Raw genomic sequence first — 144,179 nt, 5'->3', positions numbered from 1 at the left:
GTATTTTGCCATTGCCAGTGCACTTTGCCTTTCGAAATCCAAACCAGAGTCATCAATGTTATTTCAGCTTGAGCGCTCACGAAGAGAGATAGATTGAGAGAGGGAGAGAGAGAGAGGGAGAGAGGGAGAGAGAGAGCGAGAGAGAGAGAGAGAGAGAGAGAGAAAGAGACAAAAAAGCGTGGGAAACTATTGATTGCAGTAGACGAAGCATCGCGCGCGCCCCTGACGAAGGTTATAAACTCGGGTGCGTCGCCAATAGAGATCTACCCAGTTTTGTGCATACAAATCTATTAGAAGTTCTCCCAATTTTTCTGGTGGAAAAAGAGCGGATTATGCCATTGTGACTTTTGTTTACCAGCATTCCATACTCCGTCAACTTTGGAGCAAGAAATGGAAATGATATTTGTGCAAATATGGTGCCTTATACAAATTGATGGTTCCTGACCAGTAAACGTAAAGTTTTATTACTCATCTGTACCTTATATTTCTATATTTCCCCTCATTTTTGTTTTCCCCTTTCTCTGCGTGAATTAACACAAATATGTACACGATTATGCATGATATATATTGCTACACACACACACACACACACACACACACACATATATATATATATATATATATATATATATATATATATATATGTATGTATATGTATATGAAGAGTTTGCTCGCAAAAACCGATAAGTCCATATTTGCCAAATGGAAATATTTGCGATTAAAGGTCAAGAAAAATAAAGAGAATAATAAGAAAATTGTTGCTTCTTTTTACCATAACTTCAAAAATTTACCTCTATATGTGGTGACCAATATATCATTTAAAATGTATTATTTTGTACTTTATGACAAAGACTGTATACTTCAAAATCTTCAAAAATGGACTTATCGGTTTTTGCGAACAAACTCTTCATATACATATGTATATATATATATATATATATATATATGTATATATATATACATACATACATTGTATATATATATACATACATACATTTATCATTATATAGATGTATGTGTGTGTCTGTGTGTGTCTGTGTGTAAATTTAAATATAGATTATGTATCATGTGTATTATCAAATATAAAGACAGATAAACTGTCTCATAATGAACTTTTACTTAAAGAATTTTTAACTCGAATTCATTTTCACTGTAACTAAACACTGAGTCTGAATATGCATTCTTTTTAAAGAAGGATTTCTGGATTATAGCGTAAGACATGCAAAACGTATAGAAACAATTGCTGCTTGAAACTGGATTCAAGATTGTAAAATGTATTGCATCTGCACACTCCAGGTAAAATAATTGCTTTCCATGTCGAGGGGAAAAACAAATTCCGTCAATGTCTTTACTTGTCAGTAATGTATGACTGATAATGTTGCATCATGTGGTTTCTTTGTATAGCATTAATTAGTTTGTTCGTGTTTTGTCATTTTCTCTTCAATTATATGGTCCAAATAGATATCTGCGCTCCAGATTTCGCTACACCTGATTATATTCCAGGACCTATACGACTGAATAAGCTTGTTTTTCCGTATATAGGCGCAATTAAACACTTCTCGTACTTAAAATAATCATACATAGTCCGATATACTACACTCTTATTTCTGCGGCGTCAAAAATAACTCGGAAAGTGTGAAATGTGACTCGGAAATGGCGCCAGCTGGGGGTCAACTCCTTCCGAGTGAAAGCTACTCAGACTTCCGAGTCAAATGATTTCACTCGGATTCCGAGTCACTTTCCGAGTCATTTCTGTGACGTCAAATTAACTCGGAAAGTGTCAAATTTGACTCGGAAATGGGGTCAATTAGGTGCAATCTATTCCAGCAAAATGACACGGATTTCCGAATCAAAAGATCACAATTTCACTCTGATACGGTGTCGTTTCCCGCATTGTAAGTAACTCATTTTGGTGTAGTAATGACTCGGATTTGGTGTACACTTTTCTAGAGGAATGCGGAATGGAGGAATACATAAGCGTTTTCATCGGTGAGTACTAGCTCGCAACTCAATCACAACACTCATATAAATAATTGCCTGAAACAGGGTCTAAACAGTCAGTTTTATTTAGGGCAAAATGAACTTTCGACACGGACACATTGACTGGTAATGGCGTAGCCGTAGGCGGCCGTACTGTAGCTTGAATTGGCAATCAAGATCGTATGTGTATTCTATGCATGTACAGTGGAGGTGTAGCTAGGTAGGTTCACATCTATTGTATATTGGTTCTAACGTATAGCATATAACCAAGGGTTACGTACAAAAAGTACGACCTACCGTGGTACGGCCTCCTACGGCTACGCCATTACCAGTCAATGTGTCGGTGTCGAAAGTTCATTTTGCCCTAAATAAAACTGACTGTTTAGACCATGTTTCAGGCAATTATTTATATGAGTGTTGTGAATGAGGTGGGTACTCACCGATGAAAACTCCTATGTAATCCTCCATTCCGCATTCCTCTAGAAAAGTGCACACGAAATTGTCCATCTTGAAGACAAAAAGTTGCAAGACATCTCGCGGCCACGGCGGATCGTCGAGAAGTGACGCTTTTTTTTTCCGCGGGGGTACTACGTCACATAGGACACATGACATGTTTTGTCCAATTGTAGTGCGCGTATGTCATGTACACCGCGCTGGGTATTTTTGATGTGACTCTGCGCAAGTGTAAAAAGTCCGATAACCAAAATGATAACTCGGATATGAGTCAGAAGTACACGGTTGGTGTTAAATTTACACGGATCGGAGTTAAAAATTTTTGACTCGGATTCAGAGTTGAAATTTTGACTCGGCAGAAATAAGAGTGTACTATAAACAGACTTGTGTGTGTGTTTTTTTTTTCCCATATTGAGGCAGTTGCATATTCAGGAGAAGTTTTGCCTATTTTATATTTTGTAATTTAGTCTTGTATGATTAGGTACCTACATTTTTGTATGCCATTTTCTTTAGAAATATGAAAATAAACTGATATAAAAAAAGCATATATCTTGACTCCTGTTTTCAATGGAAAAATGCAGAGACTAGAAAATAACAGACAACCAAGACAGTTGCTCTTTGTTTCGTCATTTTTATATAATACGCACGTACTTCATTCAATGCATATTGTATTTCAGTATACACATACAAACTATAATTATTCATTTGAAACATCGATATACCTTTACATGTATAATATGTGAGAGTATTCAATGACAATAATCAGCCATTATACGTTTTCAAAGGCTTGACCGTTATTCTCTTAAATTAGACAACCCGGTGGTGGAAACACTGTGTTGTACAATGGTTCTTAAAACGAAGAATGACAAATAATATCATCATTCAGAATTTTCCTCATAACTGATGAAGAGTATAATCCACATTACTACAAAATGAGAATATTTCTTACAAAATAAAATAACAATCAACTCTCTTATCATCAAGGTAATCCAATGTAGCCTGTCTCTGCTTGTCGAGAAGGGGACAGTGTACTACAATTCTCGTGGCTGCTACTACAGGTGTATACAATATATAATATCATGAATATAGAATGCTGAGTATCACAACACATTAACCTTGGAGTATTGTAACACGATCCTAATAAATATTCTTTGAATACTTCATAAAGATTCACACAATCATAATAATCTATTAAATATGCTTAAGTATCTATCAACATGACACAGTTATAGTATCATGTATTCACCAGTCTCCCATTTCATATAATCCGCTTTCATTATGGAGTTCGCAACGTAATTACCACAGCAGATGATTTCATCAGATGTCAATAATAGATAACCAGCTGACAGTAGTATGACATTTTCAATTCTGGTAATTAAATGATTTATACCAAGACCTTGTTACAATAGAATCTTGGTGATATTGCGACACAAGCCCACATGAATAAATTGCCCACACCTTGCTATATAACACAAATAAAACAAAACATAAGAAAACAAATGAGTTGCATAGTATACATTCTTTTTCAAACAAAACCTGTTATTCCCCCCAAACCTTAAAGTGTCAAAGATTACTCTGCAACAGTGACAACTCACTGAAAAACTAAAAAAAAAACCACAGAAACAAAACAAAACAAAAACATATCTATTGCTGTAGAACAGAAGAAAACTGCGATTATTGATCACACTTTCGTGAATGGTATCAGAATGTTGGCATGAATTTCGTTTACCAATGATGTTATACAATGTTGTCTGAAAACCCATTTAGGTTAATTGCAAGTGTTATAGATCGGGGCAAGTTTTAAAACTGATAAATAAGAACGAAAGCAACTCGTATGAAATAAACGAAATGAATTGCGAAAACATTTTCATAGTATCATTTTTATTTTTGTAATGAATTTATTTATATAGGCAAATACCGCGAAAGTCACGAAATGCTAAAACAAAATAATTCTTTTATAATTATGTGACGATATGAAATTCAAATATCTGAGAATAACAGATTACAGAAAAATGGTTGAACACAGAACACTTCAAAAATCACTGCACTATACAATTGTATGTTCACAAGCTTGAGTTGATGATATAAAACAGCGACGATATAGGCAAGTAATTTGGTGCATAATTTAGTCCTCAAGAACTTTTAACTTATACTAAAGTTACTATGAATTAAGACGCACCATCCAGTTTTAGCAGCGATAAACCGTGTTTCCTGGTGTTTTAGTGGTGCATGGCACAATATCATGGCAAGCCGTTGAAAATAAGATTCAATTTATGCAGGATAAGATTACAAAGTCTAATAGTACAAAAAATCTCGTGAAAACAACATATTCTTAATTGATGCGCATTGTAGGTGCGAGATTACACAAAGTGAATCTCTTCCTGGTTAATGTTTCACAATAATTCATTAAGAAAGGTGTTCAAAAAATATGTTATTGCCAGATTACAGACCTCCCACATTAGACTGTCTCGATGTGCACTCAGAATGGGAAAGTTTATATATTGAAAAGATCTGGCATCAGAAACGGCAACATAATCAACGTCAAAGAATATTAAAGCAAGGATCAATTACCTTAGCCGTTATGATTATATACCAGATAATAATCTAATACCTTCATTGAGCTTTTGTAGCTTGGTTGATGGTGTGCACAACGCAAACACAAACCTGGATACAAAACGATTTTTATCAACTTAAGTAATGGCTTGTTTCACATGAAGTACCGTGACAAAAGCATATTGTATGCACTTGTTCTTGTTTTTCCTTTTTGTGATTCTATGCTTGTAGATATTTTGGACAACGTGATAAGAAGTTTACTTCAACCTACGGGTCAGCTGTAGTAACTATTGTCCTGTGATAATGCTTACCTCCCTCAACACAGTGCTCAAGGAGTCCATTTAATGTATATTAGATGATAAGTGCACCTTATTAAGATCATTTTCTCAACAAATTGACGCAATACGTATTATGACACGAAAACAGCCATTTTTGCTGTCACAGACTCTGTAGCATATTACATCGCATTTCGTATAATTCTGGTAGTGAAGGAACTTAGCACCCACTTAATTAATAAATTTGTATAATATTATAATGCGTCCCTGTTGTTCACTTCCCTCGCTTGCCGAAGCCCCATGTTTTGGGGTTATGGAAGGAGAAGGACGAGACGGTAGTGAAAAGTTCTTTCGGTGGTGGCAGGTCGTTGTCGTCATCGTCCCCATCCAGTTTGATGTTGGTCCACGTCTCCTGTTTGGGCGCGTCACTGTTGTCACTCTCGCTCTCCAATTCGTCCGATTCGCTGAGGTCGGCGCTGTCGAAGGCGGCATTGTCGAAGTGGAATTCGGCATTGCTGTTGGCGTTCGGCAGCGGGAAGGGGCCGGAGTTCAGGCGTTTCTCGATGGCAGCCAGACTGGGCCGGCTGTTCCGCTTCTGATACATGCCACCGGAAACGGCGTCACCGTTTTGGGTGGGCGAGTGGTTGTAGCCAGCGGATTGCTCGATGTAGGACGAGGCACCACCGATAGTGGACTGCAAACGGGGGCGGGCCGGGGTCGTCTGTGCGCCGATGTGTAATATTCGCTTGATTTCTTGATATTATCAGAGACAGAATAAAACGAAAATCGCTCGTTACTCTCATTAACAGCAACTAAAGAATGATGTCTTTGTCATGAAAGAATGATAAGCAAATTCAATTTTGATGAAGTTTTTTTTTTTTTTAAATGTATAAGTAATGCTTGACGCAATAACCCTTCGGGATGAAAGGACCACAATGCCATATTTGCAAATGCATTTACCAGACTAAAATTGTACAGCAACGCGGGTGAAATTATCTAATAATAATAATAATAATTATAATAATAATAATAATAATAACAAGTTCTTATATAGCGCATTTCAGACTTGAAAAGAATTTCAATGCGCTTTACAAACAAACAAACAAATTATACCATAATATAAAATATAGCAACAAAAATTACAATTTACCAAGCACAATATATTACTCTACAATCACTATTTCTTAAACATACATACATTAAAGGTCAGACTTGCCAGTACCACTGAGAGATGACTTCAAATTTAACAATCATAGGCTACTTCGTAAAGATAAGTTTTGAGTTTTTGTTTGAAATTGTCTATTGACATCTGACTTCTTAGTGGGTCTGGCAGAGAATTCCATAGAGTAGGTGCAGCAAAAGAAAAAACCCTCTCCCCATAAGACTTTGTTCGAATGGTAGGTACAACATGCAAGTTTCGAGCAGAGGATCGGAGACATCTAGTAGGCTTATATTGGGTTATGAGTTCTGTAATGTAGTGCGGGGCTGTTCCATGTAGTGCTTTGAAAGTGATGAGGAGGATCTTGTATTGAATGCGATATCTTATAGGAAGCCAGTGCAGATCTTGAAGGATTGGGGTTATGTGTTCACGTTTCTTGGCAAGTGTAACAAGGCGGGCAGCGGAATTTTGAATTCTTTGAAGTTTGGAGACCTGTTTGTCTGGGAGTCCAATGAGGAGACTGTTGCAACAGTCCAAGATTGATGAGACAAGGACAAGCACTGAAAATTTAGTTAAAACTCTGGGCATAGCTACTTTATGTCGAAGTGCTTAAGTTATACGATATGAATTTTTAATCATTATTTCCTATCCTGCAGAACCATATAGTAATTTCATAGCTAACCCACTTATTGTTTTTTTTTTTGGGCAGTCCTCATTTGAAAATTTACTGTGGTTTAAAATTGCTACTCATGATAGCTATACATCGTATGACATAAATGGTCAAAATACGTGGAAGTTAATTTGAACACAGTAGAATAATGATTCCTTCTTTTAAAGTGTCTATATAAGGCACGAGAAACTCGCAAACACACTTCAGCTAGGTAAGTAAAAGCATGTCGGCGCATGGACTACTTTATAGATAGATTCGGCAAGTGGCGTGCTAATAGAAAACGTGAACTCTAGCTGCTTTGGTGAAAAGTGGGCTTACAAAATTGGCTTGTAGCCTTTCATGGGAGAGGTACTTCAAACCAGATCCATGCATAACGCTCACTAGACAAATAATGGCATGTAGAATATTGTGACCAGTTCATCCGAAGACCTGCCCAGTCTTTTTTTTTTAATTCAATTTCGAATTTGTTTGCAAAGACATAAAGATTCCACACAACATCCCTCTGTTGTCTGTAATTACACAGAACACAGATTAAGTGCTTCGAGAGAAATAGATCATACCTGTCATTATAAAAAAAAAAAAGTTTATATTCAAAATATGAAATCATTATAACAGTGATACACTCAAAAAATATCAGTAAGCAGTTTGAGGCAGGGTCGGGACGACATTATCTTTCATCAAAAACTACAACATCAGATAATGAAGCTTGTCATGCGATTGGTGGTTGTACCACTTTCTCGTCTTTATTAAGAAAATGTGATGCACCCGTATGATTGAACAACAACGTAATTTGAAGAGTAAGCACCCCGTCTAAATTCTAGCAATATCAGTGGCGCCGGTATACTCGTTATAAGCCCTGGTCACACTGGCAAAAGATCTAATGGAAGTTTGGCGGGGTGGGGGAATCATCCCTAGTTTGAGTGGAAATTTTCGCGAGAAGTTTCACCGGGAGTTTGCGATCACATTGGCAAAAAGGCCGTGTCACACCTTTCCGGGCAAGCCTTGCGTGCTACTTGCAAAGAACAATTTTTACTACCCGGAGGTCCACGTAGATGATCCGCACATGACAGTACCTAGCACGTATCTCAACCGTAGTCGCCCGGAGGTGCGCACGCATATTTTTTTACCCGCAACCGTGTTTAGGCCCTGTCACACCTTTCCGGGCAAGCTACTCGGGCTTGTTACGTGTAGGGATTTTCTAGCTTGCCGGACATTCCTGAGGGCGGAAAAGGATTTGAGCGAGTGTCTTACTTGCTGGACGCGTTCTACTGAAATTATACTTGCGAGTATACTGTGTGACCTTTGTACCAGTCGCGTGGGGGCTGACAACTCAGTGAAGGAATTCCTCTGATGGAATGGCTGAAATCCCACAGAATTTCATTATCTTTGCTGCATACGGGACTGCGAAGTACCTGCGTGGGAGTTGCCTGGGAAGTGCTGCCGCTAAGGGCCTCCTACGGGTGTTCTGCGTGGACCTCTCCGGGCATTCCCGCGACTCACCCGGAAAAAGTTTTGGTCATGCTCAAAACTTGACTGCGATTAAATCGGACTTGCGAGAGCACCTCCGGGCAACTACAGGGGAGATACGCGCTAGATACTGTCAGGTGCGGACCAACTGCAGAGAGCTCCGGGGAGTAAATTTATTTCCCCGCAAGTCAAGCCGCAAAAATTCCTCAGGTACGGTATGACAAGGCATGAATGAAAATTGCAAACATTCTTGTTCGCCCGCTGAAAATCTTCTACGTGCTGGAAACTACCTCCTCGCCTCAACCCGCGTAGCTTGCCCGGAACGGTGTGACACGGCCTAAAGATCGAGATCTTAAAGATCGCGATCTTAAACTAAAAGTCTTGCCAGTGTGATCGCGGCTAAAGTGCACCCTCGTTGAACAGGTGAAGACCATGCAGTGACTTCCAAGCCAGAGCGATCGCATCGTGACTCACCCTGCGCTCCGACCACGGTCCCGAATCGCACGTCTTTGGCCACCTTGTCCGCCAGCTTATTCTCCAGCTTCCTGAACTGTGACTCCTTGCCTGCCCTGGCGCCCACGGCTAGTGAAACCTCCAGGTCAGAATTATCGGGAATGTTAAGAATGGTTGTATCTAGCTCACCTGTAGACAATAAAAAGAAAAGGAAAGAAAATGAGTTCATCCATGTAGAGAATTCAAAATCATTTACCAAAATCTCAGTCATGCATTTCAGCATTTCATACCTGTTGGTGTATAAAGGAAAACGCGGAATTAATTCTTAATCATTTCTGTTTCGCAGTCGAGATATTAAATGTGATGTATTTAGAGTTGAGTGGTGCATGGTTGACTTACATGGGAGTAAAGGATATAGGAAGAAAAGAAAACAAAGATAAAAGCAAAGACAATTTATGGACGTGGACGCGCTAATGCCTTACACAAAAATTGGGGAGATGCTGTATTTTTCTCGTTACATTTATGACATATGGGAATTGTGTGAACAACTTCACTACATGAAAAGACAAATTTCGATTGTAACGTAGAGTGACAAAATGATATTGGCCTAGTTCGTAAAATATGGCGTGTAATTAATGTATTACATGCAATGGTGACCATGATAACTCTGATGTAAAGCAGCTTATAGGATAATCATGGAAATCTTTGAAAGTAACTTGCTGATAGAAAGCGACAGATCAATCAAATCTTTTGTGTCGGTTTGTCAGATTTGGATGAGAATCCTGTTAGAAAAAAACATGAATTACAGAAATAAAGTTTTCTTTTCCCAATGCGATTTTTGTTCCTCCCCGTTCTGCTGTATTCCAGATGATAAACAACAAAGAAACTCGCAGTTATTATGGCTTTGTTCAAAACTGTTCCTTGGTACACGAACAAAGGAGGTACCAAGGGTGTCATTAGCATATTATTGTGGCCCATACGCTTTACTTACCAAAATTGACGGCATTTCCCTGCAGGTAGACTTCCTCGTCCATGCGTATCAAGTCGATTGGTCCTGTCACCAGATCGATGCCAATGAGGTTCAGAACGATGGGATTGGTGCGGAGACTGGAGGGAAGTCTAACTTTGTGCGGCAGCTGGTAATTGCGTACGAGATCCGTCAATCGCATTCTCTTTAACTTTCGAACTGCACACGGTGAAAAAAAAGTCAAAGATAAAAAGGAACAAAGATGTCTTTTGATGGGTATTCAGGAAATGACCATGGAATATCGACGGTTACAAGTGTTTCTTTTTCCTTCTCCAAATAGAATTCATGTCACCACAAATAGGGCCATGTTTTAATAATTATCTAAACAATATAGTCAACAAAGGCTTGGAATGTTTAAGAAATAAAGTAAAAGAGTTCCTTATTCACTATCAGTAATTGCAAGTAAACATAATACTTGTATAGGCAATGGTTCAGTTAATGCGATCAAGAGGAGACTAAATTTTAATGAGTGTGCATGTGAATACTTTCCGATTTCAGATTCAGCGCTTTCATTGTTTTTTGTTGGTTGCTGGTGTATACTGACAAATTAACATTTCTTGGAAAATTAAAGTTTATTGAATTCGGATGAAATGAAATGAAAATGGAAATGAAATGGAATATTTGAAGTAATGCCATAATCCGCTCACTCATTTACATTTTTATAATTATCAACTCTTCGAGAACTTTTGTACAAAAATTAGTGAATCTTTGAAATGGCACGACTTTTTTGCTTTCATTCCGATTTTGGTCAAAATTTTGCTTGCTTTGCACCATTTTGCTTGTCACAATATTTTACTCTTTCTTTTTTAGACAATTCCTTTAACTGATCTGGAACCCCCCTCTATCAAAGCAGTTCCATACCATCGGCTATCAAAAACCATCGACATTTGTTGCTATTTTTCTATTCACACCACAAGCTGCTTACATGTTCCTCTGAGAGAGCCGGACTTGGCAGGTAGGATCTCGAATTGCAGCGGGAAGTCGAGCGGGATGCTGATCTCCCGACCCTTGGCGTCGCGGGCGATGACGCGCTTCTGCGTGTGGAGGCGAGCAATCCTGATAATCTGCGAAGTAACATAAGGAGCTATGATTATGAATTAAATCAAACTACTTATGTGCGAAGATATAGTTATTGTTATCACTATCATCATATCATCCTCGTTATTTCAACGACCATCATTATCATTATTGTAATTTTGCTGTCATCTTCATTTCAACAACAAACAGAACCCCTACAACAAGATTAACGAATATTGGGCCCGTTAGTTACCGAAATGATAGAAAGTTTCTGATCATTAATCTGTAGTGTGTCTTGTGACATATCGTCTTATGATCTGCTAGATTCCAACAAAATTTTGACAAAATTTGTATCACTAATTTGTTGCTGTTACCCCCGTTTAATCTGAATCTTCTGCGAAATTACCTTCAGCGAAGTTACATTCTTCTCGACGACGATGTCAATATGCATATGAACAAACATTAGCAATATGCATGTATGTTAATATACGTTTATAAAACAACACAATTATGCTTATTTCCATATGGTTAATTGTAAATGGCAAAATAGGACTGATTTCCGATTGTCTACTTGTGTGTTTGTGTGTCTTTGTCTTTATCAGTGTCTGTCTCTGTGTACCATGTTAATTGTGTGTAACCGTGTTTCACAGCTCGCACAGTGACTTGAATAGATTGATCTTCTATTTAGGTTCATAACGTATAATCATTTATATTTATATTTTTTATTATGAACTAAGCTATGGTTTGGGGTGTTTTCTAACATAATTCCTTTTAAGTATAACAATATCTATCATTTACGATATACTTTTCTGATAGAGTTATCCCCTTTATTCACTAAAATTAGAATTCCAGTCGAACACACTGGTTATTGATTACAGTATCCTCCACTTTTACCTTTAAATATACAATTGTTCACACGTATGTCATTTCCTTTTATGTACCTGTATGTCCATATTTTGTCGATACGAGTAAGATTAGAAATCCCCGATTTTCTCATTTCATTGTATATTTTTGTGTATTTCTGTATTTTTGTACAAGTGGACGAATAAAATCAAACTGAAACTAAAACTGAAACGTACAGAAGATGTGAAAACTGTTTGCAGCACCTTTGATCACAAATAGAATGTTTATGAGTGCACCAATTCATTTAATCTGATAATTCATTCACAGCAGATGCCACGGAGTTTTCAATTTCCAGTTAAATTTCCATAAGGGGCAATCATTCACTTAAACACATTTGTATCTCCAAAGCGCCCTTTCTCAAGAGTGGCATCCATGTATGTTTAACATGCCATTACTTAGTTTGATGTGTTAAAAAAAACCCCACAAACCTGATGAGTTATCAATCCTGCATTTTGAAGCTTTAAATCTCCCTTTCTACAATGGAAAGATAACTAAAAACATCTCTTTTTGGAAGTTTTGTGATGCACAGTCGCATACATGTGTGTTAGTGCACTAACACACATAAACACATACACATTTTTCAATTGACTCCTGACATTTTCTCTTCTTTAACTTCAATAATGTGATAATACGATCGAGGCATTTTCGCAGTTGACAATACAACTTCATTATTCCTCATGGCTGCACATCTATTTATCTGCCAACAGATAAACATGTATATTTCTTTTTCAGTGCTTTTCATCAGTATTTTTCAACAGACAGAGTGGAATCTTCTTATGCTCTTCCATACACGCACAAAATATTTTCAGATGGGACAGCCAGAAACGAATGATCCTGAAGGATGATTTCTATGAAATGCCTCCACCCCCCCCTTAAAAAAAAGGCAAAAAGAAAAAAAGAAAGAAACCTTACATGCAGGTGTGAGTTCCTTTAATTTATTTATGTCCCTCTTTAAACGAAATTTGTTACGATCGCACCTGCTGGTCTATAAATTATTAACAAACAAATTTCATTTGTAGAGGGAGACATACATGTATTGAAGAAACTCACACCTGAACCTTCACCTCTCTGAATGATAACTTGCTTTCAAAGAAGCCTTTCATTAGCCAAAGCATTTCATTTTATCGATTAGAATGTACCTGTGTTTACATATAGAAACTCACCTGTCCTTGGCTGAGCGAATCTTCTTCTCTCAGCGAGCAGTGTCCCTGCTTCACCATGGCCACGACCGGCATTTTATTAAAATCTAACAGTTCGGTGACCGTATAGGTCTCTTCCGACCACTCGACAGTTCTCCCGATGTCCATTTTCGACGATCGCCTGTTAAAACCCAATATCTTACTTCACAGATCTGAGCTCCAAGGTGAGCGTTATTCGTCACCTTTTATTTATTTCTCCTTTTTTATCTATAGTTGATGCGTTTGCCCTTACTGAAACATTAGCCTATACAGTAAAGTGACCGATTCGAATTCCAGAGTCATTTTCGAGTCCGTAGATGTTGATGACTTGCGTCTCCATGGTTGCAGTTACGTAATGACAAAGCTTGGAAGAACTGTGGAATGACACAGAAATAGAAAAGAGAAGTTTAAAATGTATCCTGAGGAAATCCTTGATAAATATGCAACAAAGAGAAGTGGACTAAATATCACCAATAATACTCTTCTTTCATCTGTTCATGGGGTTGGAAATCGATGAGGCAATACTTGAACGCTTTCTGCATGGAAAACTATACGTTTTCTTCTTTCTTTCATTTTATTAATTCCTCTTCTAAAGTTCGAAACAAAATACAATTATGTGCATTGTCCTAAAGATTTAAACTGTTAAAAACAACATAACTATTCATAAACTATAAGGAGAACAAAAGAAGAAAAGACAATCTCATTTGATACTACAGCATGGTTATAAACGTTAATGATTGCATACGTCATAATAGGCAGTATAACATTAAATGTACTTTATATCAAATCAAATTTTCATTCAACAAGGAAGCATGATCAATTTGTATTATGCGTTCATGTTTTTAGGGAGAATGAGACTGTGCGTATACATGGATAATCCATGCTGCATGTATTTTTCCAACTTGGATTTTGCATGCACCCTTTGTGTTCCTGTGATAGATGGCATTCATCAAAAGATGGGATATAATTCAGCGAATACATTTCAATCAGTCGAGATCAAAGGTCAAAAGCAAAATTCTTCCGGAAGAGACAAATATCATTATATTTGAGAATTATTCCCATGTATAGGCAATGTCTGCACTGAAGCCTCAATACTCAGTTAAAGGTATGTTATGTGCGTTTACTATGGGCACTGTTATTACACGAATCGTACAGTGTGGCAAAGTCGACATAGCTTTCTTGCTGGAGCGTGACGGGCGAACCCACGGAGTCTATTCACGGAAATATTTTCGGGTAACCAAACAATAAAGAAGAAAGAAAGAATGAAAATAATAAACGAACAACAAAACAAAGTCGAGCCCTAGCGACACTGAGCGTTCCGTATACCATAAAATTGGTACAGGGTACACGTCATACTGTTCAGCAATGGGCGTGGATCGCCTCGTTTGTAAAACTGAAATGCATGCAGTGATCTTTAGATCCATACCGTTTTCATAACCACGTGACAGTATGCTCCATTTTTTCATTTCATTTCATTTCAATCAAATCTATTCATAATACTGCCATGGCAGCTAAGTGGCTGAATTGCGAAGTGACATACACTTGCATATACAATAAAATATGAAATACCATTATCGGATGAAAACAATACATAATAATCATATACACACATACATATATTCATATATTCATGATTATTTGATAAAACTGTGAAAAATAATAAGACACGTAGGCCTATAGTCGTGCTTGAAAGTGGGCATGTGCTTGAGATTAATATGCACAACATGAGTGTATATGGGTGAGAATTTTGAACGATGTACAATTGCCCATTTTCGCACCTCATGACATTCTTTCCCTTAGAACACGCCAGGATGATCTAAGAAACCAGATTTTTTCATGTCATCTCAAAGATTGGTAAATTTCCTTTCAGGAAATATATGGTTTGGTTGACTTTTGCCTGATATTTTTCATTTGACAAGGACTTAAAACGTAAAAATACGGTAAAAACGCTATTTTCACAATAATTTTTGTTTTTCAAAGTAATGATGTGCATATTTAAGCATACGTGGCATCTAATATCTGACCATGTTCTGGATCTGACATATCATGGGTATGAACCACAACATTATAAGAACTATATGAGCACGTATAAAATCACAGAGAACAATTGAAATATCAAAGTCATAAACAGGCGAACGTCCGTGGTGCTGTTATTTCTATCGCTGCTGCAAATTCTACTTTGTTGTCCCAACTGTAATGTATACGAAAATTTGGTGTTCCACCTAATGAACATATCCTGCAAAAATTGTACGTCTGCTGGCTGTACATGGGACGTAATATTCTTTTATGCAAAATTATACTCAGTTTTCGTCACGGACGTGCTTCCGCTATTTTCGAATAAAGATCGTATCCCATTAAGCGCTATTGGTGATATTGTTCTGAGTCGTAATCAACTAAGATCTAGCCACACGATAATATGTTTGTTTTGAGTTTCTGTCCATCCTTTGTCAAATAGGAACCGAAATTATATTTTTAGACGAACCTCCGAGAAAAAAAGAACGTCCGTGATGATTAAAACGTTTTCGAGTGGGACACCATCTTGCTTTGATGACGAAGGTGCATTTTACCTTTGGCTCTCTAGCCGAGGAGCTGTATGTTATTTTTGGAGCGGACTGAGGCTTGTCCGCAGTTTTTGGACCATGCAATTCACCGAAAACCAAGCAAATAATCAATATTTTCTCTGAAAATTCACCTCCTGATCCCCCTCTGAGCAATAAATATGTTGTAAGGATGTCAAATGTCTTATAATTTGCATTGACAATACCTTTTCAAATTTTTGACAGAGTTAGGAAGGCTAGGTACTCTCTGCCGATTAGTTATCCGTCCGGGAACATGACCTTATCAGTAGAACGAACGTCCGTGACAATTCCAGCGAACGTCCGTGACGTATGCAATCCCTTCGATAGGGATAACTTGTCCCAAAAGTGTCCTGTATTCTTTAAAACTTTTAGCTCCAATAGTCACAAATAAAGTTTTACAAAGTAAACAATGAGTTTAGGGCAGTAGTTTCAGAATTTTTAAGGCGTTATGTGATCATGATGAAGAAACAGTTGAAAATTTACTCACAATTTTACGCTTGTTTTCCCTCTAATTATACAAAAACAGCTAAACACTGAAAACAAAGTTATAGGAAAATGGAATTTTGCGTAATCTGTAATTTCTGTGCATTTGAATTTCTTTCTAATGAGGATCTGGAGACAATTTGTACTGTTACAGGTTCTGAAAGTTTCGCTCACGGACGTTCTGTCCGAGAAAGGAAATTGCTGATAATTACAAATATATCACTGCACATAAAGTTAATGTTAGTTGAAAATATTACCAAATCACCGAGCCGCTCATACCCAAAAGTGAATAATGTTCAGCACTCAATTTACTTGTAATAACAAAAGGAAAACGTTTTGGTCACGGATGTTCGTTGGTAGAATAAGTCAATGGATTACATAGTAGGAGAAAGAGGATCAGTGCCACTTTTTAGTGACAGGTGCGCCAAGTGTTTATCTTTTGAGTATGGTAGCTGCCGTCTCAAACAGAACACATCCAGTTTTGGCTCCCATAACGGACGTTCGCTGTAATTGTCATGATATTAAATGCCTTAATTCATTCTTAGTTTTCTCTTCATGACGATTTTTCTCTCATTCCCTCAATAGCCTGGACATGCTGCGACCAAACAGAAAACAGAAACAAAACAAAACAAACCAAAATAAATCCGAAAAGTGCTACGTAATCACATGCAGGATAATGACGGAAGAAGTCTGTAATGGGCATGTGTTGAATAAAAAATGGAAAAGTTTCAAAAGGACGTGTAAGCAGTTGAATAAATATGACTGAGAAACAGAGAAGGGATCGAGCTGCTCCAACACACAGAGAAAAGAATTGCCAGTGCACTCCCGTCGTACCAAATTCCTATGGAGAAGTTATTGTTTGTTTGTGTACGTTTTTTATTCATCGAAATGCCGTCACAAGCGAACAAAAATAATGCAGTTTACAATTGTCGGATGAAAACAAACAAATCCTCCGCTTATCATCACATGGTGTTGTTTTATACTCATCAATGAAAAGCAATGTTCATTTGTAATTCTTTCCAAGATTTTTTTTTTTCATTTTACATTTAAGAGACAGAGAGATCGTCAATTTGTTTTTGCTTTTGTGCTTACTTTGAAAACACCTGTTAAAAAAAAGTAATGATCAAGAATAGGTTTAAGGTTACACTTTGATACGTTCGCTCTTCCTAAGATTCGTTACTCCGATGTCCAAAGGTTTGTTATTCCGAAAATGAAAAAAAAAATAAACGTTTGTAGTTAATTAAGGAGGTTTGTTATTAAAAAAATTTCTTATTCCGAAAGTTTGTTAGTTCGAAAAATAAATATTAATGATCATTATCTTTAGGTCCGTTCTTCTAAAAGTGGAAAGGGCCTGATATTCGTTTAGGTGAAAACGGTTATTATGAGGTTTTGAAATTTGGAGGATTGTAGTTGTTAACTTGTTTCTCCACATTTGGATAAGCGAACATGATTTTTCATGTTCCGATTAATAAACCTTTCGATCAACCTTCGGAGATTTCTATCATTTACCGAATAAAAAAGCTTCATAATTATACGAACTCTATCAATTTTCGTATTGACAAACTGTATGAATAACGAGCCTCCGAAATGACGCGCTACAACATGTTTGTTATAACAAACCATATTGTATAATATCGAAGTCACAAACATCCATCCATGTATTTTGGACTTACTGTGTCTTGTTATGACGAAACTTCGCAGTATCGAACCTATTATCATTTCTGACTAATATAATAATAAAAATTCTCCTCGGTAACTGTGTGTAACACAAGGAGCAAATATAGAGGGATTTCTTCCCAACGTATTCGTTTGTCCTCCCCAGCTAAACAACGTATTTCTATAACGGAGCACATTTCTGTTGTCTTTCTACGTTAATTCTTTGTCATAATTTTAGCTGTGACCATGTTCGTTATAAGCAAATTCTGCATTGTAGACTTTAGATAACAAATTTAGGACCTGAATCTTTACTTCATGATAAAGAAATTTTGATAAATATATTCGTTCTCAAGGATGGACTACGTCACTGAGATTACACGTACGTTTGTACGTTCATTTACGAGAGATGGAAAAATTGTTTTCTTTGATTCCTCAGTATGAGAAGATAAACAAGCTTACGTAATTGAGATTTGGTAATATCTGTTCAGGATTTAGCAGAGGAGTTTGTTCTCGACATGAAATTGCTGTTTGTTGTAAGTAGAATGCGTTTCCAACTCAGGAGAGCTGCATCTTGTTTGTTCCGAACGTCCGTGAGCTACATGCGAACCTCCGTGATGAAAACTATGCTATGTTCGTTGGGTTATAGAGACTGCCTAGATCAGATACATCTTAAAAAGGTATGTTATTATTTGGGAGTGGGGATTGAAGTATGGGACAGTAAAATAAGAGGTCAAAATATTGAGTTTCTGTAAAATACGCGTAAAGTGGAGAAAGTGTTTAGCGGAAGAGCAATACTTCAACAGAAACGACGAATTTAGTTAAATCATCAGTTGTCTACCATTACGTACAGGTTAAGAGTACAAGCTTAATATTCTGCAAGCACGTACACATGTCCCTTAACATATTTTGTTAGGATTTTGAACTGAATCAGATCTTTGCAAACTATGTTAAATGGTATTCAAATGTATGTGCTGTACTATTCCTCACGGACGTTCGCTGCTCTGGACATGGTAAACTTCAGCGGTGAATAAAAACTTGTTCCTCTGGGCAAATCCTAGTATAATTGGGTTCATATTAAAGCTTGAGTTATACTCTTTCAGGTAAGATGAATAATTTGGAGAATTTCCTACTTTTTAAATTTTGCCTTGTTTTGGATCAATTGTACATCGTTCAAAATTCTGACCCATATATAACAAGGTCGGGAGCCATATTTCACAGCGCTGCTCCATTACCGAGAGCTTTTTTTTTTTGGTCATCCTTAGAAATGCGATTTATTTCCAAACTGAATTACACTGCAGCTTGTCATCCTTAGAAATGCGATTTATTTCCAAACTGAATTACACTGCAGCCAAATATGGGAAACTGACGTTAAATTTCACAGATAGAATAAAATAAAGCAAACAAAATAATAAAATCAACAACAAAGAGAAAATTTAGCACAATTAAACACTATCAAATATGCATGATGAAAAGTCAAGGACTTCTTGACAATATCATCCTCCTGGAAAGAACACAGCAACCCACAGTGTGAGACACAATGTGAAACACAGTGTGAGCACATTGCGAACACAGTGTGAAATCTCTTCACGTTGCTAAATTTGAGCGTTTGAACCTTTTGATTACATTATGAATCATCATTCACAGTGTGAAACAGAATATTACTATGTGAATACTCTTTGAAAAACCACACTATATTGTTAAATCAGCATCACACTGTTAAATTCGGAGCGTTTCCACATAGCAGACTACGAGTGGACACACTGTGTTCGTTCCAGCAGGGATACAAACTGTCTTTATATCGTGTACAATCGAGCGAGTTCTGTATAGACGTTTTAGTGGTAGATGATCAGTTTAATTCATTTCAATATAGTTCATTTATTTCCATCAAAGAAGAAAAAGAAAACATGATTCAAAGCGGTACAAATTGTCAATTTGACTTTCATTCATCTAATAAAACAGTTCGTTGAATACGATATAAAATATATGCATGAATGATAAAATATTATAAAAAAAGAAACAACGCACACTTTGTCGTGGTAACAAAAAAGTAAGTAATCATAACGACGGAAAAGAGTGTCCCACTAAAAAAAAACAAGCTTGTAGGACGTGGAACACTGGAATGAAAACTTGAACGACAGCACCAATATACAATTAAAATTAATCTAAATTATATGTCATTGTACAATTTTGTTCATTGTGATGTTGATAATACAAACATACTATTAACAATATTTACTATGATTTTAGGATACACATACATATAAATATATCATAACATAGCAAAAATTGACACAGACACTATTTGGCCGTGCATGCCAGGAAAATGTGACCAAAAGAGAAGATACGTTGTGAATACAATGTTATTCTCTTTAAGAGTTGCAACATGATGGGAATGATCTACAGGCCTACTAGCGTGTAAAAAAGATGTACATTAAAGGGGCATTTCAGACGATTTTCATAATTTCACATCATGCAGTATATAAATCAACAGCTCAATGTAATAGATCTGTGGAATTTATTGTGGTTCTTAGGCAGGGAAACAAAACTTGTAATAACCTTAAACAAATTACACTTAACAAGGATGACATAGTAGGCTCACATATTTCAGAAATGTAGCAGTGTAATTCCATTACAATACCGCTTGCTTGCGAGTTCACCTGTGTATAATCTATGCATACCTTCTTCTTTCGTTCTGCTTCCTTGAGCCCCAACTCATGCATTAAGGTGACCCTGCCATGTCATCATCCTTGTTCGTTGAAATTTGTTATGAATTTCGAAAATGTTCTTATTCTTCATCCCAACTATAATCAATTCTGAAACTCTGTCCTCAGTATAACTAATTTATAGTTGTTCAAATGTAAAAATCTGAAAATCATCGGGAGGTCTCCTTTTAAAGAGAAAAAAAATGGAAGGAAGGACCAGAGAAGGTGGAGTTCAGAATATTACCCCTTTCTGTGACAGAAACTTTCGACAGTGTGTATAAACGCTATGTTTTTGATGTTCTGTGTGCGTGTGTGTGTGAGTGTGTGCCAATGGGCACTCAAAGCTCATAAAGAGTTAACCTCGACAGATGTTCACCCCCCCCCCCATTTTGTTCCCGACTATTCGGTGGAAGGAGGACATCCGTGGCCTACCGCTGTGATATTCTATTTGATTCAGCATCCACCCCAACCATTGTGTTACAAATAGACAAGTCTAACAGACTCTCATGCCATTTCGTGTTTTTTTTTCACTCCATAATTTTCCTTCACCATTGTTACTACGAGGGCAAATTCGTCTCATCGAACAATCAATGGGGGAAAACCTGGCCAAATCTTTTCATGCTTTTCTTCGCGGGTCAATGTTGTCGCGCTACAAAATGCCGAACGCTGATTTGGCTTTCAAAAGAACACGATAAAGATCTTATATGAAATCTATCATACCTAGTTTCGAATTGGGAACCCTTTGCATTTTCACTTGCAGACTATACATGGCGTGAGCACATTACTACATGCACTAGCTACGAATGTATAGGCCTAAGTGATGCGGTAAGTGTCAACAAATCATCAGATGAACAAGGAATTCTATAGGGGAAAAAAAGATGACATGCTTTCTGGTGAAATCTTGACATCTTTATTTGAAATGACACAAACCATTCTTTCTCTCTTAATCCTTTTCTACGTGAATTTAGCCTATAATAATATGTGCACATGATCATTATGCGGATTCAACAAACACGTCAATTAATAACAAACGAGCGCTGCATCTTTTTCCAACAACTGTGATGAAATTGACGAAAACGTGTTTTATATAATCTTATACCATGTTCTTAAATAAAATCTCATGAATATCTTCTTTACATTAAAAACAATTTAGAAAAATTATGTGGCAGTAATATTGGTAAGAGAACTCACAATCAATCAACACGTTGCTTATATCAACCAATGCTGAATATACTAGTAAATGAATAAGAAACCAGGGATGATAGGTGTACCTTTTGTAATTCAACGCTAGAAACACATATGTGCATGTTTTATGACTGTGAAGCTGTTTGTGAGCTCAGACACGAATTTGTACACAAGATTAGTGATTTTTTTTTTTAAATCTAAGGAGATTTTTACGAGGAAAAGACTAATGTGTGGTTTCATCAAAGATTGGAGAGGGAACAAGGAATTGTTGTTAAATCATATGATATTAATTTTCAAAAGGTACATCTATATCAGTAAATGCAAAAACACAACACCGTGTTTATCTGGATTGATATCTTTCATTCACATTTCAACACAATATACATAGAACTTACTATTGCCAAACAAAAGAAAACTGAGGAAATTCATTACAAGAACTGGTTCCCTGCAGAAAATATAATCCTTATCCTTAATCAATATCATTAACCACTATGTGCATCTTATGCTGTTTGATGTAATTTCATCGTTACATTTTTTGTTTTTGTTTTGTTTTGTAAGTTAATCATTATATAACCATGCAGTGTTGCTTTGATGGACGTGTCAATTATCTGATCAATAAAATGGTTCAAAAGAAAAAAAATCACGCATACTTCCAATTACCACGTTTTAGAAGCAGCGGGCTTAAAGTCCCACGAAACGAGCACTCTACCCTACTCCTATAACATCGATTGCTTACACGTCCAAAACATTGTCTGTATTGCACACACAAGTGCTTTCTTCTAGGTCACGTCGGTCTTGGTTTAATTCATAAAGGAAGGCGGGAAATTGACGACCAAACTCAGTCGTCCGGAGACATGTATTGTACATCGAAAGAGAAAATCGATATCATCGTTATCACGCGTCTACCGAAGGCTGTGGTTACGATCTTCCTTTGCCTAATGTCGCTTGCTTTCTGATAACACACAACGTATACTAATTGGTTCTTGCAATACATTTATTATAGATCCTACAATGAACATTGATTGATTCTGGGAATAGTAACAGAATAGATAAAAGAAGGACAACATTAGAATACTGAAGATGCTAATGTTAGAATGAGACTTCTGTATGCTGCTGAAATGAGATCTTGTAGGTTTTTTGTATGACATGAAAATAAACCCTGAGTATGACCGTAAATTGAAAACAAACGCAGTCTTGGTCCTTATCATCACCATAAGAATAATTACAATGTTAGGCATATTACTTTTATATTATGAAAGTCATCATACTAAAACACTATAAACTCTTACCTTTATTTTCATCGATGCCATTTCCTATATCGGACTCATCATTATCGCTATGGTAAAGTATGGTATATAGGGTGTGTGATGTCATTTTGCATGCGAGATTTGTGCTTTGTGCTGTATGCTTGTAGCTTATGTACATCCCCAATCATATATCATTGTATACTGTATGTGATGGCTGTGCGCCATTGAAATTTTGCAGCTCCCATATACAAATTAGCTCTAATCAATCAAACGGAAAGAATTTTAGGAGCGCTAGTAGTAGAAGTAATATTGATAATAATAATGATAATATCAGTTAGTATAGGCCTAATAGTAGCAGCATCAACAGCAACAGAAGCAGAAGTAGACGTAGAAGTAGTAGTAAAAGCAGAAGTAACAGTAAAATAATTATTCATTCATTTTTTTCATTCATTTATTTTTTTCATCTCCAGCAGAACTTGTAAATACATTTTTTTTCTCACATAAAACATAAGTACATATGTGTCAACAATTACAAAATATGAAAAATGATATTTAAGGATAAACAAATGATAGGGTGGAAAAAAATAAGCACAAAACATTTTGAAGTTTAGAAAATGCAGGAGATGGGGAGGAATGCTGAAGAAGCAATGCTTGTAGGGTGCATTCCCCCCAAACATAGTGAAACAAAATATACATAAGATATCATTGATCTTTTACTTTTGTACACGAAATTCAATTTACAAAAATGAATTACACAAATTACGAATAAAAACCTAACTAGCCCTAGACAGACACCCAGACAAATCCAAACACTACGTCGCTGTCATGCAGAAAATAGAACGGGAAAGAAAAGACAGAGAAATGAAGAAGAAGAAGAAGAAGAAGAAATAATATGGTTGGAGAATAGAAGAAAGAAAGAACTATGTCGATTGAGAAGACAAGAAGTGAAGAGTGAACGGAACCGCTAAACCATACGCATAATATGAAGGGAAAGATGAAAGTTAATATTCCAGTAATTCTGCAATCATTAAAAATTCAACAAAATTTTATCTTTTTGATTTAAATGTGAAAAATACATATATTTAATAATGACGTTCAAATGAATTCTTATAAATATCTAAAAAAATTATTTAACTTAACTTTAAAACAATTCAAACTTGGGGCCGTTTTCAAATTATCACTAAGGCTATTCCAAAATTTTGGTCCAACAAATATAAATGTGGATTGAGTGAATATAGTTCTGGTTAAAGGTAAATGAAATTCATTAGAATGACGAGTCGGGTATCTGTGGAAGGAGTTGTTTCTCACAAACGTCCCAGTAAAAGTGGGAGGTAATAAATCATTACTGAATTTATACATGAATTGGCCAAGATGATACTTATACAAATCAGTTACCTTTAAAATCTTATTTTCAAAAAAATAAAACGTCTGTATGAGATCTCCAAAATACATTGCAAATTATACGCAGGGCTTTTTTTCTGGAGACGTAACAGTCCATCGAGATGCATTGAGTGCGTATTTCCCCAAGCTATGATACCGTAATTGAGACAAGGCAAAATCAAAGTTGAATATAGCATAAGGAGGGTGGGAATGCAAAAAATAAAACTTAACTTTATTTATAACACCAATGTTACAAGATATTGTATGACAAATATTATCAATATGTGTCTTCCACGAAAGTTTATTATCAATTGTCAATCCTAAAAGCTTCGTTGATGAAACTACATCTATAACAGTATCATCTAAAACTATATCATTAGGAAGACTATTCAAAGAATTACTAAATAACATACACTTAGTTTTGAGAAGATTCAAAGACAATTTGTTTGATCTTATCCAATAAAGCAACTTTTGAAGTTCTGAATTTAATGTATCCACCAAAATGTGGGGATCCGAATGTGAAAAAAAAAAACACGTTTGAATCATCTGCAAACAACAAAAAAGATAGAGTGTGAGAAACATTTATCATATCATTTACGCTGTATATAGGCCTACGTTAGAAATACGTTAGAATTAAGCAGCAGTATACTGCTATATTGTATAAGTAAAAGCTGTAATACGTAGCAGTAATGGTCTAGTATGCCTAGTAGAAGTAGTAATAACTTAGTGGTCGAGGTAGCTGAAGTAGTGTCGTAGTATACATGAAATAAAAGAAGAGGTAATCAACTTTAGCAGAAGTATACGAGTACAAGAAGGAACAGTGGGAGAAGCAGAGCCACACGTCTGTACCATAGTAAGTACCACAATAGTAGTCATAATATGAGTAGTTGCAGTATAAGTATAGCAATCTAGGAGTGACCGTGTAGTATAGTAGCCAGAGTGGCGGATTGATTGATGTCTATACTGCATTCCTAGTGCCGCACGAGCCGAGGAGAGGCGTGGTCATTCCTTAGAATATTATCAATAATCACACGATCATCGATAGGGCCTAAACCATGGTCAAGTGTTAGACGTACTATGTCACTTTCATCACTGCGATATATCTATGTAATGCAACATGGATCCTTGATATCACATCTTCGTCTAAAATTATGTTTCTAGGCCGTGCCACTAAACCTAGAGTATCAATAGAGTATTTTTTTTCCCGCTTCAATGTGTTAAAAAATGTAAAGTCAGAAAACAAACAGCATGTATTGAAATCAATATACTTCATGCTTTCCATTGCGATGTCATCGAGTAAGCATTTGGGTCATGATGCAGTACATACATACCAATTCTGATTCACCGGTGCCAAGCCCATGCTTTTATTCTCTTCAATTCAAGCGCGCCCCAATGCATCTTTGCTCAATACCAACTTATCTTTGTGACCGAAATACAGCCTTGTGAAGTTGCGAGAGAGTGGTAAAACCGCCAAGCTCCAAGTTGCAAAGGCAAGTTATCGATATGAGCGGTGTAAAAGAGGCAAATGAAACGTCTCATTCTAACTTACCCTTAACTGTCATCTTAATGTGATTAATTTCGTCCTCTGTGGAAGTGTTTAAAGGGATGAAACTCGTTGTAAAACTGAAAACGGTAGGCTTGTCGCTATCACGGAAATCAGGGTGGAATACAAACATACATCGATGGTTCGTCTGACTTCGGTGGGGGCATTTTGCCATGTGTACAATACTTCCCGATAAATTAGTTGAGTGGGTACACTACATTATATATATGGGGGTGTCAACTTAGTGAGCGAAAGGGTGGCTTGTGTGGTGCTTAATACATTAAGAAAGACGGCCAATATAGTTCAATCAAAAGTTATTCATGAATGATTGACATGCTGCTACAACCATAATTGGTTCACATGAAACTCCAAAACAGGCAATTTAAATCATTACAACTTCAACTGAGATCAAATACGCCGTACTACCAGTGCATACGAATATGCTACACGTACAACATGGAACAGGCTTTGTACAACTTAGGCAGCGCAGGTCAACATTTTACACACAATTTCATCATCAGGCTTGATTCTGTGCATTCAGCATACATCGTATCTAGTGACACTGACAGTGGGTAAGAAAATGATAATTGTACGCTTTCTGAGTGTCAGTCACTATTGCTTGCAAGAAAATTAAGTGATTATATACCTTCCTAGGCTGAAGCTATAAATAAGGAAAAGACGAAGGCTTAGAAGTTGAATGAATGAGCGAGAACTGGTGTACCCATGGCCATGAGCTATGCATCCAGATGTATCTCAATTCTAGTCCCATACGTTCGATAAATTGTGAGTATTCAGTAAAACCACGCACAGCTTGGACATGGGCGCCTATTCAGTAGAAGAACGCATGATAAGCGGCGAAAGAGAGATTGACTCAGAGCACGCATTTGTTGAGGATTAAAGTGACGACAAGCCCAGAGAGAGGCGTTGAAAAGGTTTTTAAATATTGCCTTGAGCTAAAGATTGAATTTCATGCCATATTAGGCACACGTTGTGTCGTGATCGTGGTTGCTAATAAAAGTTAAATTTTAATTGCGAAACTGTAAACTGAGTGATATAAACTTTAAGTTGAGTGTTGACCCTAAATAAATCCTTGCTTGGGATACAATGTATTACCACTGACTACTGTACTAGGCACCTACACTAGATCTACAAGTGCTTGGAATTCTTAATTTTTTCTGTTGTTTCCTATTCTTAAATCACCAAGGTTTCTACATTATGCAAATGGCAGATTGGCTTGCTCATTTTTGCATTTATGACTCTTGAGGCATTGATATTGACAATGGCAATGCATCTGTTTATATCTGAATATAATGAATGACTGTAATTTGTGAACTTTAACTGCTGACATGATCATGACAACTGCTGAGTGAGTGCTGGTAAATAGAACTAAAGTTCATGTTATTACTATTAAGTATTTGTATGTCGCTTATAAAATCTAGATCTAGTGCATGTTATGTACAGTATGTAGTTTTAGTAGTTAAGGCCTCACAAGGGGCTGACTGTGTTTAACGACCAATAGTATGGTTAACAAGAAGCCACTGGCTGAACAAGAGGCAGCCAGATTTATCGGTTTACTACCTACCTACAGCAGATCAAAGCTTCTAGATCTCTATCCTCTCTGTTTGCTTTGGGTATTCTCAGTCTTTCTCCTTTCATCTCATTACACTTCACCATGATTTCTCTCTTCTTTAAATTCTTTTTTTCTTCCTCATCCTTTTCCAATGCTTCCTCAGAGCTCTAGTATTGCTGTTTGTTTGTTTGTTTTTTTCATTATGATATTGCAGGTTGCTGCATAAATTGTCAATGTTGTTACTCATTCTTATTTTGATATATTTTGTTTTATCTCCAGTCTGTATCTCATACAGTACATCCTAAAACATACACAATGGCAGAGGCGGCAGTTTCCACTGCCACTGTCTCGGACCCTGTGAAGGGCAAGGTAACACAGAAAGATGGGGCTGCAGCAGATGGTAGCGAGGAAAAGAAGTTGTCCAAGAAGGAGAGAAAGGCCCTGAAGTTGAAACAGTTGCAGGAGGAGAAGGAGAAAAAGGAGAAGGAGGCTGTGCAAGGGTCTAAGGATGGAGCTCCACAGAAGAGCAAAGCAGAGCTTAAGGCTGAAAGAAGAGCAAAACAGGTAGGACAAAGCTTTATCCTTTTCTTGTGGTTCTTGCAAGCATTTTGAATCTACCACTGGACACACAAACACATATATGCACACACCTGCAGATACACTGTAAATATTATACTGTATACGCTGTTATTTTCGCGATTGATGAGGTCGCAGACATTTTCGCGAGATGTTGTTTTCGCGAATCGACGGCGATGCTTTCTTTAATGCTCTATTAACAAAGCGCATGGAGACAATTTCGCGTGTTGTTAAATTCGCGATCCAACTGTGATTCGCGAAATTCGCGAAAATTAAACCCTCGCCAAAATAACAACTTATACAGTAACAGGAAGACGTACCGGTAACCCTGAAATAATCAGCTATATCAGTCTAATGCAATCGTGTGGCTGAATGCGCACTAAATAGTGTACACGCATTACTTTTACAATTTTGCCTAGAGGTATGGATATCTTAATATATAGGTCCTACATATGTATTACATTTTGCAAATTTTTGATGCTATATCAGTTTTACCTTGCCTGAAATAGTGACGTATTGTAGGTGCTAGATATGCAATGGTTCAGTTGAAATGCACAGTGTGGAGTGAAAATATAACATGGAAATTTGATCATTTATAATCACTGGCTAAGTGAGGCGTTATTTGAATAATCTTTCACTCATAGAATACAGTGCTTCAAGTATACGTGGGCATGTGTCAATGGAAATGTGTGTTTTAGCAAAATCAGCTTGTCTTCAACAATCAATGGGCATCAAGACTTAGTTTGTGTGATATCTTGTTGTTTAAATGGAATTGTCAGTGTAATAAAGACATGTATTGGCCCTCATCAATTCACCTATCTTGGTAAAATGGCGTCTATCAGAAACTCCTTTCTTATCAGTCATCTATATTTGATTCATAGAGCTCTAACGAATTAATATTATTCTAGGAGTAATCAACTGAATTCAGAACAGGTTATTGTACTATTTTATATCGTAATTTCGTGAGAGATTACGTCATATATGAGATCCCGCTAGTGCGCGCGCCACTCAATTCGTTAGTCGCCGCCATCTTGCTAACACGCGAATTTCTGTGCTCGGAAAATTCGCCGGAATTGCACTTGAATATTCAAGTTTTCGTTCGAGTTGGATCGACGTAATAGCGAAAGTTACCTCTACGGGAGGTTTTGCCAGGTTTTTTCTGGTTTTAACGATCATTCTTCAGCTGAACAGCAACGGAATTTATGTCTTCGACCAACGTTCCAAACGTGGGCGGCGCAGCCGCACCACCGCTGCTGACAGCAGTCGCGTCCCCGGCAGCCACCGGCGGGGGTCGCGGAGACCAGCACGCACAAGAGTGCAAGCAGAAAACTGCGACAGCCAAAGGTAAAACGCCTACTAGAGCCGGCAAGGCAGGTACTAGTAATAGTACTACTACAACAAGCAGTGCTAACCCTAGCGGTAGTACCGGTGCAAACAAAACAGTGAAACCACCTGCCAAACTGGCCTCTAAAGTTTCAACTTTGGAAGATAGACTCGGCAAGCTTGAAGGCCAATTAGCTGTGGTTGTTCAATTTGTGGAGGCACAGTCGGCAAAGCAGACACCAGCCCGTGAAGGCGGTGGCAATGGAAAGAGTATCAGGACTCGTTCTGAATACTCCCCTTCAGACTCGGCAGATACTGACTGCCATTATGATGATGAATATGCGGCACCATTTCTGGGCCGAGATATGGATGAAAACTCTGTGATTATCCAACCAGGTCAAGGGGATAGTCGTGATGACAAATTTGATATTGAAGAAGGCGAAGTTCCCCCTTCTGTAGTGGAGAAAGTGCCAAACATTGCAGCCAAATTTGCTGTGGCTGAGGAAGTTGGTCCCCCCATTGACCCAGAAATTGCTAAGTCTACAGCCTACCTTCTGACCCACCAGCTCGAGCCCAAAGTGGTAGATGAAACGATCACTAAATACCCCATTCCCAGCAACTGTGAGCTGGTGGATGTGCCGAAAGTCAACCAAAGAATCTGGAATGGGCTACCTGCCTTTTCAAAGACACGAGACCTCAAATTTCAGAGACTCCAAAAGAATCTCACGAGAGGCATCAATGCCTACATACATACAGTGTCGGCACAGGATATCACTGAACAGCAACAAGATGCACTAGCACTTCTGTGCAGTGCGAATTTCGAGCTAAATTCCTTGCGTAAGGAATTCATGAAACCAGACATTGGTTATCAATTCCAGCATCTCTGCAAGCCCTCTACCCCGGTCTCCAAATTCCTTTTTGGTGACGACCTGGGAAGGCAAATGAAAGACATAAGAGATGAACAAAAAGCAACTGAGGGTGTCCTCAGGAGTGAGCATAGCAGACAATACAAAAAGCAGCGTTTCAGCCCATATGGCAAGGGCAGGAGCAAGATTACATCAGGAAGCTCAAATTTGCCCCAACAGTACCGCGACGCGGGCTGGACTACTTCTCGTGCAAGTACAAGTGATGTCACTAGGCCTACAGGTGCAAAAGGACCGTGGACTGGAGCTACCAGCCATGCTTTTTTAGGCCAGCGCCCCAAGGGGAGGGGGAAGCCGTCGGCTCCCCACACCTTCACACATCCCAGCCAGCACCAACCGCACTGCGGCAGCAAGCAGGGCTCAGGGATGAAGAGAGCACGATAACCTCCAGTTCAACTGACGAGGTAAACATGACATCTGATTCTAGTGATTATGCAAAGCTATGTCATAATAATGTAGAACCTATGGTAGGAGGTCGACTGAAGCAATTCCTCCCAAAGTGGCGCAAAATTACTTCAGACCCACATGTGCTAAATGCTGTAAGTGGCTACAGGCTTGAATTCAGTAAAGAGATGGGTGCACCATCTAGAACTAAACCCCCTTACCTTTTTCGGTGTAATAAAGCCGAAGAGGCTGATATTGATCTTGAAATTTCTAAACTCCATGACAAGGGAGTAATCGAACCGTGCCAGATGGAAACTGGAGAATTCGTGTCTAATATTTTTACACGGCCTAAAAAAGACGGGGGTACACGCGTTATCCTAGACCTGTCTGATCTCAACAAATATCTCCAGTACCAGCATTTTAAGATGGAAAATATCCATACTGCTATTGAACTCATTTCAGAAAATAGCTTCTTAGCTTCAGTCGACCTTCGGGACGCGTACTATACAGTACCTGTGCACCCAACACACAGGAAGTTCTTAAAGTTCTCCTGGAAAAATCAACTTTGGCAATTCAAAGTACTGCCTAATGGCCTGAGCACGGCGCCAAGGTTATTCACTAAACTACTGAAACCTGTATTTACATTACTGAGAGAGCAAGGGCATGTAGTAATTGGATACCTTGACGATGTACTCATTATTGGAGAAAGTGAGAATCAAACATTGCAAACGGTTTTTGAAACCACTAGCATCCTTGCACAACTTGGGTTCTTGGTACACCCAGAAAAATCAGTACTATATGCCCCACTCAAGAAATACAATTTCTTGGTTTCATTCTCAATACTCAGGCCATGACAATTCGACTGCCTGATAACAAATCAGAGGAAATACAGTCCTTGTGCAATGAACTTATGCAAATGGCAAACCCCAGTATCAGGCAGGTGGCTAGAATTATCGGGAAAATGGTAGCATCATTTCCCGCAGTCCAGTATGGACAGCTCTATTACAGGGCTTTAGAAAGGGACAAAATCAAAGCACTCAAAATGAATAAGGGGCATTTTGACAGAAAAATGAGCCTATCTTTGGAAGCAAAACAAGAGCTGCAATGGTGGACAGACAATGTGCAGTCTACTTTCTCACCCTTACGACACCCTAAACCTATGCTCGAATTGTGCACGGATGCCAGTGGCAAAGGCTGGGGGGCATCTGATCATACCACCCATACAGGGGGTAGATGGAATGAAGACGAGCTGCAAAAAGCCAGGGAGAATAAGATTAATTATCTGGAGACCCTGGCTGCTGGCATGGGACTCAAGTCCTTCTGTTCTAATTCACAAAACATTCATGTTTTGTTACGGCTAGATAACAGTACTGCTGTTGCGTACATTAACAACATGGGAGGCATTAAATCCCTTGACTGTGATCGGGCAGCCCGAGAGATTTGGCAGTGGTGCGAAACTCGTAAAATTTGGGTCACTGCAGCACACTTGCCAGGAAAGCTGAATGTGGAGGCAGACCGCATGTCTAGAATTTTCAATGACCGCACAGAATGGATGCTTGACCGCGCAGTTTTCCAAGAAATAACTTCACGTTTTGGGACACCAGAAATAGACCTATTTGCCTCCAGACTTAACAAGCAGGTAGAGAACTATGTCACATGGTTGCCCGACCCACATGCCAAGGCTGTTGATGCCTTTACTCTCGATTGGGGAAAGTGGTACTTTTACGCATTTCCTTCTTTCTGCTTAGTTGCTAAGTGCATTCAAAAAATCAAATCTGATAATGCAACTGGGATACTAGTAGTCCCAAAATGGCCAAGCCAGCCATGGTTTCCTCTCCTAAACAGGATGATGAATGAGGAACCACTTGTTATTCATAGGAGTGAATCCTTACTAACATTGCCAGTTTCTAACACTCCTCACCCACTAAACACTCAGATTGATCTTCTTGCTTGCAGGTTCTGTGCAAGCCCTTCAGAGATGCGGGATTGAATGCACGTATAACTGCTGTAATGGCCTCCTCTTGGAGAAAAGGGACTAAAAAACAGTATGCAGTGTACATAAACAAATGGAAAGCATTTTGTGACAAAAAATGCAGCAACTACTTGTACTCGGATGTTCAAGCTATCCTGGAATTCCTGAGTGACATTTTCTTCGATAAAGGGGCAGGTTACAGTGTCATAAACTTAGCACGGAGTGCTCTATCTTCATTTGTGATTCTTCGAGATACTATGTTTACAGTTGGAAACCATCCCTTTATCCAGAGGTTTATGAAGGGAGTCTTTCAGCTACGCCCACCCAAGCCTAGATACATGGAAATGTGGGACGTTAACCTTGTTTTCAATTTTCTTCGTTCTTGGTCCCCAGCGCACATTTTGGACCTGAAAAAATTGACGCTTAAATTGTGTGTGATTATTGCATTAATCTCAGCACAAAGGATTCAATCATTACACTATCTAAGCTTGGATGGTATGGTGTTAAGAGATAATGCAGTCACCTTTCACCTTCATGATCTCCTAAAACAGAGCAAGCCTGGAAATTACTCACACAGTGTCAAGCTCCAGGCATACCCGCCAGACAGGAGACTTTGTGTAGTCAGGTACTTGCAGGAATACATCAGCAGGACCCGCAGAATCAGAGCTAGTGAACGGTACCTTTTTGTTAGCTACAAGAAACCGTATCACAGGGTATCATCTCAAACAATCGCTCGCTGGATTAAGGAGGTTTTGGAGGCTGCGGGTATTGATACAGAGATCTACAAGGCGCACTCTACTCGGGCAGCGTCTACCTCCGCAGCCAATAAGGGAAATTTCCCAGTATCTAAAATACTTGCGCAAGCCGGTTGGGCCAACGAAAGAACCTTTCGCAAGTACTACAACAAGCCCTGTCCTGCTGAGAAAACCTTTGTAGAAACAATTATCAAAAAATAGACTGTGAAGCCCTAAGATTTGGGCAGACATGTCTTGAACTGCCTGAACTTGTGAACTCTTGGAGACACAATATCTCTGCAGCATTCAACCTGAATGAGATTTGCAATGGAACCTCTTGTAAGGTATGCTTCCTACCCCTTTTCGGGGGGGTTGCCTCGAGAATGTAACCACTGGCTTTGAAATCTCATATATGACGTAATCTCTCACGAAATTACGATATAAAATGGAAGATTAAACGAGAACTTACCGTTTGAAGTTTAATATTAATTTTATGAGTAATTGGAGGGTGAGATTACGTCCCACCTCACCCTCCCCCAAATTTCAAACGGTAACTTAATCTCTCGTTATCTTCCTACATCAGTGGTCACATTCTTGCTTCTAATATTGAGTGGCGCGCGCACTAGCGGGATCTCATATATGACGTAATCTCACCCTCCAATTACTCATAAAATTAATATTAAACTTCAAACGGTAAGTTCTCGTTTAATCTTCCATTTCAAGTGTTTTCTGCAGTAATCTTTGCACAGTGAGGTACAATGTATATGTGAGTTGTTCACAGAGATGTTGCTTTTACAGCACGCATGAACAAATTACACTTGGATTATTGTATGTACCAAAATGTTACAGTGAGGCTGTAAAACAGTGAAAAGTTAGAAAATGGGACTGATTCATTAGAATAATTTTCCCCCAACAGGAAGCAGAAAGAGCAGCAAAGTTAGCCAAGAAGTCTGGGGAACCAGCACCCAGTGGGACAGGATCAAGTGCTGGGGGAACCAGTCAGGCTGGTGGAACCACTGCCAATGCCTCTCAGAGCAAGCCCACCAAACAACCTGCAGAAGGTGAATTAGATATATCTATGTACTGAAATGTTTCGTAGGGTGTAGAAGTTTTGTGCCCCTCCTGTGATATGATGTCAGAGAACTAATAAAATTGTGTAAAAATACATTACATCTTGTCCAGAAGAACTTACTAGCTCACATATAATGTGTTGAGAGTGAGTGAGATTAAGGGACTCGTGAATTAATTTTTTTTTTGTTTCCACAAAGTAATCGGCTGAAAAAGTCATACTTTAACAGTGTATGTCATACTCCATAGCATATTATCATTATGAGCATAGTATGTACATATTATTCATAGCATTTATGCCAAGTGATGTCAGTGATGTGAACGGAGAATAAAATCTATGCAAAGATCTTGATTATTTGTCTACAGTCACTGTCTGCAATGAAAATCTCCAAATTGTGATTATATATGGACGAATAAAACAGGCACCTTGTCAATATATATTTAGTGCCTTTAATCTATAACCCTACAAACTGTGTGTATATCCAGTGTAGGATGTCAACCAAACTGTAAGGATGTGTTTCTGCTCTTTGGTATTTCCATCAGAAAATGAAGAAATTGTTTGGCTGATGACACCAGCTTTTATGCCTGTGATATGCAACATTTTATGCCTGTGACACATTTCATTCCTGTGATATGCAAATCAGTGTAATTCAATGTAATAATTCACTAATAATCCTGTGCTATTTTCAGCAGCACACAGCAAGAAGGACATGTACCGAGTGTCAGATGACATCAAACTTGACGACCCAAATGTCCAAAAGAGGATGGCTAAAAAATTGGAAAGGCAACAAGTAAGTTATTTTGTTTCCTCCTTGATTCAGAAATGTCACTTTAGGCTTTAGAGTGAAAGCATGTATTTCTCATTGGCAGGAGTGCTCATACTGAAACACCAAACTGAACTTTGCCAAAACATGTTGAGATGTTCCAAATTAAGTTAGTTGATACGTCACCCTTTATGTACACTTGACTGTAACCTGCCGAGCTATTTCATCAACATTTTGGTAATCCCTCCAGACCTGTGAGTTAGCCAGCCCACTTGGCCATAACAAAAGGAGGGCCATGGTGACACAATAGGGATTAAGGGGATAAGATAATCTCTATTTATTGGCAATCAGTTTCCAGAGACCTGAGCCAATTGCCATGGAGAGCACTCCAGGGGACATACTAATCAATTAGCAAACAAAGCGTATAAGGATTTAGTAAAATGAAGTGAAGGATGGCATCAGTAAAATGTGTATGAAGCAGTGAATTTCAAGCTTGTATGATGTGACTGAGAAAAATGTGAGATAAATTGGAAGAATCAAAGATGGTATACTCGCATTAACCATTTTATGTGTCATGTTTAAAGCATAGGAGGTTACCTGTCAGATCCAGAGTGCTATAAATATCCTTTGATTATATATGTATATTTAAAGCAAATATGTATGACAACCATCATCTTAACTGGTTTGTCATCCCAAGACCACTGGGTAGCCAGTCACTGTCCAAGCCAATTTCACACCTCTCTATACATGACTGACCTTTGACCTCTGTACCCACAGGTTCCCAAGAGACCGGAGAGCCAGAAGAAGGTCAGCCTCTTCTCGCACTTGACCCAGTTTGAGCGACAGGTGTCGCTGACCAGCGAGCTCAGCTTCGCTTCTGGGGGCATCCACCCCGCCATCATCAAGCTGGGTCTGCAGTACGCTGAAGGAATCATTTCGGGAGCAAACTCGAGGTCAGTGGTAATGCAAGCTCAAGCTATGACTTCCTAAATCTCCAAAATACTGTTTAGAGCTGATGTAAGTGCCATGGTGCATCCTTTGTCCCAGGATTGAATGGCATTCTGCATTTCTTGTGATGTTGTTATGCATTTAGTTTGTGGATGATGTTGCCATGTAGCTTGGAAATTTTTTGATTATTTTCACTGGATCTTCTGGCACCACTAGCATGGAAACATTTGAACGGGAAGTGCTCTAACAAGTTACTTTCTTTTTGCAACAAATATGAATGAATCTCACTCTACATACATGTACCTTGTATGATAGTAAAAGAGATGCCAGTTGTTACTGTTATTGCAGTATTCTGTACTTTTTGTTTACCCAAAATATGGCAAATATTATGGAAAATACTATTTTTCCCCAATGTTATTACTACACATGTCTATTGCAGAAAGGTAAAAATACTGTTTTTCCTCCAAAAATATGCCTTTTCAGCCCTCAGAATACTGCAATGCTGTTACACAAGGTTGGCATCCCTGTAGTAAGCTTTTGTAATGTGTGCAAGACACTTGTTTGAACATGCACAGAATAATAAATGTATTTCCCTTTCCCTGCTTTTGACACAGGTGCATAGCTCTACTAGTTGCTTTTAAGAAGGTCATAGTAGACTATACCACACCCCCTCAGAAGGACCTTTCCAGGGACCTGGAGAGCAGAATAAAGCCCTACATCAAGTAAGTAACCATGGCAACCTTTTCCTTTTTCATTATATAACTGCTGTGTTGTGAACAGAAAAAAGACCCCTCTCTGTTGCTCATGACAAAGGTGGCAACTGTGCACATGAAGCTTTTAAGTTGGAATATTTGAATTTCAGAGGCAGCAGGTTACACACCCTTCTACCACATCCATTCTGGTTGTAAGCCATAGCAACAATTGTCAGTACGTTTGAACAAGCACAGAACGGTTTTGTGTTCATAGATATTCACTGTTGCATCCACCTGTATTGAATCGTAATGACTTCATAATACCTTTTATTCCCCTAAGGATTGAGATGAAGTACACTGTATGATCATGCTTGCAGCTTTCTTGAGTATTGGTATTTTCTTATACTTATCTCCTTCTTCTCTGCGTGGTGAAGTTTTCTGAACCAGTGTAGGCCCAAGTCAGTCAGCATGGGGAACGCCATTAAGTACCTCAAGATGCAGATCAACCACATCCCCCAAGGCATGCCAGACAAAGAGGTGAGCTTGCCGATCATTGACTTGATGAAATTACACTTTTCCTCTTTAATCAGGAACCACTTACATAATTGTTTCTTGAAAGAAAGAGATAATCATTCACGTAGAGGAATGAATATGTGCCGTGACAAAGTATTGGTTGTCACTATCTGTACAAAAAGTATATTATCAGATTGCAACTGCTGGTCTACATTTTGAAAGGCATTTCAGAAAAAGGAACCCGAAGGATTCGAACCTGTCATCCACTGCTGCTTTCCAGGCAGCAGCCCCACCACCAGGCTATCCCTGGTTGTTGGCAGTGACACAATGAACTTTAGAACAAATGCCCAGGCTCTGAAATTCTGACATTCCGACCTGGAGACGACAGGTTTGAATCCTACTAGTTCTTAATCTTTTTTTCTGACATGTTTGTTAAATTGTAGATCAGCAGTTGCGATCTTACCAATGCACTTTGTAAAGAGGGCGATAACTGATTAAAAATTTGTCACAGCTCGTACTTGTTTCTTGTTTTGCTGGCCATTGCTTGTCAACTGTGGCAGACAATAAGAGGTCAGTTTCACTTTCACCCCATACCAGTGGGGGTGTGGGGTGGTGCACTTAAAGGTCCAGTTTATCTTTGGGAGCAGTGATTTCAAAAATGTTCAAGATATCACATTTGATCATTGATGCATATATGTGTAGGTCTGTCGTATCACAAAACATCCTACCATATAAAATTTTCACAGTAAAGCCTAAAATATAAGGAGATATCAACATTTTTCTCAATAAACCATAACTGTAGACGGTTTAGTCTGGAAGCATTCTTATTATAACTATTGTTCTTGTTTTGTGTATTTAACAATACTTAACATCAATTATACGGATTCAAATTTTTACATTGGTTGTTTCTATCCCTAACTCACATTTTAGAACTATTTTAAAGCACTAATGCTCGGTTTTTGTTGTCCCCGCCGAACGAGTTCGAGCAGGGGACTATGAAACGGGCTCCGTACGTGTGTGTGTCCGTGTGTCCGTCCGTGTGTCCGTCCGTGTGTCCGTCCGTGTGTGCGTCCGTGTGTGATCAAAATCTTCAATTTGCTACTTCTCTGTCATTTATGAGCCAATTTTGATTCCGTTTGCTTTATATGATAGCACTACATGGGAGCTTTGAAACTTCTACACAGAATTTCAGTCGTGACCTTTGACCTTGACCTTTGACCTATATTGTACATTTTGCTACAAAATGCTACTCCTTCGCCATTTCTAACCCGATTTCGATTCCGTTTGCTTTATGTGATGGCACTAGGTGAGGGCTTCAAAACTTCTACACAGAATTTTGACCTTTGACTTCTTTGACCTTTGACCTTGATTTTTGACCTGTATTGTACATTTTGCTACAAAATGCTACTCCTTCGCCATTTCTTACCCGATTTCAATTCCGTTTGCTTTATGTGATGGCACTAGGTGAGGGCTTCAAAACTTCTACACAGAATTTTGACCTTTGACTTCTTTGACCTTTGACCTTGATTTTTGACCCATATTGTACATTGGCTACAAAATGCTACTCCTTCGCCATTTCTAACCCGATTTCGATTCTGTTTGCTTTATGTGATGGCACTAGGTGAGGGCTTCAAAACTTCTACACAAAATTTTGACCTTTGACTTCTTTGACCTTTGACCTTGATTTTTTACCTCTATTGTACATTTTGCTACAAAATGCTACTCCTTCGCCATTTCTTACCCGATTTCGATTCTGTTTGCTTTATGTGATGGCACTAGGTGAGGGCTTCAAAACTTCTACACAGAATTTTGACCGTTGACCTTAATTTTTGACCTACATTTTCTTGTACATTATGCTACAAAATGCTACCTTTGCCATTTCTAACCCGATTTCGATTCCGTTTGCTTTATGTGATGGCACTAGGTGAGCGCTTCAAAACTTCTACACAGAATTTTGACCTTTGACTTCTTTGACCTTTGACCTTGATTTTTGACCTATATTGTACATTTTGCTACAAAATGCTACTTCCGGCGGGGACATATATTACGCACTGCGTAATTTCTACTTTTCCTTGTTTCATCTGCAAATGGTAAATTATGCCTTTAACCAGTTTTGTACCTTTGCTCTTCACAAGAAGTGAAGCTGGATCTCACATTTGCATGGGATGTGACTCTGTAAAAAAAATTGTACCTTTTTTAGGTTCTTTCATGTGAATGAAGTCTATTGCCACTTAAAATAGCAGAGGGGGTAGTATGTTAATGCACACTTAGTTCACAATGGGCCCTGAAGTTGAGGCCTTTGGTTCATGAGGCAGACATGGTAGTGCCTGAATGAACCCACCTCGCCACCCACGAATGTGAAGCACAAAAGATCTGCAAGAATGTGTATGGGTCTGTGGGGGTGGGGGTGGGAATTGGGGTGTGAAATTAGCTTCGAAATACTGCAGAATGCCAGAACAAGATTGATACACACATAGATAGGGCATTATGAAGAGAATCTCTTGCACTTTTAGATATGGGACATTTGAGCAATTGCCTCATACTAGTACTTTAAATAGGCATAATGTCCATACCTGTCACTTGTCTTGTAGGGAGTTTCAGTTACCCTCTGTGGATAAGAGGGTTTTGCATTACCCTTGGAGCCATAATGATTGTTTTTGCCTTTTATCAATCTTTTGCTGTCATCTTCAAAGTTGAAGACCCTGAATATAAGAACGACCCAAGTCCAATTTTTGGCCAAATTCAGTTTGACATGGGAAATTGTAGCTTATGCGTGGACTCATCTTGTGTATAAATGATAAATCCTAATTACCCCCGGAAGTGCCTGAAATAAATGAGTTAAATCTTATATGAATATAAGAATGAAGGACTTGGGTCATTCTTACATTCATATTATAGCGCCCTCTCTCGTCCTTCTCTCATCTCTATAGCAGAATGTCATGTATATGAATCAAAGAATGACCCAAGTCCATATGAATCAAAAGAACAACCCAAGTCCATCACACAAAATGGCCTCTCCACAATTAATGTAAATGTTAATCGTCATAATAATATATGTTCTAATTTGTATATACAATGTTGCCTTCCTATCACGGTTAAATAGAATATTATTGGACGAATAAAAAAGATATGAAGTTTTTTTAAGTTTACTCGAAATGGTCTTCCATGGACTTGGGTCGTTCTTATATTCATATACTCAATTGTGAAAATGTGTTTTTTTCTTCCTCCTGTATGTCCTTAAACATCCTCCACACCCATAGGCCAAACAGCGACTTTTAGAGTGCATTGACCTCTACATCAAGGAGAAAATCTTCCTGGCCCAAGAAGCCATCTCAACGACATTTGCCTGCAAAAAGATCAAAGATGGAGACGTGATCCTCATTTACAGCTGGTAAGAGGGAACTTTCTCAGAATTTTACAAAATTGTATTTACAATGACAGATTGTTTACTTTCTGTTAGAGAAAAAGAATCTTTTTTTCATTTTCATGACATAAAATATGTCCAATTTGCTCTTCTGCAGTACTACAATATAGCACAAGTGGCAAGAAATCTGATTTGCTGTGATTTGTTGTCTTAAAGTGAAAAAAACAAAACAAAATTGTGTTGATTCCTGCAGATTTAGAGTCGTCATGTTGAGGACAAACTAATATTGCTATGACATGTATTTCTCACAGACATCTGTCTGACTATACTCGGGACTAATCTTCTATGTGTTAATAGTTTCCCATAAGCTTATTATAAACTTTTAAGTGAACTTCGTCATGACCTAGCTTTGACATAGATGTAAAAAAATACAACACACAGTTCATATGATGGGTTTTCAGAATTGAAGCCATGCTGATGTAAAACACAGATTTCTGCAGCTTTTTCATCTCTTCCTGTCTTCCAATCCAGCTCCTCATTAATCAGGAAGGTCCTCTGTGACGCCCACAAATCTGGCATCAAGTTCCGGGTCGTCATGGTGGACAGCCGACCAAAGGTCGAGGGTCGAGAAGGCATTCGGCGGCTGGTGGCGGCGGGCATCAAGTGTACATACGTACTCATCAACGCTATTTCCTATATGATGCCTGAGGTACAAAAAGACCTAGAGAACCATCCAGATACTTGTATGCTATTGTTGGTTTATGTGTAAGTTTTTCCAGCATTGCTCAAGCAACACATAGAGACTTTCCTCTTTTTAGAGTTTCACCAGCCTACTGTAATATGATCTTTATGTATAGTTTATATGCATGTGAAGTCAGAATTTGGAAGCTGAGAGTAAAAAACTCACAGTATTTTATGATACTGAACAATTTGAGCATGACCATGATCAGAAATGTTTGGAAATGTATTGACATAGTATGAAGAGCAGGCATTGATTTGCTTTTGCTGTCATTCCACAGGGATTTCTTTTCATTTAAGAAACTGAAATCATAATGGTTTGCATTGATGGAACCTTTCAAGGTGGAGTACAAAATGATCTTTTCACAAACAATACTATTACTGATGCCAAGCTTGAATGTAGCAGAGCATTAGTTTTTAAAGGGGAAGGCTAGTAACTGATCAGTGGGAATCAGTGGAAATGCTAGAAGTTGATTGTTCCAATCCTTATGGGATTCATTCAAGAGTTCATTGTATATCTATTGTTGTGTGAAAATGATTTGCTTCAGAATGGTCTCATATTCAAGTAATGTGCAGTTTAATGCTTCCAGGTTAGCGTCCCTGGTCAGTGACGGAGCATTAATCTGCACATTACTTGAATATGAGACCGTTCTGAAGCAAATCATTTTCACGCAACAATAGATATACAATGAACTCTTGAATGAATCCCATAATGATTGGAACAATCAACTCCCAGCATTTCCACTGATTCCCACTGATCAGTTACTAGCCTTCCCCTTTAATCATCTTGCATGAGTGCAACAAGACACATGGTTTCTCTTCTGGAAGCAATCAGAGAAAACAACATGATTTCTTAGTATATTGGATATATGGATGTGTCATCATTACCATTATATATTCCTTGGAGACTGTAGGGTGTGTTATACCTTATGCTTCAGGAGCACTATTCATCGTAACTTGATGCCACAAGCACACATACGTGTACTGTATGTATTCTTACGTTTGAAATCATTCAGTGGTGGATGGTTGGGTTTGTGTGTAGTCCTGAAAATGACCTACTCAATGTCAATGTTTTGGTAAGCATGTTCTGGCAGTCCTCACAAGAATTTTCCCCAGGATGGTAAAAAACAGTTACCCAAATGTTGAGATTGAGTGCCAGTAGGTCCTGTTCAGGACCACATTCACATCCAAGAAAGAATACCTGGTGTACCATGAAATCATCCACTCCGAAAATTTTACCACCATGAAAATCTTCAAACAATGCCTGTTTTATAATTACCTTTTAGGGCAAATTTATAAAGAGCTGTACTATGTTCACATTGGATGTACCTTGGTATTCATTTGTAGAACTTCCATATTTCTCCCCAGGTTTCTAAAGTGTTCCTAGGGGCCCATGCCCTATTAGCCAATGGCTATGTGATGTCGAGAGTGGGATCATCAGTCATCGCCATGGTAGCAAAGGCCTACAACGTCCCCGTCCTCGTGTGCTGTGAGACGTATAAGTTCAGTGACAGGGTTCAGACGGACAGCTTTGTCACAAATGAGCTAGGTATGTACGATATGTTATTATATCAAACTGTGTGAGGTGTTGTAATATGTATACTGTATATGACAAATATTTAGTGAGGTTTTTATTTTCGCGAATTTCGCGAGTCAGCTGCAATATGCGAAATTAAAGACTCGCGAAAATATTGACTCGGGTCCAGATATGAATGTGATGTACCTGTATTCTCTGTTCAGTACAGTACTCCACGATCGCGAATTTAACCACTCATGAAATCATCAGGAAGTCTTGATTCGCAAAAATTTAGACTTGCTAAATATATGTTGTATACAGTACCACTTCACCTACTGGTTTTCCTTGTCTCGAGAGATCTGGATGATTACATCCAACGATAAACAATTATTTTGATTAAGTATTAAGACTTCTCAGTATAATGTCACCTGTGGCAAAGAAAATTATGACAAGAGCTTTACAATCCCATTTTTTTTTTCTTTATACAGTATGTGAAATTCCAATGTCAAATGACATCATAGAGACAGTGCATATGTTTCTTTCTAGTTAAGAGTAAACTTATCTTCATGTTCTGTAATAATCTTAGGAATGTGATGAAGATATAAATTAACAATTCATCGTTTCTGCCAGATTTCAAGAATGAGTAATGGTATACATGATTTTGAGTCTGGCATCATAGTACTTACAAGCAATGTTGGATAAGATTCTTTTCTTGGTCTTATCCCCCCATATCAGCCAATAATCTGATATCCAAATTCCAATTTTCATTCTATATTGCCAGGTGACCCAGAGGACTTGGTTTCTGTCAGACGACCCAAGAGCAACCTTGACAATTGGCGGGACATCAACTCTCTCAGCCTCCTCAATCTTGTCTATGATGTCACGCCTCCGGACTTTGTCTCCATGGTGATCACCGAGCTTGGGATGCTGCCGTGCACGTCAGTACCTGTTGTACTCAGGGTCAAGAACATTGAGGGCTGAAGTCCCTCCACATTATACCTGTATTTTGTTTGCGTGGAGTCCCATTATTCATCAGTAGGATTTCCAGAGCCAGCCAATGTAAAATTCCATCGTTGGACATTTAGCATTCCGACCCTGAGTGAGTTGGATGTTTCGTTTTAGGTCTGGCTGAATGAAGGGAAATTCCTTCCAAATAATCAATAAGGGTTCAAAATTATAGTGACTCTCGATTAGAGACATTTGTCGATTACGACTTTCAGCGCACATACATTTGGATAGCAAGCATGGTTGGCGTTAAAATTTGTGTCTCTTACCCTGGCTTTACCATTCATGGAATGATACGGCAGATGGAATCTAAAGCAATGTGAAAATCTCTTGATTTGAGTTCTCTGTCCTAAAGACAAACTTTGGCAGTCATTGTTAGTGGTGTGCAAATTGCATGAAAGGTTCTGTGAATGATAGCAGGTGGCATGATTGACTTGTTGGAAGTCATAGAAAGTTATGGAACACTCATTAACCTTTTATGTGCCCAGACATGTAGGTTAATTTGCTGCCAAGCTACTTCGAAAGCATTCAGGTATCCATTGAAACTTTAGCCAGGAGTACAAAAGCAAGCCCACCCAGCTGTAACAATGTGCCTCAGTCCATAAGGTCATGATGATACAATAAGGATTATGGGGATTAGGTAATCTCTATTCTTTGACAGTAAATGTCCAGTCATTGGGGCCAATTGGTGAAGAAAGCACTGCACTCCAGTGTGTGGCAATTTGTGAAAATAAGTAGGGGGGGGGGGGTTAATTGTCACAGCTATCAATCTAAACCATGCAGAAATATGCTGCATGTTTTGGTGGGCAGAAGACATCTCAAGGACCCTGAAGGTGCCAGAGGGTTAATGTTTGAATCTATTCCATGAGCAGTCCAGGTTGTGGACACGTCTTGCCATCACCCCTCCCTATCAATAGTGCAACATCAACCATGAAGAGCTGTCATTTGGTCAGTCTGCATGACTGTGCTAAAAGGTACACAGACGTGGGTATTCAGGAGGGCGCCGTTTCATGGACCCACACTTGTACATCTGCCATGTTCCTAATGTCCGGACAAAACTGATTCATATGCCGAGCATATTGAAACGTCAATCCCAGTTTGTCTATTCATTTGACTGTCATTCCTGGCTGGCTCTGCCTACCACATACAATACGGATTCTTCAGAGATGAAAGACAGGTTAGCTTTCTAGTTAGCTGAGGAAACAGGAGAAAGATTGAATGGAATTGGTTGAAATCACTGAATCTGCACAAATCAGATAGACCTTTGCAAAGAAATAGCAATAGGAGACAGATACAGAAATTTCCTCTTTTCAAATGTGCTCTAAATTTAACCCTAAAAAGACTGGGGGGGGCCTAAAAGGGCCCCCCCTTGACATTTTGTGCGATTTCTCGGCAACGCGCATTGCTTTCACCGCGACGCTCTATGACGTTTTTGTTTTGAGTTTCCCGCACATTTTGACACTAAATTTGTGATGCCCGGGGGTATGGTTATGGTATATAACTTTTTGTACATGTACATGTATGTGCACATTGGACTGAAAATGGCTCCAAAATGTGATTTTGGGTACAAAGTGAATGCAAATTGATATTTCTCACATGGTTCATATAAATATGCTTATTTTTACTCTCAATGGCTAAATTCAATTTGTTTTAGCAGTATTGTTCTTCAAAAACGTCTGACATAAAATTTTGGTGAAAAAAAGACAAAAACAAAAGGTAAAACACAAAGAAATACATAAGAAATTCGTAAAACAATAAAATACATAAGAAATTAATTTTGATACCAAATTTTTTTTCAAGTACATTTGCTGAGAATGCCAAAAAGAGTATTTGGACCAAAAATTTGCACTTTTGGAACTTTATTTACTGATTTATAGCAAAAAGTCTGATTTTTGCATAAATTAGCATAATTAATTGATATAGAATAAAAGAAGACTATTTTGAAATATCTAATTATGTGATCTTGTAGATTATATCGCACACTACCATTGTGCAAATTTTCGCGGTGATTGCGCGATCCATGGCCGAGATCTCAAGGGGGGTTCTTTAGCCCCCCCACTCTTTCCAGCTACCAAAATACCCCAGTCTTCTTAGGGTTAAGAGTCATTTATAACTTGGGTTCTGAGAGGCTTTTGAAAATTGTGCAACAAGAACGATTACATGTACATATGAACAGATGGCTCATATATGGAAAAGAAATATTTTGCCTCTTTGTATGCAATACTATTAAATGAGTAGTATTGTAAATTTAGTAATCATTATCTCTGTAATTATAAACAATACAACAGCAAACAACAGAAATGTCACTGTGTAAATGATGCCACGAATGCCAGCAATTCAGCACCATATTCATACATACTGTAAAACACTATATTTTCGCGGCATGAAATTTCACAAATTGGAGCCGACGGCCTTTTTCGCGGCATAAAATTTTTGCAAGTTGCCTCTAAGATTCAATGCGTAGAGTGTAGACAAGAACTTCAGGTGCATTTTAATTTTGCGAATCTTGGCTATCACAACATTCACGAAATTAAAATGCATGTGAACATTCCTCGTTTTACAGTACATGTACACTGTATGTACAAGAGACTCCTGTTATAATGAGGACCTTAGGACTGGCAGTTGTCCTACATGTATATCAAAATTTCATTACACAGCCAAACAAAAAGGTATGTAATTGTAGTCATTTTGGACTCAGAATTTTCACTTTATTGTCATGAAATTTTGGTGTAAATGTGTTTGTTATACCTGGAGTGCTCTGTATGTACAGTGTATTATTTTGTGATGTGTTGTGCTGATTCACTGTGGGATATGCAATGTATTTACGATGTATTGTATGTTGATAGAATAATTGTGTGCCAAGTGGGGAATACTTGGCCGACACAGGGAATATCTAAACACAAAGTGTAAAGAAGATTATTGGAAAATAAATCCTACACTTTTCTGATAACATGCCACTTTTAGCTTCTGGTGTATTTGTGTATGCTCACCTGCAATCCTGCTTTTGTGGATTCCGAGTTGAATGTTTTTGCTTCTGTGGCTGCACATAGTGAAAGCCGACGGTGTGATTCAGCTCACACATCCAGTTCCATTCATATACAGTGATGGGAGTTTCATCAAGATCTCAAATGAAAGGTGGTACAGTGCACTCCCGTTACAACAAACACGGTTATAAGGAAATTTTGTTACAACGAAGTAAAACTTCTGGTCCCAAAATTATTGCCATTAATGTCTATGGTACAAAATTCGCTTATAACAAACACGGTTATAGCGAAATTTTCGTTATAATGAAGTCTTTTCCGAGCACCACTGACAAAGAAAAACAAAAGAAATGTGCTCCATTATAACGAAATGCGGATCGCTTTCGAAAATATGTAGCGGAACAAGGCATTTACAGCGTCTCTGCATGGGTGAACGCATCACATCACGGTGTGTTCGCTTGGTGCGTCACGCAGAGTTTCCGCGGGGAACTTGCATTATTGTAATACAATAATCTGAAATTGATTAACTATTTGTTTTAATGTTCACATAGCTTTCCAGTGTATGACGAGTATTCAACAAACAGAATATCATAGATACGTGGCTTCCTAGTTTTCGTTATACATGTATGTTGTGTTTGTTCGGTTATAACGAAATTTCGTTATAACGAAAGAAAACTGCCGGTCCCGAGCATTTCGTTATAACGGGAGTGCACTGTATTTGAAAGTTTCAGATTTCACGAAACAGTGACCTTTATTGCAAATACACATGTACATACGTTTGCAATTGAGCTGAGGAAATGAGCAGGCCTCACAAGTTTCTTTTTGACCTGCACACTTCTTGAACTACATGTCCCAGGTATTTTTTTCCAATAATTTTTATAAAAGTTTTCATCTCATAACCTGAATGAAAATGAGAAAATCTTGTATTCTCAGCACCGTAATGCCCTCGTTATGTGATAAGCTAGTACCTTGTATCCGAGTATGGGCCCTAGAATTCGGATATAACACAACCCTGTTATAACATGGTTTTGTCGGTCTATAGTCTTATGTTTCTATTTTTTTTAGTACCATGATAGAGTGAGAAACCTGCCATAACAATGGAATTGCCATTATTTTTAGATCCTTGTTTAATGAGGTAAGCCCCCTGTTATTATAACTGCTATGGGTGAAGGGGATGTAGTTGTAAATAATTAACAAAATAATTTACATGTACTTCCAGTATAAATTGTTTTTTGTGTATGATCAGTGTGACAGTTGAATGTGATGACATTCCTACAATACAGTATTTGCATATGATGTGGTCGAAAGAGACCAATACAGCTACATGTATCACTTTTCTCTGAAAACGTACTGTAAAAGTGGAAATTTTTGCGCATTTTGCGTGGCCAGAAACTAGCCCAAAAATTAACCCACGCCAATATTTTGCCAATATTCCGCAGAATTAAAAAAAAAAACAAGCAACATTCGTCTTACTCGGCAGAGCGTGAAAAATTACTAATGCAAAAATATCCACTTTTACAGTGGTCAGTGATGCTTTTACATTTTCTTAGTTTTCTCGTTCAATTTTTGTGGCTAAAGGCTCAATTATAAAAACAAACACACCAACAACAAAAACAAAAGACATGCATATTGTCCTCACAAATGAAAGCAACAAAGATCAAAGACAAGGGACAGCCAGTTTTCCATTTTCCCCTCGAGTTTATTGGAACACTCTACTACCCAGTCCACAGGACTAGAAAATTCTGCAAGATATAACACTATTGTAGGTCTTCCCTGATAACATCTTTATTCATGTATGAATGTGAAGCTGTAGAGCAATTCTAAAGCAAAATGAATTCATACTTTGAAATAGAGATCTTGTAGGGTAGGAAATACATAAGATATGTTGTGTCTACTCTCATTGTTACAAGAGTGTGATGTGTGCTCATTATGAATGAGACAGAAGAAGAAGAAGTCACCATGCAGAACAACACACAACAGAAGGAAAATACATGTGTCCATTCACACCACTAGAAAACAAACAAACAAACAAACAAAGAACTATTCTGATATTTTACAAACACATGTAAACTGTGATTACATCACACATCCATCACTATCTGAACAAAATCATTTTTTTCCAGACATCAGCAGGGTATCAAAATGGCTGAACTGGGACACTGCAAATTCTTGTTTCTGTCCTACACAAATCCCCTGAATTTCACAAATCAGGCAATACATCAGTACATGTATTACTAAAATTCAGGTTGGGGTAGACTTTTTTTTCAAAGAGCTCCCAAAAGTCTGAGTGGGGGTGGGTCTGTAGCCCCCTAACCCCTGGTCTTGACGTCCTTGATTTGCATTGTACCTTCTGACGTGTCTTTCTTGACTAACATGGCTTGCCAATGGGTCACCAGTTCAGATATTAACTTGGTTGGAAAAACCAAAATCATTTGCACACTACTATTAAAACATTTAATGAAAATGAAACCCCCATCCTCAAGTTGGCTACATCAGTTTACAAAGTATGTATACCAAATTTGCAATTAATATTGCTTTTAATTCTCACATGTCCAAGTCTCCTGATCTACAGGTCAGGTAAATAACACTAGAATTTTAAAGAAAAATACAGCTCCTTTCTCCTGCTGATAACCATAAGTACAGCACACACAAGACATTTACATTGCATTTGGGATTAATTTACGTCCCACATTACAATTACAAGTAAGTGACAACCATGCTATTTCTTCAGAAACTACAGAAATCAAAACAAAAAGGTGAATATTGAAGTGGTCCAACTTCTCTTTTCAAAGAGAAGAATGGTGCTTAAAGACACTGACACGTAACACACTGCCGAGGGGTTATTTGACGCATATTGAATGACTTCAATACACATGAACACAATTAGCTTGCCCATTTGCATGCTTGTTTGTGTGTGTGTGTGTGTGCATTTATCTACAGAATACGATATGAAGATGATTATGCTTGGCAGATTTCGAGATATATAATGTAGTACTATTAAAACTTTACATATGTTTTTAGAGTTCTTTTCTTTTTAAACCCAAACCATCAAAAATTTGCTTTACATAGTACATAATTCCCACAAGCTACCAAACAAACGAAAAGAAAGAATAACAATTTAATAAATAACCATACAGATTTTGTGTAGAGCCTTTCAACAGCACAATTAAAATGCTGTTACATCTTCAATATGTTCATAGAAAAGCAAGCAACTCAGTTTCACAAATGCAAGAAGCCTTTTGAGGCTCATTCCTGCTTACACCTGGACTCCATATTCAACACAAAGAAGTTGACATGATAGCAACTCTTGCCACAGTGGCAAACGCCGTGGTAACGTGTCATGGTAACAACAAAAATCCTGCTTCCTGATTAGCTGTTGCCACAAGAAGTTGCCATTCTAGTAAGAATCAATATCACAAGACCCGGCAAATTATAAGAACACCAGGACACACCACTGTATAATATATTCTCTGTGTAAAAATACTGACATACATTTGGAGCTGTGATATAGCTTTAGCATGAACTTTGGCATGGGTGACAGCACAAAACAAAATGAAGCAACATTTAATCATTACAGTTTAATAGCTTTGGGGGGCATTTATAGGACCGTGCCACCAAGCATCACAAAACAATCAACAAATGAGCGTGACAAGATTAAATATTTTTGAAAACAATAGCTGTGAAGATGACTATTTTGATCACTGATCAAATGATGGAAAAATAGTGACCCAAAATGAACAATGATTAAAATATTACATTCCTAAGCACTGATGTGACAGTCCTAGAGGATTTGATACACCAAGGCAGAATTATATACATTTTGTAGATATATTTGATTCCCTGCACAGGCATATTCATGTTTGTATAATTTAGCTTATTGAATCATTGCATTATAATCACCAAACATTTTCCATCCATCAGCTCACACACCCTTTCGGCACTCAAGATCTTAATTTGAACCACTCAATCACAGTCACAATGCTGTAACTGAGTTTAACCTCCAAACAATTGTCCACATACAGTCTGTATGATATAGTTCCCCTTCTCAAGAGTCTACTTATTTCCATTTATTATTGACACAAACATCCCAGTGAGTTCAACAATATCTCAGTGCGATGCACTATTGTATACACCATACACTTCACGAGTCTAATTTCTCACAAATCCCGACTTCCTGACAATTTCGTGAGTGGTTAAATTTGCGATCTTGGAGGTACGGTCCTGAACGGGGAAATGAATGCATACACGTCACACACGCATGCTGGGATCAAACCTTTGCACATGTTTTTAAATTCACAAATTACGAATGGCATGCAATTCGTGAAATATATGGTGTATACAGTAGATGGAGAACCTTTGTTTTACACACACAAAAGTTTCCCACACAATCACAGGGCTTGCCCTGTTATGATCGTTCAAGTTTATCAACTATGAGTTAAGTCGCAAAAATATATGTTCTGCTCAATCTACTCAGATTTAAAAATTAAAAAAAAGGGAAAGAAAAAAAAATATGACTCAGTAATCAGACGAATACAACTCTGTCCTTCTGGACCTTCTTAAAGACAGCCTGGACGCTGGCGTAGACGGCGTCGAAAGACTTGGAAGCGTCAATGCGGGTGTGGAGGCTCTGCTTGGAATAGTAGTCCACGAGGGGCGCGGTCTGTCGGTGGTACGCCTCCAGTCGTGTCTTCAACGTTTCCTCATTGTCGTCACCACGGCGAACCAAGGGCTCTCCTGTTATCTATTTAAAGTAAGTTCAAAATCAAATCAGTGACAAAAAATTATCAATTTCTTATGCAAGGACAGGGAAACACAGGAATATAACGAATAGTTGCCTCCTGGAAAGAATCATCAGCAAATTTGATAGCTACCATGACTACGGAAGCATTTTCAAACGATTCAAATTTTTACTTGTCTTCCCCAAATATGCTCAAAATTTCGTTATCATATCAATAGCACGCACCAACAAACAAACAAATTAACTGCATACTCTGTTAGTTCTAACACCACATGCTTATCAACACTAAAGTATAATTTGCAAATCTGATAAAAAAAGAACATACTATGTTAATATGATGGGGCAATACAAGAAGATACAAAATAAATAGCTTTGTTGACACGTCCGGTCATAAAAGTTATAAGTGATCTTTTACCATCTAAACTTCACACACCTACATAAGCGGTGGGCCCGTGGCATGGGGCCACTAAAAATTGATATGGGCCATCAAATTTCCATTTTGGTGGCCCGATCAGGCAACTAAGATAAAAAAATGGATTGTTTCCTTTTATTTTGGGCCACCAAAATGTAATTTTCAAATCTAAAGCTTCTAGTAGCCCAACGAGGCCATGAGATAAAGAAGTTTATAGAGTCAAGCCCTATTCAATCTCTTATATCAGTTGTGTTGCTGGGCAATATCTAGGGTAACTTTGTTTTATTTCTCAGGATCAGTCATCTGTTGATTCACTGAAATCACAAAACTAAAACTGCTACAGAACATACATTTGTACAGATACATGTATTAAAGACTTTGGACATCAATTTCTAACAAACACATTATTTAGATTTATCTTACAGATCATTACACCGGGAGTACAGTGTAACTGCCTATCAGAAAGAACAGTAAAGAAAAAAACAAAACTAAATAAAACCAAACTCACATCATCCTTCATGTGTTCCTTGGGTGGGTTGAACTTGGTGTGGTAAGACCTCCCGCTGGGCTTGTGGAAGAGGCGTCCGCAGATCCGCTCCACCAGCAGCGAGTCGTCGATGCCGAACTCGATAACGGCGTCCAGTTTGGTTTTCCTCTTTTCGAGCAGCTCGTCAAGCTAATAAAGAAGGGACACAGTCACATCATAAGAGTGCTTAGATATGGAATTACTCTGACACAGCTTATCATTTCATACAGGAGCTATATGATATTTGGCTTTTTGACTTGCTTTTCTGTTTTGTTTTTTTTTTCAATCAAAAAGAATGCTCGGCTGAATTTGTTTGGCTGAGGGGTCATACAACCTGTACTGTAAGTGTCATACAGCTGGTAAATGTCATTCTGATACTCATTTTCATTTAACTTGGCAGAGTGCAAAATATTACTCACCCCAAAAATATCCACTTTTACAGTACAGCCTCTTAAGAATTTGCAGTTAATAAAGTAGAGTCATTGAGCTTTGGTCTGTGAATATTTGCATTTCATACACTTCCACCAACTGTTGCAAACACACTTTGCAAACTAGATAAGACACAGCTGCCATTACCTCCTAATTCTGCAACTGGATAATTTGCACACGATGTTATAAAAAATTGTCTTTTTTGTTATGAAATAGGGCAAAGTACAATCTCTGCCCTATGAAAGTCACCACTAATATTACACTTGCAGTTATCACTACTTTCCAACAATTTGAAGCGGACTGTCAAAAACAGCAAACAGAACACCTTGCTTCAAAGTTGACTCCATTTGTCAGACAATTTCCCGGCAGTCAACCTGAATACAGGATGGATTTTGATGACAGAGAAATCACATCATAATGAGCTGGCTTTAGATGAGGCACCACTTCTGACAAGGTGAATTCAGCTTTCGCAATTTTCCAACAGTGCAAGTAGCTGGTCTCTTTTTAGGAATGTTTACGATGAGGTACTGGCTTAAAGGAAGGTAAAATCACAGTCCGAGTGACCTCACAGTAAATGAGGCTTCCCTATGTTTTGACCAGCACCACAATGCAAAGTTTTACCTTTTCTGCCTGGACGACCGTCCTGGGGAAGCCGTCCAGCAGGAAACCATTCTTGCACTCGGGGCTGTCCAGCTTGCTGTCAATCATGTCAACGACCAGCTGGTCACTGACCAGTTTGCCACTGTCCAGGACCCCCTTCACCTTCTTGCCCAGCTCGGAGCCGGACGCGACGACGGCACGCAGCATGTCGCCGGTCGCCAGGTGACACACGCAGTAGTCATCGACCAGCCTGGCAGCCTGGGGTTAGAAAGACAGAAAGAAACAAACGATAAATGATAATTTAACTAATTTGATAATACCCTCATAATTACGTAATGATGATATTAATATGACAGTACAATGCTAGGAATGTAATAATCATGAATCGATCATCAGCACTGGACCTACTCCGGATGTTATCATTGTCATGGCATGGTTGGTATGAGAAGCAATACTAATCCTCATGATATATGCTTGGTATGAAATAGAATAAAAGACCAAGACATGTCTTCATCATAAATCGACCAGGACGAAACAGCAGTTTATGCCTGTGTAAGAGTTCTTTAAAGACTTTTACAAGACAAGCATCCAGTATTAGCTGCAGAAATCTACAGAGGATGCAACACTCGTATCAAATGTATCCAAATAAAATGTACAAACTGTAAGTATGATGCAAGAATCTATTGCATCCTGTGGATATCACACATTGTACATCGTATTGTTTGTCTGTAGGTCTGCCTGCAAAAGCAGACAAGTTTGTTACTCTATCTACACACATGCATACAGTTGCACAGAAGGTACATGTACAATGTACTGTAGTGGTACACAAGGTGTTGAAATTTTTGTACATTTCGCGCAGCCAGAAACTAGCGTGAAAATAAAAGCAAGCGAATATTATTGCTTGCCTTTTGTCCAAGTGGTTAATGTCTTGATTCTGCGAAATTAAAAACATGCGAAACTCTTCTTACCCGGCTGAGCACAAAAACTTAGTCACACGAAAATATCCACTTTTACAGTACACTATTATAGATTACTGTAAAAGCATCCAGCCCTACAAAATTACATTCATACCCACACTTTGCATAATTTGTGATGGAGGAAACTCCATTTACAGGTCCCATCAGCATAATACAATCTACATGTACCATTTGTTTCATGACAGGATGAAGAATACAATTTGTACATTTGTAGAGTGAATAAGAAGACAATATGACATAGGAGAATTTCAGTCCTTCCAGTTTGGACAAGCAATACCTACATTTGTGTACTAATACATATATAAATTGGAGGATGAGTTTAATTCGCCAAATGCTGAGCACTGCAAATCTTCAATTAAAATCAATGAACATGATTATAACTTGTATTTTTTAAAAACTTACATACAGTGTACATGTATGTAGGGTAGGATACGATATTAAAAGCACATGGGCAATTCCACGGTAACTGACGTTACGCGTAAGGATTTTCATGAAATTGTTTACCTTGTAGTTTTGTGAATGAAAGCACCTGGGGCTTGCAATTGGCATTGATGAATAAGTTAATGAGAATGAAGAAATAGGTGGAAAGTTTTTCTCTCAAACTGCATTTCTTATCACATAGCAAGTGAAAATGTGTCGGTAACTGACGTTACGGAAAAAGGACATGGGAAATTATGGTGTAGATTTAAATGGAAATATCTCATGTCCCTGACTTTTAACCTTTATGTGTTTAATATGGCTATACACTTAGGTTCTTAGGAACAGGTGTGCAAAATAATGTGCACTTTAGTTGTCTCCTTTTAGCACCATGCCAGTTTCAGTGAAGGCATGACGGTAACTGACGTTACGTAACTGACGTTACGCTTACATTTGCCATAGGGTTTACACATGAAAAATCATGATTGGGAATAGCTTTGTGATTTTTCATAATTCTGACCATTCAGAATGATTTGTTTGATATAGAGTCATACCTTGGTTCATCAGTCATAAATACACAAATGAAATGAAACATTTGTCCATTTTCTTTGTGTTCTATGAAAACTTAAAGGTAAACATGTCAGTAACTGACGTTACGTAACTGACGTTACACATACTTTGCCATGGGGTTTACAGACAACTAATTTATTTAACAGGTTATTATACTGCTGCAATATACCAGTAACAATCCCAGGCAACTACTTAGCAACAAATTAAAACAAAATCTAAAGACACAAATGGGTTGGGCACTTTGGGGGCAACCCCCCCCCCCCCCCATGGCATAGCACAGTTGGTCAAAAATATCAAAAGTAAATGCACAAGAGGATATTTCTCGACATTTGTCTGAAGATTGAATTCTAATTCAACATTTATGATTACACAGAGCCATTAATAGATTAAGCAGTTCCAAGTATAAATACATGTATATTGACATGACTAAAAGGGTTTTTTGTTTGTTTGTTTGTTTTATTTATTGAACAGGAAAGTTTTTATATCTAGAGTGCTCCACCCATAATACCTTGCAGTACCAAACTACACAAAACATGGATATTTTTGTGCTTGAAAAAATATCAAAAAAATTTCAGGTCATGGGGAAAACACACTTATCAACTCATAAATATGCATAAATATGTATGAAATGTATTGTGATATATTTCTTCTTCTTTTCTTTATTTTACTCCTCCTTCAAGGCGTTGTTAGGGCCATAAATAAAAAAAAAAGGTCTCCATCATCAATTGATTTAAATGTGACAGTGCACCTCAAAACAAACAAAAAGTCGCCAGACATGAATTTTAAGTTAAGACCATATTCTGAAAGAGCAGACTTTATGCTTTAAAATGATGTATAACTCAAATCAAATGGACTCTCCTAACCTATCTAAATATTGGAAAGAAAGCACAAACTCAGCAAAAGTGTGAACTGAGAAAAGAGGCTCTGAAGTACAGTGTCTATTCAAGCGCTTAATCTTTACTAAACCGTGCTGGCTGTGCGATGAATGGGACAAAAAACAGGAAGTAAACCACCAGAGTAACAACAATGAAGGGATTATTAGATTGAACTGAAATTGAGCATGCCTCATTAACACATTCTGTCCATAATCAATGCCAACTTTCAAAGCAGTAGCCCTATCCTTTCAAAAGTTACTAGTGTTGAAAGTGAAGAGTGTGGACAAGGTTTTTCAGAAATGAAAAAAGGATTCTAAAGACACACATAACCACACTATTCTACCAAAAATGTTTGAGATAAACTGCTAAAAAACACACTTTCCTGCCCGTTTTATGATACCAAATTTTAGCATAATGTAAAAGAAGACCCGCTCTTTCAGAAAATATGAAAAAGTCAAGTTCGGCTAGGTTGACCCGTTTCACTTATTTTCAGTCCTCACGCAAAATCAGTGTGTGCGACTTTATGTTCGTTTTGAGGTGCACGGTCACAAATGAAAAGTGTAGCACTTTTAATATTTCTCTGTGAAGAAGAAAAATAAATGCTTTTTTGGTCAAAAGAGCATTATTGGTTTATTCCTTGCTTGAAGTAATTCAACTGTTTTTCTTTTCCTTTACACTGATATATCACGGCTTGCAAATACATTCCAGATACCAAGAAATTGGACTTTGCAACGAAAGAATTCTAAGATTTAAAAAAAAAATCTTCCTGTTCATAATTATCATGTATTGTATAATGTCCCTGCATGAATAGAACAAAGTAATCAACAAATACACACTGTATGAACAATTTTTTTAACCCTAGAATCCCCTCTCACTTTGAGCAACATCAGTGTTAAGTTTCAAACAGTAATGAGTACATGCCTTACGTACCATAATACAGATGCGCCATGTTAACTACACCACACATTTAAGTGCAAGAGAAGAAATATCTGTTTGTGCATTTGCCTTGAGGTGGAAACTTGACTATTAAGTTTCCAGAAAAAAAAAAGAAAAATGCTGGCAAAAGCAAACATTGGTGAAGATTGTAACTGTTGGTATAAAGCTGTGCACAAGTTTGCATGTTAACCACCTTTTCTATAAAAAACAAACAATCATGTCACTGATTAGGCCTACAAACTTTGGTAGCTTTATCATCCCGTAGGACTGGGAATGTACTAATTTGCGTGCATATACTGCATGTGGCAAACTAAACTTCCAGATGATTTAGCCTTACACTTGTGCTGAATCAAAAATTGAAAGCTCAAGCCCCCCCCCCCCCCCCGCACAAAAAAAAAAGATAATCATGGTAAATGAGTGAATAAATAAATTTAGAAATAAAATAAAATGAAAAAAATATATCCATGGACATGCCATGGTAATGACATCATTCCCTATGACAGGGATTGCTGCTCTTTGTTGTAAGTTGACTTCCCAGATGTACTAAAATGGCCAAGAGTCAAAAATTTTGCCTCAGTTATAATTATTGTCATGGTAACTGACGTTACATACTCGTGTATGACGTTTCGGTAACTGACGTTACACAGTTTGTAGTGATCAGTTTGACTCTCCAGTATGCCAAGTATCCTTATTTCTGGTATTGAAATGAAGGCATATGGGCATACATTAGAAATCCCAAGTTACATCATAAAGCTCACTTTCTTTGATGAATAGGGTTAAAAACTCCTTGTTTTTGGTAACTGACGTTACATCCATCATTGTCAAAGTAATTAAAAGTTTTTAGCAAATTCTTTAAAGCAACCGGCTTTTTTTTCTATCGTGTGGTAAAAGACTTCTCTGGTAACTGCATACATATAAAAGATTGTTGTTTAGAGTACTAATAAAGTGGATATACATAGAGTAAGTTATGCCACAATCCACTCTTTTCACCATTGAGTTATAGGCATATTTTGGCAGCCATTTTGAAAATCAAAATGGCCACTTTTATTGAAAAACATAATGATTCTTAAAACTTCAACTCAAGTACTGTCTGAAAATGTATGGTGTTTGAAACAAATATCATTTTGAATTTTTGGCACCTGTGTCCTAGTTACCGTGGAATTGCCCACATGATTACATTGTACATGTATTGTTTTGAAGAAAGCATACAATTTACAAATGCACACATTTTAATGTCAAATTCATTGTAAACTGTATCCCTGAATCTTGTTCAATCAATGTGTGACATCAAACACTGCTATGTATGTATACAGTTTCAAAGTTTTTTTCCTAACATTCAACATACAGATGGTACACATTTGTACATACATAAAACATGTACAGTGTACGTAATTACAATGTACTTGGACCCCGTTTACAGTGCGGGGCTGGGCTGAGCCCAGCCTCAACTTTTGCGGGGCCAAGCCCCGCAATTTTGTCCGTTTACACTGCTGGGCTCGGCCGCGCTTTTAATTCAAGCCTTTCAATATTTTGTCGTAGTGGCGCTCTGCTTGTAAACAAACGCAATTTGGTATAGTCTGATTTTCAGACCCTTTGCCAACTAGATTCCGTGGCGACGAAGTCACCATTCGGGCAAAGACCTTTGCTGTTCAAAGGAAGAATCCTTTGCAGGACAAAACCACCATAAACTATACTAGTTTTCGACGTTGAGGGGGTTAATATCCTGAATAGCGAAATAGTACGAGCAGAGGGTTTGGAGGCCAGACTAAAATTGGCCGCGCATTTGGCCCAGTTTGCGTTTACACCGAGAAAAGGCCGGGCTCGGCCGCGGCTGAGACCACCTCCTGAGCGTGCATGGCCAAATGCGCAGCCAATTTTGGCCCCACATTTGGCCTTTTGCGCGTTTACACTGAGCCTCGCACTGTAAACAGGGTCTATGATTCTTGTACAAGTTTGCACTAATATGAAAACTCAAAATATATGGTTTCTATATGGCATGATGACCTTTAAGGCAGTGCAAAGTATGAGAGATTGTGAGATGAACTACTACACATACATGTACATTGTACTACACATCCTCACATGCTCTATGAAGTCTATCCCGGTGAGCGACCTCTACCGGCCCCCATCTCATCCTGTTTTCCCAATCAACCCATCCTCATCAAACCATCCTCATCAAACCATCCGCATCACACCATCGCCACGCTCTCTTCATGGAAACACTAATCTCTCCTACTGCTAGAACAGTCATTGGGTAGTCTACAATTCAGACTCTTTATCACACAGGGAAAGTAGCAATCACTGGATAATTGAAAGTCTCCACATTACATGTGAATGCCTTTCATCCTTTGCTGACATAAATATTTCCCAGGGGCTGCCCGCTGGTCCACCCAAACAGACACAGAAACGCATCTCTTGCCTTGCTTGCATGAGCGGTGCATGTGACTACATGTAGCTTCCCCATCCACGTCTGAACAAGGAGATACTACATTGTAGCTAGGCATAGTCCGTAGAATACCACCTTGGTCTGAGCAGCTGAAACAGCTGTTTAGAGTGTACTTGCTTGTCATTAAAAGTTGAAAGTTTAATTACTTTGAAAAAGACCATCATGTGTACCATAGGATCTATTTTGTGACACCCCTGGTATGCATGATGTCTGGTAGTTAATCAAACTGAAACCAAAAAGCACATGACACAGTTCATAATTGTGTAATCTAAAATCTTATAATTTCACAAAGTTGCTGATTGCTTTGATTTATTCTTCTATTGATGTTCCAATGAGAAATTGCATGTTTGGATTTCCTACTGAACGCACTGCATTAACGATTTCATCATTTTTTCCCCCTGGAGATATTTATTACATTGTAGATGGTTGTTTACCTGTACTACACGAGGGATAAAAATGACAACATCTAGCCCCACTACTTCACAGGGAAGATCTGTCAGTGTTCTATCTGATGTTTTCTTTCCTTTCATAGATGATTCAAAGATACATTCAAAGGGATGATCTCATAATTTACACCTTTCACCATTCATTATAAAGAATACTCATATCTCAATCCAAGCAAAACATTAAGGAAAAGATAACAGAAACAAAGAAACAAACACAACAATAAACATACCTGGTAAGTTTTCAGTAGGGAAGAAGAAAGAAAAATAATATATAATCACGGCAATATCAAGCATTATCTTTCTTCTTTGGCCAAAGAGGACAATTTGAAGAAAATTTCTGAAGACACTTTGTAAAGTGTATGAATATGATCATGTATTTGGAGGTAGTGACTACAGTGTGAGAGTTGGACAAGTGGTTCAAAGTGATAGATTGCACTCACTGGCATATCATCTGCAGAAGACTCATTTGAAGCTTTCTGGCTGGGAGGGGATGAACCCCAAAAGATCTACTTGCAACATAACATTAAAGGGATCATACAGTTTTGGTTGAGACCTAATTTCAGGTTTCTAACATTTTCTGGTGAGATAATGAGAAACCCCTTATGAAATATGAAAGAGCATGTAATTCTATGAGGAATTCAACATTTATTTGATGAAAATTGGTTTTGAAATGGCTGAGATATCCAAAAAAGAGCGATTCTAATAAAGTGTGGGACCCACACTTTATTACGATCGCTTGTTTCACTTTATTTTTGGATGTTTCATTCAGTCCAAACCCGATTTTCATCAAATAAACTTTGAATTCCTCTTAAAATGGTATGCTCTGTACTATATCATAAGTGTTTTCTTGGTATCTCGCAAAAAGTTAAAAGCCCAATTCTCATCTCCACCAATACTGTACTATCCCTTTAAAGAATTCCATTTACAATAATGCCTCTTTGGGATAGAGGGATACAGAATATACAAAAAAAAAAACCACCAGACACATGCAAAAACTAAATGAAACTATCACAAAAAAGAAAAGAAAGACAATGAAAAAAAGAACATAAAAAAGAGAACAATTTGCTGCCAGGCAAGAAACAGTTTTCTACCTGAGCTCCTTTCCCTGCTCCAGGGGGTCCCACAAGCACGATGCAGAACTTGGGGCGCTCAGCCCCCTGCTGCTCCGGGACTCCCTCGCCCTCTCGCAGGGCAGCTCCCGGATTCCGACCCTCGATCGCCGCCGACATTTTTAGAACGTCAGGTCGCCAATTATCTTCAGACTATCGCTGAGCTTCTTTTTCGTTCTCAGATGTTCAGCGAAGGCAATGTTATCTTTAAAGTCTCTGAGCAATGCTTCCACGGAGCATCAGGAGTTTGAAATTGATGATGCAGCTCACACAACTCCCTTTTCTGGATTGTAATGGTGAACTCCGTCTGCAGGCTTTATCTTTATCTTTATCTGTTTATAAAGCAGGAATCAGATTTGGGGAGTGTTTGGTTGGGGGGGGGGGGGGTGGGGGGATATGCAGGAAGATAGGGGGAGTCATAAATTTACATCCACTCATTTGAATCTCTTCATGGCAAGCCCATATTCCTCAGTTGTTATTCCAGTTGCATTATTAGCAATTCAAAGTGGCCGCAAAATGCAGTTGAAACCAGCTGTACACTCGACTCACACATCATGGATGAATCTGAATACACACCAAACCACAAAATATAAACTACGCTGAGAGTTATGGACCATCAGGTCATGCACCTCTTGAGGTCGTCATTGAGTCAAACAAGAACGTCATTTCCTTCCTAGGCAAGGCAGCGGAAAGATCTAGAAGAGGAAGGAAATTGGGAAGGTTTCAAACCTCTATTAAAAAGCATTTGAACTGTGGACAAACTATCAAAACTCTGGCAGAATCACATTCATGACCAGCATCTTAGTGTATAGGCACCTGCAAAATGATTCAAGGACTGGATGGTTTACAATGGGTAGGTCATTGTCTCTGGGATTTCTGTGTGTCTTGTAGAAAGTGGATGGAGATTCAGAACCATGGGCATATGGGTTAAACCCATGAGTATGAATGCACTATGATCAGAATGATAAAAACAAGAATGATCAAACTACAGTATATTCCTCCTTCAATCCAGGTGTAGTGGTATTTTGTGTTCCATCCTGACAGAATTCTGCACAACTGATGCAAATCAAAACAGCAACATTTCCTGGAACAAGAGTGTACATGCAAAGGACATACAGGTAAACCTCGCTAAATGGCAAGCTTGTTTACAAAGAGGTGTTGCTTTTAACAATTTGAATTTGGTGGTCCCGATTTGCCAATACCACTTCTGGTCTCTTGTTAGGCACATTTGCAGTGAGGTAAGGCCTACTGGTCACAAAAAGTTATTAAAATTGGAGGTCCTAGCACCTTCAAGATACATACATTGTAACAGATTTTGTTTTCCTGTGTGTGTGTGTGGTTTTTGTTGTTGTTGTAGTTGTTGTTGTTGTTGTTGTTTTGTTGTTTTTGGTTGGTTTTGTTTGGAAACCTGGAGGATATGAAACCATACAAAAAAGAAATACCCCCACAATGTACTGCATCAAACATCTAAATACTTGATGCTACCATAGACAGTCCCAGCAAATCAAAATGATGCAAAATGCCACAAAGATTTAGATGACACTAGACAGTTACATGTACAATCATGACCAAGTCAGTGATTTGGAGGTACGGTATCCATGCCTGCCTACTAACACTATGGGCCGTTAGTTCACAGACATTCACAAGATTGTAGACCTCTATTGCTTTGATGATATTACAAATGTAATGATGAAAATAAGTGCTGTTCTTTCTATTAAAAAAAACACCAAAACAAAACAAAAAACAAAAGCCATTTTTGCGTGGTGTGCATGGGTCTGTGCCTGTACTATGTTTTTGTTTTTCACTCCATTTTTTTTTCAATTTGGTGGGCTATTGAACATCTTTTTAACAGTCTACAGCAGGCAATTGCAATGTCGACAGTGGTGTGCTACTGTACCTCGTGTTATCCACAGCATGCCAGCATTACAGGCATAATCAATCAATGTACTGTGGTATATGGAGGCCCAGCGAAGGAGAAACATTTTCATCAGTCTTTGGCTGACAGTACAATGTGAATTGTACAATGTACTAGGTGTTTCAAAAAACATTTCCCACTTTTGATCATAAATATTTCAAAAACTATTCATTCGATAAAACTGTCATTGATATGAGTGATAGCTGGATAGTGTACAATTTGGTTGAAGGTGATTTGCACGTGAAAGCATAAATCAGTTTCTTTAAAGCTAAGATTGATTTTGAAGTAAGGTTTCAGATTTTGGTCAAATGTTGACCCTCTGTACAAAAATTGAACTTCGCACAGGAACCAATGATGTGTACAATGTATGTGAGTGTGTGCTGACAATGGCCCTGAACAATGGACATGTCTGAACCACCTGTTGACTAGGCGTCAGTCTTGCGCTCCCTGTCACATGAATGCTTAATCAATAATTCATGTGGATTGCCCTGGGCACTGCTAGTCTGAATTCATGCACGGTAAAGTGCTTGCAAACACCCATTCCAGCTGGCAATCATTTTCGAATTTTACTTCACATATCACTAAATTTGGGATATAAATAAGCATAAATGATCTTAAGTTCCTCATTTTAAAACAACTGTCTACTAATTAAATAGTCTGACAAATTTTTTGCTTTTTCGATAAAAAGAGATCATTTTTGGTAAAGAGTTCACAACATTCATCACTGGGGCGATTTGTTTCAGAGTAGATTTATTTAAGGCTCCATAATAATTATACACAAGTGTATTACTCTAATTGATTTTCTTTACTTCCTGTCACCACATTTACGATAGAACACAAGGTATTCATTGTAATTTTGTTTTTCAGAAGTAGGGAGAGCACTGACGCGACTCAACGATAGTATCGACAGGCGTTTGACTTTACACAGATACTGCCAGGGGCTGAATAAAGACTAGCTGTGATAGTGGAATTTCTCATGAATGAATAATGAAGCATTCAAACCCTGGCCATTGTTGAGGACCATTGTCAGGGTGTTAACCACACACTCCCATACACACCCATTGACCCCTGTGCAAAGTGAAATTTTGTACAGAGGTTTGAAAATAGAGCAAAGTCTGGAACCTAACTGTGAAATTAATCATGGATTTCATGAAACTTATTTATGCTTTCATATTTAAACCACCTTCAACCAAATTGTACACTATTCAGTTATCACTCATATCAATGGCAGTGTTATCTGATATATAGTTGTTGAATTATCAAGAATCAAAAGTGGGAAATGTTTTTTGAAACACCTAGTACATTGACAGTAGAAAAGGTGTCCACTGAGCATCGTATCATGTTCACTGTACTATGTACCGGTACTGTAGAGCGTACATACAGATGATATCAGCACTGCTAAATTTGGATAGTCTCAAGTGATGAAACTTGTTTTGTTTTGTTCTGTTTTGTTTGTTTGTTTTTTGAGGCAAGACAAAATCTGTGACACAAATTGACCCTGCTTACACATTTGTAGTTCATTGACAGGCCTCCTACACAGGTGACTGATTTTGATAGTTCACTTGGTAACCGAAACATACAACATGTGTACACCATTGTACATCATGTACAGCACAAACCATGGACTCTTCAAATGTACATTGTAAATTCATATTGATCACAAGCTGTCTGATTGACAATTGAGAGTATAGTACTTGCCTTATCCAGCAATGTTGGCACCAAAAGTTTAAATATTCATAACTTTTGAATTGATTGTCCAATTTTCCACAAACTTATACTGATGTATTAAATTACAAATATTGCTGCTTTCACTCGATGCACATTCATATTTGGGATTTGGGTCCCTGTATTTTCTGTATGCATGGAACCAACTTGAAGCTCTAAAACCAAACAATGCACAATTGTACACTTGTCAATGCATGCATGATTTAATACACATGTACTAAAACAATGTTGTATCAAAATGTGCTGGTAGAAATGGTAAAATTTCTGGGAGTCAGTTGAAACACTATGCTTACAGTGCAGTGTACTGTCATTGATTTTTAATTAGGGCAGGTCGCTATTATTCAACTTGTTGTCCTACGTACAGACAGAGTATAAACCTGAACTGTACCCACTGGGTTTCATGTCACACACATACAATGTGTATGTTGTATGCCAGGCCAAGATTTGGACAAGGAGTTAAAGGGAAGGTAAACCCAAAGAGCAATGTGGATTGAGTGAAAGCAGCAACATTAGTAGAACACATAAATGAAAGTTTGAGGAAAATCGGACAATCGATGCAAAAGTTATGAATTTTTAAAGTTTTGGTGTTGGAACCGCTGGATGAGGAGACTACTAGAGGATATGACGTATGAGTGGACAACAATACAAAGAAAATATAAAGGAAATTCAACAAAAATTCACTTTTCTAGAATTATGAAAGAGCAGTGGACCAACCGCTTTCAGAAAGCAGGGGGAATAATTGCTACCCTTAACATATGTCAATATCAAATTGATGGAATTTGTACTTTTCATGAAAAATGGATTTTTGTAGTATTTTCTTTATATTTTCTTGGTATTGTTGTCCACTCATACGTCATAACCTCTAGTAGTCTCCTCATCCAGCGGTTCCAACACCAAAACTTTAAAAATTCATAACATTTGCATCGATTGTCCGATTTTCTTCAAACTTTCACTGATGTGTTCTACTAATGTTGCTGCTTTCACTCAATCCACATTGTTCTTGGGGTTTATCTTCCCTTTAAATTAGACACAACTTCTTGGTTTAGAAGAGCAGGACTTGGTACAACCTGTAGGCCTATCAGCAGGAAGCACGATAACCTTCTTGGGTATGAGTTACTTTAAAAGAGCTGTTGTAGGATACAGCAATGTTTACATACAGTGCACAGTAATATTGACAGGCCTTCAATTGCGCTGAAAAGTAACATTGATTGTAATATTGCATAACACCATGAATTATACGCTAAACATAAAAACACACTCTGAAAGTAGAGCAATGTATATTTACCAGTAATTCATCAATTAGTAATGACACTAACCAGCACATACATGTATTTTCACACCAAACACACAGGTCTCCGATCCTACTTCAAATATGTGACATTTGAGACAGTGTAATTGGACAGTATGTCTTTTCTTGTATTTGGACTTTGCTACTGTACAAAGGAAATACAAAACATCCCGTTCCAGTACTACTTAAATGCAATGACAGCTCCACACAGGTGGTATCAGACTTTCAAATCTCTGGCGTACTTCCTTGAGCTTATTGTAGGGCTGTCATTGTTGCAGACCAATGTAAATCAGGTTTTAACAGGGCTCATTTGATTTACTGGAATACTGAGAGAATAATACAGAACACAGATTTTGCAGTATTTTGTTTTGATTTTCAAGCGTCCATACTGTTGTAGGATTCGCATAAACCAGTCCGGAGCGCTTTATACAATGTAGGCCTACATCCTAGTATCCAAACTGATATCTTTCTCTCCTTTTATTTTGTTGTCCCAGCCTGGGCGAGCTACTTTCTTTTTTTGACCCACATTGTAAGCTCTGCTATCAAGGGATCATCCATGCAGAAAATACCCACCCACATACATTTCTCAACTCTGCTAATAATCCTGGTAAGAAGAAACGGGGATAACTGTACAGTATTCCACGCATACAACTACATTGTATAGAGGACGTGCTCATCACGGCTACGAGCAAACTGCATTCCTGAGGTACAGGATTGTAGCTGACAGGCAAAACAAAAAAAAATGAGGAAATGCTTTACCAATGTAGGAGAGGGGAATGAGTAGAATTAATCTTATTATACCAGTGAGGTGTGAAAAAAACAACTCCCTGCTTCAACTTGTAACTGTGCTGCTATAGAGACTCCTGCTACTTTTAAGCCAGTACATCTGTGCCTCAGGTCCTTTGTACAAAAAAGTCTACAAATGTTGCATTAATTCGATTACAAGTCTGCCTCTGACTGGAAGTACAACATTCAGCCTCTGGAAAATCTGCATTATGAATTGTATCCTACACAAAACATAGCTAGCTTTAATATGCAATATCAACCGACTGTATTGAGATGTCTATGTATAACCCCTCACCAACCCTGTTGTATATTGCCTCATACGACAGAAGAAGAAATCCATAAACCTCAACAACAGTGTACTACAAAATGTAATCTTACATTTTATAGTTGATGATGTTTTCTATTAAAACATGCTCACACCAAAGCTTTGGTGCCTGGCAATTTTGATTGCAACAGCCTTGCAACAGCCACACAAAGCCTCAGAGAACTATTAGGCCTACATGTACATGCCACAGACATTGTGTTACGTGTACATCAAGAGTACACATTTGTACTGGCGGTATTCAGGAGGATAAATATATGTTGGCCACATGTAAAGTCCTGCAAATAATTTTCATCTTCTGCAGAATACCGGTAAAACTACTGTATCGGAACTGTACAGTGATAGTTGTTGCATCTATTTCCAATGGCTGAGAAGCTGCAAATTTGCATATGTATGGTCAATACTTCACAAATCACACTGTAAAAATTAATTCACTGCATAAATGTCAAAAACAAAATAAAATTGCTACAAATTGCAATACGGAAGCACAAGAAATATTTTAGTAAAGGACGGTGCGCAGGAGAACAAATCATCCTGCACTTAAAAATCAACCAATTTGTCTGCACAAGATGAAACAATATACCGGCAAGAAATGAATCCGACATTGATGCACGCCAACAACACAAGTCCTGACAATACTGCTTCACACTAAAATAAAGTGCAAACCCATGTCAACAGTCATCCGGATGAGAGAGGTGGCATACAATTTGTATATAGGCCTAATACATTTCATAAGCCTACACCATTTGCAAACAGTGACCTCGATGATATATCATATCACATAGCACATTGACATTGACATTGACAGTATGGTTCATAAACCCTTCCCATAGGCAGAACAAATTTCAAGCGTGCAGGGAGTCAAACTGTAAACAGAGCTGAGACAGCACAAGCGGGAATTCCAATACAAACATACATATTCCACCACTGGAGAAGAATTGTATTAGACACGTCAAGTCACGATGATACAATCCATTCACTTTCCCTCAATATGGAGCACTGGAATCTGTCCCGTCCACTGAGCCACAGAAATCACAGGATGATAACCGGTACCAGGTACACCGCTAAACACACACAATCACACACACATTAAAGAGTGGACCAGACCGTAGCAGCCTACAGCCTACATTCCAAACCCTGGGGAAAGCTCCTTGCACTGCATGCACAGACGAGCAGCATTTACAATTATACTCAGCAAAGACCCCAGCATTAACACAGGCAGTAACGGCTGACGATCACAGCAGCAATCTGTATACAGGCTGTAGATGACCTGCATCCTCACCACTGGGGGTGGGGTGGGGCTCGCAGCTACAGTAATGCCAGGATGCCACTCAGCCACGCCCTTTGGGAGATTTCTCCATTGAAGCATCTTGCTATTACTGTATGTACACTCTGCACGTACATGTACACAAGCTGTGTACACACTAGTGCATTCTGAGAATATCAACCTTTGATACCGATAAAATACACAGTATGATAAATTGCATTCATATAATGCAATTTTTATGTGCCATGCTCACTGTGCTTTTTGTTCAGGGACATGTACTGCATGCACATGATGCTGGTATGGCCCACACTACACTGCAGGATTTTTTCCCCCCTTTTTAATACAGTAGTTAGTAAAACAATGAATTCAATGTGGCGTCATTTGTGCAGAATAAGCTTCTATTGCAGCACACCCAGACTACAAGGTTATCACTCAGGAATTGACAGGTTAGGAAGTTGATAATAGATTCTGCCTCATCTGTAATGTCTCTCTTGAGACCACATGATAAAATGATGCCACTGTCAATCAGAGAGTACTGTACACTGATTATGAATTGATACAAGTCTACAATGTATTTGAAGCATTGTTGCATATGTTTTAGTTGCAAGACCCATTAAAGGACAAGTTCACCTTTATAAACATAAGGATTGAGAGAATGTAGCAATATCAGTAGAACACAGTGACATCATTGAAAGTTTGAGGAAAATCAGACAATCCGTTCAAAAGTTATGAATTTTTAAAATTTTTGTGCAGCAACCGCTGGATGAGAAGACTACTGCAGTGTATGAATAACTAGCGTACAACAATATAAGGAAAATATAAAGAGAATTTCACAAAATTCCATCTTTTGAAAAAAGTACACATTCCCCTGACTCGTTGCCGACAAATGTTATGGGCAATATTATTCCCCCTGCCTTTAGAAAGAGGCAAGTCAAGAGCACTTTTATTATGCGAAAAAAATGAAAATATGTTGAATTTTCTTTTACATTTTCTTTATACTGTTGTACGCATATGACTCACAAGCTGTAGTAGTCTCCTCATCCAGCGGTTTCAACACAAAAATTTTAAAAATTCATAACTTTTGCATCGATTGTCCAATTTTCCTCAAACTTTCACTGATGTGTTCTACTAATATTGTTGCATTCTCTCAATCCTTATGTTTATGAAGGTGAACTTGTCCTTTAAGTCTCATCAAATGTGCATCATATCAAAACTACATTCTGTATTAAAGCAGGGTCAATTTTAGTCACAGATTTCTTCTTCCCTCAAAAACAAACAAATTAAAAAGAAACAAACAAACAAAGAAAGAACATCAATTGCAATATTAATAATATAATCTGGATATAATATACACACTTTCTAATCTGTATAATTGCAATAGTCAACAGACTGACATTAAACCTTCACATCTTTGAATATCTGAGATTATTGAATGATTTTTTTTTATAAGTAGGCCCATGGAATGTTTCTCATTACTCATAGAAATATCTTTAATTGCAAACATCAAGCAAGGGGATACAATATACTGCAAGTACATAACAATACGGTAGTAGCACTGTTGGGTTTCTTTTGTAGCCAAACAGTATCTTGAGTTTTTGATCACTCTCAAACTACAGTTTGTAATCATAGCTAATTATGATTTTTACATTGCATCCAACAATTCCACTGTGTTATCTTTATTCACTCTCCTGTAAGACTGCCAAGAGGTGGTGTACACCTCTTACAATACATAACAATTACAATGCATGTACAACACAGCACACATGGTTAAACTTGTCCTGTATAGACTATTAGTTAAAACTGGAGCAAGAACATTGAGAAAGACAAGATACATTGGACTAAAAGGTTATCAAATGTTTCACATTATAAAACATGTACAAAGTTCTATTGTGTCTGTGCAGCAATAATCATTAGGCAGTGTAAGCAGCCCTGGGAGTGCATGGATAGCATATTAAACCTGTGTGGGCTTGTGCTTGATGGGACTGACTGAAAGTGAACTTGCTCCCTCTACAGTTTACAAGCAGAAAGGTTAAAAAAAAAAAGAACTTCAGCTTTGGCAATAACCATGACCCAGCGCTATTTTAGATTGCTTTTCCATCTCCCTCTCTCTCTCTCTCTCTCTCTCTCTCTTGTATTTCTCTCTTAAAATTTGGAATCACCACCAGTTTAGTCTATGCGAACTTTACCATAGCCGTCTTCTCCTCTTTTATCTTTTGTCTCTTCATTTTTCTCTTTTTTATTCACCTTGTTTTTCTTTCTCTCTTCTTACAACTCCCTCTGCCTCTGCCTACTGCATTATTCTCCCTGTTTAGTTCTTAGACATGTTAGTTCATGCCCTGATTGGATTCTTGATAAGACAAATTTGCAGACTTTGATCTGTATCTGCCAAATCATGTGTACACAGCACCATAATCTCATAAAGCACAAGACTATCATCTACATGTTGTGTCACTGCCTGCCTTCATGCAGAAATTGAAGAACACAGCGGCAAATTGCAGATAATAATACTAACGATCTTTGAGGGATGGTATGGTTTTAGTTCAGATGATTATTCAAGTTTTAACTTTTTAGCAAGATAATGAGAAACCACAATGTATGATATTTAAAAGCCCATACAATTCCTAGAGGAATTCAAAGTTTATTTGATGAAAATCAGTTTTGAAATGGCTGAGATATCCAAAAACAAAGTAAAACAAAGTGATTCTAATAAAAGGTAAGACCCAACTTTTATTAGGACCATTTTTACTTTGTACTAGAATATTTATCAGCCATTTCAAAACTACCATAATTTTCATCACATAGACTTTAATTCCTCTTAGAACTGTATGCTTATTAATATTTCATGTGTAAGTGGCTGTAATTATCTCACATTAAAGAGCTAAAATCTGAATCACTACACACTCAACCAAATGTACAATTTTTGTATACCATCCCTTTATGTGCATTGTACATTAATGTCCAATATGGGGAATTATTATCCATACAGAGGATTTTTAGAGCCCAAATACAAGTGTTATTTTGTCGATGCACCTCATAACCTCCAACTCACTTAAAAAGTTTGTTGAACTCGACCAATATTTTTTGCCGAGGCGACCAATATTTAAAATATTGGACGGCAAGAGGGGGATTCCCCAAAGTTTTAATAAACTGCACCGTGATTGGTTGAGATATATACGAGATGACCTGAAATAAGAAGTAAAAACGTCTGTGATTGGTCAATCACGAATTAACTAGAATATCGTTTCTTCTAAAATTCTGTGTTTATACAAACACATTTCATATATCAATTAGTTGAAATTGTTTTTCACACAATTTTTCAAAATATCACTTTCATAACAGGAAGTTAAATTTAGGTTTGATGAAAACAAGTTGCATTTTTTTGTGCATGCAGGCGCAAGGCCACGATTGATCTGCAGCTCTGCATGCTCAGCGCTACTGCTAGATAGCCCGCGCGCGATATAATGTAGCCGGCCACCGCCGCTGCGCTTGCATTTGCATGCGCGATGTCATTACAGTTACTGTACATGTACACACTGTACGTACGTGTGTACAATACGTTATATACAGCACAGTAGGACTAGTTGTGGTAGTAGTAGCCTAATTCGATCTTTCACGATCTACGGTATAGATATGACGTGAATTCTTTCTCAGATCACAGATACAAATACATCTAATTCTGGTCTTAATTAGCTAAACAGTAACATGACGGCTACCTTGGATACATAGATCACTGTTTTATCAGAGACTGAAGTGGATTAACTTGCACTGAAGAGTGTACATGTACCATACCCCATGTCAGGATCACTACACAGTAGGAACAGCACTCGGAGTCGGAGACAGAAAGGGTAGGCCTGAGTGAAAACATTCTTTGCTAAAATCCTCTGTAGGATAATAATGATGATATTGAATGTCCTATTTTCGATTAATACAAGGAAATATTGGACTCGCTAAGCAAAATATTGGACTGGTCTTCGACTCGTCCAATATTTGTGCATAGCTCGTCCAATATTTCCTTGTATTAATCTCAAGGCCATCCAATATTATATAAGTATTTTGTCAGCCTGTATGATGAGCAGTCAAAAAAACATCTCTCATGCAGTTTATGCAATGCACAAGAAGATACACAAACTTCATAGACATTTCATGTCTTCATCTGTCATTGCTCCCCCATAAATTTGTACATGAGAAGGTTTGGGTCTTCATGCAGACTGCATCTTGTTTATATTCTATGAAGGATGCACTGCTTTCCATCACTACTGAGACTGAGGACAAGCTTGTTGACATCCTTGCATTCTTGTGGCATTTTTGTTTTGAAGCTGTGGATGTCTACAGGTTTTCTATGTATACTTTTAATAGCATTCATTCAATCAAGTTGCATTCAAATAATTTTAACAATAATGATAATTAATGCAATGGTATCATAAAACTTGCACAAAGTTCAAACAGAAAGACTGCCTCTCGCGAGTTGATCAATATGCTCTTTTTATTGGACATGTACTGTACAGTGAGATCAAAAGGGGTACTGAAAAATCATTGAAATGTTACGAGAACATAATATTTATTCAAAAGTTTGTGTAGGTATTCTTGATTCACTGAACATCATCATGTTGCACTAAAACAAACTGGAATTGAAGTTAAGTGCAAAATTGCGTACACTGCACATTTACATGTAGTCCTCTGCACAGAGTTCCTCACCTGCTCCAGGCAATATTTAAAGCCTTGCAATCATGGCGAGTGGTTTGTGCATCACGGAGACGAACGCAACACGCTGCCTCCCCCATTCTGTATCAAATGTAGTGATCCCGAATGAGAATAGCGCTGGCTCAATGGGCCAGCGAACAACACTCTAGACTACAAGAGTTCTGTGCTACAAATCTCCTGACCCAAAATGGCTGTCCGAGCGAGTCACGAGAGCTTCCGAATGGACGCACACTCTGAGTGCGTATGCGCATGAAGAGAGGCCAAAAGAGCCACGTGTCTTCTGGCCTCTCTCCTCCAATCACCGTAGCTCACGGTCACAATGTTTGTGTATGATACGTACACACACATGCACACACACACACACACGTGTCTCAGTGGCAGCATTGTCCCACACGTTTATGGATATATGCACCGAGTCCTGGCATTGCGCAATTGCATGCACAAACTTCGGTCGTTCGGGAGTTTACATGTACGTACCATTAGGGATGACGATCGTCCGACTTTAAAGTCAGTCTTGTCTGCAGATATTGCAACCAACCACAAGGGAGATGAAAAGAGACACTATCAGGGGTGGCTGCTACAGACGGTTTCTTCGACATTTGTGTGTATCACACACACATATGCAAACTGGGGAGTTCAGTGGCTGCATTTTAAGCAGTTGGCCACCAGGGTAGGTTTGACTTTCCACATGTTTCAAGTCTGTGTAGATAGGGTTTACATCATTCATACTGTACCTACAGTATTTTGCTCTTATTATAACAGTAATCATTTATTAGCTCAGTACGAACTACACCCACAAGTGGAAGACTTTTCAGATTGCTTGTCACTTTATATACAGTAAGTGTTACCTCGTACATGTACGTCTGTAGCACACAGACTCAAAGATATTGCATCAAAAAGTTCTTGCAGGTCTGTGCACTATCCACCCTTTGCCACAGCTCACTAAACACTACATGTAGATTTGTGTCAAGCAGACATTTTGGATCCTGGTCTTCAACCACACAGAGGCTGAGCATAGTTGTCAAGGCTTTGTTTTTAATAGCTGTTGTCCACTAGAAGTGGACACTGGTACAGGCATGTACAGCAGATAACACTAGCAGAATTAGGCTGCCGTGGACAGACTGATTTTGCTACAACATGCATTTCCCACAGACACCTGCCCCAGTATAGACCGTTTCAATTTCGATGGCCTATTCACCTACCGCCGCTAGCGGCGCTATAACGGCCGCCATAACTGGGGGCCAACGGGGGCTCCCAGCCACCAGCGAGCTAGCTACCCAGCGAGTTGCACTTGCAGCTAGCAGCCCAGCGTACCCATCGCGCATAGTTAGCCGGGCGCGGCCGCTGGGTCGGCGACCGCCGCGCTAAAATTGTGATTGTTTTACTTACTTACTGTGGAAAAGTCATTCAGCGGCATTTAATGCCTTTCTTTTGGACAAATTGAGTAATGCAGACATATCGATCTAAAATGAAAGCTTCAAAGGATCAGAAAAAAAAAACATATTGTGCAGTTGTTTGGGTGCACAAATAACAGGCAAAAAAACGGAAATGGAAGCTGCACGTCAGTGTGTGAAATTTTGACGCATGATGAATCACTTAAGTGAAACACAGGGGTATAAAAATTGCACAGATTTTTTAAACAAACTTTGGCCTATGCCTAATAGATTCTTTATTTAATTAGGCTAAATCACTGCATATATTCATATTCGTAAAATAAAGTTGTTCATTTTAGAAGACAGGTTCAGGGGGGCATTTCATGAAGGAACTTGTCGGATAAAATGTCTGACAAGTCAATTATATCCGACAAGTTCAGAGAAATCAGCCAATCAGACTAAAGAATTTCTCAAAACTTGTCGGATATAAGTGACTTGTCAGATATCTTATCCGACAAGTTCCTTCATGAAATGCCCCCCAGATCAAAGATTTTGAGAATTAATTAAATATATATTTTTTAAATGCTTGGTGCAATACTTACAAAAGTTAGAATACACTTCCTGGCTATTAGTATATACTATATGACAAACATTTAAAGCCTACACTACAGCCAAATGAATGTTTCAAGATGTGTAAAAAAATCTTATGTTGTAAATTTTTACTTCTTCACTAAGCGTTCAGCATTAAATTGACCATAATCAATTTGGGCCAGGAACTCTGAATTTGAATTAATTTTCGATAAAGTGATACTTATAGATATTAAATTGCCATGAATGGTGGCAAACATCCGTTTCATAAGCATAATTCATATTAAGAAAGTTTGATTTGAAAATCACTTTTGTAGATTATAATTTTAGGCGTTAGCGCGATGTTAAATGCAAGGTTACTTAGACCTTAAACAGTAGAATGTTTGGTTGTTGACATCAGGCGACGTAAATTAACTTCTTATTAAAGTTTATACGGCTTAGAAACGCCAGGATTTGCCTTCAGTTTGGTTTACTTAGCAAGACTTGCCGGAAGTTAGTGACAACCGAAAATGATATAGGATGTAGCTAAAGGTTCTAGAAGTCAATAGGTCTAGACGGGTCTTGATCTAGTCTGGACTGTTGCCAGAATTCTAGACAAGATCTAAAAAACGTTAGACAGACTCTACCCCGCTGGTCCGAGAAAAGGCAAAAGCCTAAAAAGGTTTAAGTTAACTGATATTATTAGTTGCTTTGATAGCGCCATATCTACTATCTAGCTCAAGATTCTGATTCATTATTTGTATTTAATTATATCAGTAAACTGCTCAACAGTCTAGGATTACTATCTAGACGTCTTTCTGCGCCTAGCCATAGTTCTCCCCAGGTGTTTTTTATCCTCTTACACAAATGTGAATAGATCTATAAGGGGCTTACACGCGAGTACCCAGGTCATCGCAAAAGAAATAGAGTCTACAAACACTCACGGATCGTACCGATATTTACCTTGAAGTTCAAGTTTTGGCTACAGCCGTATATGCCATCTACCCATTCGCTCACAGTCGGTATAAGTTGTTTAATTTTATCAATTAGCTAACGAAAAAAAAAAAGTAGACTCTATAGTTGTCACAAATCCAGATGCGTCGATCGCTGCCAGCGCCAGAGAAAGCTAGCTGGCCGGCTGGCGCCGGGTGGTAAAAGCGCTGGCTGCCGCTGGCACCCTTGCCACGCACGCACGGCGCTTGCCGACCCGGCCTGGTTGGCCCCCCAGTTATGTTGTAGCAACATCAGTCCGTCCTCAAGGGGTTAAAATGCTGGGCCCAGAAAAATGACTTTGATAGAAAGATTAGAGTTGCTTCTATCAAACAGTGTTCTTCGTTCTTTCTGTATGAAAACTGCATACAGTTAAACTCGCCTAAGTCGACATCGCATATGTCGAATAATCGCGCAAGTCAATGATTTTAAAAAGTCCCGATTCTTCCCCATTGACTTACGTGTAATAATTCACTCACAAGTCGAATTTTGTAAGTCGAATACTCGCCTAAGTCGATGAAATTCCAAGAACACTTTCACGGAAAAACCATTAAATTCACTGTGCCTAAGTCGAATAAAATCTTATTGTGCAATAAATCACTGTCAAAATCACGAGACGCCAGTTTTTGTTTACATGAGAACTAGCCCGACCAGACAGGTGACACAAAAAAAATGATCTAAAGTATCAAAATTCAAAGCGATCGCATGCGATTGTTGAACTCTCTAGCGCTACGTACTTACAGCGACTGGGCAACGTGCAAAAAAGAATCTCGTTTTGGGGCATTGAAGGCTCTCGGAGAATTGCGGGAGGAACGGGTTAAATATGAGAGATCCTACAGCGCACACACAACCAGACACAGACTGCGATGGATGGACAGACAGACAGACACAAACATTTTCCGAACGATTTCTTTCAACTTGCCCAAATCTAAATATTGCAGAATCTAAAGGTAAATCTCCTACATTGATTTTTATTTTTAGCTCTGGCTTGGAGTCACGATTAAATTGCTTTTTGTAGTGAAGTCTTGAAATTAAGGATATATCGCATGACATTAGACTTTTGCTAGATGGCCAACTTCAAATCGATTTTGAATGGGACAGACTGATCGCACATACTGTGACATCTTGCAAAGAATAAGTTGCTTTGAGAGATAAGAGACGACATGGAAGTCAGCATCGATACCTGCTTCCCGCTGACCGATCGGTGTCAATTTGGTTCAAATTTAGATTTTATGTGAGGGATTAGAAATAAATTAGTGTAGAACTAGGCTTCTACAGAAAAATCTGTCTGTCCAGAGGAGTTTCTTATCATTTTTTTTTTTTTACTTTTATGGCTCTCCTCAAGGGAATTCCATGAAGCCAGACAGTCTCCGTGCCACGGAATCCCCAGCCCAGCCCCGACATTTATGACAAAATACAGACCGATCTTAAAAGTGAGTTTAGATAGTCTAGGTTCTATGACTATATAAATTTACTGTTCTACCAATATCTAAAATTCTACTTCTCTATCTAACGTTTAGAGTAAAAGCCCCAATTTCCGGACACTTAAGCTTTTTTGCAATATTTATTCAACTCAAATAATTTTCCACAAAAGGAAATCTAAAATAATGTTTGTTACATATATCAAACTAATTTTTCTTAATATTGATTTTCTCAAACCGATCATAAAATTTCACAAAATCCCCAAATATCATCACCTTGTCAATTCCCCAAAATTCGGACAGCGTCTCCAAAATCCGGACACGCGTGCAATGTCAGTACGCATACTTGTACAAGGCCACTGAAAAATCCGCGCGCGCCATACCTTCTTGACGCAAGGTTGCATTGAAGATGTTGCGGTGCCCGTTCGTGTCCGAATTTTGGGGACTCTGCACTTGCATTCAGCCCCATTACATTTATTCACTGCATCGGCACGTACGGAGATTTTGTTTTTCTTTTGTGTTTTTGAGGATACCATCACACTCTGAGCTTGCGATAAGCGAAAAATCTCGCAACAGAACAGCGCAATTTTTCAATTTTTAGCGCATTTTCGGCGACCCCGATTCTTTACACGGGCCCTAATTTGCGCGCGCTTTGGAAAAGTCGCGGCGATTCCGCGATTTTGACGGCAAAATTTGGGATTTTAGATGGATTTTTGGAGGTGACTCGGGCATTTTCGCGTGGTGAACGAGTGTGCCAAGTGTGTGAAACGATGTGATATGCTTGTGCTGTGACAGTCGACTTTGCTGCCTTGTGATAAGTGGTAAGTGTCCGGATATTGGAGGCCGGCCGAAAATTGGGGTTCTTACTCTAGATCAAGGCCTTCTGCCGTCTGGCCTTGGCCATGTTCAGTTGTTGCCTATTAAATGTTGGCTTAGTAGGATTTAGGTGCATTTTAGTTCCGTGAAATTTGAAACGTCAATGACAATGTAGGTATAAAAGTACATACGCGTTTGAAATGTGGCCCATTTACGCATTAGCCTTTAGTGAGTACAAGGTAATATAATTTAAGCCACTTGATTTGATTACAGGTAGTTATCTATCCATTCCACTAACATCAATTGTAGTACGTAGGACCACACAAGGACACTTTTCCATTGGTCCGTGCAAGAAGAAAGTGCAGTGACGCTGCATGTATGTTTTAGTTACATTTTCTTTCTTACCTGTGTACCTTTACCGGCTCCAGGTGGGCCCAACAGAATTGCTTTTATGCCTACTGCAACATCCTCCACTTTGGGCTTTGGTTGAGCTAAGGGCGGCATTTTTAAAGAAGAAAGTTGGGTCTTCTGCTGTTGGCAATGCGACGGAATTTTGTGCACGTGTGTGACGTGTTACATGAAATCGATCATGTAAAAATGAAACGGTGAAAACATAGTTTTCTGATCGATCTAAATTAGGCTCTTATTACAGGCGCCTTGTGGAGCTGTACTCACAGAACTCCATGTAGGCTGCATCCCCGTTCCGCTCCCGAAAAACCGCGTCCAAGGAGGAAATTTATTATAAAAGACAGAATCACTGCGAACAAGTAGACTGAGAGACTGAAAGATAGATAGATTAATACTTATAATTGATAAAGATGGACTGATAAAAGAGTCTGAATCTTATACTCACAATGAAAATCAAGGTAGACAATATCAAGCTCCATTATGATTGAAAAATCAAAAAAAAAATGTGGAAATTTTGCTCTCTATATATAAGTCATTAAACGTCACACTGCCTTTGCCTATAGTTTTGTGTTATTTTTTCTTCCATTATATCAAAATAAAATATAGATAATAACTTCTGCCAGGCGAAGCTGAATGGCACCATCGTCTGAACCTCGAAAACAGCAAAAAGGCAATACTGATGAATCTGGTTAAAAGGTGCACCATATGAGTTTTTGGTAAATCGTATGCATTCGATTGAACGGATATATAACGATAGGAAAGGCCATACTTTGTTTTTTGTTTGATTGTTTTTGTTTACAGTTCTTTTTGGTTTCTGCTTCGAGTTGTTTGTTGTTTTGTTTTGTTTTGTTTTGTTTTTTTGGCGCTATCTATGCTTTGCCAGTGGCTCAGGACCTAATATTCAATAGGCCCCTATACTCCATTCTGTATGTTTGTTTGTTTGTTTGTTTTTTGTTTGTTTGTTTGTTTGTTTTGTTTTGTTTTTTTTGGTTATGATTGGGTCTATAGTATAGACTTGGATTCGATATTGCCATTCCAGTTATCTTACAAAATTTTACTCTCAAACAGGGCTTCGACAGTGCTCTATAGCCTGAAAATTCAGTTCAAATTTATTTGTGTTTATGTTTATGTTTGTGTCTTGGAAGTCTGCAGGGTTATAGCAGTATAAGGGTGAGAGTTGGAGATATATTAATGCTTATGGTCATGCCAATAACGAAAAAACTAATAGAAAATGAAAGAACAAAAATGTAATTTCTCGTTGCGCAATTAAAAGAATAGTATTTAATTCAATTCAGTTCAATATATTTGAACCAATCTTCCATTCATCAACGCAAAAATAACAACCAAGTGTCGAAGAATGATTTTGATGCCATGTTTCCGCTCATGACAATAAATAAATATGTTATGGCCGGATCGTGAGAGGTACAACTTCAAGAGGTCCATCAAGGATTTAAATAATAAAATACATTCTATCAACACACAGATTTAAAAATAGTTTAAAAAAAACACTGAGGACGCCACGTATTAGACGGTTGATATCAGCCCTTTTCTGATGAAAATTGAAAAAAAAAAAGATTCTTACTGCTGATTCTGTACTGGATTCCCTCTGATGGGATTCCCACAAGTTTATAGGAAACTACTAAAATTGCAATGGAAGTCTACGAAAGATACCTTTTAGAAATTAAAGCCTGCTAGATTTATTGTTTACTTTCTTGTTATCATAAATAATTTTTATGACATTGTTGGTCATGTATAGGCCTACTTTTTTCCCCTCTTCTGAATGTAATTTCCGTTCGATTCTTCATCAATGTTCGTCAATAGCATAACTTTCTAATGTAACGTCTGGAGGTATTTCTAACCCTCTCCGGGTTTAGTAATCGATAATAGTGGTGCGAACAAAATTGTCGATCGCTCATTTATCGTGGGTTCTGGATGCAGCTGAAGTAAGAATTTAGGTGTATCCGACCAGCGAACTATGCCAGAAAAGATGACATCCCTGTACGATCAACTAACTCCTGATGGAGCACAGGCTGGAGGAGGCTTCGTAGGAGGACCTTTGCCTCCCCTAAATCTGTTTGAAAGGGAAGCAAACGAGGTCCGGAATCATCGAGTAAACTGGCAATCGTATCTGCAGTAAGTATTTCGGTCAGACGTGTATTGACTGTACAATACAATCTGTACATTCATTCCCCGCTAGCTGGCCTACCCATCCTTTGCATGCAGTAGGCAGGCGAGTGTTCGTCATGTGACTGTGGGAAACGGAGCTGGAGCGGTGTGTGTTCAGCCGCTGTACAGCTGTAACCTCTGTACAGCTGCCTAAAAAAAGGCCTAACCATGTATTTTATTGTGTGTGTCCAAAGGGGTCTTTGACTTCTACTGTTTTGCATTATATAGCCATTTCTGTAAAAGTACTATCAATTACCAACGCATTAAATTGTTTGTAGGCTAATTGTCTGTGTTACTGAGTGTTAGCAATGGTTAGCGCTTGTGATTGATTGTGTTGTGAACAGCAAAGTGATCTGTATGTAGCTGTGTGACTTGACTGCGTGCGTGACACAAGCGACAGTAAATTATAATGTGACACTAGTGTTTACTTACCGTACTTACTTTACTTTACTTTGATCCATCGATGCTAGTACGTCTGGGCCTGTTCACCGATCGATTGGTGGTCATTTGAATCAATTTTTCAATTTGTATGGCAAGGTGTGTGTGTGGAGAGAGAGGATTCAAGACATCTGTTAACACTAACAGCATGTGACATTATTTACATGTTAGGTCTAAAAATGTCACATCTTTTTCGTATCAATAGGGCCTACATAAAAAAAGAGAGATACTAACGGTTAGATAGGATAAGATAAGGGCCTAACGCTAGCTAGACTCTGATATCTCTGAGTCTGACTGTCCTGTGTGTACTTGTGGGAGAAAGGTTGTGAAAGGGTGGAACTTTGCACAAACCAATTATTAGAAATTAGAGCTGGCCAAGAGTGGCTTGTCTTCCTCTTTAATCTGTAATCTGTCATCACACCTTTATTTGGCTTTTACTTAGGTAGACACATGTATTGTCATACATAACAATACAATGTCCACCTTTCTCCAGCCCCCTTCCATGGTGACTAGCCATACCTGCGAAGAAACCCACTAAACGTTACAGTTTACCCACAACCGATAGAACAACTCCATTTGCAATATGTTCCCTTTCTGTTGGAGTTGGATGATTATCATGTTATTCCTGTCACAATACTTACAGTTGTTATGCTAGCAAACAATGAGAGCACGCAGGTTGACAAGAAACGAAAATGAATTGTTGAAGACTGGGTGAATGTGCACGCACTGAATTCAAATGTAATGAAAACAAAACAAAACATGCAATATAGGTCAGCTTTACATACAATGTAGTAGATCTATACAATGTACAAATGTTGAGATGTACAGTAGATTCCACTCTCTGGACCCTTCATTGCAACAAATCTCACATTGTCATTAGCAGGGTGCTACATAAGCACTTGCCCGATTGCCCGGGGCAAGTGAAAATCAAATTCGGGCAAGTGTTTTTGAACTTTGAGAACAAATGCTTACCCGAATTGGGCAAGCAAAATGTTTTGAAGCTACCTTTTTTCACTTATTCCCCCCAACAAACCCACAAAGTCAACCATATACAGAAGCCCATAGATAATGGCTGTTCAGTGATGCAACACACTTTATATTTCAATTCAGCAACTTTCCAACACTTATGTGAAGAAGCCCCAACGAGTTTTTTTTTTTTTTTGTACACATGATTTTCTGTGTTATTTCTTTATATTTTGGACTTTCTTTTCGGGCAAGTAAAATTAATGTGCGGGCAAGTGTTTTGCAGCAAATTTGGAAATCTGCTTGCCCGACCAGGCAAGTGGCAAAATAAACTTATGTAGCACCCTGATTAGTCACAAAATGATAGTATTTTTGTGAGGAAAAAGAAATACTCTGCTGACAAAAGGGAGTCACTTTTGAGATAGAGAGAGAGATTTTTTTTTTTTTTTTTTTTTTAAGAGAGATACAAGGATCTAAGTCCCTACATGATAGTTTGCAATGTAATGTGAAGATGAAGTTGGGAAGGACAAAATTGCACTGTATAATAAAATAGAGACAGGTCCATGTTATTGTCAATGAGAGGCGGAGCCAGGAGTTTGCCTAAGTTACAAACTTAAAGGGGGGGGGGGGGGGGGGGGGGGGTGGGAGGGCATGCGCCCCCAATTTTTATTTTGTTTGACAAAAAAAAGGGGGCGCGCAGTGCCCCAACCTGGATCCACCACTGTCAATGAAACATTTGAAGCATTTTGCATAATTGATTTACTTTAGTCATTCAATCTTCATTTTCAGCAGAAATGAATGGATGATAATAGATATGTTTAAATTAATGCAGTACATTTGCAGGTCCACATACAATGTAATGGCTTTCTTCATTGTTTGTTAGACTGTCTGCCACCGAATTGCCAGACTACACTGTACATACAATGTACTGTGTACATATATGTATCTTCTTTCTGAACTTTCAACCACACACATGAACTATTGACGACAACCTATAATTTAGGATCAGTAGGAGTACCAGTGATGTCTTAACTATCACAGATGAATGTGATATCTTGTCCTTTACACAAAGCTTGAGCAGAATTTTTCCCTGAAGACAAACATGCACATTCATAGTTTGCAGTGATACAACTGTAGGGCTGTGTCTTAATCTGTAGCAGCAGAATGGGAGTTATGAGAAATCTTAGCAATATGTTTATGGTTTGCAATTACAGTGTGTTTATTTTTGTGAAAAGAGAGCGCTGGGAGCTTCATGTTGAAGTATACTCATGTAGTGTATCATAACTGACATTGAATCAAACTAAAATATTGTGAATACACCGTAATTTTGATGGAGCAATAAAGTTAAGATGATTTGTTTATGTTACCAGGACATTCTCATTATCAGAGTGAGATTGAACAGGTCTGTTTTGGTGTAAAACACACACAAGTTGCAAAGAGCTTCAGTGGTTACAAAAAAAGTTTAAGCTTTATGGAAGTTGTGCTAGCTTCATTCTACATACTGTGTGTGCTACAAACAGGAAGTGACCCAACTCTGTACTACACATTTCTCTCACCAGGCAGTCAGTGTACAGAAGCTTTCTGGCATCCCACATCATTTGTTGTACATACATGTGCACTATGTATTACTGTAATACAAGTGTATGTACTTACTATGTACAAGCCTGTATGACTTATCATTCTAGATACTTGTACATCACCACTTTTAAGTTTAAACTCAGTTCCAGTGGCTCCTGATATGAGTCACAGTGATATACAGTACTAAGTAAATGCTGGAAGTTTAGGTTGAAAGTGGTGATGTATTATGGTCCAAGCACTCTAGATTGTAAAAGAAAACCATACATTTTACATGTATATGTACCACAAATATTTATAATCATTATCATCTATAAAAGGTACATCATTTATAAAAGAGTATATTGGTGCAGAGGATTACATGTAGATGTACTTTATGACACTAGTGAACTGCTTTTAAAAGACATGTTTGTCTTACTCAATAAGTGCAGCTCATCAGTAATTTATCTTAACCAGAATGCTTTTATTAACACTGTGAGTCAATATAATGCATCCCTTTGAGACATTGGACAGAGTTGCCAATCATTCTCCCACAGACAAGTTGTGTGGATGTTTTTGATGAAGCTTGGTTGGATAGTGGAGAGCAGTAAAATCAAGGCTATTTCCAAGCACTTTCTCAATCATCATGGGCAATCAAGAAAACATGGACAAGACATAAAAAAAAAAGATGAATAAAAGATACAGGGTCAAAATAAGGCAGTGATGAAATGGAAACCCTAGCAATGAAAGATGGAAAGTTACAGAAGTAATGATGAAAGCCATGATGGTGCATTACATATAAATGTGTGTAGTGTTATCAGAATTGGAACATCCTGAATTAATGAGTGTGTAGCACTTACAGTAATTGACAGCATTTGTGACCCTGCACCTCAAAATAAACAAAAAGTCGCCAAACATGAATTTTTAGTTAAGACCATATTCTGAAAGAGCAGACTTTAAGCTTTAAAATGATGTATAACTCAAATCAAATGGACTCTCCTAACCTATCTAAATATTGGAAAGAAAGCACAAACTCAGAAAAAGTATGAACTGAGAAAAGAGGCTCTGAAGTACAGTGTCTATTCAAGCGCTTAATCTTTACCAAACCGTGCTGGCTGTGCGATGAGTGGGACAAAAAACAGGAAGTAAACCACCTGAGTAACAACAATGAAGGGATTATCAGATTAAACGGAAATTAGGCCTGCCTCATTAACACATTCTGTCATAATTAATGCCAACTTTCAAAGCAGTAGCGCTATCCTTTCAAAAGTTATTAGAGTTGAAAGTGAAGAGAGTGGACAAGGTTTTTCAGAAATGAAAAAAAGGATTCTAAAGACACACCTAATCACACTATTGTACCAAAAATGTTCGAGACAAATTGCTAAAAATCACACTTTCCTGCCCGTTTTATGATACCAAATTTTAGTATACTGTAAAAGAAGACCCGCTCTTTCAGAAAATATGAAAAAGTCAAGTTCGGCTAGGTTGACCCATTTCACTTATTTTCAGTCCTCACGCAAAATCAGTGTGTGCGACTTTATGTTCGTTTTGAGGTGCACGGTCACATTTGTAAATTCAACTTCTGGGGACTGTGATAGTACACTATATGACAAAACGTTATTTACTATTAACACTAGTACCAGGGTAACAGTTATCTCAGTAGGTCCTCAGATGATGCCTCTCAGCTGTAATTATAAAGCAGAAATTAACAGTTGAACTATACCTGGACATATATTTCTAAAGCTGTAGATACTCTAAAAATTGATCGGCTAGATGCAGTACCGGTAATACACTAGGATGTAAACCGTACTACAGTGTATATAACCACTACCAAGTTTCACAGAAGACTCCACTAACATGTTTGTTTCCCTGCTCTCTGCTATCTTGTGAATTCAAGAGGTCAGATGATCTCGCAAGAAGATTTTGCCTTCATCAAGGACTACGACCTGGCCGGGTCAGAGAGACGAGACCAGCTGATCCACGCCCTGGGTCCGCTGTGTGCCAAGACCCTGGTCAGACTCATGGGAAGGATCGCCAAGGAGACGACCGTCCGCTACATCCTGACGTTGGTTGACGACTTGCTCAAGGTGGGTGATGCTTTGAATTTTTTTTCTTCCATTCTTCACAGTTAGTCTTCATGAGGAATTGTAACTAGACGTGATTAATCTTTAATTCTGACTGTGCTAGTACAGCTGTAGATGTGGACCCGTTTAATGTGATTTCCCTTGGGGCTTGTGAAATGACAGAGCATGTTTAGTCGTAATTATACCAGGGAATATACTCTTATTGTTTCGTTGTGAAGTGAAAGAGAGCATCATTACAGTGAAGATGATGGCAGCTTGTGACGAGATTTTCATCTGCTGCCCTCATAGTTTGCTTCAGAAGTGGGACATTTTATATTGAAATGTAAAATGCTACTTTAAATAATTGTTGAAATAAGTTAAGAAAAATCAGGGGAAAATGTACTAAAGTTTGGTTGATTTCATTGCTGTGTCTGATAATGATACATCTTGTAATAATGATGATCATGATAAAACAATACTTGTAATGAGTATGATGTGTATCATTTATCAAGTATTCATTGCCCAGGGTAGCCCCATCTCTGGTTTAATAATTCACTGTCTTTCTTGGGAGCCCTGCAATGTGATAGCAATGTAACAATCAATTCAATTTGCATACACAGAGTAAGAAATCAAGTCCATCCTGTTGTACACAGCAATATATATTAGTCACTTTTGAGAGTAAAAAGTATAAGATGGGCAAGTCCAAGATAAGGTCCCCCCAGAAGGCAAAATTTCATCTTTGCTCAATATTGACATGTTTGGTATCATTTTGAAGCTTATGAGTTGAAGTTTTGATTTCCATGGAGGAAAAAATTATATTACGTAAATTTATGCAAATTTCAAGGGCTTCATTTGCATAAATGTGAAACACAGCGTTACGTATGGGACATTTATAAAAATTCATATCAATTCAAAGGAAAGCAAATGATATTTGATTAATATGTGGACAAAAGAAGTTCATCAAATAGTTTAACTTGGTATGAAAATTTAGGGATTATGCAAATGATTATGCAAATTAGCTCGTGTCCTATCATGAGATGTCCCATACGTAACAAATTGAGGTCATTTTTTTAGGTTTTTTCTGAAATTGCTAAGGTTATATTAATGCCCTTTTGGAAAGTTCTAATTTATCGTTTAGAGAAATTAACTACCATAGAAAAAAGAAAAAACAGTAAAAGGAATATTTTTTATTAGGCATTGAAATAATGTTACGTATGGGACAAATGCGTTACGTATGGGACATCCTCATACATAATGCATGTGAATGCATGTAGCTAGCTGTGAAGGTCTCTCAGTATACAAATGGTAAATCATCCTGAAGAAAGCATCCCAACATTGTAGCTACTTTTTTAGTTATAGACACTTTAAACAATACATGTATTTGACTGAACAATTTTCAGAAAGGGGGGAGGGGAAAATGGCAAAATACACAATGAAAAATCAGCATTAAAGGGATGGTATAGTTTTTTGTAGAAATGGGGATTCAGTTTTCAACATTTAATGAGATGATTGGAAACCAATTATATGAATTACTAAAGAGCATACAATCCTAAGACTAGAGGAATTCAAAGTTTAGTGATGGAGATCCAATTTGAAATGGTTGTGATATAAATATTTAAAAAGAATATAAAGTAAAATGATTTTTTTTTTTCATTGCAAGTGATACACAAATTGTCCTTTAATATTCAGGTTTCAATAATAGCCATGACAAAATTCATGGGTATACATACTGAGGTGTGACTCGAATCAATGACCTGATTGCTAGACAGACATCATATATCTACTCGATCACAGGGGTTCCACGCAGCAGGTATTGCTTATTTATGAAAATTAATATTTCTTGTGTCAAGTTGTTTTTTTATTGAAACGAAATGGCAAACTGCCCTTCATCGATGGAAGTAAACACTCTAAACTATTCAATTTTTCAGTAGTAACTATCCTGATAAAAATAGGGCATACATACTCAAGTTGGTCATAAAAATATAGAATATGATTAAATATGATTATGATGGTAAATATTTGGGGAATATTGTTCCCTTGTCAATCTGGATCAGTACTTGAGTAATTTCAACTGATTCCATTTCAATAATTATGCAAAAATTTGTTTATGGGCATTTTGCAAAATTATTTTGCTAAATACCCATAAACATGTCTCTCCACACACTAAACGAATGGGGGACAAAGGGCATGCATACTCAGGTTGGTCATAGAAATATAAAAATATGATTGAATATGATTAGGATGGTGAATATTTGGGGAATATTGTTTCCTTGACAATCTGGATCAGTATTTGAGTAGTTTCAACTGATTTTACTTCAATAATTATGCAAAATACCCATAAACATGGTTCTTCACACACTAAATGAATGGGGGACAAACTGTCCCATACGTAACTGTCCCATACGTAACACGTCATGTCTGTCTTTAATTAGAACCTGTAATTAGAGCTTTTTGCCTAATGACACGAAACTTACCTGTGATAATCTTGAGTGTTGTGACTTTCATCACAGTGAGTTACAAGTTGTAGAATGAAATACTTTCAGAGAGTTTTGAGGTTGAAAAAAATGTTCAAAAAAAACAATATTTTTCTGGTCCCATACGTAACGGCACATATTTTCTCTTCTAGAATATAATTGTGAAGGTAATTTTTCTCCATTTTTTGCATGATTATACTTCTCCTAGATATCAATCACCATGATAAAGTTTAATATGATCAAAAGCCATTAACACAATTTTTCAGGTCATAAAAGTCTCTGAATGTCCCATACGTAACGCGCGTGTTATCTTGGACTTGCCCAGATAAGAAAAAATCATTTTATTGTTTTGGAGGTGACACAACACAGAGACAACCCAACTTCTCAGGTGTTAACTAATATATTGTGAACATTCATGTCTTTCCTCATGGCTTTAATTTTCAAATATAAGCTCTTTCTTTCAGTTCTTACTTGTTATTTTGTTTCGTTATTCTCTTTCATGATAGTGGATACCAGCTCATATTTTGTTTTAGATTGTAATTCATACTAATCTTTAGCAAGTTTTTACAGTTTGGTTAAGACAACAGTTTGTGTTTCCCAGCTGAAGAGAGCAGCATAATGCTTTTGTGTGAACTTATGGGAAAATTTTTTTTTTTCTTCAGTAATTTTACCCATCAACTTCACAGAAGGTCCCGGACACAAACTGGTCTCAAATAACCCTATAAGGGACCGAAAAAGGACAAGTTCACCTCAATAGACACGAGGGTTGAGTAAATACAGCAATATTAGTAGAACACATCAGTGAGAGTTTGAGGAAAATAAGGCAATCCGTTCCAGAGTTATGAATTTTTGAAGTTTCTGCTCAGTCACAGCTGAATGAGAAGACTTAGAATAGCTTGTGATGTCACACGTGTACAAGGATATAGAGAAAGTATCAAGAAAATTCAACATATTTTCACTTTTCTTGCATAACAAAAGAACACTTGACTTCTCTTTTTTGGAAGGCAGGGTGAATAATATTGCCCTAACATGCATCAGTAGCAATTTGAAGAAATGTGCACTTTTTTTCAAAAAGTAAAGTTTTGTGAAATTTACTTATATTTTCTTTATATCGTTGTATGCATGTGACATCATACACTGTCGTAGTCGTCTCATCCAGCAGTGATTGCATAGATCCTTAAAAAAAAACATAACTTTTGAATGGATTGTCCAATTTCCCAAACTTTCAATGATGTGTTCTACTAATGTTGTTGCATTCACTCAATCCACATGTATATGAAGGTGGACTTGTCCTTTAAGAAACCATTTTCTTTTCCTTGAAATTCCAGTACTTAAAGCCAAATTCTAAGATAAAACATAATAACAAAACAAGGTAAACACGTCATCAAAATTATATTGAGATAGAACTACAAATCTTGTTTTTGGATCTTTCCCTTTCCAGTCCTGGGGACTTGTTCCTCTGTTCACTTTTATTGTCAGATAACTTCAATAAATAATCTTAAAAAATACAATGTCATAAACAGTTGGTTCAACTTGGAAAATGTAATAATCATTGTCATATTAAAAAAAAAATCACATAATTTTGTTTATGATTACCACGTTGTACATGGAAAAACAACAACTAAGAATTCAAGAACAAGTTGTGCACCAGCTATAGGCATGTGGCCTTTTTGTGGAGTTTGATTATTTTATGATCTTTTTTTTAAGATTGTGGACTAGGGCATGCATGAACTGCCACATGTATCACTTTGGTATCAAGGGAATTCTGGTGAGCTAGGTATACAAAAGTCACTTCTATTGTGATGATTTTGTAGATATTAAATGTATTTGAAAATGTTAATAGATAGTGAAAAGGAACTGAAGTCTTGCCTTTCACTATCACATAACAATATGGTGTTAACAAACAATGTCACCTCCGAAACACAAGAAAAAGCAACCTACATGGAAAGCTTTGATTGGTAAATCTTCACAACTAAATTGCTTAAATTGGAAATCAAGCTTCTAAGATGAAAGCATCTATATGTTTACTTCACTAAAGCAGGAGAATTGATCTTGATTACAATATTATATATACAACAGATGTGTGTATTTTGTGCATTCTCTTTGTTAAAAAAGTGAAAAAATGTAAATTTGCCCTAAAATGTACAGTATAGTAATAAAAATAAGAGTGAGAGTGTGTTAGTTGATTTCTCCACTTTGAGACTTATGTTACTAAGATAAATGAAACCATTGGTGTACATGATATGGTTTCTCTTCAATAGAAATGAGCAAAAACTCTTGTTAACAGTGTTTTGTCACCTCCGAAACAGTAATTCTTAGTTTTTATTAGATCTTTTTTTAATCTCTAGAAAATTCTCACTTCCTGTTGCCATATTACTATTTTCATCCAAAAGAGATTCCTGTCAATTGGACAGAATCAAACAAAATTGCTTTGTCTTCGAAAAATTATCAAATATAATATGCTTGTTGTTTCGGAGGTGACGGTTGTTTCGGAGGTGACAAGTGTTAACGGAAAATTGTAAATTGCTCCGAAATGAAAACAACAGGCTATATTTCTACTACCTTCCTTCAGAGATAATGTGAGGGGATATGTTACATTTTTGTAAATGTAATGTATAACTGATGTCAAGAATAAAAAAATCAAATACATAAATCTGTTGTCTCGGAGGTGACAGAAAAGTTAACGGAAAAGTTGCATAAATTTATAAACACTTACCAAAAAATGATAAGCTATTTGAATCAAATAATCTTTGGATCGAAGTTAAGTCAGATTGATTACTATTCTGTTTTGATGGAAATTAGCAAAGTTGAATTTTATAATTGTGAGCTAGACCTAATTCAAAAGAGGGGTTAATTGTTAACGGAAAATGTCACCTCCGAAACATAAAGTTTGGACAATTTCAGTCTTTAAAGAAGACAAAGCAGAACCTGGTAAACATAATAGTTCTTAATGTTGGATACCTGTCTATCACCACAACAACAAAAATAATGAAAAGGAATAAACAATTTAATATGCTAGGTCTGACAAAAAAACCATGTCAGAGTGCATACATCAAAAGTGTTAGATTTCAAGCATGTAAGTGCACGCCACATCTGAAAGAAAAAGAGAGGAAAGTTCATTAAGGTACCCAAGGTAGACACTGTGGGTGGCAAGTTTATGAGAAAAAATAATGCATATCTGTCAGTGTATAAGAAAGTTATACACCAATTAGTGCCAAAACCGGGTTTTACACCACTGATTGTAAAAATGGCCATATACAAACCATGGTAACATTGTGTAGATTATGCAAAGTAAATCATTGGAAAAAAAAAAAATGTACACCTGTATATATCTTATCATGAAAAACAGATTGAAAGCCTTACACAATAAAGGGATATGATGTCATGATACGTGGTTCTCCTCTCAGTGAGATATGTTCCGTCTTTTATGAATGTTTTAGGGAGGTGCAACAATCTTTCTGGTGACAGTATAATGTTATACTTTGTGTAATAATTCTTTTTACGATGCAGGAGAAATCAGAGAGGGTGTCAGTCTTTGCAGAGCAGGGGAGGAAGAGTAAGACCAGTCCCTGGGTACCATTCCTGACACTACTGAACAGGGAGGACCAATTTGCCACTACTCAAGTACGTAACTTTGAAACGAGGAATATTCATGTGCATCTTAATTTTGCAAATTTCGCGAGAGCTGAGTTTCGCGATACTAAAATGCACGCTAAAGATCTTGTCTACACTATATATGCATTGAATGTTAGTGGCAACTCATGAAAATGTCATGCCGCGAAAATATTGTGTTTTGCAGTACCCTGTGTGATGAACCACCTCAGCAAGTACAGAGGTGTCAACTATAAACTGGGATGCATTGCGGAGGATCATAAAGTTATGCTTCATGGTGTGTGCAGCATTACAACCAACCGTAGTGATGTTGAATTAGAACCAAACTGGACTTTCAGCAAATTATAGAAGTTGCCCCGATCGGAGCAGAAGAGTTTTATCTCTGTACTTACTCATGAATGTTTGATGTGTGTTTGAATTCTTCCTGGTCAGAGAACCTCATCCATTACCATGTGAGATCTTTAGCATCTCTATTCTGGAAATACTCTGTGATGCTTAATTTGTACCTCTTTTCTTTTGTATGTGTCGTAGAATGTAAAAGTATTATTTTTCGGAAGCATCATTAATCTTTCTTACATACTAGTAGTTGGGTATTTTCAACTTGGCCTGTCTGCAAGCTGCCATGCTGTTTAATTCATTGCTTCAGAAGATGGGGAGCCCAAACCATGATAGTATTGGAAGATAACCCTTTTCATGCCAAGGTACTTCCCTTGACTTGCCAAGCTTTCTCATCAGTATTCAATGATCCCTCAAAACTTGACCTAGTACAATGCACCTACTAGTTGTATAGTTAGCAAGCATCCTTAGGTGTATCTCACTCCTTCATGTCCTACAGGGAAGGATGTGGATTTACAGTATTAAGGATAAAGGGGATTAGGTAATCTCTGTTCCTTCACATTTTAGTCTCCAGACATCCGTGGCAAGAGGCGATGAAAGCATTCCACCTTTACGTTTCCAATTAGCAAACAAAGCACAGTAAGAGTTAAATGGATTATTTCCTACAATGTAGAAACTATTAGGGCCTGTACAAAGACTATGAAGACTTCAGAGTCTAATTGGGAACCAGTTAAAAAAACAAGCCAACAAACATATTGTCTAACGCTCTCTTTTTTTTCTCTCACTTTATTTTACATCTCTTGCCTGATGTTCTTTTCACCCAGTCATGCCGCATTGTTGCCAAGCTGGCCACCTACGGCAAGGACCGGATGAACTCCAGCGACCTCAAGTTCTACTTCAACTGGATCCGCTCCCAGCTGACGATGCAGAACAACGAGTACATCCAGACGGTGGCAGAGAGCCTCCAGCAGATGCTGAAGCTCAACGAATACCGAGTGGGCTTCATGGCCAACGACGGCATCAGCACGTAAGAGAGCACCTCCTCCTCCTACTACTCCTCCTCCTCCTCCTCCTCCTCCTCCTCCTCCTCTTCATCCTCCTCCTCCTCCTCTTCCTCGCATTATGGAAGACAAAGTGGTGTTGTCCTAAAAGCAACGGTTGGCATGTAACTTCTTACAATAATTGTGGTGGATTACAAATGCCCCCAAGGTGGACTTACATAAAACGAAGTCCTCTGGACTGGCAGTCTTCTTTTGTTACAGCGAAATTTTTGTTGCAACCGAACAAATAAACAATAAAAAACATAGAGCGAACTTTAACTTCGTTGTAACTGGAATTTTGTTAAAACTGTGTTCATTATGACAGGAGTACACTATACTGAAAAATGCAGGAAAGTTAACCCTAATCTCACGGGTTTTTTGAGGGACTTGAAACCAAGGGGGGGCCTTTTTGGCCTCCCCCTTCACATCTCGGTCGTGGATCCTCGCGAAAATTTGCACTAAGGGAGAGGCCAATGTAATCTACAAGACTGTATAGTTAGATTTTTCAAATTTTAATTTGTGTATTTCATATTAATTTATGCTAATTTATGCAAAAATATCTTTTTTGCCTATAAATAAAAAGATAAAGCTCCAAGACTTCTAATTTTTGGTGAACATATTCTTTTCAATATCCTCAACAATAATATTGAAGCAAAAATTCAGCTTCATAATCATTTCTTATGTATTTTATTGCTTATTGAATTTTTTATGTTTTTCTTTGTTCTACTTTTTGGTTTTGTAGGGGTTTTTTCGTCAGAATTTGTCGTAGAAACTTTTTAAAGCATAATCAGGCTAAAATGAATCATTATCAGCCATTAAAAGTAAAAATATTTATTTTTATATGAATTAATTGCAAAAACACAATTTACATTGGATTTGTACACAAAGTCATGTTTTTGAGCAATTTTTGGATCGACAAATTTTTTTCAAAGGGGCGTGGCTTCAAAACGGTATGCCCGGGAGCGACAAATTTGGTCTCAAAAGTTGCGCGATACTTTAAAGAAAAAAGTCATAAAATGTCGCGGCGAGAGCGTCACGTGTTGCGGAATAATCACGCGAAACGTTGAGAGGGGGGGGCCAAAATGCCCCCCCTACCCCCCGATGGGAATAGGATTAAACTGTACTACAAAGCTGGCAAAGCATAGGACCAAAGTCAGGACTTATCTAAAAAGATTGTGTAATTTTGTTAGTTTGTTTGTTTGTTTTTTGTTTGTTTTTTGTTTGTTTTTTAAGTCTGAGATTACTTATCAAATGATTAACCAATAATGAGCTCTCTCACAGTTGGACATTTTGATACATCAGGAAAATTTTATGTAGTATATGAAGCGTGCTGAAGGAGAAGAGCTGAAAACTATGTAGCAAGAAGTCACACAAGTGTTTTAATCATTCTTCAATGCCATAAATGGTGGTGTCATTCTCCTGTCCCTCCCCCATCCCAAAGGTTAATCTTGGTCTTGTCAGGCAAAGTGAGCTTCCAGATCCAATACCAGCTCATCTTCTGTATCTGGATGGTGTCATTCAACCCAGATCTGTGTGCACAAATCAACAAGTGAGTATGATTGCTTATACAGTGGAGCCTCATTATGGCAAGGTCAAATATAGCGAGATACCTGATATAACGAGATCGGATTTAGCAGCATGCCTGGGGGGCGTTTCACCAACGAGTTCGTCGGAGGTTTTCACCGACAAATTTGCTATCGGCCAATCAGATGCAAGGATTTACACTGGCAACTGTTAAAAGCTAATGGAATCCTTGCGTCTGATTGGCTGATAGCGAATTTGTCGGTGAAAACTCCGACGAACTCATTGATGAAATGCCCCCCAGGGGGGCGTTTCATCAACGAGTTCGTCGGAGGTTTTCACCGACAAATTTGCTATCAGCCAATCAGACGCAAGGATTTACACTGACAACTGTTAAAAGCTAATGAAATCCTTGGTCTGATTGGCTGATAGCAAATTTGTCGGTGAAAACTCCGACGAACTCGTTGATGAAACGCCCCCCAGATGTCACATGGTCTGATATACAGGTCGTACACTGTAGCAAGATGCTTGATATGAGTAGGTAATATTGCAGGTCCCATTCCTGAGATATGCTTTTGTTTTCCCTGATATGACAAGATACCCGAAGTAGCAAGGAAATTTCCGTGGTCCCAAGTAGCTTGTTATAAGGAGATTGAACTGTGCAAGGATTACAAGTGTAGTTCCCTGAAGGGGTGGTGCTGTGGAGTAAAGAGGGGTGCAGCTGCCTTGGACTGAGACTAGGCTCCGGGTGGATGACATTACTGACTTATGATTGAAATAAGCTAGCCTTTTGTGAGTCAAATCTTGAGATAGCAGCACAGACTGTGACCATTGTGATGATCAACTAAATAACCATAATACACTGATGTAACCCAAATATTATATTTTGGACTTCGATGGCTCGACAAGTTTGTCCATCATTAAATGTTCATGATCTCAATGTCTGCATGACATGCTAATCAAATATCAAAGATTCAACAAGGCTGTTCAATTTATCATAAATAAAACTCCTTTCTCAGCCTACATTTATATAAATCTAAAAAGGGAATAAAATCAATACTTATCATTTTTATGCCTCCGCCACGAAGTGGTGCCGGAGGCATTATGTTTTCGGGTTGTCCGTCCGTCCGTCCTTCAGTCCGTCCGTCCTTCCGTCCGTCCGTCCTTCCGTCCGTCCGTAATGAATTTTGTGGACAAGGTAACTATCAAAACCTGGTGAGGTATCCTAATGAAACTTGGCATGTATGTGTATTAGGGGGTGAAGTTGTGCCTATCAACTTTTGGGTGCACATGCTCGAGGTCAAAGGTCAAAAGGTCAAGGTCAAATACATAAAATTTCACTATTTCCACCATATCTATTGAATGCCTGAAGATATTTTCTTGAAACTTAGTGTATACATGTATTACCCAATTAAGATTCTCTGGTGAAAGCTTGGGTCATGAGGTCAAAGGTCAAAGGTCAAAAGGTCAGGGTCAAATACATAAAATTTCACTATTTCCACCATATCTATTGAATGCCTGAAGATATTTTCTTGAAACTTAGTGTATACATGTATTACCCAATTAAGATTCTCTGGTGAAGGTTTGGGTCATGAGGTCAAAGGTCAAAGGTCAAAAGGTCAGGGTCAAATACATAAAATTTCACTATTTCCACCATATCTATTGAATGCCTGAAGATATTTTCTTGAAACTTAGTGTATACATGTATTACCCAATTAAAATTCTCTGGGGAAAGTTTGGGTCATGAGGTCAAAGGTCAAAGGTCACAAGGTCAAGTAAAAATATTAAAACTTCTTTTTTTTTCTCCGTACCTTGGAAAATTGTTCAAGGTATCTTCATGGAACATAGTATATACATGTACTGACTGGAATTGATTATCTAGAGAATGTAGGGTTCATGGGGTCAAAGGTCAGGGGTCAAAGGTCAAGTGCAACACTTCAAAATTTTACTATTTCCCTCATATTTATGTAATGCCAGCAGGGTTATTTTTTTTTTTTTACACTTGGTGTATGCATGTCTAACCTAATAGAAATTCTCTGGAAAGTTTTTTTTTTTTTCTTCTTTCTTTGCCTCAAAGGTCAAAAGGTCAAAAATCAAGTGAAAGTGCTGAACTAACTTTTTCCTCCATATCTCGGAAGTGGCTCAAGTTATCTTGAAACTTAGTACATATTATGCATGTTCTACCTGAGAGTGATTATCTTATGAATTTTAGGGTCAAGGGCCAGATGAAAATGGTAACAATTTACTATTCAATTCAGAAATTCACACCAATTTTCCACACCTGTACCTTGAAAATTACTCAATGCCTAAATGTATGAATGGGTCAAAGTCAAGTTAAAGTCCTTAAATCCCTAGATACATGCTCTCCTATTCATCCAATTAAACCTAGGTCAAGGAAGGTGAACATTCAACACATTTGTGACAAATTTGTTATTTCAATATTTTGCCAATTTTGTGAAAATGTAATCACACATTGTCCACATGTACTATCTAGACCTATTGGGAAAATCATGCATTATGGCGGAGGCATACCAGTCGCCAAAGCGACATTTCTAGTTCAATTCTGAATCAGTTCATAGTTAAAACTATCCCTACTCTCGAAATGATGGTTGTAGGGTTATATTTACCCGAAATTAAACAAACTTCTTTTCCCAAACTGAATATTTTAGTGTGAAGGTTGGCATACCGTACATTGTATCATGATTTCCATTAGTTGTATTCAAGAGTAAGATGTGACCAGACCCAACCCCACTGTGGGAAATGTGTCCATTTCATCAACCCTAACATGTAACATATTCCTAGTGACCAAGCACTTTTAGTTACTGCATGGCTGTCATATACTTCTCCTTTTGTTCTTGAATACCAAGGCACAAAGTGTGTACATCATGGATGATCAATACCAAGGTATAGTTGTGGACATTTTCTATTAGTAACAATTTGCGTTAAGGGCTTGGACTTGTTTGTCTCTTGCTGCCATCAGGTACAAAATAGTCCCAGTCCTTGCCGATATCCTGAGTGAGAGTGTGAAGGAGAAGGTCACAAGGATCATCTTAGCAGTCTTCAGGGTAAGTCTGGCTCAAGGAATTGTGAAAAAAAAATTGATATTCCATTGTGTAAAAGAATGATATGTAGATATCATTGCAGTGTGTGCACAGCACAACACTAGCAGCAGGAGTTGCCCGTGCTATTAACCCTATTGTAACCCATATCGGGCCACGTACAGGATATTCCGTAGGTCGTCCGAATGCCGCAGGGGCCACATAAGGAATATTTTCCTGAAAATCATGTGCAATTGCTTAACTCTTTCTGTGTCAAGGACTATGGACAGTGTCTGTCACACTATGTTTCTTTTTTGTTTTTATGCCTCCGCCACGAAGTGGTGCCGGAGGCATTATGTTTTCGGGTTGTCCGTCCGTCCGTCCGTCCGTCCGTCCGTCCGTCCGTAATAAATTTTGTGGACAGGGTAACTATCAAAACCTTTTATGGTATCCTAATGAAACTTGGCATGTATGTGTATTAGGGGGTGAAGTTGTGCCTATCAACTTTTGGGTGCACATGGTCAAGGTCAAAGGTCAAAAGGTCAAGGTCAAATACGTAAAATTTCACCATTTCCTCCATATCTATGCAATGCCTGAAGATATTTTCTTGAAACTTAGTTTATACATGTGTTACCCAATTAAGATTCTCTGGTGAAAGTTTTGGGTCATGAGGTCAAAGGTCAAAGGTCAAAAGGTCAAGTTGAAATATTAAAACTTCGCTTTTTTCTCCGTACCTTGGAAATTGTTCAAGGTATCTTCATGGAACATAGTATATATACATGTACTGACTGGCAGTTATTATCTAGAGAATCTAGGGTTCATAGGGTCAAAGGTCAGGGGTCAAAGGTCAAGTGCAACACTTCAAATTTTTACTATTTCCCTCATACGTGTATATTTATGTAATTTTTTTTTTTTTACACTTGGTGTATGCATATTTCCTCCATATCTCAGAAGTAGCTCAAGTTATCTTGAAACTTACTACATATTTATGCATGTTCTGCCTGACAGTGATTATCCTATGAATTTTAGGGTCAAAGGCCAAAAGAAAATGGTAACAGTGTACTTTTCAATACAGAAATTACACTTTTTCTCCGTACCTTGAAAATTACAGTATTCATACACTTATGAATGGGTCAAAGTCAAGTTGAAGTCCTTGAATCCCCAAATACATGCTCTCCTATTCATCTAATTAAACCTAGGTAAAGGAAGGTGAACATTCAACACATTTGTGACAAACATGTTATTTCAATATTTTGCCAATATTGTGAAAATGTAATTATACATTGTCCACATGTACTATAGACCTATTAGGAGAATCATGCATTATGGCGGAGGCATAGCAGTCGCCTTAGCGACATTTCTAGTTGTTTGTTTGTTTTTTGTTTTGATCAGCACTCAAAGCACACAGAGGGTCGAAGGGGTCATCACAAGGGTCATTGAGCTAGTTTTTGTTTCCCACAGAATCTGGTGGAGAAGCCAGAGGAGAATGAGATCATCAAGGAGAATGCCCTCTCCATGATTCAGTGCAAGGTACTGAAGCAGCTGGAGGTCCTGGAGGGGCAGAAGATCGAGGATCCCGACATCACCGAGGACATCGAGTACCTGATCGAGAACCTACACAACAGCATGCAGGACCTCAGGTGAGGGTGGGAAAGGTGTGGGTGACTGTATAAACATGTTTTGCGTGGTCTGTGCATACATCTATGTACATGTAGATTTACAATGTAAAGATGTGATCGCAGAAGCAAGAAATCCCAAAGAATGTTTTTATTCTGTATTGTCCTTTGTTTACTGTTTAGCAGATGTGCAGATGATAACTACCATTGACAAGGTTGTATACATCCTGTATCAATCAATATTCACAAAAATCAACACCTTGCCAAAATATTGCCTCCTTTCATTGAAATGCTTTGAGTATTTTATCATAAAGAAAGGGATTTATTTTGTTTTATCTTGGAAAGAGCTGAAGTTGTATTCTTTCTTTTTCCAGAATATGATAATTGATCGAAAATTCGACAGTGTGTGAAATTCTCATAAGTGTCAATGAGCAAAGTATCGTACTTGCGAAAAAAGTTTATTGCATGTATGCCATATTTTATCAACCTTTTCATAAGATTAACATGTGTTGAGTAATTGCTGTGTAACCCAGTGCCATCGCAACTTAAATGTATCTTGAGCAATGCCATGAGAAGGTATTTTGAAGAAACTGAAAATATATTGCAGACATTTCTTCTTCTTTTTTTTCTGACCACAGTGAGAGTGAGGGTTGAATGGTTCAATTGTTGTATAACATTTCAATCATTAAATATTGTATTTGTGTTTGTTTGTGTGTTTGTTTGTTTGTGTATCTTTAGCTCATTTGATGAGTACTCCACTGAGGTGAAATCTGGCAGGTTGGAATGGAGTCCCGTGCACAAGAGCGAGAAGTTCTGGCGGGAAAATGCGGCACGTCTGAATGAAAAGAACTATGAACTTCTAAAGTGAGTGCACAAGAATCAAAATATCTTTCCTAATCCCCCCCCCCCCTCCTTTCAGTTTGTTATTCATGTTTGTCCTTTCCCTCATTAGTTTCTCAATGAAATAAAGACTGTAGACAAGACCACCCTCACAGGTTACATAAATCAGAGATCCCCTATCAAAAGTCAGTTTGGATGTGCAGTGTTGTTGCTATCTGTCAATACTTGGGCAGACAACCAAAAAAAAAAAAAAAAAAAAATGTCCAGAGTAAGATTTGTCACTATAATATGCACCTGATTTGAATACATTGTCAAAGAGGTCTCCAGAATTAATTTCATAACCAGTGGATTCTGAATATATCACATGCCAGTTGAATCTTGCTCTTAGGTGCTGATGTGATTTTTTTTTTTTTAAATAGTTTTTAAAAAAAATCCAAGATCTTTTGTGAAGCTGACATTTCTCAGGGCAGATACATTTATTAGGTACATATTATGTAATTCTTTCATTTATATTTTGTTCATTACCCACCAGGATTTTAACAAGGCTCTTGGAAAGCTCAAAAGATCCACTAATCCTTTGCGTCAGTGCTCATGACATTGGAGAATATGTCAGACATTACCCAAGGGGAAAGCAGTAAGTACATTTCTTGATTCAACAACACTGAGTCTCGAGGAGATAATGTCTTTCATCGTTTCTCTTGTGTTTGTGGAAATTCTGTGTTGTAGAGTGGCAAATTCATTCCTAAATTTATTTTCATTGTAGAGAAGTTATGATGGCCATACCGGTCACATGCTTGACAGAAACCGAGACAAGAAATACATTTGTCCTGCTAGTATATGGCATGAAAGATTGTTCTTGTTAGATTTGCATTTTCCAGAACGAGTGTTCATGACTAGACTTGCCTTTGTTAACAGAGATAACTTCTAAGCATACGAGAAATACGTAGTAATCCACCTCCCCTCCCTCATCCCCCTTCTCATTCTTAAACTTATGCCTAGGCTTCTCTTATCGCACTGTAGAGCAACTTTGTTGAAAAGTTCAGTGCTGCCACTGTGAGCAACAAAGATCTTAGGTGAAGTCCCAAGAATGTATATGTGTTTGGTGCTATTTAGTGTTCTTTGCATGGATCCTTGCCACCCATTCTCACTTCTGCCTTCCCTGTCATAGTCCCGACCCAGCTGATCAGCATGCTCTCTTCTCGTCATACAGTAACATGCCTTACAAAGGAGCAACTCTTAGTCTTAGCAAGACTTATCTGTGTAGGGTTGCATTTATGATTTCCTCTCCTTTTCGGCGTTACAGAGTTATCTCAGTTGGAAGATGTCATAATTGTGCAGCGTACACAGCCCAGTCCCACAAAATCAAATTGGTGTCAGATGAAGTGTCCTTCTCACAACAATCATGTATTTTGTCCCTTACTCTTTACTACAGTGTAATAGAGCAGCTTGGTGGCAAGCACCTAGTCATGCAATACATGGCCCATGAAGACCCAAACGTGAGGTACGAGGCCCTCCTCGCTGTGCAGAAACTCATGGTCCACAACTGGTAAGTGAAGCTGGCAAACTTGTCATGATTCTGTGTGATCCTCTTTTATCTTAACTTTTTAGTGCTCTCACAAACTAGCAAATTGATCTGTGTGGGACCAGTGGAAGATTTGCTTAGTTCTTGAAGGCAGTGTGACAACAAAAAGGCCTGCAAAGGAATTTACTATGTACGGATGGAATTTGATATTTTCTGTACCCATCCTCAAAACTGTTTGAGTTCCTTAAAGTTTGAAATGAAATTGGCATCGCCTAGTTTCACAGATGTGAAATTCCGAGATGCCAAGTGAGTGATGTCAAGATGAGAATTTCTGCAGCAAAATTAACTGAGGATTTCTTGTCAAACTTTCCTTGCTGATCACATCAGTCAGCTGCCACAAGCTGGTACACAACCTTCAAGATTATGATCATAAAGATATTGATATTAACCCCATCCCCAGAAAGATCCTGAAATCCCTCCAACCTTTGCACAAATTTGGTAGGTTTTAGTTTAGGCAATGTTTTAATGATACTATATGATAATAACAATAATGATACTAGAAGTAATAGTATTGGCATTGATAATAATGACAACAACCAAAATAATTATGCTAATAATAATGAAAATGCTGATGATACCACTATTTGTACTGATACTTTGGTCTTATGTAAAGAGGATATTACACCAGGGAGGTGGAAGAGAGATGGAGTGTGCTCTTCTGAGTTTCCTTTGAAGTCATGCGTGGCCCCGACAGCGTTTTTTTTCCCCCTCCCGTAATCCCATTACTCACGCTCGGCGCACTTCAAGTCGTAAATCTTGTGGCGGAAATCACGACGCGAAATGCATTGTGGTCGGGGAATAAAATGGCGTCCTACGGTGTAAGCACAGAACTCTAGAGTGTATTCTGTAAAGCAGTGGTGTAAGCAGTGGTGGTGGTTCTGGCGATCGTGATTTTGACGGAGACGAGTTTGTTGAGGAGGAATTGCTTTTAGCAAATTCAAAATCACATTGACACAGCAACTTAACGAAATTTGATTTACAATTGAAACTGAAACTCAGAAAGCTAGTTGGGCCTTGGCTTGGAAATTGGAGGCCAAGGCAAGGGCAAGGCTCAGGACACTGTTTAATAGCGCAGCGTCACCTCAGGTATGCTGCCTAGCAAAAGCATACCTAACGTTAGTCCTAGCTAGTAGACCCTAGTATTTCACAAACTAGAATCTAACCACTGTTAAACGTTAGATTCTACTAGCTCCAGAGGTGTACTCTACTACTTTTTAATTCAATTTTTTGTAACGTTAGCATGGGGTAGAGTCAAGCCGATTACCGGTATTTACCGATGAATGATCGAGGGAGAGTGAGGCGAAACACTGTAATTCATGTATACTAAGCTCTGTTTTTCCCCCTAAAATATACTTACAGCATCATACATCTAGGCTTTTAGAGATATCATCTTTAATTCTCTACGGAAAATTATCATAATCAAGGCTGATATGTCTAATTTACACTTTTTAACACTCAACTAGTAACTCAAATTCACCGAAACAACGGCAACGAACGCTGTCCCGACGCCTACGCGGCGGCCCTACAACAACCCGACGAGTACGCTGAAAAGCCCCAGCTCGCTCGGGTGCAGACGAAAAAAAAAACCCGCTTCGGTCTCTATGAAGCACTACTTTTACACTCGAACTGTTTGAAAACACGCCCGAACACGCTCATGTAACTTATATCATTTTGAAGATCAAGGTCAGGCCTACCTCTCTAACTATAAAAAATTTGCGGAAATGTGCGGGATTTCTCATAATCGATACAGAAACAATATGATGACATCTCTAGCGCACAAAACTTACTGCTCAGTAACTCCGTTGTTTGTGTACCGATTTCGCTGGTTCAAACGGCAATCTCCTCAGCACAGTCTGCTGAACCAGCGAAAGGTATAGACATACCACGCTACCCAATTCTTGAGCCATAAGTTGTAGCTTTCGAAGGGGGACGTCTTTCACTGAATGTAATAGACTGCCAAAATTTTGAATATGACGTCATATTGTCGGTGCCACGCATCGCTTCAAAGCCTGATTTTTACGAGCGTGTGTTTATGGAAGGCCTGGAAAGGAGATCATGTCGCGTCACTCTAGTGCGCCGGAGGGTGATGGGTGGACCGATAAGGCCAGATTTTGACATATTTATCACAGAATGAGGGTTGGATTTCAAGACGTTAATCGGTGTAAGACCACTTGATTTTTTCTCTGAGGGAAGCTCTCAGAGTGCCATCTCCATCTCTCTTCCACCTCCCTGATTACACTCTCCTTACTGTAATAAGCACTGTTCTGCCAGAAAGCACCACTTCGTAATACCTCTGCATATCAAACTGGTCCTAATATCAAGAGCATTAGCATTTGTACCAAAACTACAATAGCACGTTCAAAGGGGTGAGAATTTCAACAATGATTCATGAAAGCAGTCAGTAGAATGAATACCAATAAGAAAAGTCCAGAAATTTTCACATCGAGAGGATGTTTCAGCATTATTGTTTGCATGTGCAAGTACTGTGCAGATCTTGATTTTTTTTTTCTCTCATGCATGGGACTGAGCTATAAATGCAGCTAAGATCACTTTGTCATGGAACGCCACCGAGTATCATGCACTCTTAGTTATAAGGCTCTGCTCTTTTTTTAGGAAAAGGGAAGGGTCATATTGTGTTGATTGAATAAAAAAACAAAACAACAGCATCATCTCTCTCTACATTTTAAATCCAATATCAACCATCATGTATGAATCATTGTGGTGTGCCTTGCAGACGACCTTGTTTCAGTGCATTTTGATGCCTGGAGGAATAGCATGAAGGTGGAGTATGTTTCCCTCACAGTAGGATGCTTGAGAGGGGGAATGCTGGGAAAATAAAATATACACACACACACACCCACAAAAAAAAGAAAAGAAAAGAAAAAGAATATGAATATATGGAACTCTGTAATGTTGCTTGCCATATTGGGAAATAAGAATGTATGGTGTTTTTTTGTTTGTTTGTATCTTTATTTAACATAGTCATTTTTGCTTGTTAGTGTTAGTCAAACATTCCAAAGAAGATGGTATGTTCCCTGTGTCTAGAACAAAGTCTGCGGAGTATTATGCTGCAAGTGAGAACTTCATGAAAACAAGCAAGAAGCATTCAGAAATTTAGCCAAATTATTCAGTTAGTTGAAAGTTCGTGTACATGTTTGAAAGATTTGAGGGTATTGCATAGAATACGTTCTGCCCTTTTGATACCACAAGGAAAGTGACTTCAGTGACAATTGGAGATTTTAAATCAGTGTTGTATGTGAGCCATATATCATTAACACACTTGATATACATGTAGATCACATTAGTTGAGTTACATACATGTGTGTTGGAACAAGCGTTGTCAATGTTCAATCTTGCTTGCATCACATTAAAGGAAAAAAAAAGAGATTTTTTCAGCCATGGTCGTTAGTTTTACCTTTGGTAAATTTTCAAGCTAACCTATGTTTATGAAAGGGCAACACTTGATTGATTAATTCTGCTGTCATTGAAATGTCAGCTATGAAACAATTCTTGTCATACGTAGGAACATGGCAATCTGTAATGCATACTGTATATTATGCTTGTGGAGATTTACTTCTGACTAAAGTGTTGAATATGGTCTGGGTATACATATTTAGCATGACTTGCACTGCATTCATTTATATCTTTCTTTCACTTTTCCATGCATCTTGTCTGTCTCTTTCACTCTCTCTTTCTCAGGGAGTACCTAGGAAGACAGCTGGTTCAGCAAGAAGAGGCCAGCTAGAATTCTTCCCTCGTTGTGACTGCTGTCTCTTTTATCTCCTCACAACTCTCGTCATCGTCTCGTTATGTGATGTCCCAGGAATGTTTCCACGGGAAAACTTGTTGGTTTTTGTCTGCTAATGAGTGGAATGTGTATGTAGGACATCGGTCCATTGCTGAATGCAATTTACTCTTCAGTGCTTGGATTGGATTGGAGAGTAAAGTGAAATATCAAACTTTTCCTCCTTTTAGAAATATTTGTTCACAGATATACAATTGCCTTTGGTGGACCCAGTATTACTTTCCTATAAATCAGTGATGTCAAGATTGGTTATCATGTATGGCTAGAATGAAAATGTATGCTTGTATGGTATGCTCACAGGGGCATGGTGTTACGTACAGTGCATTTCATTTCTTCAGACCAATCCAGTAGCCTGTAGTTTGTCCTCCTCCCATTTTCGATAGAAGTATTAGTTCACAGATGAATTGCCCTTGGTGGACACAGTACTTGTATTACTTTCTTCATGAATCAGTGATGTCAAGGTTACTTATTACGTATGACCAGGATGTATGCTTACAGGTGCATGGTGTTATGTGCAGTGCATATCATTCCTTCAGACAATCCAACAGCCTGTAATTTGTATGACGTTCAATGTTTGTGCTTGAACCAGAGAATATTGAAGGTTATGACATTGCGTGGTATTGTTACTGAATGTGGTGATGAATATCAGAATGCAAGTACATGTATGTGAAATGCTGTTCCTGTATGCCCCTTGCTCTTTCAAAAATAAGCTAGATTTAACAATACAGTCCACTCCTTGAATCTTTATGTGCTACACTCTCACATCTGACTCATATTCTGCTCAAATGCACAAACCTGCCCAAACCAATCACAGAGACTCCAACCCCAATCACCTTCTGATAGGGAGATTCTCCCGCCTGAAACCCCTAGCAAACAGGAGACTCCAATTTGATGTGCGCGAAGTTCCTTGCTCTAGGGTTCTAGTAGACAGAAAAATCCGTCTGTCCGGAGGAGTCTTTTATATTTTTGACAAGGAGGGGATCCGTGAAGCCAGACGCAGTCTCCGCGGAACATTCTCCGACGACCAGATACAGACCGATCTTTCGGTCAAGGGTTCTAGATGCTTTCTCGTGCTATCTTATAAGGCTTATTTTTTCAACATACAATGATATTAAGTAAGAAATCATTTCAAGCGGGAGACACAGAGCCAGGGTGGGAGAAATTAAATCTCAAGCGGGAGAACGGGAGATTTTGCAAAAAAGGGATTTTGGCGGGAGATCTCCTATCGAAAACGGGAGGGTTGGAGTCTCTGCAATCAATAAATCGCCAATTGCTGCAGTACAATGAGAGCGTTTCTCACACTTTCGTTCCTTTCGCACATAGCTTGCATTTTATGTGGTGATAGATTTTCGAGCAGTGATCCTTACTGGATTTGTGCATAAATTCTAAATTTCTGTCACAGTTTTGTGTACAAAAGTCAATGCCTTTACAGTAATGTAGCTACTGGTCATTTGCAAGGAAAACAATTCTAGATTTGCCTTACAATTTACATTAAAGCAAAGTTTGACATTTTCTTTACAACTTTACTAACTATTTTTCCAGCTTAACAGAAATCTATAGGAGTTTAAATTTGAAAAACAGAATGTTTTCTCAAAGCATGACTACTATTGTGTCTCAGAATATTTTGGCATACAGAAGGTTTACACCATGGCACATAAAGAGTTAAAATGTAGCAAACAAATGTGATCTTTAAAAAAATTAAACAGTTAAACATTAAAATTATTCCAGCTGCTTCACTGAAATGATTCCCATGTTTGAAAATGATTGGCTCAAGTTTGTGTAGTTTCTATTTGTGATATATCCTATCAGTTCAAATGTGTCTGTAACAGACCAGCCATGGCAAACACTACACCACATTATCAAAATTGATCAGGCAAAGATGAAATTTGATTCTCAAAAGCAGCTTAAGTACATTTACACTTTTGGCAGGTGTAACCTTCAACAAGCAAACAGTAGTAATTCTCAGCCCCCAATTCCAAATATTGGCAGTCACTTTGAGAACCTTCTGTCTCAAAATACTGTGTCATCTTGACTGAGGTTTTACATGGCCAGGGTAGATGGATGTGACCTGTAGTTTCCTTTTCTGGATTTGTAGATTTTGTTTTATGACCCATAATGTTCATTCAGTGTAATGTGTTGCTGGGCCTGTAACAAAAACAAGAACAAAAACAAAGAGATGTTAATAATAGATTGTGTAACCACCCTGCTTAATGAAGAATCAGTTTTGCAAAGTGGAGCATTGATTGACAAAATGTTTGTGCAAATGTTGTTCCTGGTGCTGGATGTGTAGGATGATACCCTTGCAGTTGAAATATTGCTACGTACATGTATTAACATTAATTGGCGGTTGGTCACATGTGTGATGAATTCTCGTGAAAGTTCATGTGAAAGGAAAGCTGTAGGCCTAACTGTGCATTTCTATGGAATATTTCTCTTTTCTTGGGGTTACCGGTCAAGGTTGTTGCATACCGGTCAAGGTTGTTGCATATTCACCTGTGTATCCTGGGTTTGTTTAATTGGAAAGAAATTTGATGTCTTTCTAGGTCTAGTGGCTTTTTGTTTGTTTATTTTGGATGTGCTTGTGTGTATGCAATGGGATGTGAAGAAACATATATCTGAAGATTTCAATAAGACTTGGACTTTGAATAATGCACACCAACATGATACTAGTTTTATGTTACGGTGCAGAGTTTTGCAATAGAATTATGGAGAGGTCATCTTGGGATGAAGGGATCTTCTCAGATTCATTCTAAGGGATCTCCGATTCATTCTTAGGGATCTTCTCAGATTCACACTCAGAATTTGTTACCAAGAGGAGATAACATAGGATGGGAGGTTGTCATGACAATGTCTGTGTATTTTCACCTGTAGCACTGAACCAGGGAACCCATGGCCAGCATTTCCAAGAAACAGGAGTCTGAAATTGAGGATCAAATGATGAGGAGCCCTTGGTCTAATGTTATCTCTGTTTTTCTGTGCAATCATCTTTTACAGTTGACAGTTGTGACAAGTGTACTAGTACTACATCCAGAATCTTCCTTGTTCCAGGGATCATGATTCTGAATAAAAATGTATGCATTTAAAATGGCCATCAGCATGAAACGGTGTTGTAACGATCATGGTATCTGGATGTGTGATAGTTGCAGAGAGTATCATCCTTGTTAATACTGCAGTCAGTAATGAATATTTAGCACAGAGATATGCATATTCATTGCATATTTTCTTTATCACTCAAGGAGGGTGGCATTTGTGTCAGTCACTGTTTAAAAAAAGTCGGTTTATCCTTTCTTCAGCCATGTAGATACAATGTCCCTCGAGATTTGAGCAGTGATCACTATGAAGCTGTATTCCCAATATGCCTAAAAATTTCTGTCATGTTTACATTCTTGTTTTGTTTAGCAGCATAGGCCCTATTACCTTACCATGAGTTGCTTTTGTTTTGGATGTTTTAGGGGTTGCCAAACCTTGCTACGTATTTAATATGACAATTGTTCTTTTCTTTGTCTTTGGTTCTCTGCAACTTATAAATATCCAGTTTAGAGTCACACTGAACGCCGTGATAACCCAGTTGTAGACGAAAATGTTCATATAAAATATCCCAAACCCTACATGTCTCATTTGTGTTAGGTCCTAGTGATATTGTGAAACACGTCTGATGACAACCGTACACAATTTGTACAGACGACCTCTCATATATCCCAATCAGTTAGTATTTCTGTGAGTGTGCCATATTTTGTAATTTTCAATTACCAGGGTGAGTGTGCCATTCTGTTGTACACCCTTACTGTGTGTGGTATGTTATCAGTAGTTGCAAAAGCTAAACTCCACACCTCAAGATTTTTACCCTGTCATTCGATGGACTGTTGCCAAGTGCTTTGCAAACTGATAAACATGTGATCTTGAGGGCAAATTACACTGGTGATAGTTACTTCACATTCATGTTGTGCGTGCACCAAGACAGTGCATAACTTACCAAAGTGGCAACACTTGTGGCACTTGTAAACAATCTAAAACTCATGTGCTTCTACCAGGGTTAAGGCCTGTTTACACCCAGAACAGTACGGGCAACTTGTCAGGGTTTCTGCTGTGGACTGCCAAAAGGAACCATGTCTGGTTCTGTAACAATATCACTTCCACGCTAATAATTTTGTAACAAAATTAATCTTCTACTGTTGATTTTGTTGCTCCTGATTTTGACATGAGTATAACATTTTGGGTGCTTTTGTACCCGAGTACTGATTCTTTTTAACAGAATCAGACATGGTTCCTTTGGCGCTCCATAGCAAAACCTGGACCGTTGTCCCTACCATGCTCGATGTAAGTGCGCCCCTATTATTCTGAAAATCACTTAAGTGGTACAGATGTATATTGCAAACAGTAATGGCCAGTATCATGGTTTTTATTGTTGTTATTGTTTTTTAATATTGCTACCTTCCGAGCTATTGCGTATGGTATGTGGAATCATTTTGAGTAGGCGAAGCAGGAGAGAGGGAGCGGGTAGCTAGAAGACTAAATATTTTTTATTTTGAAAAAGTGCATAAGTAGTGTGGTGGTTTCATAATGTTGTGTTAGATCAGTATAAATGTTGTATAGACATTAACATTCCACACTTGGATGTGTTTAAATACCATTTTTGTTGTCAATATTGACTTATGCATTATTATGTCTGGAAGTGTTATATAAAGCAAAGTATATAAATGACCGTATATCATATCGTGGAGTACTATATTAATTTGTTCGGAAATATATTGAGATTGTTATGTAAAATAATAAAATGTCTCGTAAATATTGTTTCTCTTCTGAACGAAGTTGGTTCTGTGGATGATATTACTGCTGAGCATTACATTTGGTATATAGATATTTTGTGTGTGTTTGTGTAATGACCGTATGTGTTTGTTTGGACAAGAGTTACGATAAACCCAGTGCTTACGTCCTTGGACAAGATGTTTTTACCCACTTAACTGTGTCCCTCTCGACCCAGATGTATAAATGGGTACAGTGTACCTGGCAACGCTAGGGTAATAATAATTAGCAGGGCCCTCTGGTAGAGTAGTGGCAACACTGAAGAGGCTACCCTGGGTACTACAGTATTATTATTATCATATGACAAATGAAAAATAGAAAACTTTATTTATATATTTGTTTATTTATTTATTTGTCTATTTGATCATTCGTTTATTCATTCATGCATCCATTCATTCATTCATTCATTTGCATAAACTGCACAGCTAGGAAGTGCGTGTGTACGACCATCAGTCCCTTTTAATGGTTCATTCCATGCTGTCTGTGGGTTTGCTTTGATCGGAAGAGGGAAGTCGAGCCCCCACGGTCGCAAATGCTTTTAAACTCGGCAAAAGAAATTTAAAGATTTCTTATTGTTTGCACAAGTTGAAATGACAGAAAACAACACAAATTTACGCGAGACAAAATGTTGTTGCCTCATTTTTTTTTTTATAGCTTGTACTACAAAATGAATTAAGTCAATCGAAAATTCAGTGACTGAAAGCCTTCGTTGCTGTATATGACTCATCTGCAGCTCTATATGATAATTTGTCGATACATTGTTTCCCTTAATTCATGGATTGTCAAAAACAATGTTCTTTATTCAATTTCTAAATAGGCGAATGAGTACAGGTGTACCTGTATGGACTTTGTTCTCACGGCCTTGACGATCACGAGAGAAGCGATATGACCAGTACGGCCATGACGTCATTCCTTTACCTCATTGTCATATGCTTTAACGCCTGACCAGTTGTACTGGTTTGCGAAAACGAATGATGTTTGTTATTCTGAAGGGTTGGGCCCTATTAAAATGAAGAAAAACTGATCCCGCGAACTCCTCACACCTAGTTGTTCGTTAATCAGAAGTGAAATAGGGTTTGTAGATCCAACATAATTTCGCGGTATTAATTGTTCCTCGACGTTATTCCGAAGGCTCGTTAGTCAGAAAATGTAAAGGTATCGCTATGCTCAAGCGAACCTAGGAATGATGAACTTTTTTTTTTCTTTCATACAAGTATTCGGATTTTAAAAGAACCTTCGGACATGTCGAATTGTCAGAATCACGCACATTCGGAATAACGAGTCTTATTTAATTTTCATAAAAACTAACTGCATCTAAAACAAACAAAAACAAAAACCCTTCGATACTTGGATTTCCATAGCTTTCTCGTATTCTGCCCGAGTTTGATATTTCTAATTTTGGCGTGTAAAGAAATAGATTTGACTTCATTGATTATAATTAACTTGAACCAAGGTAGGGGATATTTTCTTAACACCTGCCTTTGTTTGATGATTGATTGAAGTGCTCTATTTCTCTACAATGGAAAATAATTTATAGTGGGTCAAATTAATTAAGTTCGAAATGAAACTGTCACGAGCAAAGAAAGAAAAAGACTAGAAACAAAACAGGAAACGAGTGATAGAAAAAAAAAATGAATATTGGTGTCCAGCGTGGCGTGATCTCTTGTTATCGTAATTAGGCAAATATTGACGAAAGTCAGCAATAAACGTATTCCTGTCATTAGCATAGTTTCAGTGTGATTAAGATAGGCATGAGGCAGTTTCGGGTCCCAAAGGTTAACTCGGCCCACAAAGTAATCTAGTTCTTCGGTTATTTTGCTGCAGTGTCTTTATCAGATCGAGAACTCTGAATTTTACTCTGTAGACTATTTAGATTCATCGTGTCATAAATTAAAAAAGAAAAAAAAAATACGGAAATTTGCCACATTGTGGACAGAAACATTCGAACTTTGATATTCGAAAGTGTGTTGGCAATTGAATAAATCTGACAATTTAAAAGATCAGATCGTATAACAGAATTGGTGATATTAAAGGGGATGACTAGTAACTGATCAATGGGAATCAGAGGGAATGCTGGGGGATGATTGTTCCAGTTCTTGTGGGATTCATTTAAGAGTACATTATACATCTACTGTTGTGTGAGAATTGTTTGCTTCAGAATGGTCTCATTTTCAAGTAATGTGCAGTTTAATGCCCCGTCACTGTACAGGCATGCTAACCTGGAAACATTAAACTGCACATTACTTGAATATGAGACCATTCTGAAGCAGATAATTTTCACACAACAATAGATACACAATGTACTCTTAAATGAATCCCACAGGGGTTGGCAATCATCCCCCAGCATTCCCAGTGATCAGTTGCTAGCCATCCCCCTTAAACCACATGTATAATCTTCTGTTGCTGATTTAATTGGTAATCATTTTGACAATGATTAATGGTCGCCATCAATACATATTATATCTTCGAAATTCTATAGTCTTTACATTTTACAACCACATTAGATTGAAGAGGGGGAAAAAAATCAACCAACAGCGAAATTTGAAAAATATGTACATAGAGTTCACAGCTGTCTTGGCACCCTGCACGTGACAAGGACAGAAACAAAAATATGAGAGGGAAAATATACGCAACGAAATGGACTGAACTTTGGAAGGACAAAGTCCGTTTTATATTTCAATTCGAGTACACTGGCGACTTGGTGATAGATTGTTAAAGGAATATAACGTGAAGTCAGAATGGTGCGCTCTATACCCACTTCCATACAAAGATACACACACGCGCAGTGCTATCACACGTACACACAATCGGGGTAGAATGAACGGGCATAATATGCATATACAAATTGTAATTATAATAAAGCACACCAAAATATCGATGACGTTATGAAATCACTTAGATTTGCACAGCAAGAAACAAGAAATATTATTACAGAAAAAAAAAAACTCGCGATAATTGTTACGAATGAAATAATGGAGAGGTCATACCGTGATGTGTGTGTGTGTGTGTGAGTGCGTGCGCGTATCAATTTTATCGTTTGCACGTTGGTCATTATTTATGTATATACTTTACAGTCATTCTCCCTCTTAATTGTATTTGATTCAATATTAGAATAAAACTGCACATTCATATCCTACCCTGCTATTCGATGAATTTTATTTACCTTTGACTTTTGCCAAATCTGTTTTTGTTTTTCTGGCCCTAAACTTTGGAATTTTCTTGATAACATTACCAAAGAGGTTTTAAGTTTTGATATACAACTACTTAACAAGTTAAAGAGTTTTCCTTGAAAATTGCTAAAAGCCTATCGCTATACAGCAGCCATCTCGTGCCTAATAAAAACCGATGTCTAAAAACAGACGGCTCCTTTGGTCACTGGTGTTTGTGTGTGTGTGTGGGGGGGGGGGAGGGGTGGGGGTGCGTAGCAAATCATGTGAGTGCTACGTCCAAGAACCGCTTTAGCTATAAACGCCTCACGCCGGCGGCGGAGAGGATGACCCCAGTATAGTTTAACGCCACAGTCACCCTTGTACGCCTCGTCCCCTCATACGCCCCTTTAGGAAAGCGTGATATCTCTTCTGCCTTATCCATAAAGATAATTTCCACTCTGCAGTGCAGTGAACCAGTCCACAGCATTCTTTTGCAGAGGTAAGTTCAAGATACACCGTTTGTACTGTCATAACTGCACTTGTTTTATTCCTACATGGACAAGATTTAGAATAATTCCAACATATGTTGAATGGCATTATGATCATGACTTTGATCTTTCGAGGTTTGAAATCTGTAGCTACGAACAATGGTGGTCTGGGGTTTTCCCCAGCAGCGCGGCACCATTGTAATACTATAGGAAAACTTTATCTCTGCAGTTATTCAGAGTTGAAGTGTGATTTTCGCGTGGTCACATGATGTACTTGCTTTACTGGGGTGGTTTCCTCTAGGTGTGAAACTATAGATATTAATTTTTCCCGAATCAATCTTGTAGCTAAGTAGGCCTACGGCAGTCGTTCGGTACTTCGGGGAATAGTTTCATGCACACTGATCGTACATGCATACTGACATCTCTTGACAAGGTACTAGTATAGCAGTTTCAACTTTCGAAGTAAGCCTACAGCACGCAAGACTGTTAGTTAATCCGTTCAGCCTGTATAGTAAAACACAGAAGGGAAAGAGACATACAAAATATATGCAGTAGATGAGTCAATTTAAGCCTCTGGAGCCTAGAGATAAGAAAGGTTGCTACTACTTTTGTTTGGTCGCTATAGTGTTAAGAATTTGCAAAAATGTTCCGGAATTGTCTGTGTATAATGTAGGGCCTATACGTTACAGTCAAAATGTTTAAAAAAAAGATAATAATAAATTCATGTGTACTGTATGCGAATCTTTTGGGTACATAATCTGTTCGACTTACCATTTCTTATGTCAAAAGATGTGAATTAAACAACCATAATTTATCATGCTATGACATAATAAAAAAGATATATTGAATGATTTCTTAAAAAGTCGTTTGTAGATCTGATATACCTTTCCTGAGAATCGAAGGGACAACCACGGCCGGCGGAACCGTGGGGGCCGTGGAAGATCGGGCTCCCACACTTTTTGTGCATCATATAACGAAGGAATACATAAGGTGTCATCACTTTGGGCCCCACACTTTTTTTTTAACCCGGAAGTACGTAAGTGGCACTAAATAGAAATAGACAGAGATCTTGAAGTATGAGCGCGGTAAGGTTTTATTTCCACTGAAGACCTTTATTTCATTTTATTTATTTATTTATTTATTTTTTGCTTGTGAACTGAAAAACCCGGAAATGAAAGGGGAGAGATGAACTGAGAACCTTTTGCTTGTCAGCTGAAGAAACCCGGAAATTGAAGGGGAGAGATGAGCTGAGTACCTCTTTTTTAATTATCATTATTGGTTTTTTGTTTGTTTGTTTTTTTGTTTGTTTTTTTGTTTTTTTTTTTTTGCTTGTTAACTCATGAAACCAGGAAGTGGGCCCCACACTTTTGAAAACGCTCCGCCGGCCCTGACAATGTCTAACTGTCAGTATGATTCTTGAAAAATATATTCAGATAGTGCTTGCTTTCAGTATTGTTATAATTATTTACACTCAACAATTAACCTGTGACATGGAAGTGTCTAGCAACATTTCGTACTTTATAATTAATTCCTTATTCATTCTTGACAACAACAGAACATCATGATTATTATAGCACCCCCCCCCCGAAAAAGTAAGTAAGGTTATCACATATCTAGTTTACAACCTATACCCTCAATAGTGGCTGATCCAGAGGGAGCGCAACCGGCGCATACCCCCCCCCCTTTATTTTTCGTTAAAAACAAAAGAAATAAAAAGAAAAAAATGAAATGAAACCCGGAAGTGGCGCCAGAAATATTAGTCACGCCCCCCCCCCCCCCCCCCCCCCCCCCTTTACAGAATTCCTGGATCCGCCCCTGCTCAATACATCATTTCGAAGAACGAGAATGGGTGTACGACGCCGGTCTCTACACAGAAGTGTGACCGATATAGGCCCTACATGTTGGTGATCATTATTAGCTTATGACCCGGCCATCCTGTAATGCGAGCTTCATGGTGAAATAAAACCGTGAAAATCTCCAATGCAGCCTTATCGCATACATTATTGCTCGGACAGGATTCCACTAGTAGTTGAAATGCCTAGAAATGTCTGTTCATGATTACAGGACGGTACATTGATGTCGTATAGGCCTATATTGTACCCCACGTATAGTGCAAGAACACTTTTGTACAGGGCTTATAGTGTATCTGGCTTTAGTTTTGTAAACAGAGGATCTGGCGTTCGAATCCTGCCCGCTGCTTTAGCCTATATTAATAACATATGTCCCTCATGACCAAAATGTATAAGCCGGTACTTAACCTGGCAATGCTTGGGTAAGAATAATAACATGAGTGACATGGTCCTCTAACCTGGCAGTGTATGGGGACAGCATTATCAACGCTATAGAGTACATTATGGTCAAGGCTGTGATATCATCAACTACATTACAGGTTGAGGTTACAACATGGCGGACAAGCAAGGCCCGTATGCGACAGGCGGCGCACCCTTTCCCGGTGGTGCACCGGCCCCTACTAATTACTACAGCGGGCAGGGCCAGGCTGGGCACGCCGTGGGGCCCGGTCAGACGGTCAACCACTCTCCTCCATCTTACGTGATCACAGCTGGGAGGCATCCAGTTACCACGGTAACGCAGCAGGAGACCAATCAGGAGCAAGGTGCTGATGACGTCGAAGACATCTACAGTATGAAACCACATGTCAATGTGAGTTTGGGTCCCCCCCCCCCCCCCCCCTTGCTACTAATGTATGTAGTTAGTAACTTACTCTTGTTATTGCTCATGTTGTTGTTTATCATCGCGCTATTTGTTGCATTTTTCCTATGAAAACCTGAAAACAAACCAGGGGCCCGTTGCATAAAAGTTACAATTATGGTAACTTTGCCATCCAATGGTAACTTCCATGGAATTCTTGATTTTGATTGGCTGTTGAGTATTGTTGCCACGGTAGTTACCGTTGGATGGCAAAGTTGCCATAATAGTAACTTATATGCAACGGGCCCCAGGACTAAACAAAACAATACAGTAATACAATGCGGCAAAGGGGGGGGGGGGGGGGGCGTATAGCCGAATCTCTTATTTTAGCGATTAGCGCACTATGACTGACATATTCACGATCTTGTTCGTTCTGCTAATGAGAAACGTTGGGTTTCGCTATGATTGGACATATATGTCCTGTAAGGTATTATGTATTATATATATATATATATATATATATATACACATATATATATATATATATATATATATATATATATATAATTTTTTATTATTGCTATATCAAAATAAACACTCTTTCCGTTGCAAACCCTGAAATCTAGCAATAAATGAGGTAAATTTTCAGGTGACGGAAAATGTGTGTATTGTAAAAATAAAATGCTGGTGGTGTTAACAGCATGATATAGATTTCTTGAGTTTTGTTCCCCTACTGATGTTGACGATGATGATATAATTATATACACACATTATATATATATATATATATATATATATATATATATATATGTATATATAAATATATAATACCAAAACGGTATATATCCAGATATATCAATTTCAGAAATTTGAAATTAAAGCTGTTGAGAGAACGAAGAAAATGATAGAGATACGCTTCACATTTTTAGGTGATCCGAGTATCCTCTCGGATCACCTTCTGTATCTGTACGGATTCTTTGTTGGTGGTTCTTCTTCTTCTTCTTCTTTCTTTTATTTCTGGACAAAATTTGTGTATCGATTAGCTCAGAAATTGTTCTTCCTATCAATTTCAAACTTTTAACATATATGTATCATGTCCCAAAGACGACGGGTCTAATAAAATCATAGTGATCAGTCGACCGTGACGTGACTATGACGTCATTATATGAAAACACATTCTCAATCATATCTCATCAATGGAATAGAATTTTTCAATGAAATTTACGTCACATACATTTCAAGTTATGCGCATTTTACTCATATTCTCAAAATTCATATTTTCTCTTAAAACGTGCGCGTACGCGCGCGTTGAAATATTTGTATGCTCAAATCGAGCTCAATTTTTTTTTTGCACACGTTTCAGACCATTTGGAGCATTTTTTGAAAAATTGAAAAAAAATTGGACGGACGCGTACGCGCGCATATACGCACGCACAGCTCATATGCAAGAGAAATTTCCCGTTTTTTCACACTTATCGGCTGCCTAAAATGTCAAGAAATATTTCTACCAAGTTTCAAGTCAATCCGACTCAATATGACGTCATACGGGCCCGTCAAAGTTGAAATTCCGCGCGCGCGTCAATGGCGATATACAGTGCAACTATGCCAAAAAAATGCCAATTTTAAATCCGATTTTACTCGTCAGGATGGATGGTGACCCCCCCCCCCCCCATTTTCTTTACATATTCTGAAAGCTGATGAGTTGTACATGTTATTTCATGGGTTGGCGATGCTGGAAAAATGATTAAAAGATATCATATCTCTTAATGAAATAAAAAGAGTAAATTTTCAAAATGACGTCATCTAATTTCAAGTTCACTCGAGCGTATCTCACTTATCCTTTGCCAATTTTCACCCAGATTTCAGTATGTTATAGCTTATTAAATGTTCTTTCATTATTGTGATAACAACATTTTGATTGGATGACGGCATCACCTCGTAAAAATGGATTGAAAGTAATCTTGTCAAATTTGACCAGTTTACGTGTTATCTCTATGGGAGTGCAGTTTTTCTGGAAATGAAAATTGACATGACTATCTTTATCGAACATTAACTCCCTTATGCTTCGGTGAATTTCTCCCAGATTTTAATGTGTTGTAGCTGAGACTTTGGGCTATCGTAATAAGCCCTCCATTTTTTCATTTGATGTCGGAATCATGTCCAAAAACTTGGTTGAAATTAAAGCTTATCTTCGATGTATTGAGATATTCCTTTCTTTTTGCAACTTTCTTTGCAATAACTCAAGAAAAACAAGCTCTATAAGCATAATATTTTGCACATGTTTAGTTCATGTCACGTACATTATTTCATAAAATAACAACTACTTGGTCAGACACCATCTTGGGTATGTAAATTAGGGTCAAAGGTCATAAATGTTTTATCTTGTATCTTGGTGAATACAAGTCTTATCTTTCCCATATTTCGCACACGTAAAGACCATGTTACAAGAATCATTAAACAAAAATAACCACTTTTTGCTCAGATGCCATCTTGTCTGTGCAAAGTGGGGTCAAAGGTCATATGTACTTTTTTCCTCTATCTTCGTTATGACGTGTTATCTCTAGGGGAGGGAATTTTTCTAGATGTGAAAATTGACATGGTTGTCTTTATCGCAAACTAGCTCACTTACCCTTCAGTGAATTTCTCCCAGATTTTAATATGTTGTAGCTGAGAGTTTGGGCTATCATAATGTGCAATTCGGTTCTTCATACAACGTCGGCATCATGTCAAAAAACTTGGTTGAAATTAAAGCTTATCTTCAATGTTTTGTGATATTTTTTTTTCTGAAACTTTCTTTGCAATAACTCAAGAAAAACAGCCTTTATCACCCCCATATTTTGCACATGTTTAGTTCATGTCACGTACATCATTTCATAAAATAACAACTACTTGATCGGACACCATCTTGGGTAGGTAAATTAGGGTCAAAGTTCATAAATGTTTTATCTTGTATCTTGGTGAATACATGTCCTGTCTTTCCCATATTTTGCACACGCAAAGAGCATGTTACAATACTCACTTCACTAAATAACCACTTTTTGCTCAGATGCCATCTTGGGTGTGCAAAGTGGGGTTAAAGGTCAAATATACTTCATTCTGTATCTTCGTTAGTGGATACGGAATTCGGTACCAAAGATGGCAAGTCTGAATTCCTTTTCTAAACGAGAATCCAAACATCACACGGCCAATGTCTCCTCGACACAAATGAAACCGGTATGGTCATGCCTATTGGGATCAGGACTCAAATCATTGATTTTCAAAGAGATCGGATCACCTAATTTGTCAGTGTTGACAAATTCCGGTTCTAGTTCTTGTTATTATTATTTTTTTGCATTCACGCTCTTCATAATAAAGCACAAGTAATGTTTATCAAGATATTCTTGGTTGATTTGTTTATCAGGTGACATATGAAGACACATTCAAAGAATCTGAGACTGCCGCTGGGTTCCCCTTCATGAAATCAGTCAACAAAAATATCTACAAATGGACGCACGTAAGTTGATGATCATTATCATACCTCCGTTGACTATTAAAGGATCGGCACTCGTACGCGATATTTTTTTCAATAATTAACCCCACATGTTATAAGCAAATTTATATTTTCTCTTTCTATCGTGCTCACATAATATCAAGACACCCAACAAAACCTATGTGTGTGTGAGTGTATCTGTGTGTGTGGACTTTGTTCTTCACTCTTTTGACCTTTTTGATATCTGAACGACAGACATATTGATCTGAATATCTGCAGTTTTCTCTTCAGCTGGTGATAGCCAATTTTGTCATAAAAATGATGTGACAGAATATACTTCTTTAGTTATTGCAATTTTTTCTTGAGAATGTCCAAGTTCAAGAGCATGACGTTTCATCGTCCCCATTCTATAAATGTTTAAAGGGCTGATATAGTTTTGGTTGAGACCTAACTTCAGGTTTATAATATTTTTGGGCGAGATAATGAGTAACTTCTTATGAAATATGAAAGAACATGTATTCCAAGAGGAATTCAACGTTTATTTGATGAAGATTGTTTATGAAATGGCTGAGATACCCAAAACAGAGCAATAGTAATGAATTGTGGGACTCGCATTTTATTACTATCGCTTTGTTTTACTTTGTTTTTGAATGTCTCAGCCATTCCAAAGCCGATTTTCATCAAATAAACATTGAATTCCTCTTAGAATGCCATGCTCTGCACCATTTCATAAGTGGTTTCTTGGTATCTCGCAAAAGTTTAAATCCAAATCCTCAGCTCCACCAATACTGTACCATCCCTTTAATTACATTTTGTTTCTTCTCAGGAACTTTGATTATAGAAAGTAAACTACTGGAAGTCGTATGAAAGTAGAGGCTTGCTTCCTGAACGATATAAATTACCATTATTAGCCTCCTCTGATATCATTTTTACAGCGATGTTTAACTATGATTGCTTAGACGACTAATAACGCCATGGCTAAGAGAGAGATGGGGGGGGGGGGGGATGTAGACCTACCCTTGTCTTTAACGCTTGAAACATTAAGATCCTCGAATCATTGTCCCAACCTAGTATGTTTATGTTATAGAATTAAAGTTGCTTCTAGATTTAACGTTATAAAGTACGTCCAGCATATTTCAAAGTATAAGCCAGTAGTGACGTAATGGCTAAGAGAGAGAGAGAGAGAGAGAGAGAGAGAGAGGGAGACCTATCCCACTAACATGTCATATTCAAGAAAGGCGTGACATTATGTTCAAGACTGGTTTTTCCTAATCCAAACCTGTGTCATTCCTGAATGCAGTTTGCTTTGTACGCCTCTCTGACGCTGATCATTGGCCCCATCATCTCCTTCGTATGGGCCGTCATCTTCGCTCTCCTCCACATCTGCATCATCTGGTTCGTTCAGCCGTGCATCAAGGCCTACTTCACCATGTTCCGAATCAGCAGCATGCTGCTCGAAGCCTCGGTGCGACTCTTCTTCGATCCGATCTTCCGGTCCATGTCCCTCATGTTGTCAGGCATCAGGGGCCGATTTCAGGTGGCCGAATCGGACATCAACGTGACGATGAAGACGGGCCAGATCCAGAACGTGTGATCGCCCCAGTAAAGTGAAGTTTGATTTAGTGTAGGTTGTCTGTAATTAACGAAATAAACTACAACAACCTTTACAAACAACAACAAACAAACTTTAGAGCTCTCAATGAAAGTCTTCAAATGACATATTTGAGTGACATAAAAAGGAAGACGAAAACTTTACATCAGTGTGTCCTTTCTACACCAAATTGATCTAAAGTCGAGATTTTGTTGTAGTGATCATAAAAAACAGAAACAAAAATCTATGATGACATATTGATGTTGTGATCAGTCATGGTTAAGATGACTTGTCCAAAGCGAAAGAAGACCGACCTTGTATATTTATTGAATAGTTTTGTTAATTTTCAAAGTACGTGTACTTTCAAAGTACCATCTGCTACTGTTTCCGATTCGTAGAATCCTCGACTGTTGTGTGTATGCATGCGAGTGTGTTTACTCTCCCTTTATCTACAAAACATACTTGACTACAATATCGAGACATTTTCTCGCAAGCAGGGAACTATAAAACGTACATTACATAGTTTTTTATAGTTGGGACAAAAAGAGCGACAACCGTGTTTGTAATTTAGATTTTAGTTTCAAGGTCGGCATCGAGGGCAAATCAAACTGGTATCCACATCAGCTGGTTATCTTTCTTTTCAATGTATGACTTTATTTTGCTGCCAATGTTGATCACGTGCATTGTTTTTACCCATGTAGTACGTTAGTTTCATAATGAACACAGAACTTTTGGAGTGATGTGTATGAATGCAATTTAAGTCCGAGTCATTGTAATTAACACAAAATTGTCGAGGATCGTATCATTTAATTACCTGACCACATGTCCGCCTGCTTGTTCCATTTAGTTAAGTTCGTAATGTTTAAAATACAACATATGTAGTTCAATGTCCTATATTTACTAAGTATATGGTGGTTCCTTCTTAACAGTATAGGGGAACATAATACGTACAAAATGTATCGAATAAAAGTATGCGTGTAACTCTTCAATATCAGCATTACTCTGTACTTTTATGTTTACATCCAATGTTAAAGACCCAAGCGTGGCGCAGATTTACAATGATTTGCAAGAGGCTAGTTAGGGTGAGTGTTGTATTAGTTCACACAAGGGAAGTGATTATGTATTCCACTCATTATTTTTAACTACACTCATTATTTTTAACTACATGTATACATAAAAATGCACTTTATATTGTAAAAATAATGAGTATGTTGAATCCTGAAACTTCACAGAACTTCGCTTTTCGTACGATTTCAGCGTTTACTCTCAACCCTTATTCCTTTTTTTTTGTGCTTCTGAAATGTCAGACGCTATAGTAGCAGCGAAATATTGTTAAACAATGTTTCTTTGTTTTCGTATTACAACACAGTCATGAACCGCATTATTATGCATAGTATGCATGTCAAATCTGCACTTTATAACAGTTCATGCTTTACTGCTCACTGTTCCATAGATAGGTAAAATGCATTCCAAGTGCATAGCTAGCCCTCACGCATGCATGCAACTAGAATTCACCGCGGATGTAGAATGAAACTTAAGATATTTTTTTTTCCTAACTATGCATTAATGTTTACATCAGTACACTTCATAGATATCATCGCATGCGGGTGCTGTACAAAAAAGTGCACTGTAATGTAGTACAGATATGCCACTTATAGAGATAACTATACGTACCGTGCCTCAGGCTATGAAACTAATATACAAACAATAATGAGAATTCATCTTGAGAAAACGTACTGTAAAATTGGTCTTTGGCTGGAGCACAGATGGTGATTGGTGAATAAACTCGTGGTCATAATAAGGGTAGAAGCATGTGTTGTGAGATGTTTCCAGTTTACTATAATTGCATTCGTTTGAAAGATTATAAGTTGAATGATCAATAAAGTTTCAAAAAACATATTTCATTTTCATGATGTAAATAAAGAAATCGTGTTACATGAGGTAGCTACTGCGGGCTCACAGTCTCATATCAGTGTTTTTATTCTTGTTTTATTAAGCATGATCTCGTTTTCGCACCAATATCAACAAACTCACGTACAATACTACACTCACACAAAATGCAGACAGTACAAATATGTACAACAAACCAGAAGTCTATAAATGTGTCTACCTTGTGAATGTTGGATGGTCTACTTATAGGAGAATCACGTGACTAGTGCTTCAAGCCGGTAGACTCAGAGAATACAAACTGCTTCCCGACTCAACCCAATATTTGGCGATGATCATATTATTTGCACAACGTTGGTCGTTGTTGGTCATGCACTTCGCATCAACTGGGACCATTGTAAAAAAAATCTCAAATCAAACATGCGACTCATGAGAGATGACATCCTAAATATTCGCACACATACGTCATGACATAGGCCTTATACACAGTACCAGGGACATGTATTAGAATAACATATCCACGTATAGGCCCGAATTCATTTGAAAAGTTCATATGATAGCAAATCTTACAGAATGGCAATTATTATGGCAACGACAGGAATTCAGCGTCCTTAATTTGTTGTTTTAATGGGAAGTTGTCATTCCAGCAAAAGTTGCTATCCTAACATCCTTTATGAAATGGGACCCTGGGCCCTGTTTTATGAAAAGATAAAATCGATTTTATATTCCCTTAACACACAGGCTGGCATATACTTATCATAGAAATCAACTTTATAATCAAATTCAACTCTTCATAAAACAGGGCCCTGCATGGTTTGATTGTCGTCATCAGTAAACATTAATCCACTTACCACCCACCCACCGATCCGGCCAACCTTCCCAAAGCGTATCAGGACAAGTGTGTTTGACTTTATGTTTATTAAAAACAAAATTGTAGATTCATATCCTACCAAACAATCGAATGAATTTCATTTGCCATTGTCTTGGACAATTTTTACGAAATCTCTATTCTCTTTTACCGGACATAAATTCTGGAATTCTCCTTATAGTAGCATGAGAGAAGCTCAAAGTGTCCATACTTTTACTTTTAAATCAAAGAGATTTTGTTATTAACTCTAATATCACTAGGGATTTGTATTTTGGAAAACCGCAAATTCATTTCCTTGTTTGATAGTTATTAATCTTTTTGTTCATTTCATATTACACAATCATGTGATACAGTGTATCAGGCATATCTCGGTAAGTCTGGTTTCATGTGCTTTGGCATTGATCCTTGACCTCAAACACCTTCAGGGGCGGATCCAGGAATTCCCTAAAGGGGGGGGGGGACAATATTCCTGGTGCTACTTCCGGGTATCATCTCATTACTTTAACAACAAATAAAGAGGGGGCGCGTGCCCGGTGGCCCCCCCCCCCCCCCCTCTGAATCCGCCAATGCTCATTTGTCCCCTTTCCCTGTTCTTTTCTTCCTGCTCCCCCCTTTCTTTGTCCTCTTTGACCTCCTCCTGTTTATTCTGTCATGTAGCCACTTTGTTTCTCTCTGTCTGTGTGATTGTGTGCGTGTGATTTGTTTTATGTTCCCCTGTTTCTGAGGCGATTTGTCTCATTGTTTCATTTGACCATAATCATGGATTACTGTTCATAGGGGGACCGCATTCTACAAACTAGGCTTTTAGCCGTTCCCTCCATTTCCAACATCTTTTCGTTGATACGATTTAGTTGCAGTTTGAGTAGGCATTTCCTTAAGATGGAGTCCCATTATTGTTTGCGTATGATTTTGTAACGTGAAGCACGGTTCTACGCATATCTCTATAAATGACACATAATAGTGTACTGCAGTAGTGAACTATGTTATGCAGTGCATAATCTTTATGGAATGTAATGACACAAACTAATGCATAATTAGGCAAACTAAATATTCAAGTTTCATTCTACACCTGCGGAGAAATTTAATTCCGTGAGGGCTATAGTTTTGCATCTGGGATGCATTTTTACCTACCTAAATCTTACCTACCTAAACACTAAAGCATGAATCACAAAAAGTTAAAAGCCCAATTTTCATCTCCACCAATACTGTACCATCCCTTTAAGCTAAGTTTTGTTTTATTGTTTAAAAAAATGACCTGCATAGATATCACTTGAATATGCAAAAGTCATATTGTACTCCAAATTTTGATATAATTATGAACATTTCATTCAATTTGTCGGAAATGAAATAGAATGAGAAATGAAATGAAATGAAATTACCCCCCCCCCCCCCACAACACTCCGGCTAAATACCGGTTAGTGACAGGATTAGAGTAAAGATCAGGGCTAGGGTCAGGCTTAGGGTCAGAATTTAGGTTATGGTTAAGATTAGGTTCAGGATTAGGATAAGGTTTAGGGTCAGGTGAAGGGTCTGGTGTCTGGGGTTATTGTCCATCCACAGGGCTTAATATTATCCATACCAGTCTATTATGCGACGTATGGTTTTAATCATAATGTCATTTCTTTGGTTGCCCGTCAATAGATGGCGCAACATACTAATTATGAAGGGACTCTTAAATCTGCAGAGATCTGATTATCTGGCAGCCGACGAATTAAAGTTGACTAGCTAGTACCACATCGGCCAGCAGATCCTGCCAATTACTTTGTCGGGCAACGATTCCAACCAAAGAATGAAACACCAAGGAATGGCTTAAAGCATAATAATAATTGTCATTCATATTCACCCAAATAATGTGTCGACTGAGTGAGTGCAGAAATATTAGTAGAACACATCATTGAAAGTTTATAGCAAAATACAACAATCCGTTCAAAAGTTATGAATTTTTAAAGTTTATTTGCTGGATTAGAAGACTAAGAAGAATGTCTGCGAGAAGAAGAAGAATTAGTTCCCGCCACCTTTTTCGGGTTCGAAAAGGCAATTAAGAAGGTACGATCCGAGATCTCGTCTATTCGGGACCAAGGAGATGATGATACGTGTTCATCGCACGGTGAGTGCTTCTGTCTGAGTACCATGGTAATACCTTGAACGACGTTGATTACTCAGTCATCAAGCCTATAGTCAGGGGGGGGGGGGGTCGTTCACGGACAGAAGGTGCTACCCTACAGCTCCCCAGTGTCCAAAACACTTCGAAAATGGACCCCAAATGGCGCACATACAGACATACGGCACATCAAATCTACCGGCGGCGTCACCGTCACCCTCGTCCGCCTGGAGGGATCCTAATCCTCATACGCCCCTTTAGGGCTCACACCGGTGAATAATTCCCCATAGAGACGTGTGTTAAAATTCAAAATGATAAGAAAAAATCTTTAAAATAGTTGGGAGAAATGAGGTTGGTGTTTCATCTTCACTAACCTGAAACAAGTAATGTATACCCTTTCATCCATCAAATTTCAAATTGAGGTTCTTCAGCTCAAACTATGAACAAGGGTTCGCAAAGCCAGATTACGAGTTCTTTTTATTAAAAACAAAAAATCACATTAGTTTCTCTACATGCACCCAATCAAATATAGTCCCTTCAAATTCCATGAGAAAAGCTTTCATCTTCCAAACAAAATGCAGCTTGTAGAAGAATTTACACTCAATATCTGCAGCTTGTCTGTTTTTGCCGAACAGTTTACTGCCTTTTCTGATTTTTGATATTTTTGTTAATTTTTTCTTCATTTATTTTAGTATCTTTGGTACGATCATGTGATGCGGTCAGGGATATTCCATTATAGGTGTGAGCCTTTTAAATCGGTGTCTCTTCTACTTCCACTTCTCTAGTTCTACTTTCCCTACTGCTAATTTTCACTCTGCGACGTAATCAAACGATTTCCGCGCAGTGCACAGTCCACAGTTTTCCTTTGCTGAAGTTGCCTGCACAAAGGTAAGTCCCGCAATTTTCACTGTTTACATTGTCATAACTGTATTTTCATACTTTGCTACTGTATAGATATTTTTATTAATGCCTACACTGGAAGAGCTTTATAAATCATTTCAAAACTTGTGAGATAGCAATCTCATTTTATGCTCATCATTTTGATGCAAGAGTTACGAATAATGGCCATTTTTGGATTCCCCCGGAATAAAAAGGAAAATAGGTTCTCTGCAATGTTTAGATTCTGGATGGAAATATGATGTTTTGGCATCTCCTTATTTGGCATCTCCTTTACATGAACACAAACACTGATTATTCGGAGCTTACAGCCAAACAAGCTTGCTTTTATGTACAGTTCTAGACATTATGTATTTCAGTTTGTACAACTCGAACCCTAATGTCCATTTCGACCAGTACCAGTTATATTATGTATGTATATCTTTTTCTTCGTTTATTATTTACAAGGTACAATAATCATTTTGTGCCATCGTGAATTCTTTATGTAACATTTATGAGAAGTATGAAATAAACTGAAACTGATGTTTTCGCTAAACTGCATGGAATAATATCATGGTTTCCTCTGAAGTGTTTATCTTTTGTGGGCCTGCAGCATTTAGGGAATAGTTTTGTAGGGGGTGGGCCGAAATGTGGGGGATGAGAGAGAGATGGAGAAGGCAGGATTGATGTGAAGACGGTGTGTGTGGGTATGTGTGTCTATGAAGGAGACATGGTTATACGGCACGTGGGTTCGGGTGGGAGGTCGTGCAGTCAATAAAGACAAGCACTCGACAGGAGTCCTGTGAACAGCAAGCAGAGAGGTCTTTTATTGACTCATAATATAGTCATAACACAATTACAGCTCCTAAAATGCACTTTAGGAGAACCCATGAAACACTATGTGCACATCATCAAATCCGCACATGTTTAACACCAAAACAACTCATTCATAATAACACACAGATACCAAGTGAGTTTTCTTGTCTCTGTAGCTATAAAAATCCACAATGGGGTATCAACAATAATCTTATATCTAATGAAAGCATCTGCCATCAACAGCTGAGTGTGGCCTAGAAACTCATTATGTTATTTCACTAGACACAACTGTTTTACATAACTCAGTATCAATGATTCACACAAACTGATCGAATTAACATATGCATACAGTACCAGAAAGGAGGCGCAATATTAAGATACGTCCCAACATTACTACTTAGTCCTTCAAAACCTCCCACATTAAGGATCGAACTGCATACAATGTATTGTGAGAATTATCACATGACATAAGAAGTATATGATACGTCAGACATATGATTATGGTACCATATCCAAATGTACCCTGGCTTAATCCAATAATTATTATATTTACGCAACTAAAACAATTGGAATCCTTAAAAGAAAGAATGTCTCATCTGGGACACCTCTATCAAACTCCTTCTTTACCATAGCCTCTACATAACACAAATGTTACCATCGATACTAAGTACACACACCTCTAACCCGCTCATTGTAGCCTATAATTAAGCGAGATAATTAATTCACATCACTTCTTACACTGGAACCCTCCTACTACAAAGGTTATGCTGTAGCACTATAACTGCAACCTATACAACCATCACAAATCATTAAGGAATGCAATACAAAGGTTCCCTCTATTAATTAAAACCTCGGCTGAATTACTGTACAACCCTTAATGAACAACATTGTGCCTTTACTACGCTGCACATCTCTTCTGATCAACTTTGATTCCTATCATCTCTTTCACCTTAAACACATTACAAATGTTGCAACATTGTACCTATAATGTGCCTACGCTACACATCTCCCTGGTTAAACTTCAATCCTCCTCAACTCTATCACCATAAATGCATTACCAAAATGTAGTATAGGTAAATAGCTTCCATCAAAAACCAGCATCTTATCACACTATTATAGGCGCCCCATACTACACAGCACCATGTAATACGAGAGTACACAGATCACGCTAAACGCCCTATACTGTTACACAGCGCTACATAATACACTGTTCGATACCGTAATTGGTCACGTACACAAACCTACGCAGGCCTGCAGCCCTTGCATTGTACTACATGTACTGCACTACGAATACATTGTGCGTACAAGACTACGGCAGCCGCAATTAACTACATACGCCCGTACACACAACACACGTCCGTAGACCGACTTAACACAGGTACGTACATACATAGGTTACCGTGCATTCAGTGCCACTGAACAAAACCACCATCAACCAGAGACAAATGGAATGGCTTCATGTAAATTATGACAAACACTCTCACTCCACATAATATGCCTGTTTGGTCCCTGAAACTCTTCATAACAATTACCAATAATGATAATACAGCACCATAACATCTAAGCACTGAAATTCTTGTGTAATTTGCGACATTCTCATTTCCATCAACTCACCTGTGAACAGCAAGCAGAGAGGTGCCTGCCACATGGGGGCGCCCCTCCGTTGCTGATGTCTCTGCATAATTAGCACATCCCCACAGTTTCATGCACGGTGAGTGTACAGACATAATTTTCCTCATATCGAGATAGCAGTGCATGTATTAACATTATTTTATACAAGGCCTACAGCAGTGGATAGCACGTGACTGTGAGGTAATTCTCCCCGACTGTGTAGCAAAACACCGGAAGGGGAACCAACATGCATTAAGTTGGTCATATTTCAGTGGAAGTGACTCTCAGTGAATTGATATACATGTGCGGTGCCAATCTTTTCATTGAGTGCTTGAACACGATGTCGTTTACCACTCTGTGTGCTTTGAGAAACAATTTGCACAGGAAACCTCATAGCGTTGTACACACTGTCCAAAGGTCTTGGCACAGATTGGGTTAATTTTGGCACAGTCTACATGGTCTATACATGCACACTGTTTAACACGAGTCATGTGCGTGCAGAGTATTATAGGTTGAATTTTATAAAAATCTATGATGACTATCTAACTGTTTAAGCGTAGAGAAAATGAAAGGCGCTGTTACTAAGCTTCGGTTTGGTCATATCGCGAATGTGCAAATATTCTACAATAATAGAGTATAGTCAAAAATTGCATAGGATTGCCTTAGTTAGTTTTGTTTAACGTCTCGGGTTTTAGATTTGCAAACAGCAGGTCTGGGGTTCGAATCCTGTTTGCTAGAGCTAGACGTATATAAAAGAATACAATATAGGCATGTATGTGACTGTTCTCCGTTATCCAGGTAAAGTATCACATGAACTATATCGGTAAATCTAGTCAACTGGACTTATTTGTAATTTGGAGTAGCGACGTAATGTTCACGTCCTCTCCGGGACGCTTCATCAGGCCGACTGATCTTTGGCGGCGCTTTCCGAAATTCCCCGACCCTGTTACTGGTTACGGGTCAATAACCAATTGCCAAATTACTAGATTTACCGATATAGTTCATGTAATACAATGTAGGCTTATCTGGCAATGCTGGAGAGAGCATTATCAGTACTGAAGAGTCTTACCTGGCCATAGTTCAATACTATTATAATTTACAGATGGGTTGACAACATGGCAGACACACAAGGCCCATATTTAGTTACTGATGCGTCAGGCGCATGTTGTTATGGCGCGCCCAAATGCCCGGTGATGCGGCCCGAATAATCTTATACCGCGGTCAGGGCCATGCAGGCTGGGCATGACGTCAGGGTCCAGTCAGCTAGTCAGTGCTTGGGTATAATTGATGATGGTAAATGACTCTTTAGGAGAGTCTTACCATGCCATAAGACTTTGATATTATCATCCTGTCACATAAGCGACCTTTTTTTTATATTTTAATTATTTATTCTGCTACGTTGACTCACACACATTCAGATCGAAACAGATCATATAGAGTTAAAGGGAACGCAAACCCAAAGAGCAATGTTGATTGAGTAAAAGGATTAACATTAGTAGAACACATCAGTGAAAGTTTGAGGAAAATCGGACGATCGATGCAAAAGTTATGAATTGTTAAAGTTTTGGTGTTGGAACCGCTGGATGAGGAGACTACTAGAGGTTATGACGTATGAGTGGACAACAATATATACATTATAAAGAAAATATAAAACGAATTCCACAAAAAGTTACCTTTCTAGCAAAATGAAAGAGTACTTGACAAACCGCTTTCAGAAAGCAGGGGGAATAATTGCTACCCCTAACATAAATATTATGTCAGTATCAAGTTGATGTAATGTGTAATTTTCATGAAAAATGAATTCTCATTAAATTCCCTTTATATTTTCCTTTTATTATTGTAGTCCACTCATACGTCCGAACCTCTAGTAGTCTCCTTACCCAGCAGTTCCAACACCAAAACTGTAAAAATTCATAACTTTTGCATCGATTGCCCGATCTTCCTCAAACTTTCACTAATGTGTTTTACTAATGCTACTGCTTTCACTCAACCCACATTGCTCTTTGGGTTCACGTTCCCTTTAAATCAACATGATCGAGCTTTGATTGTATTTACAACTTTGGATTTTGGTATAAACAAATATTAAAACAAGAGATTCACAAAGATGTAAATGAACACGTAACATTTAGCTTTTAGGATCTCCGGGTTCCAGTTTTGATCCCCCCCCCCCCCCCCCGAGCAGTTGGTGCAGCGCTGGCGTTGCTGCTCTCAATAGTAGACCCTTTAGACAGTAGATTAGACACTCAACTAGCGACGTTCCCCATACCGGCAGTCCCCAGCCTTGAAAATAGTCCCGCTGGCCGACGTCGAGTGAAGCTGGATTATGAATGACTGAAACTCGAATAGATATACGTCATGATTGTGCTAACTAAAATGCTTCTCAATTTTGTGTTACCTACCGTGGGTACTTATACGGCTACACACCCTAGCACAATCAATAACATAAGGGCCAGACAAAAGTGTGCAATAAAGATTCGCTATACAAAACAAACTATTCCTACTCGCTATATGACGACTTGCCTAGCCCCCTAAAACTAGTTATAATCGTGAATATCATTAACCTAATAAAACCTCACCTCACAAAGTCTACACTTCATTTTGTGGCTTCTTATTTTACGAAGAAATATATTCCTTTCCTGACACATCCCCTTGCAGGTGGGGTGACAACATGGCGAACAAACAAGGCCCACAATATGGCGCGGTCCAACATTCTCCTGCAACGCACGTGATCACACGGACGGTTCCAGTTACCACGGTAACGCAGCAGGAGTCCAATCAGGAACAAGCAGCCAATGATAACGAGGACATTTACAAAATGAAACCACACGTGAATGTGAGTTTTTGTATATATATATATATATATATATATATATATATATGTATATATATATATATATATATATATATATAATCATATATATATACATGTGTATATATATTGATACCCTGCTGTTGTACATCTTGTCATTGTTGTTAATCAACGCTTTTCCTTTTTTTCTCATGAAATAAAGCTACAATCTGACAACAAACCAGAACAGGAGGGGATAAACAATAATATTCCTTCCCAGGCTGATTGGAACACTAAATATAGGGCCTACAGATAATATCCACGATCTTGTTCTTCCTGCAAACTATGATAAGCTGTGCTTCGCTCAGGTTGGATAAAGGTTTCGAAGATGTTCATATGTATATATTTTATATATATCATATAATTTGTATATATATATATATATATATATGCATATATATACATGGTTTTATTTAGTTACATTGTCCACGATTGGACGGCAAAATACAAGCCTGGCTTTTCAGTACTTCACGTCCATTTCCTGCAACTTTAATTTTAATTCATATTTTCATCTATTAAAAGTGATACGTGATATGTTGTTAACTACACGTATTTTTCTTCGATAATATATTTCATTTATATTGTCTTTTGGTGTTTTGCATTGTTGGAAATTAAATAAATGAAAAAAGAATGAAAATATATTATATTGTTATTCATGATGTCAGGGAACCCTACAAAAATCAGCAATATTTGAAATAATTTCATACACTTTTTACGACGGAAATGATGTAAAGCAACTCATAAGGGGAATGTGTAGTCTTCCTAATTATAAAAAGAGTTAAGGTGGACAAATGGAAATTCACACATTAACTTTATGTGACATTAAATATGACAGTCCAAATATAACTTAGTCGGACAATAAAGAGTAAAACATTACGAGTTCAACGGTAAAATTTTGATCGAAATCGGATGAAAAATAAGGAAGTTATAACATTTTGAATTTTTGCTAATTTTTTGAGGAAATAGTTCTTGAACGATAAAGTTATGAATATGCAAATATAAAAGTGAACTTATCATCTCCTCATTCAAACGCAATTATGCCCCAGGCTCAAATCCCAATATATGTATCTACTATTCTGAAGTTATTTAACCAGGAATAACATCATGTATCAGACTTTAATGACAGAAACATTGAATTTTCGTCATTTGTTGTACACAATCAATGGAAAATTGTGAGGGTATGACATGGTAAGCTCACTCATTTGCATGTAATTATTCATATCCATGACGCAAATCTCTCGTTTGAAGAGGCTACACCCCCGTAAATAATGCCAGTGTATATCTTGGCAATCAATGACTTAAAAACCAAAGATATAAAACACCTGTTTCTTGACCCTGGCCTAATCTAAGCATCAGTCATCGCCGCAGCGCCACAGGGGGGGGGGGGGGGGGGGGGGGGGGCACTGCGAGAGGAGGAGATTGTTTTGGTTTTGGCATGGGCTATGTAGCTCCATGGTGCGTGTGTATGTACGTGTGTGTACGTGTGCATTACACATTGTCAGCACCGGCAAACTGGGAATGCTCTCCTTCTTATTCCTGTATTTTCGTTATTTACGGGTCAATTTTTTTTCGTTCGAAATGTAAAATGGATGACCATAGAATTTCTCAATAGAATATAAAATTGAAAACTTTAGAAAGGATAGAGAAAATTGAGTTCACTTTGAATGGTCTGCCACAGGCAGATATCCTTATCATGCTCTTACGTAATACGACAGCTGCTGGAGTCATTAAACCCTGGCTTGGCCTCCAGGTTTGTCACGCCTGAGCAGAAAGTTAATTTGCAATGGACAAATACTTCGACTCCCAACTCCCAAACGAAAAATCTTTAGCGAGGTATAGCACCCCATCAGCTTCGTGGAAGTGGGGTCTCGCCTCAAACGAGGGATTGACGGCATGTCCACTCTACAAGAACTGTTAAGCATAAATTAGCAAGACTTCAAAATTTCATAACTTCCTTATTTTTCATCCGATTTCGGTCAAATTTTTTTACCGTTGAAATTGAGAAATTGAGGATTTTATACTCTTTTTTATCAGACTAACTTATTTTTTGGACTGGATTTCATTTTTAAATAGTCATACATGGAATTGATTAATGACTTGAGATGCAGCATACAATAAACATGGACACATACATAAACACCCGCATAATTTAGTACTCTGTTAAGATATATATACGTTTATATGTTTATATATATACATGTATAAACATGTATATATATAAATATATATATATAACACATATATATATATATATATATATATGTTGTTTATATATATATATATATATATATATATATATATATATACATACATACATATATATATCATCATCATCATCATTATGTTACCACACCTTTCTGGCAAGCATGTCTGGACTTTTTTTTTTAATCAGGTGACATATGAAGACACTTTCAAAGAGTCTGAGACGGCCGCTGGGTTCCCCTTCATGAAATCAGTCAACAAAAATATCTACAGATGGACGCACGTAAGTTGATGATTATCATTACTCCGTTGACTATTAACAGATAGGCGTTCGTAAGCGAGTTTTTTCTTTTCTTTTTCAGTTAACCCCACACGACAGAAAGAAAGTTTCATTTTCTCCTTCTAGCTTTGTTCACAAATACCGCGATACTAAAAAAAAAAGATAAATAAATAGAAAAAGACTTTTGCGTCATGTGCTGATGTTGTTCTCCACTCTTTTGACAATTTGTTTGTCTGAACGGCAAATAGTAATGCTGATCAGAATCTATGCAGCTCTTTCCGGTGATTACCAGTATCTATATGAAAATGACGTGACCAATGCTTTCTTTAGTTATCATTTTTTTAAGTGACGTTGTTTTTATTCAAGAATATGACATGGTGATACATTTCACCATGTAAACCTAATCCCTTAACTTTTTTCTGATATTCCATCCTGAAACTTCAATGAGAGAAATTCAAAGAATGGAAGTTGAATCGAAATCTACCGATTACTAGACTGTGAAATCCAAAGCAAATCAAAAACAAAATAAAACACACACACACAAAATTATAATCACTTTCTGTCTCCGAAGGACTATAGGCGTTGATGATAACTTACCTTGCCTATATTACACGTCAAAACTGCCGCATAACCAACTCAGGCAAGGGGTGTTTGAACCAGGAGCTTTCTGACTGGTAGAAAATCAACAAGACTCTTCATCTATATTGGTATTAGTTATATTGCAGTACATAGCAATGTAGGATTAGATGATAATGGTATGCACCTTTTACATCGGTTATAAGAGATTATAAAGATTATATGAGGTGAAATGGTTTGCTATCTTTATGACTCTGAAAACATCGATTTTCTGGAATCACAGCTCCATACTGACATTGGAATTCTTTGCAGAATTAAGAATTTTGAAGTAATTTATCATTGATTATCTTTTTTTTTATTCATGTTTGCGTGTACATTATTAATTTTCATGAGAGAAGGGTCTTTTTCTGAGAATTTTTATCATTAAAGTCATGTCTGACAGCGGCATTTATAAAAACAAAAAGTCCCGGGTTCTTAGTTCGTGAGACACGTGGCTCATTGTCATAATAGTAATATAGGTCACAGGCAGGCGTGTCACATCGTCGTACATTTTGCTGGTCAGGTGATCTCACCTTCCAAACTTCGTTAAGTTTCTTTTTCATTCTGCAATATGGAAGTAGCTTGTCGTTATTATTATTATTGCCATAATATTCTAAATCGACTTGACGTTTTGTTGTATAATTTAGAAATACAAAAGACGTTTGTCATTATACATGATTACACAGGCGAGTAGTAACATCATGGCTAAGAAAGAGAGGGAGGGAGGGTAGGAGGGAGAGGAGCTGTCCTGTAACAGTTTGGCATATCATTTTTAAGGGAGGCTTATTCTTTGACATTGATTTCGAGACTGAGTTTTTTTTATCCAAAATTGTGTCATTCCTGGATGCAGTTTGCCTTGTACGCCACTCTGACGATGATCATCGGCCCTCTCATCTCCTTCCTATGGGGCGTCATCTTCGCTCTCCTCCACATCGTCATCATCTGGTTCATCCAGCCGTGCATCAAGACCTACTTCACCATGTTCAGAATCAGCAGCATGCTGCTCGAAGTCTCGGTGCGACTGCTTATGGATCCGATCTTCAGGTCCATGTCGCTCATATTGTCGGGCATTAGGGGCCGATTTCAGGTGGCCGACTCAGACATCAACGTGACGATTAAGACGGGCCAGATCCAGAACCTGTGATCGCCTCAGTGAAGTGAAATTTCATATACTGTAGCGTATACACAGGTTAACTATATTAATCAAACAAACAACAACAACCGCTATGAACAACAACAACTACAACATACAGACTTTACATCTTTTAGTGAAAATCTTCAAACGATATGTTTGAGTGGCATAAAAGGAGGAAGAACACGAAGAAGACGTATAATATTATGATCATTCCTGGTTATGATGATTTTTGTCTGAAAAGAGTGATCTTCACAGTTCAATCTCCTACATTTTTTTCAATTTTAGAAAAAACCTCGACTGTTGTACGTGTGCATGTGAGTGTGTTTACTTTCCCTTTCTCAACAAAAATCCACTTTCATTCATTCATTCATGTTTTATTTTCATTAATTATGAAAATTATGAAAATTATGGTACACTAAGTATTCTTGTAACATAATGTCTTGTAACATATAACGTAACTTGAATACAATATTAGACACTATCTTGCGAAGAAGGAACTAAAACGTACATTAGTTGTGACAAAAGAGAGACAACCGTGCCTGCGATTGGGATTTCAGTCAATCAAAGGGATGGTACAGTTTCAGTTCAGATGGGGTTTGAGGTTTCCAACGTATTTTTTTTTTTTATGGTGATTTTTTGTTGTTGTCGAGAAAATGAGAAACCTCTTATGAAAAGAGCGTATAATTCTAAGAGGAATTCAAAGTTTATTTGAAGAAAATTGGTTTTGAAATGGTTGAAATATCCAAAACAAAGCTATCCAAAGGACCCACCTTTTATTAGGATCGCTTTGTTTCACTTTGTTTTTGGATATTTCAGCCATTTCAAAACAGATTTTCATCAAACAGACTTTGAATTCCTCTCAGAATTGTAGGCTTCGTTAACATTTCACAAAGTCATTTCAAAATATCTCGTAAAAAATTCCCACATCAGCCAATACTTTACCATTCTTTTTAAGACCGGAATCGAGAGCAAATTAAACTGGTAACCACATGAGATACTTTCTTTCATTGTGTATCGGAACTTCGTATTTAGCTGCCAGTGTTGATCACGATACCCATGCAGCACATTAGTTTCATGATGAACACAAAACTTTGGAGTGATCTGTATCAGTGCAATTTAAAGTTGAGTCATTGCAATTAACATTATATTGTTGAGAATTGCAATATAATTAATTGTCTGACCTCATGTCCGACTGCTTGTTCGATTATGCTGATAATTTACGTTCGTAATGTTCGTGTTTACATGTCCTGTTAAAGTAATCATGATATCTTATTAAGTGTAGGGGCAGCATACATACAACATGTATGTAATAAAAGTATGCGTACAACTCTTCAATATCAGCATTAATCCGTACTTTTTTGTTCGCAACCATGTCTAAGACGAAAGCATGGTGCAGATAATAATGATTAGCAGGAGGTTAGGATGGGCGACTATAATTGTATTAGTTCACACTAATAAGCGCACATCGCCTTGAAATGAACTATGTATATGTTTGGCACGTTCATTATTTTTCCAATACGTAAGAATGCATTGTATATTGTAAAAAGAAACTAAATACAGCTGAAATAATGAGTATGTTAAATCTTCAAATTTCAGAGATCGTCGTTTTTCGGGACATTTGCATTTATTCCCAACCCTATTTTCACAGCTTCTGAAATACCAGTCTCTCTATAGTAGCAGCTCAGGTATGTCAAACTCGAAAATTGTCAAATAGTGCTTCTCTATCTTTGTATTAGCACACATGGAGTCGTGCACAATACTTTTACGCATGTGCATGTATGTCAAATCTTCAGCTCATACTTTAGTGTTTGGGTAGGTATAAGACTTATATGTAAGTAAAATGCATTTCAGATGCAAAGCTAGCCTTTACGGCATTAAAATCCACCGCGGGTGTAGACAGCATGAAACTTGGATATTTGTTTTGCCTAATTATGCATTAAGTGTCATTACATTACATTTATGCACTGTATACCATAGTTCACTGTACTGCAGTAGGCGTACATTATGATGTGTTATACAACACCTCAGAATGATGTCGAATTGTGATTGGCCAAGAACATGTCACATGACATTCAATAGAAAATACCTACCAAACTCATTGAGAGTGACAGCCATACAATAGGCCCCTGGCATGGGCCTATTGCACGGCTCGAAGGTACTATAGCACGGCTTCGTGGGGGGCTACTAATGCATGGCCGCTCACAGAGTTCTGTGGCTCACAGCAGCAAAGCGTCAGCAAACTACATTGTACGTGCTGGCCGGCTGCGCTGCGATGCGCTGCCGGTAAACAGACCAGTCGCGGCGGAGTACTGCAACGTTAACGTGTACGCGCAGCTACTTTGCCTAGCTAGTTGCATGTATTGCGGCCTACCTACTGCTGTGTTTTTAGTTTTGATTCTGATCTGCTACGTGGACCACAGTGATCCCAAAATCAAGACTTCATTTTAAGTTGAGAAACCGTAATTTGATTATTTGTCTGTGTTTTTATACAAAATCATTTTCGGAAATAGAGGAAGTCTAGACCTACTACTAGATTTACCGACATCTCAGGTAAACTCGATCTAACGTTAGCGTAGAATGGGTATAGACCCTGCGGAGTTTGTGATTCCTGTGACTGTGTGGTCGAATCATGACGAGTGTTTGAAAGCAGTACACAGGGTGGTTTACAATTCTCGGCCTAATTGTTACATTTATTTTTGGGCCTTCCTGAGTTAGCGGTCACTAATTTAGTACTGTGATTGTGGACAAGGTGTTGTATAAAACGAATAATTTATGATTTTGTTCGTGCATTGGGGCACGTAATACCGCACTCGGCGCGAGATTCGCCACTGGTCTATTCAACGCGGCGCTACGCGCCTTGTTGAATAGACCAGTGGCTTATCTCGCGCCTCGTGCGATATTCGTGCCCTATGCACTCACAACTCATAAATTATTCGTATATTATTTAAAGAGATGTGCGTATAACTGCGCTTCAGGCTACAAAATCATACGCAAACAATAATGGGACTTAATCTGGAGAAAACGTAATGTAAATTACCTTTGGCTTTAGTACAATCAAATGGTGACATATATATGAGATTTTTTTTTTTTTTTAGTTTACTAGTACCAATTTTAAGTTAAAACATATCCCATTGATACATATACAGATAAAGAAATCTTGTTACACATAATAGCTACAGCGGGCTCACAGCCTCCTATTGTTTTTGTTCTTGTTTTATTAATCATAATCATCTTATCGATAGCAGCGATACAAACTCTTGTACATAATACTAACACTCACACAAAAGACAGACAGTCTAAATACAAGAAACCAGAAGTCTAGGCAATTGTGTCTACCTATTGAAGTTGGGATGGGGCTTAGTAGAATGACATTATCACTCTTTGTAGTCACGGGAGTGGGGGGGGGGGGGGGGGGGGGGGTCGTTTTCTGACAATTGTGCTATCCCAGCAGCTATCCTGTGTCAACATTTCTCAGAAACGTAACCCCAAGTAATGGCGCATGTAAATAACACATGAAATTTATATCCCTAAATTCCGACGCACCTGTAAAGCATATACCCTAAACAACGATTTTATCAGGGTGTCATTCACGCCAAACAGACTATACTTAGTTTTAAAAACAAGTGTAAATGTTTACACTAGTTCGAAATAAGAACAGAAGAACAATTTGCTGACATACAATAAAGAATTCAGTCATACTTTACCCGTTCCGGGAACCTGGTCGCCTCTGCATATAAGTCTATGGGGATTTCAGAATCCAGTATGGAACGGGTTAATGTCAAAATAATCAAAGGTCTATCATATTCCACAGCACTCACATTTAGCATGTTTAGTGAGTGCTGTTGGTGTTAACAAAGAGTGTTGGATGGATATAATGGAGAATGTTGAAGATCTCTTATATGAAAAGATCACTCATTGCGATTTTGAGAATAACTTCCTCCTCCCTGATTCTACCTTACCTATAATACTAATCTCCACTCTGCAGCATAATAAAATGCTTCTCGCGCAGTGCATAGTCCACAGTTTTATAATTTCCAGCAAGCTGTTAGCTCAAAGGTAAGTCCAAGATTCACTGTTTGCATTGTCATAACTGTACAATACTTTGCTATTATACAGCGATGGACTTTTTTTTTTTCTATATGGCTGAGCTGCAGGAAAAATTTCAAAACTTGTCAGATTCAACATATAATGCTCATAATCTTTATACAAGAGTTACGAATAATGGCTAATGGATTTCCCTGGAATATATGAAACTATTTGTGTTTTCTGCAATGTTTAAATTCTGAGTAGAAATGTGATGCCTTTCCGTGGCCTTCACAATGATGACAAGCACTGATTATTCGAGGCTTACGAATAAAAAATGCTAGTGTCATCGGCAAAGAGTAGAAAATAGAACAGAGAGGACGAAGTGATGCGAAAATCATTCATATTAAGATTAAACAGTAGAGGACTTAAAAGAGATCCTTGCAGTACCGCATGGTTATTCATCCTACACATGGTTATTCATCTAACTGAGTTCTTAGAGTAAGGTAACTTCTTAACCAATCCAAGGCCCTTCCACGCATCCCATATGTGTTGTTATATGTACAATGATATTTCACGGTTGATTGTGTCAAAGGCCTTGGTGTATACTATGTGACGCTTGACATCAATCGCTTTAATAATTTTCTCAATTATTAGTACAGTAGCCTAAATTGTGGAATACTTTTTGCAAAATACAAATTGATTATTGTCTATTATATTGCAGTCGTTTAAGAATCGGCACACACGTGCATACACAATCTTTTCAAGTAATTTACAAAAGGAAGTTAGTAGCTATATATATTGGACGATAATTTCCCAGTTCATCCTCTCTGCCCTTTTATATATCAGGATAACTTTAGAAGTATTCATCTAGGCACTACACCATTCATTAATGACAAATTGAATATATGGACGAGAGGTACAACGATCTCATACGATACAATACATTTCAGAAGATAATTCGAAATCCAGTGGTTTTTTTAATTGGTTTCTTTATCAATGATATTCATGCCTATTTATGAATATTCAAATAAGGAAATATATGATTTGAAAACTAGTGGAAATAGATAAAAGACATTAGAATCTAAGATTTTCGCTGGGTTCAAACGTTCTGTGTTAAAAATAAACTTACCTACGTTATTGTTCAGTTATTTACAATTTCAAATTGTGTTATGGAGAGGTATTAATTGGCCTAATTAAGGTGTGTGTGATTTAACCTTAGTAACCATGTCTTCATTCATTACAACATTTTGCTGGTATATAAAAGAATGTGACATACAGATTCATCAATTTGGAATATGATGTAGTATAGGCATAGGTGGTAGGAACAGGTTAGGATAGGAGTGTATAGGATTAGGATTAGGGTACATTAATCCAAGATTGTGCCTGTATCTCCTAACTATATTTATATTTTCAAATATGTACCCAATAAAAAAAAAAAAAAAAAAATATATATATATATATATATATAAGACATTTCATTTTTCATTTCATTTCATTTTATTGTTTCTGTATGGCACAATATAATCAACTCTGATCACTTTCAGAAATAAACATATGATTCATAATAATTCATGGGTGATTTTGCACATGACAGGTAATCAAATCTTAGTGACAAAGAACGAAGACATAATGATAATAAACAAAAATTCAAGGTACCATACAGGAGGATCCCCAGTAAGCCGAGCTTGATATTGGGGCCTCATACACAGATAAATGAATAAACAGTTTCAACCAACTGTCGGTTTACTTAACTACAACAAGACAAACTAGTTTTACACAACAAAAACAGTTACATAACAAAACATACACGGACATGTACGCAGGTGATGCTAAGAAAGAAAAACAAAGAAGAAGGGGGCAGCGATAATGAAAGATGGTGAGAAAGAACAGGAGAGAGAGAGAGAGAGAGAGAGAGAGAGAGAAATAGAAAGACTCCTCGTTCACTGTACAATAACACACTGTGCAAATACAACACTATTGCAGGTGCATACACCCTGTTGCCAGGTAACGGCTGGGTGTAGCAACGTACGGACCAGTTACATCTGTATATAAAAATAGAGAAACATTCCATGGCATGCCTACAACAGAAGGCAGAGTACAACATAGAATGAAGATGCTTCAAGTAACAAAAGAAATTCATGTTCTGGGTATGTTAATTAAGTCACTGATATTTAGCAACAAGCATATGTTTAGCACACTTTTTAAAGGAACCAATCGTGCGAATTGCACGGGACTGAGATGGTAAAGAATTCCATACGTCTGGGCCAGTATGCCGAATTGATTTTTTAGCTAAACAAGTTCTGGGATTTATAAGATGAATATTGGAGGCATTTCTTGTAGGGTAGGAGTGGATTTGTTTATTGAGTTGGAAAATATTCATGAAATAAGGAGGTAAACACTGAATGTTGTAGCGAAACATGAAGGTAGCAGTCTGTAAAAAATTTATGTCATCAATTTTCAGAATTCTATGCTTTTGAAATATTGGGTCTGTGTGAGCTCTATAATCAGTCCCAGCACAAATACGCATGGCTTTCTTTTGGAGCAAAAATATTGAATTTGTATTACTGTATGAAGTTGCCCAGACAATGTTGCAATAATTTATATATGGCAAAACGAGTGAGTTATACAATACAAAAAGAGTTTCTACCGGAAGAAAAAAGGATTTCTAGAAGTTCT

At 37.9% G+C, this 144,179-nt stretch overlaps 6 protein-coding genes across 7 annotated transcripts; 4 read left to right on the top strand and 2 right to left on the bottom strand.

Moving 5' to 3' along the window:
* Positions 1-5,535: 5,535 nt before the first annotated feature.
* Positions 5,536-13,264, bottom strand: LOC139736297 (uncharacterized). The gene is made up of 5 exons (XM_071647027.1): positions 13,121-13,264; positions 10,963-11,101; positions 10,002-10,196; positions 9,032-9,199; positions 5,536-6,014 (listed from the first exon to the last, which is right to left on the bottom strand). Exons 1-5 carry the CDS (start codon positions 13,262-13,264, stop codon positions 5,536-5,538), a joined length of 1,125 nt encoding a protein of 374 aa, XP_071503128.1.
* A 14,531-nt stretch (positions 13,265-27,795) lies between these two features.
* On the top strand, positions 27,796-44,629 carry LOC139736278 (translation initiation factor eIF2B subunit delta-like). The gene is made up of 10 exons (XM_071647009.1): positions 27,796-28,044; positions 34,309-34,453; positions 35,154-35,251; positions 36,002-36,177; positions 36,787-36,894; positions 37,299-37,401; positions 40,638-40,768; positions 41,273-41,450; positions 42,848-43,028; positions 43,777-44,629. The coding sequence occupies exons 1-10, from the start codon at positions 27,796-27,798 to the stop codon at positions 43,974-43,976; spliced, it is 1,569 nt and encodes a 522-aa protein (XP_071503110.1). The 3' UTR covers positions 43,977-44,629.
* A 6,195-nt stretch (positions 44,630-50,824) lies between these two features.
* LOC139736286 (adenylate kinase 2, mitochondrial-like) lies at positions 50,825-79,137 on the bottom strand. Of its 2 annotated transcripts, none has more exons than XM_071647017.1 (4): positions 79,039-79,137; positions 53,708-53,944; positions 52,640-52,807; positions 50,825-51,722 (listed from the first exon to the last, which is right to left on the bottom strand). In XM_071647017.1, exons 1-4 carry the CDS (start codon positions 79,135-79,137, stop codon positions 51,504-51,506), a joined length of 723 nt encoding a protein of 240 aa, XP_071503118.1. In that variant the 3' UTR covers positions 50,825-51,503. The 2 variants fall into 2 exon arrangements, with proteins under 2 accessions (XP_071503118.1, XP_071503119.1); XM_071647018.1 differs by lacking the exon at positions 79,039-79,137 and adding an exon at positions 61,445-61,794.
* A 1,879-nt stretch (positions 79,138-81,016) lies between these two features.
* LOC139736285 (V-type proton ATPase subunit H-like) lies at positions 81,017-108,821 on the top strand. Its single transcript, XM_071647016.1, has 11 exons — positions 81,017-81,174; positions 86,060-86,249; positions 92,210-92,323; positions 93,472-93,674; positions 95,129-95,236; positions 98,189-98,273; positions 99,708-99,886; positions 100,601-100,726; positions 101,235-101,336; positions 102,135-102,248; positions 105,984-108,821. The coding sequence occupies exons 1-11, from the start codon at positions 81,017-81,019 to the stop codon at positions 106,027-106,029; spliced, it is 1,425 nt and encodes a 474-aa protein (XP_071503117.1). The 3' UTR covers positions 106,030-108,821.
* A 5,582-nt stretch (positions 108,822-114,403) lies between these two features.
* On the top strand, positions 114,404-123,758 carry LOC139736296 (caveolin-3-like). Its single transcript, XM_071647026.1, has 4 exons — positions 114,404-114,540; positions 116,919-117,190; positions 120,579-120,671; positions 121,948-123,758. Exons 2-4 carry the CDS (start codon positions 116,933-116,935, stop codon positions 122,239-122,241), a joined length of 645 nt encoding a protein of 214 aa, XP_071503127.1. The 5' UTR covers positions 114,404-114,540; positions 116,919-116,932; the 3' UTR covers positions 122,242-123,758.
* Positions 123,759-127,927: 4,169 nt separating this feature from the next.
* Positions 127,928-137,770, top strand: LOC139736295 (caveolin-1-like). The gene is made up of 4 exons (XM_071647025.1): positions 127,928-127,982; positions 133,053-133,230; positions 135,638-135,730; positions 137,193-137,770. The coding sequence occupies exons 2-4, from the start codon at positions 133,066-133,068 to the stop codon at positions 137,484-137,486; spliced, it is 552 nt and encodes a 183-aa protein (XP_071503126.1). The 5' UTR covers positions 127,928-127,982; positions 133,053-133,065; the 3' UTR covers positions 137,487-137,770.
* Positions 137,771-144,179: the final 6,409 nt, after the last annotated feature.

The sequence above is a fragment of the Diadema antillarum genome, unplaced genomic scaffold (genome assembly GCF_040938485.1).
Source record: "Diadema antillarum isolate AM-2024a unplaced genomic scaffold, OU_Dant_1.0 seq00000635_RagTag, whole genome shotgun sequence".
In the NCBI taxonomy this organism is placed as follows: Eukaryota; Metazoa; Echinodermata; class Echinoidea; order Diadematoida; family Diadematidae; genus Diadema; species Diadema antillarum.
The sequence above is the reverse complement of the archived record's forward strand: the minus strand, read 5'-3'. Positions and strand labels throughout refer to the sequence as shown.

What these genes read in the sequence shown, in the direction of transcription:
- LOC139736297 (XM_071647027.1), bottom strand. Translation starts at nt 13,264, where the DNA reads ATGGACATCGGGAGAACTGTCGAGTGGTCGGAAGAGACCTATACGGTC. An exon ending in ATTCGCTCAGCCAAGGACAG is followed by an intron (nt 11,102 to 13,120) that starts GTGAGTTTCTAT and finishes GTTACTTCGCAG; the next exon opens with ATTATCAGGATTGCTCGCCT. An exon ending in GACCGTGGTCGGAGCGCAGG is followed by an intron (nt 6,015 to 9,031) that starts GTGAGTCACGAT and finishes GATAATATCAAG; the next exon opens with AAATCAAGCGAATATTACAC.
- LOC139736278 (XM_071647009.1), top strand. Translation starts at nt 27,796, where the DNA reads ATGGCAGAGGCGGCAGTTTCCACTGCCACTGTCTCGGACCCTGTGAAG. An exon ending in AAAAATTGGAAAGGCAACAA is followed by an intron (nt 35,252 to 36,001) that starts GTAAGTTATTTT and finishes CTGTACCCACAG; the next exon opens with GTTCCCAAGAGACCGGAGAG. An exon ending in ATTTCGGGAGCAAACTCGAG is followed by an intron (nt 36,178 to 36,786) that starts GTCAGTGGTAAT and finishes CTTTTGACACAG; the next exon opens with GTGCATAGCTCTACTAGTTG.
- LOC139736286 (XM_071647018.1), bottom strand. Translation starts at nt 61,582, where the DNA reads ATGTCGGCGGCGATCGAGGGTCGGAATCCGGGAGCTGCCCTGCGAGAG. An exon ending in GAGCAGGGAAAGGAGCTCAG is followed by an intron (nt 53,945 to 61,444) that starts GTAGAAAACTGT and finishes TTCTAACCCCAG; the next exon opens with GCTGCCAGGCTGGTCGATGA. An exon ending in AGGAACACATGAAGGATGAT is followed by an intron (nt 51,723 to 52,639) that starts GTGAGTTTGGTT and finishes TACTTTAAATAG; the next exon opens with ATAACAGGAGAGCCCTTGGT.
- LOC139736285 (XM_071647016.1), top strand. Translation starts at nt 81,017, where the DNA reads ATGCCAGAAAAGATGACATCCCTGTACGATCAACTAACTCCTGATGGA. An exon ending in TCATCTTAGCAGTCTTCAGG is followed by an intron (nt 98,274 to 99,707) that starts GTAAGTCTGGCT and finishes TGTTTCCCACAG; the next exon opens with AATCTGGTGGAGAAGCCAGA. An exon ending in AACAGCATGCAGGACCTCAG is followed by an intron (nt 99,887 to 100,600) that starts GTGAGGGTGGGA and finishes GTGTATCTTTAG; the next exon opens with CTCATTTGATGAGTACTCCA.
- LOC139736296 (XM_071647026.1), top strand. Translation starts at nt 116,933, where the DNA reads ATGGCGGACAAGCAAGGCCCGTATGCGACAGGCGGCGCACCCTTTCCC. An exon ending in GTATGAAACCACATGTCAAT is followed by an intron (nt 117,191 to 120,578) that starts GTGAGTTTGGGT and finishes TTTGTTTATCAG; the next exon opens with GTGACATATGAAGACACATT. An exon ending in ATATCTACAAATGGACGCAC is followed by an intron (nt 120,672 to 121,947) that starts GTAAGTTGATGA and finishes TCCTGAATGCAG; the next exon opens with TTTGCTTTGTACGCCTCTCT.
- LOC139736295 (XM_071647025.1), top strand. Translation starts at nt 133,066, where the DNA reads ATGGCGAACAAACAAGGCCCACAATATGGCGCGGTCCAACATTCTCCT. An exon ending in AAATGAAACCACACGTGAAT is followed by an intron (nt 133,231 to 135,637) that starts GTGAGTTTTTGT and finishes TTTTTTAATCAG; the next exon opens with GTGACATATGAAGACACTTT. An exon ending in ATATCTACAGATGGACGCAC is followed by an intron (nt 135,731 to 137,192) that starts GTAAGTTGATGA and finishes TCCTGGATGCAG; the next exon opens with TTTGCCTTGTACGCCACTCT.